We start from the raw sequence: 144,179 nt of genomic DNA, 5'->3' as shown, positions 1-144,179 counted from the left end.
AAGGAATAAGTCTGCTTCTATGATGCTCTTCTGTGAAGTTTTCTTTTAGAAAAAGTGATTAACCTGAATGTAGAAGGGTATGTAATTTTTTAGATAAACAAGTAGATGAAGGTAGAGAAAAGGGAAAATAAACACAGTAGACATACATGATTATAGTCTGTTTAAACAATGGTGGCAAATAGACTTGGATAAAGTGCTGAGTTTACAGGAGTAGAGTGAAATCATGATGCAGGAGAGGCCTGTTAAAGGTGAAAAAATTTATTTACTAATATTTGTTGAAGCTGTGATTATATTATCAAATGCTACTTTATCGAATCATTCAGCAAGTAATCTAAAGGATGTATAAGAGTTTTTAAAAACTTGAATCATGAAGACTAATTAATAGCATAGCCCAGTTGTTCAGAGAACAGATGATATATGTCAAGATTTCTTGTGAGAAGTGGGAAAATATCTGTAGCTGTGAGTTAGTGACTATCTACATGGCCTATGGATGGATTGTAGTCTGAATAAGGGTGGAGAGCTTAGAAAATAAAGAATGAGCACATATAAAGAGAAATGTGAATAAATTAATCTGGGGCACTTTAAATTTTAGTTTCCTGGGAATATGGAGGTTTGATGTTCAGGATCAATGTCGAGAGCTAAAACTTATATAAATGTCTAGTGTGACTCTAATACACACATAGACACACTACTCATTTTATGAGATAAATGAATGGTTGTGATTGGATGAAGTGCCACAGGGGAGTATAAAAATTAAAAGAAAAATAACATTGTAGAACAAAAATCTTAACACAATGTAAACGTAATGAAAGGTTGGGAATAAATAGAAGAAACAATTGGACCTAAGGAAATACGTAAGTTTTCTTGGAAGGATAGAAATATTGATATGTTATTAAATGAATAGTTGTAAATGAACATAAATCTGGCTTATATGAAGGGGAATAATAAAAAATAAATGTGGTGCATAACTTTAATATTAGCAGAGGAAAAATTGATCTATGCAATAAAAATTAGAAAAGGAAGTAATGCAAATACACTAAGTGGAACAAATGAAAAACAGTGTGGTATGATTGAATGCTTGTGTAGCTGTACTTACAAAAGATATAAATAAGTTTAACCCATCATTTAATACTCTCAAACTGGTGAGAAATATGATATTCAACAATATATTATCTAAAAAAGTTTCATTTACAGTTAAAAAAAAAACAAAAAACAAAACCAAAAACCTTAAACATTGTTAAACGAAAATCTGGAAAAGAATAAGCCAAACTGTAAAGTTAAAAAAAAATAATAAGAGGATAATATTAAGCTAAGACTGAGCACCTAATGTTGAAACAGCACCAAAAATACAACAAGGAAAGAGGGATGGAGGGAAGGAAGAAAGGAAAGGGGCAAAGAAGGGGAAAAGAAAGAGGAGAGAGGAGGGGAGAAAGGAAATGGGGAAGAGACAGAGAGAGGGGGCAGGGGTGAGGGAGAAGGAGGAGAAGAAAAAGAAATAGAGGAAAAAGAAAAATAATTAATCAATAACAATAACAAGAAAAAAACAGGTGATATGGTTGGCTTGTCCTCACCCAAATATCATCTTGAAATTTAGCTCCTATAATTCCCATGTGTTGTGGGAGGAAAGTGGTGGGAGGCAATTGATTTAGGGTGCGAGTCTTTCCCATGGTGTTCTCATGATAGTGAATAAGTTTCATGAGATCGGATGATTTTATAAAGGGGTGTTCCCCTGCATTAGCTCTCCTGCCTGCTGCCAGGTAAGATGGGACTTTGCTCCTCCCTTGCTTTCCACCATAATTGTGAGGCTTCCCCAGCCATGTGGAACTCTAAGTCACTTAAGCCTCTTTCCTTTATAAATTACCCAATCTCAGGTATGTCAGCGTGAGAACAGACTAATACAGTAAATTGGTACCAGTAGAGTGGGGTGCTGATGAAAGTGCCTTTGCAAAATTATGACTGAGACAGTGAAAGATCTAATTTAATCAACTCCATCTTGCTTCTAATCTGCAAGCTGTCCTTGTTCATTCTGGGCATAGGCTAAACTAACTTTGGGAGAAACTTAGTTTATAGTTTACAGTTTAAAACAAAGATGATAACATCCCTTTCCCAAAGCAAACCTCCTTCCTGCCTGGGGAGTAGATTGGCTTCGTAACACTAACATTAGCCACAGAATTAGAAATTATGGTTCAGGAATCACGCAGCTAGAGGCTACAAGATTCCAACCCTCCCTAAACTGCCCCTAAGATCAGTGCTTGAGATATTTTACAAACCCTGTACTTGATGGATCAGCTGGCACCACCCAAATGGATAAAGTGGCTCATCTGATCCTGTGGCCTCCTCACCCAGGAACTGACTCAATGTAAGAAGACAGCTTCAACTCCCAATGATTTCATCCCTGACCAATCAGCATTCCTGGCTCCCTGGCTTTCCCTCACCCACCAAGTAGTTCTTAAAAACTCTGATCCCCGAATGCTCTGGGAGAAAGGTTTGAGTAATAATAAAACTCCAGTCTCCTGCACAGCAGCTTTGCATGAATTACTCTTTCTCTATTGCGATTCCCCTGTCTTGATAAATCGGCTCTGTCTAGGCAGTGTGCAAACTGAACCCATTGAGCAGTTACACTACTGTAAAGATACCTGAAAGTGTGGAAGTGACTTGAACTAGGTAACAGGCAGAGATTGGAAAGGTTTGGAAGGCTCAGAAGAAGATAGGAAAATGTTTGAAATTTCCTAGAGAGTTCGAGAGTTCAGAAGACAGGAAGATGTTAGAACTTCCTAGAGACTTGTTGAATGGCTTTGACCAAAATGCTGATAGTTTGGACAATAAAGTCCAGGCTGAGGTGGTCTCAAGAGGAGATGAGGCACTTGTTGGAAACTGAAGAAAAGTGACTCTTACTATGCTTAGCAAAGAGACTGATGGCATGTTGCCCTTGCCCTAGATATCTGTGGAACTTTGAACTTGAGAGAGATGATTTAGGGTATCTGGTAGAAAAAAATGTCTAAGTGGCATAGCGTTCAAAAGAAAGCAGAGCATAAAATTTGAAAAATTTGCAACCTGATGATGCAGTAGAAAAGAAAAATGCATTTTCTGGGAAGAAATTCAAGCATGCTGCAGAAGTAATGAGGGGCCAAAGGCTAATAACCAAGACAATGGGGAAAACGTCTCCGGGGCATGTCAGAGAACTTCATGCCAGCCCCTCTCATCACAGACCCAGAGGTCTAGGAAGAAAAAATGGTTTGTTGTGCCAGGCCCAGGGACCACTACTATGTGCAGCCTAGGGACTTGATGCCCTGCATCCCAGCTTCCCCAGCCATGGCTAAAAGAGGACAAGGTACAGTTCAGTCCATGGTTTCAGAGGGTGCAAGCCCCAAGCCTTGGAAGCTTCCATGTGACATTGAGCCTGTGGGTACACAGAATTCAACAATTGACGTTTGGGAACCTCCACCTAGATTTCAGACAATCTACAGAAATGCCTGGATGTCCAGGCAGAAGTTTACTGCAGGAGTGGGGCCCTCGTGGAGACCCTCTGCTAGGGCAGTGTGGAAGGGAAATGTGGGGTTAGAGCCCCCACATGGAATCCCCACTGGGGCACTGCTTAGTGGAGCTGTGAGAAGAGACCCACTGTCTTCCATACCCCAGAATGATAGATCCACCAACAGCTTGCATTGTATACCTGGAAAAGCCACCAACACTCAACACTAGCCCACAAAAGCAGTCAAGAGTGAGGCTATATCCTGCAAAGCCACAGGAGTGGAGCTGCCCAAGACCGTGGGAACCCATGTCTTTCATTTGCATGCCCTGGATGTGAGACATGGAGTCAAAGGAGATCATTTTGGAGCTTTATTTAACTGCCCTGCTGGATTTTGGACTTGCATGGGGCTTGTAGGCTTTTAGTCTGGCCAGGTGTATTTGGAACAGGTGTATTTACCCAATTCCTGTATCCTCATTGTATCTAGGAAGTATGTAACTTGCTTTTGATTTTCACATGCTCATAGGTGGAAGGGATGTGCTTTGTCTCAGATGAGACTTTGGACTGTGGACTTTTTGAGTTAATGCTGAAATGAATTAAGACTTTGGGGGACTGTTGGGAAGGCATGATTGGTTTTGAAATGTGACAACATGAGATTTGGGTGGGACCAGTTGTGGAATGATATGGTTTGCCTGTGTCTCCACCTAAATCTCATCTTGAATTGTAGCTCCCATAATTTCCATGTGTCATGGGAGGGATGCCGTGGGAGGTAACCGAATTATGAGAGTGGATCTTTCCCATGGCGTTCTCGTGATAGTGAAGAAGTCTCACAAGTTCTGATTATTTTATTCAGGGGAGTTCCCCTGCACATACTTTCTTGCCTGCTACCATGTAAGACATGACTTTGCTCCTCCTTCACATTCTGCCATGACTGTAAGTCTCCCCCAGCCACGTGGAACTGTGAGTCAATTAAACATCTTTTCTTTATAAATTACCCAATCTTGGGTATGTCTTTATTAGTAGCATGACAAAAGGTTAATACACCAAGTAAACAAACATGTTGCTAGAACAAAGCAGTAAAGAGAGAGAAGGAATAGTTAATGAAGTAGGAGAAAAACCAGAAGTGCATAGCAAACTGAAATTACAGAGGGAAATTTAGAGAAGAAAGGAATAGAATGTAGTATCAGAAGCTGCCAATAGGTCAGCTTAGATTACAACTGAAACATGCTTATGTCAAAGACAGCAATGAAATGCTGAGAGTATAATAAGAAGGGCTCTAAGGAAGGATTTAGAATTGAGGAAGATGTAGCTTTTGTGAAATAACACTTAGCAGGGGCTAGAAATTTTAAATATGTATGTGTTCATCTACCCAAACCATAGCCTGAAAATAGCAAAGAACACCTAGATAATGTATGTATACCTAAGCAAAGCTCTGCTGGAAAAGAGGGAACCATTGCTAAGCTACAAGAAATAGTAAAGACTAGAAAACTAAAAACATACTGAGTGATATTTTTTCTCTTCCTTTTACGCCCAACCCCTAATGCTGATTTTCTATCAATCCAATTCCAATAAAAGAGAGAATTAAAAAAAGTATCCCTTAGAATAAAGGACTAATCTATCTACCCCAAATCCATTTCTACTTAGCAGTCAAGACCTTTTCTTAGTTTGTCTTAGTTCTCTGAAATGCAACCCAATCTTCCTTATTCCAATGACTTCCTCTTACATCTTTACATCTTTTGGTGTGTTGCCCAGGCTGGTCTCAAACTCCCAAGTACAAACAATCCTCCCACCTTGGCCTCCCAAATTGTTGGGATTCCAGGTGTAAGCCACCAGCTCCACCAAATGAACTTCATTTGTATCAATCAAATGTAATGCTAGAGCTGTGGACTTGATCACTTTTGCTGGAATCATATGGGAAGAAGGGACATGTACCAGAATAAAATGTTCCCTTAAGAAATTAATTATTTGCAGGGATCTATAAAGATGGCCAAATAGGAACAGCTCTAGTCTGCACCTCCCAGCAAGATTAACACAGAAGGTGGGTGATTTCTGCATCTCCAACTGAGGTACCCAGTTCATCTCATTGGGACAGGTTAGGCAGTGGGTGCAGCCCACAGACAGTGAGAGGAATCAGTGTGGGGCATTGCCTCACCCAGGAAGTGCAAGAAGCTGGGGAACCTCCCTCCCTCAGCCAAGGGAAGCTGTGAGGAAGTATGCTACCCAGCTCAGATACTATGCTTTTCCCATGGTTTTTGCAATCCATGGATCAGGAGATTGCCTTGTGTGCCTACACTAGCAGGGACCTGGATTTCAAGCACAAAACTGGGCAGCTGTTTGGGGAGACACTGAACTAGCTGCAGGATTTTTTTTTTTTCATACTCCAGTGGCACCTGGAACCCCAGCAAGACTGAACTGTTCACTCCCCTGGAAAGGGGTCTGAAGCCAGGGAGCCTAGTGGTCTCGCTCAGCAGGTTCCACTCCCACAGAGCCCAGCAAGCTAAGAACCTCTGACTTGAAATTCTCATTGCCAGCACAGCAGTCTGTAGTACACCTGAGATGATCAAGCTCTGTGGGGGAAGGGACGTCCACAATTACTGAGACTTGAGTAGGTGGTTTTCCCCTGAAAGTGCTAAGGAGACCAGTAGGTTTGGACTGGGTGGAATTCACCACAGCATGCCAAAGCGACTGTAGCCAAACTGCCTCTCTAGAGTCCTCCTCACTGGGCAGCACATCTCTGAAGGAAATGCAGTAGCCCCAGTCAGGGGCTTACAGATGAAACTCACATCTCTCTGGGAAAGAGTGCCTGGGGGAAATGGCAGCTGTGGGAGCAGCTTTAGCAGACTTAAACTTTGCAGCCTCCCAGCTCCAAAGAGAGCAGCTAATCCTGACAAGGATGATTCTCCCAGCACAGTGCTTGACCTCTGCTAAGGTACAGACTGCCCCTTAAGTGGGTCCCTGGCCCCCGTGCCTCCTGTCCAAGAGGGATCTCCCAACAGGGGTCGACAGACACCTTGTGTAGGAGAGCTCTGGCTGGCATCAGACTGGTGCCCCTCTGGGACGAAGTTTCCTTAGGAATGAGCAGGCAGCAATCTTTGCTATTCTGCAGCCTCCACTGATGATACCCAGGCAAATAGAGTCTGGAGTGGACCTCCAGCAAACTGCAGCAGACTTGCAGAAGAGGAGCCAGAGTGTTAGAATAAAAACTAACAAACAATAAGTAATAACATCGACATCAACAAAAAGGACCCCTATACAAAAATCCCTTCCAAAGCTCATCAGCCACAAAGATCAAAGGTAGATACATCCACAAAGATGAGGAGAAACCAGTGCAAAAATGCTGAAAATTCAAAAAACCAGAATGCCTCTTCTTCTCCAAATGATCGCAACTCCTCTCCAGCAAGGGCACAAAACTGGATGGAGAATGAGATTGATGAACTGACAGAAGTAGACTTCAGAAGGTGGGTAATAACAAACTCCTATGAGCTAAGGAGCATATTCTAACTGAATGCAAGGAATCTAAGAACCTTGATAAAAGGTAACAAGAACTGCTAACTGGAATAACCAGTTTAGAGATGAACATAAATGACCTAATGGAGCTGAAAAACATAGCACAAGAACTTTGTGAAGTATACACAAGCATGAATAGCTCAACCAATCAAGCAGAAGAAAAGATATCAGAGATTGAAGATCAACTTACTGAAATAGGGCATGAAGACAAGATTAGAGAAGAAAGAATGAAAAGAAATGAACGAAGTCTACAAGAAATATGGGACTATTTCTTTGTAAAAGAAATACAAATATGGGACTATTTCTTGGTAAAAAGACCAAACCTATGATTGATTGGTGTATCTGCAAGTGGCGGGGAGAATGGAACCAAGGTGGAAAACACACTTCAGGATATCATCTAGGAGAACTTTCCCAACCTAGCAAGACAGGCCAACATTCAAATTCAGGAACTACAGGGAACACCACTAAGATACTCCTTGAGAAGGGCAACCCCCAAGACACATAATCATCAGATTCTCCAAGGTTGAAACAAACGAAAAAATGTTAAGGGCAGCCAAAGAGAAAGGTCAGGTTACCTACAAATGGAAGCCCATTAGACTAACAGTGCATCTTTCTGCAGAAACCCTACAAGCCAGAAGAGAGTGGAGACCAATCTTCAGCATTTGTAAAGAAAAGAATTTTCAACCCAGAATTTCAGATCCAGTCAAACTAAACTTCATGAGCAAAGAAGAAATAAAATCCTTTCCAGACAAGCGGGCCTGCCTTACAAGAGCACCTGAAGGAAGCACTAAATATGGAAAGGAAAAACTGGTGCCAGCCACTGCAAAAACACACCAAAAAATAATCACCAATGACACTATTAAAAAAACTGCTTCAACTAATGTGCAAAATAACCAACTAACACCTTGATGACAGGATCAGATTCTCACATAACAATATTAACCTTAAATGGAAATGGGCTAAATGCCCCAATTAGAAGGCACAGACTGGCAAATTGGATAGAGTCAAGACCCACAGGTGTGCTGTATTCAGGAGACCCATCTCATGTGCAAAGACACACATAGGCTCAAAATAAAAGGATGGAGAAATATTTACCAAGCAAATGGAATGCGAAAAAATAAAGGAGGGGTTGCAATCCTAGTCTCTGATAAAACAGACTTTAAAACAACAAGGATAAAAAAAAGACAAAGAAGGGGATAACATAATGGTAAATGAATCATTGCAACAAGAAGATCTAACTAACCTTACTATATATGTACTCAATACAGGAGCACCCAGATTCATAAAAGAAATTTTTAGAGTCCTACAAAGAGACTTAGAGTCCCACACAATAACAGTGGGAGACTTTGACACCCCACTGTCAATATTAGACAGATCCACGAGACAAAAAACTAACAAGGATATTCAGCTCTGGACCAAGTTGACCTATTAGACATCTACAGAACTCTCCACCCCAAATCAACAGAATATACATTCTTCTCAGCACCACATAGCATTTATTCTAAAATTGACCACATAATTGGAAGTAAAACACTCCTCAGCAAATGCGAAAGAATGGAAATCATAACAAACAGTCTCTCAGACCACAGTGCAATCAAATTAGAACTCAGAATTAAGAAACTCACTCAAAACTGCACAACTACATGGAAATTGAACAACCTGCTCCTGAATGACTACTGGATAAATAACAAAATTAAGGCAGAAATAAATAAGTTCTTTGAAGCCAATAAGAACAAAGAGACAGTGTAGCAGGACCTTCGGGACCCAGCTAAAACAGTGTTGAGAGAGAAATTTATAGCACTAAATGCCCCCGTCTGAAAGGTGGAAAGATCTGAAACAGACACCTGAACATCACATTTAAAAGAACTAGAGAAACAAGAGCAAACAAATTCAAAAGCTGGCAGAAGACAAGAAATAACTAAGATCAGAGCAGAACTGAAGGCGATAGAGACACAAAAAACCCTTCAAAAAATCAATTAATCCAGAAGCTGGTTGTCTGAAAAGATGAACAAAATAGATAGACTACTAGCTAGACTAATAAAGAAGAAAAGAAAGAAGAATCAAAGCGAGACAATAAACATGATAAAGGGGATATCACCACCGACCCCACAGAAATACAAACTACCATCAGAGAATACTATAAACACCTCTACACAAATAAACTAGAAAACCTAGAAGAAATAGATAAATTCCTGGACACATACATCCTCCCAAGACTAAATAAGGAAGAAGTCAAATCCCTGAATAGACCAATAACAAGTTCTGAAATTGAGGCAGTAATTAATAGCCTACCAACCAAAAAAAGCCTAGGACCAGATGGATTCACAGCTGAATTCTACCAGAGGTACAAAGAGGAGCTGGTACCATTCCTTCTAAAACTATTCCAAACAACAGAAAAAGAGGGAATCCTCCCTTACTCATTTCATGAGGTCAGCATCATCCTGATACCAAAACCTGGCAGAGACACAACAAAAAAAGAAAATTTTAGGCCAATATCCCTGATGAACATTGATGCAAAAATCTTCAATAAAATACGGACAAACCAAATCTAGCAGCAGATCAAAAAGCTTATCCACCACGATCAAATTGGCTTCATCCCTGGGATCCAAATCTGGTGCAACATATGCAAATCAATGAATGTAATCCATCACATTAACAGAACCAATGACCAAAACCACACGATTATTACAATAGCTGCCTAAAAGACCTTTGATAAAATTCAGCATCCCTTCATGCTAAAAGCTCTCAATAAGCTAGGCATGGATGGAATGTATTTCGAAATAATAACAACTAATTATGACAGACCCACAGCCAACATCACACTGAATATGCAAAAGCTGGAAGCATTGCCTTTGAAAACCGGCACAAGACAAGGATGCCCTTTCTCACCACTCTTATTCAACATGGTTTTGGAAGTTCTGGCCAGGGCAGTCAGACAAGAGAAAGAAATAAAGGGTATTCAAATAGAAGAGAGGAAGTAAAATTGTCTCTGTTTACAGATGACATGTTTATATGTTTAGAAAAACCCATCATCTCAGCACAAAAACTCTTTATCCTGATAAGCAACTTCAGCAAAGTCTCAGGATACAAAACCAATGTGCAAAAATCACAAGCATTCCTATACACCAATAACAAACAGAGAGCCAAATCATGAGTGAACTCCCATTCATCACTGCTAATTGCTAAAAAGAGAGGAACATAACTTACAAGGGACATGAAGGACCTCTTCAAGGGGAACTACAAACCACTGTTCAAGGAAAAAAGAGAGGACACAAACAAATGGAAAAAAAATCCATACTCATGGATAGGAAGAATCAATATCATGAAAATGGCCATACTGCCCAAAGTAATTTATAGATTCAATGCTATTCCCATCAAACTGCCATTGATTTTCTTCACAGAATTAGAGAAATCTACTCTAAATTTCATACGGAACCAAAAAAGAGCTCATACAGACAAGACATTCCTAAGCAAAACAACAACGACAACACAAACAAACAAACAAAAACAAAGCTGGAGGCATCATGCTCCCTGACTTAAAACTATGATACAAGGCTACAGTAACCAAAACAGCATGGTACTGCTACCAAAACAGATATATAGACCAATGGAACAGAACAGAGGCCTCAGAAATAACACCACACATCTACAACCATCTGATCTTTGACAAACCTGACAAAAACAAGCAATGGGGAAAGGATTCCCTATTTAATAAATAGTGCTGGGAAAACTGGCTAGCCATATATAGAAAATAGAAAATGGACCTCTTCCTTACACCTTTACAAAAATTAACTCAAGATTGATTAAATACTTCAATGTAAAACCTAAAACCATAAAAACTCTAGAAGATAACCCAGGCAGTACCATTCAGGACACAGGTATGGGCAAAGACTTCATGATTAAAACACCAAAAACAATTGCAACAGAAACCAAAATTGACAAACGGGATCTAATTAAACTAAAGAGCTTCTGCACAGCAAAAGAAACCACCGTCAATGTGAACAGGCAACCTAAAGAATGGGAAAAAATTTTACGATCTGTCTGACAAAGGCCTCGTATAGAGAATCTACAGGAACTTAAACAAGTTTACGAGAAAAAAAGCAAACAACCCCATCAAAAAGTGCATGAAGGTTATGAACAGACACTTCTCAGAAGAAGACATTTATGTGGTCAACAAACTTATGAAAAAAAAGCTCATCATCACTGGTCATTAGAGAAATGCAAATGAAATCCACAATGAGATACCATCTCATACCAGTTAGAATGCCAGTCATTAAAAAACCAGGAAACAACAGATGCTGGCAAGGCTGTGGAGAAATAGGAACGCTTTTACACCATCGGTGGGAGTGTAAATTTGTTCAACCATTGTGGAAGACTGTGTGGTGATTCCTCAAGGATCTAGAACCAGAAAAACCATTTGACTCAGAAATCCCATTACTGAGTATATACCCAAAGAATTATAAATTATTCCACTATAAAGACACATCCACATGTATGCTTATTGCAGCACTATTTACAATAACAACGACTTGGAACCAACCCAAATGTCCATCAATGATAGACTGGATAAAGAAAATGTTGCACATATACACCGTGGAATACCATGCAGCCATAAAATACAAAAGAGTTCATGTCCTTTGCAGGGACATGGATGAAGCTGGAAACTATCATTCTCAGCAAACTAACACAGGAACAGAAAACCAAACACCGCATGTTCTCACTCCTAAGTGGGAGTTGAACAATGAGAACACATGGGCACAGGGAGGGGAGCATCACACACCATGGCCTGTTGAGGGTTGGGGTTTAAGGGGAGGGAGAGCATTAGGTCAAATACCTAATGCATGCGGGACTTAAAACCTAGAAGACAGATTGATGATAGGTGCAGCAAACCACCATAGCACATGTATACCTATGTAATAAACCTACACGTTCCTCACATGTATCCAAGATCTTAAAATTTAAAAAAAACAATAAATTAATCATTTGCAGACTACTGCAGGAAACAATGAAGAAAGTAACTTCTGCTACCAGGAAGATTACAGACTGTCTCTCTTATCATCTCCTCCCTTTTTAGACCCTACCATAGCACATAATAAAATACATTATAAGGTTTTGGCAGAAAATATAAATTTAAAATATTTTGCGTTTTTATTCACAAGTTTACTGAGTATAATATGGCTTTAATATGTAAAGAAAAAACATTTTAGTGTAAATCAAAAATAATAAAATGCTTAGGAATGAAATTAACTGCAAAGTGTTTGGGTAGAATCTTTTAATACTCCAGGTCATCAATAAATAATGGCTATTCTTTCTTTTTGTAGCTGTTATAAGTGTCCCCTTAACTGTGGTCTCAACTACAGCCTTGTTCTCCATCAATTCTATCCCTAGGCAGAGCCCTGTTGATGACTACAGTGCCGTGGCCTTGTGTGTATGTCTAGCCATCACTCTGGCTTCCCCTGACTCCGTGCCAGCAAGTTGGCCCCATTGAGCAGCCCAGGGTGGTGCATTTGATGGCTCTGAGAAACTTGATCTCATAAAAAATCACAGGCCTCTGAATTTTCTAATTTTGCCTCTGTCATTTACTCTGAGTTATCACTAAACAAATATTTTTATTTCTTTGAGCCATATTGAACCTGTGAGTTTGGAAAACAGGCATTAAAGTCTTACCTTACTCTCAGGCATAGATGAAATGGCGTTTCCTAGGAAGTAAATGTTTTGTAAGCCATGATTGGCTCAATAATTGTGAGACGCTTTTGTTTGTTTGTTTGTAACTGTTGTTTCAACTTCACACTCACCAAGAACACAGAGTCATTTAAAACAGAGCAGGGGTCCCTAGGAAAAATATAGGGTTAGGTTCCTGTGAATCACAACACTTGTGTCATCAGATCAGTATATAACTTTGTTTTATGTTGTTTCTGTTTAGAGATGCCTCATCATAATATATTTTTGATTTAACATTGAACAGACAGCCAACAACATTGTCTGCCTGAATGAGGCTTATCTAGCACATACACTGTCTGTTCTCTGTAAGGCACGTTATAACTTTCTTGTGTATAGGGAAACTAGACAACATTTCAGCACTCTGCTTTGGGGCCATGTTGAACGATGAAATCACCAATACAAAGCTGAAAATGTGGTACTAAATAGACCAGAAACAGACATGTGTTTATAGTGTGAGAGCCGAAACAGTAAGGCGGATTACCACCATTTTGACTTCAGCTGTGTATGCCGGTGACTCAAATTTTTCACTGCTGTGAACCTTTTTAAAAATTATGAAGGTGCCATGAGTATTGGGGTTATAAAAAAAATGTATTAGTAGACAAACTGGCAAGTATGAAATCCACAAATAATCAGGATTGACTTTAATTATATGTGAAGGGCACGTGAATCTCCCTCACAGGTACCAAGCACAGGACACCTTATTATTGTCTTGATTTCAGATCCCTGTTGGGAACCCCAGTATGCAGTCTTTCTCCTTCTTCCTATCGATGTATTAGTTAAGGTTTCCAGAGAAACAGAACAAACATTATTCTACAAGATTGGCTCATCCAGTTATGGAGGCTGAGAAGTCCTAAGATCTGTAAGCTGGAGAACCAGGAGAAAAAAAAAAAAATGTGTAAGTTCCTGTCCAAGAGAGCAGCCTTGAAACCCAGAAAGAGCCTGTGTTTCAGTTCAAGTCTGAAGGCAATAAAACACCACTGTCCCAGCTCATGTAGTCAGGTAGGAGTTCCCTTCAACTCATGGAAGGGTCTTTTTGTTCTAGTCAGACCTTCAACTGATTGGATAATCCCCACACACTTCAGGGATGACAATCTGCTTTGTTCGGTCTTCTAATTCAGATGATAACCTCATCCCAAAACAGCCTCACAGGTACATCCATAATAATGTTTGACCAAATATCTGCCCATCCTCCTGTGGCCCAGTCAGGTTAACATGTAAAATTAACCATCATAATTAGCAGTATATATTTTATTATCTAATTTTTACATAAATTTTGAACAATATATATCACATATATGCACATTCTAAAACTTAAAACACTTCATGAACATCCCTTCAAAGCCAGAACTCCATTTTGGTAATGCTTCTCTGCCGTGGCTCTTTTCCTTTCTGACACACAAGATACAACTGGGTAGTCTTCATTTATGATTTTGTAATTCTAAGAGGCCTTGACATCTCCATCACATGACCTAAGGGTCAAAAAGGCTCCAAAGAGCTAACCTTATATGGAATGCACACTATAGGTCAGGAGCTTTAAAAACTATTTTGTGGTGTAAGTTCACCAATTTTTTAGCCAGGCTTTGAGTCAGGCACAATTAGTAGCACTATTTGAAAGATGAGGAGCTTGAGTTGCAGAGAAATTTGTAAGGAACACGTAGTTCCTATTACGACAAGTTCTTCTTCCTGATGGAAAGACAGGAATCTGACTTCAAAGCCCTTGTTCCTATCTGCTATGCCTTATTGCCTCTAACTGGCCAGTGATACTTCCTACTGTTTTTTTCCCATTAGGAGATAAATTAAATAAATTGGAAATATTTGGAATATAGCAAATAATTAGCTCATGTATTTATGGAACCTGCAGAGGTCTTTAGTTTTCTAGGGCACAGCACAAATGGCTTTCATTTATTCAGCTTGTTTGGAAAATTCCAAGTCTGGCTGTGGAAATGAAAAAGAGTTCTCAGTCTACCAAAATGATTTTGTTACCAATCTGATGTAGCCTGTTGTGATTTACGCCTTTGAAAAGGATGACCAACATGGTACATAACTGCCATGCCAATTTCAGCTAAATTACCTCTGCCCTTTTGCAGTTTCCCTGTGAAACTCTAATTTGGCTTGTGAAATCAAGTTGTTTTAACAGCAATGCTTTTTCTCTTTTTAGAAGTTTTCTATAAAATGGTAAAAATGTTTATTTTTAGTTTTAAATATAGGTTATGGAGTGAGATATCATTCTTTTTAAAATCAGAAATGACTAAAAACTGAATTTTGAAATTATAGGGGGAAATATATCACCCCAGCAAAGCACTATGCAGAAAATAATGCACCAAAAGATTTAAAATGTAAGCTATCTATTTAACCTATCTGCCATTCAAAGGCAGGAGTGGCAAGATGGTGGAAAGAGGTCAAGTGAGCAGGAAATGAAGAGCAAATCACAATATTGGAGGATCAGAAGAATTGGAAGGGGAATGACATGATTTTAAGTGGGTTCCAATTGCCTTTGTGTGAATATTAAGAACGTCCTTATAATGATTGTAAAGATGCTTAATGATGTGATCTCCTGCTTAGATCTCTAGCTTCACCCCTGGTTAGACTCCTACACAAAACTTATGCCAGTCATACTGAATATTGTCTGAATCCTTAAAAATTACCTTACAATTTGTGCCTCTGGAAATCCTCATGTTCTGTTTCCTGCTTCCGTGAAGATCTGGACAACCTGATTCACAACCTTATTTATTTGTATGACATATTTTAGCCTTTGGTCCAGATTGCTGGTCTGTAAGGACATCACTGATTGGCCCAGATTCTAAAGAGTTACTTATTTCACTTTCTGAAAGTTCATATAATCACATGCTTTCCTCTTTTTATTTTAGAGTCTCTCTCTCTCTCTCACTGTCTCTCTCTCTATATATAGTCTATACATATATATAGACTTGTTTGTATATATATATATAAGTTTTCCAAAACACCTCTGAAGAAAGGAATGCATTCTATAAGACTTTAGGTAGATTTTTTATTTTTTTTTGAACAGAGTCTTACTTTGTTGCCCAGGCTGGAGTGCAGTGGCACGATGGGGGCTCACTGCAACCTCCATCTCCCAGGTTCAAGCAATTCTCCAGCCTCAGCCTCCTGAGTAGCTAGTATCACAGGCCTGCGCCACCACGCTCAGCTAATTTTTGTATTTTTAGTAGAGATAAGGTTTCGCCATGTTGGCCAGGCTGGTCTCAAACTACTCTCGACCTCAAGTGATCCGCCTGTCTTGGCCTCCCAAAGTGCTGGGATTACAGGCATGAGCCATTGCGCCCGGCAACTTTGGGTAGTTTTTGTTGTTATTTTGTTTTACCCCATTTCTCTGTACAAAATGTGAGGCATGTGAGTCCTCTTAACTGGAGCATGTGTGTGGACGGGAACATTTTGTTGTTTAGTGCCAAAATGAGATAGAAATTTAAAGAATGTGACATTTGTGAAATGTTCTCCGTAAAAAAAGAGCAGGTACTTATCAGCCCTGGACTAGAGGAAGACACCATGCACTGTTGGCTGCTGTGGGGGAGATAAAACTGGCAGGGCACTGAGCAGAAGCCAAAAAAAATAAAAGTGTGCCTTATTGTGTGTGTGTGTGTGTGTGTGTGTGTGTGTGTGTGTGTGTGTGGAGGAGGGGAGTGTGATTGTATATATGAGATGTGTGCTTGGGGGGTGTGGTTTGTTATGTGTGCACATGTGTGTAGTGTAATGTGTGGTAGGTGATGTGTGGTGTGGGTGTTTGTATGTGATGAGGGAAAGTGGTATGACTGTGGTGTATTATGTGTGGTGTATGTGTATATGTGCCTATGTGGAGTATGGTATATGGTGTGTGTGTGTATGTGTGTGTGTGAGAGAGAGAGAAAGAGAGAGAGAGAGAGAACATGAGAGAGAGAAAGGAAGAAACCTCTCAACTATGTTGTAAGTGTTTAGTAAAATTACAAAAATAGCCATATTCTTGGTGCCAGTTGTCTCCTGTGAAGGTCAGCGAAGGAGATGAGTTTTGCATAACGAAGATGTATAAGCCAGTTCATGTGCAGCAGAGAGAAAGCCAGTGTGTGAAATACTATCTTATCTTCATGACTACTATAGTCTCTGAAACATATTGGTGCTTGGAGACATTCTTAAAAACATTAGTGAATGATGTAAACATTACAAATTGTGTTACAAACAAAAACTATTTTATTAAATACTTGTTCATTATCTTTATAGAAAGGAGAGATAAAGAAAATAGTTTCAAGATTGTAAGTTTAACAAATGTTTGTGTGAAAATTACTAAAGTCATTTTTGCTGATATAAAATTAGTCCTTCAGTTGTTGAGATTGAATTGAATTATTTTTAGTGAGCATTATTACAATTATTATTAAGGTTTTCTTCAGTAAATCAAACTATTTTATTTACGGATGCTCTCTAGGTGTTACTGTATAGTAATGATATTCTGCAGGCAATTATGTAGTAAAAGATTCCGAGCATGTTTGTGATATGTTTAATTCCTGACCCTTGGCTTTATTTAGTTAATATTCTTTTGTTCTTTCATTCATTTAACTTCATTCATTCATTCATTCATTCATGCAAAAGCTACTTATTGAGAGATTTCTACATGTCAAGCATTATTTTAGGTGTTAAGGGACATGATAGTGAACAAAGCCAACAAAACTGCCCTTATGGATTTCATATTCATGTGGTTGCAAATGCAAGAAATCAATACAGGCAAATATTAACACAAATTGGAGAAATCAAAAAGGAAGAGGGTGGTGACTAAAGGAACCAAAAGATTGAAGTACAACTTGGTCTGATAAAATTTCTGGAACCCACTAAGAGAAAATTAGTCAATATTCTCTCTCTGTTTTTTTCTCCTATCCTCTAAGAGTTTTATCTATTTTTTCTATACTTTCTTTCTAAAGGCTAGACTTTTGTGCCCTGTAGATAACCACTAACGTGATCCAGTCACATCCAAAAACATTTTAATCTCATTTTTGCTTCAGACTCCAAGAATAAGTTTTCTGATTGCACTAGGTTGGTCAACTTTTGTCACAACTGTGACAGACTGGGGACATAATTAAACGTACTAAATGGTTGCCACCAATATAATCTTATGAATGAGTGAAAAATTTTAAAAAGAGTAATAAAACTGTAGAGAACGCTGAAATCTCTTTTTGACACTCAGGGTGTCCTTATCGCTTTATGTCTATTCTGGTTCCCTCTATGTCTGGTAGAAAGTATTCCCCTTTGGGATTTTAACTGCTGTATGTCTATGTGTGGACACTTACCTGTTTTACAGTTTAAAGCAATATAGTTGGCTATTTATTTTTGGTTGGTAAATGGGTTTGTAAGATTTAAAGCAATAAAGAAGATAACAGAGAAGAAGATGAGCTGGTTTAACTACTCATATATAAACTATTTCAAATATCTTTACATATTCAACATAATATCAAGAAAAAAGGTAACTGATCTATGTTCCTGTGAATTGAGGAATATCACCTGGCCATTTTGAACTTTCATTTATTAATACCTATAAACTTTCATTATGGAATACATATTTATGTGACACATTCTATCTGATGGTGTCCAGGTCCTGAGGGGGAAAATTATTTTCTTGCTTCCTTGACAGGGTTTTTGCAAGGATCAGAAAAAAAGAAGCAGTATCAAATGACAAAAGCAATGTATAAAGTACCTAAAAATGGAAGTGATCACTATTAAAGAAAATCATGCTTTTAAGAGAGCATTGCAAACTCTAAAATGCGGCTAAGTTTGCAACACATTTGTCAGACTTTCTGGGAGATTACTCAGAGGTGTCTGGGTCAGTACCAGCTAGCCATCTGGTGGAATCTAAAGGAATTAGAAGATAAAAATCCATTTTTCCTGCTGCATTTATTTGAGCAAGGTGGTTTTATCATGCATATCCTGTACCATGCTTTGTATTTACAAGGCTTGCTGACTATCACTGCTGCAGTGCAGTGTCCCCAGGACACCATCAATGCTTCCCTAGGGAAAACCTGAACAACAGCTCAAGCTTTGAGAGTTTGTTTGCCAATGGAAAGGGGTTGCAGAAGCCCAGTAGGCATTCACCGCCAATTTGAGGCTGTTGCGTTGGTATTCTCCTTCTCACCCACTGAGTTCATTCTTCTTATAAATAATAGTACTTGCTCTAACTTTGTAGTTCTTCTTCTCCAAAAAGAACATCTGGACATTCTTTGCTGAAAAATACACAGCATACCTCTCCTGAGAATATTTTTCATCTAAAAATGTAATGTTTTAAATCAGGTAAAATTAAAGAGTAGGATGAAGTATCATAGCTTGATCTCCTAGACTGGGAAGCACATGGTGTTGCTTTAAACTTGGATGCCAGACTGAATTTTTCCAACAAGTAACAAATAGCAATTAGAATATAAGCAAATGAAGCATACAAATTAAATGAAAATACTCTTCTCTTTAGTCAACTCTGTCTCTGTTTTGCCTTAAAACCCAACTGCCATATATCATACTTACTGATCACTGCTTATTTCTTTGAACTGAAGCCAAAGGTCACACCTTGTAGGAATCTTTCCATGTTTCCCTCCTTCTATACTTCCGTTCTTCATCTCATGATCTTTCACACCTAGCATAGTTCTTGGCATAAGGTAGGCAATTTTGATACGTTAGTTAAATGAATGAATTGGGCTTACAATACTGTGGTAGGCAGAATAACGCCTCCTCAGTATATTTATATCCTAATCTCCAGAACCTGTAAACATGTTAGTTTGCTTGGCAAGGGGAAATAATAATGCAGGTGGAATTAAGTTTTCTCTTCAGATGACCTTGAGACGGTGATGTTGTCTCTGATTATGTATGAACCCAATGTAATCTCAAGGGTTTTATAAGTGAAAGAAAGACACAAGAGAGTGTGATGATGCAGCATGCAAAAGACCCTACTGGCTGTTACTGACTTAGAAAATGGAAGATGGGCAGGAGCCAAGAATGAAGGCACCTTCTAGGAGCTGGAAAAGACAAGGAAACATTTTGCTTGTTGTGCAAGAGCAATGCTGCCTTTCTAACATCTTGATTTTAGCCCAGGGAGATCTGTTTCAGGCTTCTGCTCTCTAGAATTGTTGAGATCATTTTTTGTTTCTTGAGACAGAATCTCACTCTGTCGCCAGGCTGGAGTGCAGTGGCCCACGATCTCGTCTCACTGCACCCTCCACCTCCCAGGTTCAACTGATTCTCCTGCCTCAGCCTCTCAAGTTGCTGAGCCTACAGGCTAATTTTTGTATTTTTACTAGAGACAGGGTTTCACCATGTTGGCCAGGATGGTCTTGATCTCCTGACCTCGTAATCCGCCCGCCTCAGCCTCCCAAAGTGCTGGAATTACTGGCGTGAGCCACCGCGCCTGGCCCAATTTGTGTTGTTATACCCAAATTTGTGGTAATTTGCTACACAGCAATAGAAAACCAGTATAGATATCGTAATATAGGCTTTTTTGTTTGTTTCCTCCTTTTCTGCTGATGCCAATGGTGAAGTCATGGGCAGGATCTTTCAATATCAGAGGAAGTATAACCATAATATTTCCTGATTGAATGTACTTCTTGAAAGTTTAGTAATGAAAATGCATTGAGTTTAGAGATTGCACAGCTCTGAATCCTAGCCCAACACTGACATTTGTGACCTTGGGCAAATCACTAAACTGTACTGAATGTTTTTATCTGTTTAATGGAGACCATAATATACACTTTGCAGGGGCACTGTGAACAATAAATGATCTGCTAAAGGCCACCGTACACAGTCAAAGTAAAATAAATGCGCTATGGCAGAGAGAATCATTTTGAATGGTGAATGAAGAATGTAACAAGGCATAAGCACCAAATGTGTGTTGAGAACTGTGATATTTCTGGGGGGTGTTAGAGCTGACATTGGCCTTGCATGAAGGGAAAGGTTCACACATGTGGACACAGCACAGAAAGGGCACTCCAGGCTGTTCAACCTGTGTTCAGGGTAAGTAAGACATGAGGAGCAGCCCAGAGCAGTGGCTGGTGTCACCACCTGGTGACCACAAGGGTGATGCTGGAGCCAGAAGGCTTTGGATTGCCTGGTTTCACAACTTCCAGAGGTTGGCAGTTTAGGATCATTATTCAAACCCTTTGTGCCTCCGATTACTCAATGTAAAAAGACAGGAAGCTCTGGCAATTTAATGTGTCAGTACATCTAAAGCACAAGAGCAGAGCATTTATACAAATCCAGTAAAAATTAGCTAATGTTGGTGTTATTTACTGCATGTGGAGAAGTGAGTATGGGGAAGGTGTTTTGGAATATTTTCAGCCTGGATCGCTTGAGCAGCAGCCTCTTCAAACCCATGGAAAATGTCTTGTATGGAGGAATTTCATGCACTCTTACAGGAGTGGGCAAGGGAGTTCAACTACAGTTGAAGTTCAATGAGGATAGAAATTAGATTTTGCTGTTGTAATTCACCAATTCATCCTCAGCACTCAATGTCTTGCCAGTGGAGGTACTCTGAATATTTCCAGATTGAACGTACTTGTCTAAAGTTTAGGCTATAGCCTAAAGTAGCTTTTCAGTCCTATTATTTGCATAAACTAGGGTGTAATCAGTGTGAATGAAACACTTGAAGCCCATTACATCAAGCCAGATAGACCACAGTTTAAATCATCCTGGGATAGGAGTCTAGATTTCTCCTCTGCTTGCTTGTATGACATTCAAACTCACTTGCTCTCAGGTTCCACCTTTATGAAATGATAAATTTGTGGGTTGTGTTCTATTCTAGTCTGTTACTTTGCATGGTTTTGTAAATTAATAATAATACCATAATTATGTAAATCCCAGTCCAGATTCTATCTTTCTATTTTACAATCTATATAACTTACCTACCATATTTGCTAGGAGTGTAACTACATGTTAATGAAACATCAAGAGTTCAGTCTAGGTCCTGTTGCTTGCTTCACAGAAAGCCAATCATTGAAACAAGGAGTATTGCCAGGGAAAGCGGCTTTATTTGGATACTGCAGCCAAGGAGAATGGGACATCACTCAAAAATCCATCTTCTCAATGGACTAAAATTAGAGGTAGAAAAAGAAGGGGAGAAACGTAACTAAGTATGGGAAAATAGGAATTAGGAGAGGATTAGGAAGAGAAGGTGGTCAACAGGCAGCTGCAGGTTACATATGCAACCATAATCGGCGAGGGGTCTGGGTCTGACATCTCATTGTCCAGGTGTAGTTATCTGGTGAGTTGAGTTCCTTGAAACTGTCTTGGAAGTCTGATAGTTGGTTTCTTGACAAAGGAACTCAGATAAAAAAAAAATGTAAGCTTCTTCAGTTTTAAGACTGAGAGGGTCAACTTTTTTCTTTCTTTTTCTTTTTTTTTTCAAAAGAAACCATAAACATCAGTTCTATGGGACAATTGGGCCAGTTGCATAAACATTACAACATATAAGCAAGTGTATGAGACAGGTACTGGTCCATAACCAATGTTCAATGAGCCCCTCCTTATTTCTCAGCCTTAGTAATATTTAAGTGATTTTCTTCCATAAGTTAACAGGCATAAAGTGTTATCGACAGTCCTGGCAGAAGAGTAAGATGTCTCATTGAATCTATTCCCTGGTTTATGTCTCCCACACTATTCTTATTTAAATGGAATTATCCTGTTATCACATTACCATTTTACAGATAAACTCTATGTAATATAAGCACCATGCAGAGCATTATAGCCATGCTAAAATATCATTTTTCCTGGGAAATAATATCAGTATCAAGGTGTATGGCAAGAAAATATAAATCTTTCTTTCAACGGGCTGAGAATTAAAAAAAGAGTAATGATTCTGTACAATTATAGTATAAGAAAAATGAGGTTGGATATTTAGGTAGTGTTGATTAGAAAGCAGAAAACAATCATTTGCCGCAGTGACTGATTTATGGTTTCCTCTTAGTGCACATGTTGAGGTTATTTCCTCCGGAAGGAAGCTGTAGACAAATTCATAATTTATAATATTTAGGAATACACTAGTGATAAAGTAGCTAGTGTTAACAGGAGAACAGCTATTCCAAGGATTATGCTACTGTTTTTAGGATGTTGATGGTACTATTTTTATGATCATTAATTTTAATACTGGTCGATGAATCTCATTTTCAAACTAATAGCTGCATGAAGCATCATAGGTATAGTAAAAAGAATTAGGGAAGCTGGATTTGAGACAAGCTTCTTTGCGCTCTGGCAATGGAATTTTTTCCCCTAATTCTATGAACTTCACTTATCATATTGATAAGATGTGTGAAACATAGTGTAATATGTGAAAGCACTGTAAAAATGATAAAGTGACATAGCATAACCATTGATTTGTGAATGTTAGTTGAATAATAGTCGTTGTCAAATCTATGAAAAATATATGTGTATGTGTTATGATATCCAAAGACTAAGATCTTTTTAAATGTTAACCACAGGCATGAATTCCAGTGGTTGATTGGTTGGTTGGCTGTTTTTTTTTGTGTGTGTAATTTTCCCAGTTATTCCACCCAACATTCCCTGCTCTCTAGTATAATGACTCTCAGATATTCATTTGGGCCTAACACAAGATTAGGTTTTTTATATTTCTTGTGCAAAATTTTCTAAACCATGTTATTTTGAAAAGATTAAAACTAAGTCTATTAAGAAAAATAAAGTTATCAAATTAGATTAATAAACAGACATCAACTTGAAACATCCTCTACCACATAATCTGCCCGTGACTGTAGAAAGTGTAATTTTTGTGGAGCCTCACAACATTGCAGGTAAGTAACTTTTTCATCCCAATTGGTTATTTAGATTTGTTTTTCTATCTAGAAAGTCTGGGTTTTAGACCTTTGTCCTAAAAACTTTACACAACTTTAAAACTGAATATCTTTAGTCTTAATGAAACCTGAATGATTGTGTAATGAATTCCTGTGTATTTCTACCATTTCACTAAGAGTAAGGTATCATTGAAGAATGAATTTCCTGATCATGACAATTACTGCCACAATCTCATATTCAGACACTCTGTGGTGACCCATTTCTGGGTTGGAAATCCAGAACAGAGTATGAATCATATAAATACACACGATTTCAAGCTTAAGGAGGTTTTATCCCAACTTCATTGGGATGGGAAGCATGAAGGAGGAGTTAATCAGCCTCTAACCATTTTCTTGAAAGTGAAAAATTTGATTGTCCCAATTAGAAATGAGGTTGTCATGGCTGTTATTTTTCTGATTTATTGCCTGTCAATGGCAGACACCAACAATAGACTTTGAATTCTTGAAATATAATACAGATAGCCCCTCTTACCTTTTAAGTTGGAAAGACTGTATTTTTCTTCCCTAGAAAAGAGTATGCTGTTTAGTATTGTGCATGTGTGACTGTGCATATCCAAACATACTTGTTCACGTGTTGATTGTGGGAACTGGTTGATATGTATCATCTAATTTAAAATTCACAACAATGGGAAGGATTATATTTCCTATGTAGCTTGTTGTAAATGACAGTTAATAAATGAGATAAGTTGAATCAATAGCCATAGCTATCTGATTCAAAATACTGCACATACGTTTTTGTGTGTTTGTGCATGAGGGATATATGTATTTGCATGTACACTTAAAAAAATGAATGCAGCATATTACTAATCCAGATCTTGTCAGGAGTCGACCTATAGTACTATGCATAATTTTCCTCTGTCAGTTTGTATCATTGGCCAAAATCTAACAGATGTTTCTAAGAGTAAAAGCAGAGGGAACTAACAGTGTTATCATTGATGAAGTACAAGTGCTCACACAGCTATCTTTATTTCATGCCTGTGAGGTTGATCAGCCACATTTCTAGTTTGGGAGTCAGGTATGCCTCTTCTTATATTCTTATACCTTTTATATTAATAAAACACCATTTTGAAGTTTTGGGTTGACATTAAAAAAATGTACCTCAACTTAAAACTGACATCCAGTGTCCTTGCACAATGTTTTGAAAACATTATCCTTTCCACAGCAAATATCTGAACTTTAAAAAAAATTAATTTATCATAAATGGAAAGTTTTATTTCTGGATTGATATTCAATTCTGTTCTATTTTTCCATATGCCTATAGTATACCAATACTATACCCTATTGATTACTGTAACTTTATAGTGAGTTTTAAAATCAGGTAATATAAGTCCTTCAGTATTACATTTTTCCCGAGTTTTTCTGGCTATTTAAAGGCCTTTGCATCTTCAGGTAAATTTTAGGTGAGTTTATGAATTTTAACAACAAAAAAATTCTGCTTGGGTTGTGACAGACATTGAATTGAATCTATACATCAATTTAGGGGCTATCTTTATAATATTGAGTCTTCCAATCAATGAACATGGAATGGCATTCATTTATTTGGAACAATTATCTCACCAATATGTTGTAGTTTTAATTGAATATGTCTTGAAGTTATTTTATTAAATGTATTCCTAACTATTCCATATTTTTGTTATTATAAAATACATTATTTTCATAACTTCATATTTAAATTATTTGTTGTTAGTACATAAAATACAATTTATTGATCTTACATCTTGCAACCTTGCTAAACTTCTTTATTAGTTCTAGTAGTTTTTAATGCAGATTTGTTAGGATATTCTACATAATGATATCATCAGGGAATAAAAACAGTTTTACAGCTTCCTTTCTTAGTAGAATGGCATTAATGTTTGTTCTGATTAATGGATTGATTGTTTCATTAATAGATTTGCCTTATAATACTGGTGAGAACACCTGCACAATATTGAGTATCTTTCTGTGTATTTGTAGTTTTATTGCGGATTTATTATTCAGAAATGTGCTATTTAATACCTAAGAATTTGGATATTTCCCCCCTCTTATTGATTTCTAGTTTAATTACCTTATGTACATAAATAATATATTACATTAATTTGAATCACTAAAATTTGTTAAAGTTTCCATTAGGATATGTCTGTTTTGGTGAATGTTCCACATCTACTTGAAAAAAAAAACAACATTCGTGTGTTTGGGTGGAATGTTCTATAAATACCCATTAAATCTAGTTGGTTGATAATGTTCTAAATTCTTGCTGGTTTTCTAGCCCTTTATCATTTACAGATAAATGTTGAAGTTCTCTATTGTGAATTTGTACGTTTCTTCTTACTCTTTTGTTAGATTTTTCCATTTATAAAACCCTTTGTTAGACATATCTCCATTTGAGATTGTTGTGTCTTTTAGGTGAATTGATCGTTTTATCTTTATATACTATCTCTTTTTGTTTTGTTAGTTTTCTTTGGTCTAATATCTGTTTTGTCTCCAGCTTACTATTGATTTGTTTTTGCATGGTATAACTTTTTTCCATGTTTCTAATTGTAGCCTATCCATATCTTGTTCTTAAAGTGGGTTTATTTTCGATGGCGTTGGGTTATTATTTTTTAATCTATTATCCAAATCTAGTCTCTTTTATTGGTGCTTTAATACCACTTACATTTAATGTAATTAATGATATATTTAGATTTCAGTCTACTTTTTCTTATTTACCTTCTGTTAGTTCCCTCTGCTTTTTATTTCTCTTTTTTCCCTTCCTCATTCTGCCTTCTGTTTGGGTTATTTAAACATGTATACAAAGCATTTCACTATAATTCATCTAGTTTCAAGATTATTTATTCATTTATTTACACTAGTCTTTTTTTTTTTTTTTTTTTTTTTTTTTTTTTTTTTTTTTTTTTTTTTTTTTTGAGACGGAGTCTTGCTCTGCCGCCCAGGCTGGAGTGCAGTGGCCGGATCTCAGCTCACTGCAAGCTCCGCCTCCCGGGTTCACGCCATTCTCCTGTCTCAGCCTCCCGAGTAGCTGGGACTACAGGCGCCCACCTCGTCGCCCGGCTAGTTTTTTGTATTTTTTAGTAGAGACGGGGTTTTACCGTATTAGCCAGGATGGTCTCGATCTCCTGACCTCATGATCCGCCCGTCTCGGCCTCCCAAAGTGCTGGGATTACAGGCTTGAGCCACCGCGCCCGGCCTACACTAGTCTTTTTACACTAATTTGTTGTTCTAGGAATTAAAAGTTTACAAACTAAACTTTTATAGTCTTCTTAGAATTAATACCCTCCAATTTCAATTGAATATAGAAAGCACTTATTTGTACTTCCAAATGTTTTCTATAATCAATTTGTCTATAAATTGTTTTACTTTTTTCTCCATAAAAATGCATGGTATTTTAATTGAAATTCTAACAATTTTAAATTAATTTAAGAAAAATTACATTTAATATGTTGAATTTGTCTTGATATGTGTTGACATTTGTTCAAGACCACCTTTTTTTTCAGGAATATTTTTAACATTTTTGTGTGTTAAAGCTATTTCTTGTTAAATTTGTGTGTGGTTCTTTTATTTATCTCTATTCTATTTTATTTATCTCTATTCTATTCTATTCATTTTCTTTCCTTATATATTTATTTTTGAATGTGCATAAAAGATACTGATCTTTTGAATATTATTTGTATCTCTAGCTAATTTACTAGATCCCCTTATTTTTTCCCATAAATCTGCCAATTTTGTTGAGTTTTATTGGCACATTTATGTGCACGTTTATACCATTTACATCAAAGGTGACATTACTTCTTCCTTTCCAATTTTTATACTCCATTTTTGGTGCCTAATCACATTGCCTAACTTCTCTACAATGGCATTGAATAGTTATAGAGATAGTGGCCTGCCTTGTCTAGTTCCAGACAAAGCAAAATAAGAGAAAAAGTAATGAAGAAGCTGCTGGTGTGTTACAATTAAGTCAGAACTCTTATTTGCTGGAGTCCTACATCTCTGTCTAATCTACATCTATGTCTACATCTACTGTGTCAAGGAAGTATTTAAGTGCTTTTTACAGGAATTGTCTGTTTAAAGCTTTTTCAGATTTTATTAAGATGGTTATATGACTTTTTTTAGCATTTTATATTTAATTGACAATAAATAAAAATTATTGTGTACATCACATACACTATGATGTCTATATGCATGTGTGCATTGTGGAATGATGAAATCAAGCTGATTAACACGTCTATCACCTCACATACTTATTTGTGGTGAGAAAACTTAAAATCTATTCCCTTCAAATTTTTCAAATATACATTATTATTAACTACAGTCACTATGCTGTGCAATAGATTAGCAGTACTTATTCCTCCAGTTTAACTAAAACTTTGTACCCATTGACCAATGTCTCCCCTTTGCTTTTCACCCCACTCCCCTGGCCTCTGGTAACCATCATTCTACTCCCAACCTCTGTGAGTTCAACTTTTTTATATTCCAGATATAAGTGAGATCATGTGGTATTTGTCTTTCTGTGCCTGTCTTATTTTACTTAGTGTAATGTCCTCTACATATTTTTAGGTTGATGCAAACGACAGAATTCCCTTTCCTTTTGGGGCTGAATAATGTTCCATTGTGTATACATATATTTTTTACCCACTAATCCATATTGAACACTTAGGTGGTTTCTGTATCTTGGCTTTTGTGAATAACACTGCAATGGACATTGGTGTGCACATATCTCTTTAGCATACTTATTTCAATTTGTTGGGATATATACCCAGAAGTGGGATTGCTGGATCATACAGTAATTCATTTCTTTTTTTTTTTTTGAGGAGTCTTCATAATGTTTTCCAAAATGGCTGTACTGACTTATATTCTCACCAACAGAGTGTAAGCGTTCCCTTTGCTTCACATCCTTGCCAACACTTGCCATCTTTCATCTTTGTGGTAATAGGCATTCTAACAGGGTAAGGTGATATCTCATTATTGTTTTTATAAATTGTATTTCCCTGATAATTTTTGTACTTAAGCATTTTTTATATATCTGTTTGCCTTTTGTACATCTTTTCCTGAGAAATGTTTATTTGTGGACTTTGCTCATTTTTAAGTAGGGTTATTTGCTTTCTTGTGATTGAGTAATCTGAGTCTCTTATATATTTTAGATATTAACTCCTCATGAGAGGATTTATATGTAATTTTTTCTCCCAATCTGTGGATCGTCTCTTCATTCTACGCATTTGTTTCATTTGCTGTGCAGAAGCTCCCATTTATCTATTTTTGTTTTTGTTGCCTGTGCTTTTGTGGTCATAATAAATAAATCACTCCCTAAACCAATGCCATGGCCATTTGGGCTCTTTTTTGGTTCCATATAAATTTTAAAATATTTTTTCTAGTTCTGTGAAGAATATCATTGGTAGTTTGATAGGAATAACATTGAATCTGTAAATCCCTTTGGGCGGTACAGCCCTTTTAATGACACTGATTTTTCCTATTAATGAGCATGGGATGTTTTTCCATTTGTTTGTGTCTTCTCTGACTTCTTTGAGCAGTGTTTTGTAATTCTCATTGTAGAGCTCTTTTACCTTCCTGGTTAACTGTATTCCTAGGTAGTGCATGTGTGTGTGGTGCGTGTGTGTATGTGTGTGTGTGGCAATTGTGAATGGGATCTCCTTTCTGATTTAGCTCTCAGTTTAGTTGTTGTTGGTGTATACGAATGCTAGTGCTTTTTGTACGTTGATCTTATATCCTGTGACTTTGCTGAAGTTGTTTATCAGCTGAAGTTGATATGGATTTTAATGATAAAAAATTCCTCCAATATATGATAAATCTAGACAATAGGTTTTATTGTATTTTTTAAGATTGTATGTTTCTTTTTTATTTCCTGTTTGATCAGAGTATTTAAAATATTGGATTATTATTAAATGCAAAGCATTTTTAAAATTTTGTCATTAATTTCTAGTTATATGTGATTTGTGATTAGATACATTTGTATTATTTTCTTATTATGTGTCAAGTTTTTCCTTGTAGTCAACTACTGCAAATTTAATGAATATTATATTTTTATTTGAAAAGACTTTGTGTGTGTGTTTATTACCTTCTTAATCATGTTCTTTTAATCTTCTATATCTTTACTAATTTTTGTTGATTTTATTTGTCTTGGATTTAGAATATGTGTTTTAGATTCTTCATTTTAGCATGTCTCTCTCTAAAGCATTTTTTAGTTTTCTTTTCTCTTACAAACTGATCTTTATTTTTTCTTGTAGCTCTGTATTTTCTTCCTTATAAATATTTTTGCTGTATTTTGAGGCTATAGACATTAATAGCTGATTTTTTTGAGTATTAAAGCTTTTAATATTATAAAGTGAACTAGAATCTATTATGATTTTATTCTGAAAGTAATCTCACTAGACACTAATATTTTATCCTTCACTCTCCTCCTACTTACTCTTCGATAGTTCATCGTTGTCACTTTTTTATGTTTAGCCTTTCTTGATTTTATTGTTTTATGTTTGTCTCGAGTGTTCTGCATAGGGTGAGGAAGCCTTTCTAACTTTTTAAATATTATCAGTACATTTGGCTTCAGTTCTCTTGTGGTTGTTTTATTTCTATTTTATTTTTTCTATCACTTTTTTATCATTTAAATTTCATGCTTTGGTTCAAATGTTCAAATTTTTATACTTACTTTTTTTTTTTTTTTTTTTTTTTGAGATGGAATCTCGCTCTGTCACCCAGGCTGGAGTGCAGTGGCCGGATCTCAGTTCACTGCAAGCTCCGCCTCCCGGGTTTACGTCATTCTCCTGCCTCAGCCTCCCAAATAGCTGGGACTACAGGCGCCCGCCACCTCGCCCGGCTAGTTTTTTGTATTTTTAATAGAGACGGGGTTTCACCGTGTTAGCCAGGATGGTCTCGATCTCCTGACCTCGTGATCCGCCCGTCTCGGCCTCCCAAAGTGCTGGGATTACGGGCTTGAGCCACCGCGCCCGGCCTATACTTACTTTTGTGCGTAATGCTCTCATCTCTGTTCCCCAAATTTGGATACAGTATATCGGTTCCCTGCTATTAGCTATAATGAACTTTACCAGCTAACTTTTCTTCCTCCTTTTCTCCTTTTCCTCCAAGATTTAATGTGAAGTAAAAATCTTTTATACCCATAGTTTTGTAGTTTAACTCTATCTTCATCATGAGACATATGCTATTCACGTACTTTACCTTTTCCATTATAATGTTCATTTTATTTTATTTCAGTTTACCAGAAAACATGTTAATTTACTACTCATGACTAAGTTTTTATGTTGCTGTCCCTCCGTTTTTTTGTTTTTTTGGGTTTTTTAAAATTATCTGAAGCTTGCTTTCTAATACATATTTCTCTTTTTAAATTAGCTCTTTAGTACGTGCTTGGCTAAATATCATCTTATTGCAAAGCAAAAACTGAATCCAAATTTTCACAAAAATTTGCTAATCCCAGTAATGATTCCTGTATCTGATGTTATTTGGATTTTTATTGAGGGGAATTTCACTAGAATGGAAATTTTTTCTCTGCACCCCAGAGTGTGATATCATTACTCCTCGGTATCCACTCTTAATTTCCTTTCTAAGTTGAAGCTTGTCTTTTACTTGTGAGCACGTTCATCACTTCGACTTGCCCTCACTCTTTTCTCCCTTTGCCTCTTTTTAGCATTTCTCTTCAGGGTTTAGCTAAGTGCCACGTGTGTTTGCAAAAATCTAAATCTTGGGAATACTTGGATATTTCTGCCTATGCAGGTGATTGCCTTTTTTGTTGATTGCTTCTGGCGTGCTTTTTTTGCTGCCACTCTCCATGAAAGATTAGTTGTTCAAGTTATGAGTTCTTGGAGGAAGATGCTATGTGAAACTTAACTTTACCATCTTTAGCTGCAATTTTAATTCCACTTGATCACACAAATCTTGCTTTCATATTTGTATTGACTATATCTCCTCTATGGCTTAACTTATGCACGTAAGCAATAGCAGTTCTGCCACTGCCTGTAGAGAGATGAAAGTGTTCTTGATCTGAGTGTTTTCAAGTCAGAATTATTTTTATATTTCTTTTCTAAAGAAATAATACAATATTTATCATTTAATAAATACTTTACAATGTATTAAAATATCTCTACCATTACTTGAGAAAATGATGTATCATGGAGATAATTGTATCCCAATATGGAAATAAAGAAGTATGGATATTCTTGAGGCATAAAAACATGGGTAGGACATAAGTGGTCACAAATATTAAAGTGTTTCCTTTCTACTTACATTATAGTGTGAAAAAGTTAGTCTAGTACTAGATGAGTAAGAGTCAAATAAGACAATGATTAGGAAGATAGTGTCTGGGAAGCCAACATTCAACTAGCTACTAGACTATGAATTAACCTAAGCCAAATTTCCCAATGCTTTAATAGTAAATTGATACTCTATCAAACAATTATATCCTATTAATAAGGCAGCATCATTACAACTGAAAAAATATGCAAGAGTAAAGTGAATCATTTGTGACTTTCTGATAAAAATATATTTTGCTTATCTTTAGAAGAAAACAAATTGATCTGCAGTCCAATTACCTTAGCAAAATAAATTTAAAGTTAGATTTGGAGTCAGCTAATAATTGACATTTGCCTTTCAAAATAATTTATGTTAGGAATTCAAAGTATATTATTTTATATAAGTTTAAACACAATTTGAGACATCTGCCAAATTTTACCTCAAAGATGGGGTAATTCATTGAACCTTTTGTGATTTGAAATATTGTTTTTTATCTTTTCTCAGATTAATGAAAATCATGAGAACTGCTTTATCGAACACCAATTTTTGCCAGGCTAAGCATTACATACACATATACACAAATATGCACACATACTGTGTATATTACATATACATAATCTTTACTTCACAAAAATACTTGCAAGAAAATGTTAATAAACCCATTTTACATGTGAAAAAATAGGCTCAACAAGATTCGTTACATTTCCCTCAGTTAAAGAGCTCATATTCTGCAGAGGCGATAACCAAACTTGTTCTGTCTATTCTACATCTTTCTGATGCTGCTCTACCTTTTCAAACTTCAATATAAATAAGAGTTAGCAATTATATTTATATAGATATTTGCAGTGTGTGAAGGAGGTGAGAAAACATTTACATTAATTTAGAATGAACTCATTGACTTTTACTTTCTTTTTTTTTTTTTTTTTTTTTTTTTTTTTTTTTTATTATACTTTAAGTTCTAGGGTACATGTGCATAACGTGCAGGTTTGTTACATATGTAAACTTATGCCATGTTGGTGTGCTGCACCCATCAACTCGTCAGCACCCATCAATTCATCATTTATATCATGTATAACTCCCCAATGCAATCCCTCCCTCCTCCCCCCTCCCCCCTCCCCATGATAGACCCCAGTGTGTGATGTTCCCCTTCCCGAGTCCAAGTGATCTCATTGTTCAGTTCCCACCTATGAGTGAGAACATGCAGTGTTTGGTTTTCTCTTCTTGTGATAGTTTGCTAAGAATGATGGTTTCCAGCTACATCCATGTCCCTACAAAGGACGCAAACTCATCCTTTTTTATGGCTGCATAGTATTCCATGGTGTATATGTGCCACATTTTCTTAATCCAGTCTGTCACAGATGGACATTTGGGTTGATTCCAAGTCTTTGCTATTGTGAATAGTGCCGCAATAAACATACGTGTACATGTGTCTTTGTAGTAGACTAATTTATAATCCTTTGGGTATATACCCAGTAGTGGGATGGCTGGGTCATATGGTACATCTAGTTCTAGATCCTTGAGGAATTGCCATACTGTTTTCCATAATGGTTGAACTAGTTTACAATCCCACCAACAGTGTAAAAGTGTTCCTATTTCTCCACATCCTCTCCAACACCTGTTGTTTCCTGACTTCTTAATGATTGCCATTCTAACTGGTGTGAGATGGTATCTCATTGTGGTTTTGATTTGCATTTCTCTGATGGCGAGTGACGATGAGCATTTTTTCATGTGTCTGTTGGCTGTATGAATATCTTCTTTTGAGAAATGTCTGTTCATATCCTTTCCCCACTTTTTGATGGGGTTGTTTGTTTTTTTCTCGTATATTTGTTTGAGTTCTTTGTAGATTCTGGATATTAGCCCTTTGTCAGATGAGTAGGTTGCAAAAATTTTCTCCCATTCTGTAGGTTGCCTGTTCACTCTGATGGTAGTTTCTTTTGCTGTGCAAAAGCTCTTTAGTTTAATTAGATCCCATTTGTCAATTTTTGCTTTTGCTGCCGTTGCTTTTGGTGTTTTAGACATGAAGTCCTTGCCCATGCCTATGTCCTGAATGGTACTACCTAGATTTTCTTCTAGGGTTTTTATGGTATTAGGTCTAACATTTAAGTCTCTAATCCATCTTGAATTAATCTTCGTATAAGGGGTAAGGAAAGGATCCAGTTTCAGCTTTCTACTTATGGCTAGCCAATTTTCCCAGCACCATTTATTAAATAGGGAATCCTTTCCCCATTTCTTGTTTCTCTCAGGTTTGTCAAAGATCAGATGGCTGTAGATGTGCGGTATTATTTCTGAGGACTCTGTTCTGTTCCATTGGTCTATATCTCTGTTTTGGTACCAGTACCATGCTGTTTTGGTTACTGTAGCCTTGTAGTATAGTTTGAAGTCAGGTAGCGTGACGCCTCCAGCTTTGTCCTTTTGACTTAGGATTGTCTTGGCAATGCGGGCTCTTTTTTGGTTCCATATGAACTTTAAAGCAGTTTTTTCCAATTCTGTGAAGAAAGTCATTGGTAGCTTGATGGGGATGGCATTGAATCTATAAATAACCTTGGGGAGTATGGCCATTTTCACGATATTGATTCTTCCTATCCATGAGCATGGTATGTTCTTCCATTTGTTTGTGTCCTCTTTGATTTCACTGAGCAGTGGTTTGTAGTTCTCCTTGAAGAGGTCCTTTACATCCCTTGTAAGCTGGATTCCTAGGTATTTTATTCTCTTTGAAGCAATTGTGAATGGAAGTTCATTCCTGATTTGGCTCTCTGCTTGTCTGTTGCTGGTGTATAAGAATGCTTGTGATTTTTGCACATTAATTTTGTATCCTGAGACTTTGCTGAAGTTGCTTATCAGCTTAAGGAGATTTTGGGCTGAGACGATGGGGTTTTCTAAATATACAATCATGTCATCTGCAAACAGGGACAATTTGAATTCTTCTTTTCCTAACTGGATACCCTTGATTTCTTTCTCTTGCCTGATTGCCCTAGCCAGAACTTCCAACACTATGTTGAATAGGAGTGGTGAGAGAGGGCATCCCTGTCTTGTGCCAGTTTTCAAAGGGAATTTTTCCAGTTTTTGCCCATTCAGTATGATATTAGCTGTGGGTCTGTCATAAATAGCTCTTATTATTTTGAGGTACGTTCCATCAATACCGAATTTATTGAGCGTTTTTAGCATGAAGGGCTGTTGAATTTTGTCAAAAGCCTTTTCTGCATCTATTGAGACAATCATGTGGTTCTTGTCTTTGGTTCTGTTTATATGCTGGATTACGTTTATTGATTTGCGAATGTTGAACCAGCCTTGCATCCCAGGGATGAAGCCCACTTGATCATGGTGGATAAGCTTTTTGATGTGCTGCTGAATCCGGTTTGCCAGTATTTTATTGAGGATTTTTGCATCAATGTTCATCAGGGATATTGGTCTAAAATTCTCTTTTTTTGTTGTGTCTCTGCCAGGCTTTGGTATCAGGATGATGTTGGCCTCATAAAATGAGTTAGGGAGGATTCCCTCTTTTTCTATTGATTGGAATAGTTTCAGAAGGAATGGTACCAGCTCCTCCTTGTACCTCTGGTAGAATTCAGCTGTGAATCCATCTGGTCCTGGACTTTTTTTGGTGGGTAGGCTATTAATTGTTGCCTCAATTTCAGAGCCTGCTATTGGTCTATTCAGGAATTCAACTTCTTCCTGGTTTAGCCTTGGGAGAGTGTAAGTGTCCAGGAAATTATCCATTTCTTCTAGATTTTCTAGTTGATTTGCGTAGAGGCGTTTATAGTATTCTCTGATGGTAGTTTGTATTTCTGTGGGGTCAGTGGTGATATCCCCTTTATCATTTTTTATTGCATCTATTTGATTCCTCTCTCTTTTTTTCTTTATTAGCCTTGCTAGCGGTCTGTCAATTTTGTTGATCTTTTCAAAAAACCAGCTCCTGCATTCATTGATTTTTTGGAGGGTTTTTTGTGTCTCTATCTCCTTCAGTTCTGCTCTGATCTTAGTTATTTCTTGCCTTCTGCTAGCTTTTGAATGTGATTGCTCTTGCCTCTCTAGTTCTTTTAATTGTGATGTTAGAGTGTCAATTTTAGATCTTTCCTGTTTTCTCTTGTGGGCATTTAGTGCTATAAATTTCCCTCTACACACTGCTTTAAATGTGTCCCAGAGATTCTGGTATGTTGTATCTTTGTTCTCATTGGTTTCAAAGAACATCTTTATTTCCGCTTTCATTTCGTTATGTACCCAGTAGTCATTCAGGAGCAGGTTGTTCAGTTTCCATGTAGTTGAGCGGTTTTTGATTGAGTTTCTTAGTCCTGAGTTCTAGTTTGATTGCACTGTGGTCTGAGAGACAGTTTGTTATAATTTCTGTTCTTTTACATTTGCTGAGGAGTACTTTACTTCCAATTATGTGGTCAATTTTGGAATAAGTGCGATGTGGTGCTGAGAAGAATGTATATTCTGTTGATTTGGGGTGGAGAGTTCTATAGATGTCTATTAGGTCCGCTTGGTGCAGAGATGAGTTCAATTCCTGGATATCCTTGTTAACTTTCTGTCTCGTTGATCTGTCTAATGTTGACAGCGGAGTGTTGAAGTCTCCCATTATTATTGTATGGGAGTCTAAGTCTCTTTGTAAGTCTCTAAGGACTTGCTTTATGAATCTGGGTGCTCCTGTATTGGGTGCATATATATTTAGGAGAGTTAGCTCTTCCTGTTGAATTGATCCCTTTACCATTATGTAATGGCCTTCTTTGTCTCTTTTGATCTTTGATGGTTTAAAGTCTGTTTTATCAGAGACTAGGATTGCAACCCCTGCTTTTTTTTGTTCTCCATTTGCTTGGTAGATCTTCCTCCATCCCTTTATTTTGAGCCTATGTATGTCTCTGCATGTGAGATGGGTCTCCTGAATACAGCAGACTGATGGGTCTTGACTCTTTATCCAGTTTGCCAGTCTGTGTCTTTTAATTGGAGCATTTAGTCCATTAACATTTAAGGTTAATATTGTTATGTGTGAACTTGATCCTGCCATTATGATATTAACTGGTTATTTTGCTCGTTAGTTGATGCAGTTTCTTCCTAGCCTCGATGGTCTTTACATTTTGCCAAGTTTTTGTGATGGCTGGTACCGGTTGTTCCTTTCCATGTTTAGGGCTTCCTTCAGGGTCTCTTGTAAGGCAGGCCTAGTGGTGACAAAATCTCTAAGCATTTGCTTATCTGTAAAGGATTTTATTTCTCCTTCACTTATGAAACTTAGTTTGGCTGGATATGAAATTCTGGGTTTAAAATTCTTTTCTTTAAGAACGTTGAATATTGGCCCCCACTCTCTTCTGGCTTGTAGAGTTTCTGCCGAGAGATCTGCTGTTAGTCTGATGGGCTTCCCTTTGTGGGTGACCCGACCTTTCTCTCTGGCTGCCCTTAAGATTTTTTCCTTCATTTCAACTTTGGTGAATCTGGCAATTATGTGTCTTGGAGTTGCTCTTCTGGAGGAGTATCTTTGTGGCGTTCTCTGTATTTCCTGAATTTGAATGTTGGCCTGCCCTACTAGGTTGGGGAAGTTCTCCTGGATGATATCCTGAAGAGTGTTTTCCAACTTGGTTCCATTTTCCCCCTCACTTTCAGGCACCCCAATCAGACGTAGATTTGGTCTTTTTACGTAATCCCATACTTCTTGCAGGCTTTGCTCATTTCTTTTTCTTCTTTTTTCTTTTGGTTTCTCTTCTCGCTTCATTTCATTCATTTGATCTTCAATCGCTGATACTCTTTCTTCCAGTTGATCGAGTCGGTTACTGAAGCTTGTGCATTTGTCACGTATTTCTCGTGTCATGGTTTTCATCTCTGTCATTTCGTTTATGATCTTCTCTGCATTAATGAGTCTAGCTGTCAATTCTTCCACTCTTTTTTCAAGATTTTTAGTTTCTTTGCGCTGGGTACGTAATTCCTCCTTTAGCTCTGATAAGTTTGATGGACTGAAGCCTTCTTCTCTCCTCTCGTCCAAGTCATTCTCTGACCAGCTTTGATCCGTTGCTGGTGATGGGCTGCGCTCCTTTGCAGGGGGAGATGCGCTCTTATTTTTTGAATTTCCAGCTTTTCTGCCCTGCTTCTTCCCCATCTTTGTGGTTTTATCTGTCTCTGGTCTTTGATGGTGGTGACGAACTGATGGGGTTTTGGTATAGGTGTCCTTCCTGTTTGATAGTTTTCCTTCTGACAGTCAGAAGGACTCTCTGTTGGTCTGTTGGAGATTGCTTGAGGTCCACTCCAGACCCTGTTTGCCTGGGTATCAGCAGCAGAGGTTGCCGAAGATAGAATATTGCTGAACAGCGAGTGTACCTGTCTGATTCTTCCTTTGGAAGTGTCCTCTCAGGGGTGTACTCCACCCTGTGAGGTGTGGGGTGTCAGACTGCCCCTAGTGGGGGATTTCTCCCAGCTAGGCTACTCAGGGGTCAGGGACACACCTGAGCAGGCAGTCTGTCCGTTCTCAGATCTCAACCTCCGCGTTGGGAGATCCGCGGCTCTCCCCAAAGCTGTCAGACAGAGTCGTTCGCGTCTGCACCGGCTCCCGCTACTTCCCCTGTTGGTCTTCAGCTGTGCGCTGTCCCCAGAGGTGGAGACTACAGAGACAGGCAGGCTTCCTTGAGCTGCTGTGAGCTCCACCCAGTTCGAGCTTCCCAGCGGCTTTGTTTACCTACTTAAGCCTCAGCAATGGCGGGCGCCCCTCCCCCAGCCTCGCTGCTGCCTTGCGGATAGATCGCGGCAGACTGCTGTGTTAGCAGTGAGGGAGGCTTCGTGGGCGTGGGACCCTCCCGGCCAGGTGTGGGATATATTCTCCTGGAATGCCTGTATGCTTACAGCGCAGTATTGGGGTGGGAGTTACCCGATTTTCCAGGTGTTGTGTGTCTCAGTTCCCCTGGCTAGGAAAACGGATCCCCTTCCCCCTTGCGCTTCCAGGTGAGGCGATGCCTCGCCCTGCTTCAGCTCTCGCTGGTCAGGCTGCAGCAGCTGACCAGCACCGATTGTCCGGCACTCCCTAGTGAGATGACCCCAGTACCTCAGTTGAAAATGCAGAAATCACCGGTCTTCTGTGTCGCTCGCGCTGGGAGTTGGAGACTGGAGTTGTTCCTATTCGGCCATCTTGCTCCGCCCCCCAAAAATCCACGACTTTTACTTTCAAGCACCTGTAGTGCCTGGGATGTTCTCATGCAATTAGCTTTTGTCAACACATCTTTTTTTCATATAGACCTGAAGATAATGATGGATTATTTTTTCAATTAAAAATCTAATGTCTAATGTCTAATCATGAATCTACATTCTTTTAAGATACATGACATAATATAATGAGATATGCATACAACACTACCAGTAATAAACCTGAGATATGGTAAAGTTAGTGCAATAAATTGTTCACAAACGTGTCTCTACGGAAGAATAAAAGGTACAAAGAGAGACAATAGTAGGTGTACAAAAGATGCCCTTAACAGTCTTGTTTCAAAGTCCAGACCGTTTTGAGTAGTAAATAACTATAAATAACCTCCTATTTGAAAATAACAATTAGTTAGCTGGGTCTTATTATTTACAATTTTTAGACTATTCCATCAATTTATCCTTTTACAAAAAGTGCTTTCCAATGTGTCTGCTAAAATATTTAGTGTTTTCCTTACTTCTTTTATTGTCTCTCAATATCAATACCCCTTAATAGGCTAATACCTTCTCTCCTATTTTCTTCAGAAGCTAATTCTCAAAGGAATGATACACATTCCTTATCTTCATCTTATTCAATTCCTATTCACTTTTCAACAGACTGAGATGTGAAATCCATATAGACTACCATTTTTTCAAAGTTATCAGGGCCTGATACCACTCTACTTTCCCTGACAATTGTTTTCACAACCCTGGAATTTCCTTCCTCCTCTTTTTATATTGCCACAAATTCTTTCACCACTCAGCTAGAACACTCATTTTCATAGACCAAGAAACTTAATTCGATCATCAACTTGTCATTTGTTCAATGTATCTTTTAGGGTAAACAAAATTTTATTAAGTAGTAAGAAATTACTTGCTCAAGGGACATTCATTCTCTATTGTCCAAAAACTCTGAGTCCTAATTTGTTTGCTCTTCTAGTCACCTCTAATGACAGCCCTGTTGATATTTAGCTTAGAGGGCACTTTCCCTTGTTTAATTGAGCTGAAATATATTAGAGAGATAAAAACACACAAATCATGGACAAGTCAGAATTTAAAGTTGTTCCTAAAATGGCAGGACAATTATGGTAAAATAGGCCAGGTACACTGGCTCACACCTGTTATTCCAGTGCTTTGGGAGGCCAAGGCAGATGGACCACTCGAGGTTCAGAATTTGAGAGTAACCTGGCCAACATGATGAAACCCCATCTCTATTTAAAAAATACAAAAATTAGCCAGGTGTTGTGATATGCACCTGTAATCCCAGCTACTTGGGAGGCTGAGGCAGGAAAAACTTGAACCAGGGAGGCAGAGGTTGCAGTGAGCCAGTATCGCACCACTGCACTCCAGCTTGGGCAGCAAAGTGAGACTCCATCTCACAACACACACACACACACACACACACACACACACACACACACACACACACATATATATGATAAAATAAGAGATAACATATTTTATATCACAAGGTAAGTTAGTTACAGTAAATTGCAAGTGCAGATAAAATAGTTATCAAGGAGCTTAATTAAGTACTGGATGTGAGAGAAACTCCAGCTTTATTTACAGTGAACATTGTAAATGAATAGACATTTTCTGTATTGAAAAATTTGTGTAAGCATATTTTCGCTATTTATAATTCAATATTTTTGTATTAAGGTGCATTGATTAATGATAATATACTTTCTATTTTAATTATAAAGATATATAATTTCTTTTTCTCTTTTTTCTTTCAAATGTTTATTTTAAGTTCAGGGGTACGTGTGCAGGATGTGCAGGTTTATTACATAAGTAAACATGTGCCATGGTGGTTTGCTGCACAGCGCATCCCATCAATCAGGTATTAAGCCCAGTGTCCACTAGCTATTCTTCCTGATGCTCTTCCTCCCCCCAGCCCCATCCTCTGACAGGCTCTAGTTTGTGTTTTTCCTTGACATATATCCATGTATTCTCATCATTCAGCTCCCACTTACAAGTTAGAACATTTTATTTTTTCTGTTCCTGGGTTAGTTTGCTTAGGATAATGTCCTCCAGTTCCATCCATGTTCCTGCAAAGGACATTATCTCATTCCTTTTCATTGCTGCGTAGTATTCCATGGTGTATATGTACCATATTTTCTTTATCCAGTCTGTTACTGATGGGCATTTGGGTTGATTCCATGTCTTTGGTATTGTGAATAGTGCTGCAATGAACATACACATGCATATATCTTTATTATAATAGAAAATTTATATTCTTTTGGGTATATACCCAGTAATGAGATTGCTTGGCTGAATGGCATTTCCCCTTCTAGGTCTCTGAGGAATCACCACATTGTCTTCCACAATGGTTGAACTAATTTACACTCCAACTGACAGTGTAAAAGCATTCCTTTTTTCTTCACAACCATGGCAGCATATGTTGTTTCTTGACTTTTCCATAATCGCCATTCTGACTGGTATGAGGTGGTATCTTATGATGGTTTTGATATGCCTTTCTCTAAAGATTAGTGATGTTGAACTTTAAAGCCAGAGTGCCCCCTTTCCTCCAAATGACTGCAACTCCTCTCCAGCAAAGACTCAAAACTGAACTGAGGCTGAGATGGTTGAAATGAAGCAGGCTTCAGAATGTGGATAAAAACAAACTTTGCTGAGCTAAAGGAATCTATTTTAATCCAATGCAAAGAAGTTAAGAATTATGATAAAACAATGAAGGAGCTGAAAGCCAAAAACAGCTGGAATATACAGGAACATGACCACCCTGACAGAGCTGAAAGACACACTGCAAGAACTTCACAGTGCAATCACAAGTATTAATAGCAGACGAGACCAAGAACCTCAGAGCTTGAAGACTATCTGCCTGCAATAAGACAGACAGACAAGAATAGAGACATAAGAATAAAACACAATGAACAAAATGTTTGGAAAATATGGGATTATGTAAAGAGACTGAATCTACAACTAATTGGGGTACTTGAAAGAGAGGGGGAAATGGAAGTGACTTGGAAAATATACTTCAGGATATCATCAAGGAGATCTTCCCCACCTAACAAGACAAGCCAACATTCAAATCAGAAAATGCAGCAAACCCCAGTAAGATGCTCCATGAGAAGATCATAGTTATCAAATTCTCTAAGATCGAAATGAAAGAAAAAATGGCAGCCAGAGAGAAAGGCCAGGTCACCTACAAAGGGAAGCACATGAGACTACAGAGGACCTCTAGGGGGAAACCCTATAAACTAGAAAAGACTGGGGGGCCAATATTCAACATCCTTAAAGAAAAGAATTTTCAACCTAGAATTTCACATATGGCCAAAGTAAGCTTCATGGTAAGAATTTTTCAGACAAGCAAATGCTGAGGGAATTTATTACCACCAGACCTGCCTTACCAGAGCTCCAGAAGGAAGCACTAAATATGGACAGGAAAAACCGCTACCAGTCACTACAAAAACACACTGAAGTATACAGGCCAGTGACACTATGAAGCAACCACATCACATCTGCAAAATAACCAGTTCGCATCAGGATAACAGTATATATATATATGTATTTTTTTTTACAGGATATCACTCTGTCACCCAGGCTGAGTGCAGTGGCACAATCATGGCTCACAGCAGCCTTGACCTGCCAGGGTCAAGCAATCCTCAGCCTGCCAAGTAGCTGGGGCTACAGGCACATGCTACCATGCCCAGCAAATTTTTGTACTTTTAGTAGAGAACATACACATGCATATATCTTTATAATAATATGTCTTAATATGTTACACGGGCTGGTCTTGAACTCAAGTGATCTGCTCACCTTGGCTTCCCAAAGTGCTGGGATTACAGGCATGAGCCCCTGTGCCCAGAAAGATGTATAATTTCTAGTTGGCATTCTTATTGCTCTAATATTAATGAGTTTTTCATTATGGGAAAAATTAAAATTTTGACATTGTGATGGAGACTTCCTAAAGACCCAGAGCACTTCTGGATAGTATTATATTGAAAAAATATTTTGTAAATGATTATCCAGTGAATAGGATACTATACTATCTATGACTTGGGGATTAAACTCCAAGAGAGGGTTTGGTGAAATGTGCATTATTTTGTAGCTGAGGAGGTAGCAGCTTCATCATAGACCTGGTGCCCATGAGTAGGTTATTAGCCAAAGACAATCATGCCTTTCAGCCTCCCCATAAGGTCCAGCTATTTGCTAGTTACTCCATAATCCCATTTCTCTCTTATCAGCATTTTAAAAAATAAACTTTATATTAGGTTTGCAATTAGTTGCCTATAACATTACCGACAAATCTGCAAGCAATTTATATATAGCTGCTACTTACCAGTGTAATCACATTTGCCTCTCTAGTGTAACATTTAAAAAAGTTAAACAAATAGTTTTGGTCACTTTCAATGTACTTTTAGTTTTCAGTTCTTTATCTTTGTAACATATTTTATTGAAGCATAACAAGAATTTGGAAAAATTCACAAACATCAGAACATAGAATGTCACAGTAGATCACAACCTGCCCCTGACCCCATGATCCTTTTAGGCAATTAACTCCAAAGACAACCACATTCTTACCTGAAACCATAGATAGATTTTGCTTTTCCTTGATATTGTATTATTGGAATCATAAAATATGCATGCTTTTTGCCACTGACTTCTTTCATAAAATGTTTGTGAATTTTATACATATTTATGTGCATAGTTGTATTTTGTTTTCGTTTCCATAGGATACAAATATACGTCAATTTATAAGCTCACTTTATTGTATACAGAGTGTAAGTGATAATTGTAGAAAATGTCCTTTGTTGAGGGTATGTACACATTTATGATAGGTATGAGTGCAAATATGAGACATAGGGTATAAATACATTCAATAGATACTATCAAAAAGTGTTCAGATGTGATTTTTTTTTTCTTAAACTCTCAACAGATTTAATTTTTAAAATTGTGGTAAAATATACATAATATAACATTTCTTATATTCAACTATTTTTATGTATACAATTTATTGGCATTAATTACACATACGACGTTGTGGAATCATTACTACTATCTTTTTCCAAAATCTCCTCACCTAAACAGAAACACTGTACCCATTAAACACTATCTTTCCATTTCTGCCTTTCCCCGGTAATCTCTTGTACATTCTTTTTCAATGAATTTGCCGTGTCTGTATAATTCATATAAGTGGTATCACATAATATTTTCCCAGGCAACTTACATCACTTAGCATAATATTTTCAGGGTTCATTCATGCTGTAGCATGTATCAGAACATCATTTCTTTCGTGGACTGAATAATATTCCATTGCATTCATATACCACATTTTCTTTATACATTCTTCTGTTGACAGACATTTGAGTTATTTTAACCTTTTGGCTATTATAAATAATGCTGCAATGAACATTGGTATACAAGTATCTGTTTGAGTCCCTGAGCATATATCTGAAAGCAGAATTATCAAGTTATATGGTAATTGTGTAGAGGTATTTAGCTTTTTGAGAAACCATCAAGCTACTTTTCACAGCAAGTGCACTATTTACATTTTCATCAGCAATTTATGAGTGTTCTCATTTCTGCACATCCTGGACATTTGTTAGTTTCCATTTCTTAATTAAATATTTTTTATTATAACCATATTAGTAGGTGTGAAGTAGTATCTCATTGTGATTTTGATTTCCATTTCCCTAATGATTAATGATGTTGAGCATCTTTTCATGTGCTTATTGGCCATTTATGAATATTATATGAAGAAATGTAAATAAGCCAATTACAAAATTTTTATTGGATTCTCTCTTTGTTATTGAATTGTAATTTTTTATATATTCTGGATATTAAAACTTTATCAGATACATGATTTTCAAAAATTTTCTCCCATCTTGTAGGTAGTCTTTTCACTTTCTTGATAATGTCCTTTGTTGCACAAAAGACTCTAATTTTGTTAAATAATTTGTTTTTTTTTTTTTTTTTTTTTTTTTTTTTTTTTTTTTTTTTTTTTGCTTCTTATACTTTTGGTGTCATATCTAAGATTTCCTTGACAAATCCAAGGTTAAGAAGATTTCCTTTAAGAGCTTTGTGGTTTTTGTCTCTTATATTTAAGTCCTTGACCCATTTTGAGTTAATTTTTTAATATAGTTTAACTTTTTATTTCTGCATGTGGAAGCTCAGTTATTGTAGCACCATTTGTTGAAGCCAGCGGTAATTATGAGTGTTTCAATTATTCCACATTCTCATAAAGATGTACTGTTGTCTGTGTTTTTATTTTTCTGTTATCTAAGGGTTTTATACTTTGGTTATAATTTGTATTTAAATGTACAATTATATTTACTGTGAAGGTCAGTACCCTTTCAAAAGTTTATTGGACATTTGGATGTCCTATTTTATGAAGTGCATGTTCTAGCATTTGTCTATCTTTCCAAATGTGAAAAGCTGATTTGTTTACATATATTGGATAAGAGCCTTTTGCGGCTTAATTTCTTATTCTCTTAATGGTGACTTTTGAAATCTTAGTTGTATTAGAGTAGAATTTTTAATCTCTTTTCATTGTGATTAATCCTCTTCTATCTGTGTTAATTTTTTTTGCTAGCCCAAGTTCATGAAGATATTTTTCTGTACTGTCTTCTAGTAGTGTTAATTTGTACATTTATATTTCCACTCAATTTATATTTATTTTGTATATAGTATAATATAGGAATCTATTAATAGATTATTTTTTGAAAATGTCAATCAACATACAAGTGGCCCAGCAGCAATTATTGAAAGGGCCATTTTTCCCCTATTGTACTCTAACGTTTCACTTTTATACATCAGTGAAACGTATGTATGTGCAACTGCTTTTAAATACACTTTTACATTCTTTTGAGTTTTACACTGTACTAATTACTAGAGCATTGCAATAAATCTTGATATAAATTGGAATGAATCATTTAGCTTTCTTTTTCTTCTTGAACATAGTTTGGCTATGTAAGACCCTTCATATTTCTAAACTAATATTGGAAAGAATTTGCCAACCTCAACAAAACAACAGAAAATTGTACTTAGTTTTGATTGATATCACATTGGATCTAAACATTTAGAAAGAACTGTGATTTTTATAATATTACGTATTTTCATAAAATCACATTGTATATCTGTACGTGTACAGGTTTGTTGTACATATGTATATCATGTATGTATATGCACAAAAATATAATCTGCAATTTCTTACAGCACAGTTTTGCAGCATTTGGTGTCAATTCAAATATATTTTATCGTAATCATTCTCAGTTATTTGATATTCTTTTTATTATGAATAATATTTTAAATTTTTATTTTCTAATTGTTTTTATTATATATAAGAAAAATTGATCTACATATTGACTTTCATACAACCAACACATTAAATTTATTTATTGATTCCTATAGTTTGCCAATGGATGCTTTTGGATTTTCTATATATGTAATTGTATGATCTCTGAATAATGAGAGTTATTTCTTTCTTTTCAATCTTGTGGTCTTTATTTCTTTTTCTTCTATAACTTGTAATATCATTAATATAATTTGTAAAATCAGGGACACTTATGACATTTCTCATGTCTTAGGAAATACATTCAATAATTCACTCATAACTGTAAAATTTACAGTATGTTTTTGGTTAATATTCTATGTCATATTGTATAAATTTCCATCTACTTACACATTATCATGAAAGTTTTATTGTTGATGGTGATTAATTTTATCAAATATTCTTCCTAAATATATCAATAATATGCTGTCATTTTCTCTTTTTTATTATTATATAATAAATTATATAGATTGAAGAATATTAAGCCACCCTCACATTCTTGTAATAAACCCTAATTGACTTTGAGATATATTATCAGTTTTCATAAATAAATGAATATAGTTGACCCTTGAACAGCACAGGTTTGAGCTGCATGTGTCCACTTGTATACAGATTTTCTTCTGCTACAGCCACTCCTGAGACAGCAAAACCAACGCCTCCTCTGCCTTTTCCTTCTCAGCCTTGTCAACATGAAGACAATGAGGATAAAGGCCTTTTAAATAATTCCACTGCCACTTAATGAATAATAAATATATTTTATGTTCCTTATGATTCTTTTTAATAAAATTTTCTTTTCTCTAGCTTGATTTATTATAAGAATATAGTATATAATACACATAACATACAAAATATGTGTTAATCAACTGTTTATATGATCAATAAGGCTTCTCATCAACAATGTGCTATTAATAGTTAAGTTTTGGGGGAGTCAAAAGTTATGCACAAATTTTCAATTGCATGGATGGGTCAGCATCCCTAACCTTTACGTTGTTCAAGGGTCAGTTGTGAAATGATTTCATCAGTGTTGGTAACACATTATTCTGTGAATTTTTTTCTACTAATGATCTTGCCAGAGTTTACTAAAAAGAATATTACAGCTTTGTAACAGGAATTGTGAAGTGTTCTCATGCTTTTTTATGTTCTCTAAAATACTTTTTGTGATATCAGTGCTATTTATTTTCTAAAAACTTGAAATAATTCATTGGGCACATCCTGTGTACTTCAAATTGTGTTGAGGGTATTAATGAATTCATTGTTTTACATAGATACAGGACTATCTAGGTTATTTCTTCTTGAGTCCATTTCCACAAGTTTTTCGTTTCGTGATATATGCATATGTCATACAAAGTGTTAAATATATTGGCCTGAAATATTTTTAATCTTGTTATAGCTTTAATTTGTAAGAAAGATCTGTAGTAATTACCCAGTTTTCATTAGTGATATGAGAATGTATTGCTTTATTTGATTTTACTTTTTCTTTAAAACATTTCAAACATAAAAAAGTAATTTTGTATATACCCATAAATCTACTATAACAATTATCAAGTCATGATCAATCTTGTTATTTTATCTATACTCCCACTCATTTTGAAACTGCATTACCCATATTATTTTGAATTAAATCCCATGAATCTTATTATTTCATTTATACATATGTTTGTGGGTTTTTTGTTTCTTTCCAGAGTGTCACTCACTCTCCTGCCCAAGCTGTAACTAGAGTACAGTGGCATGATCTCAGCTCACTGGAATCTCCGCCTCCTGGGTTCAAGCAATTCTTCTGCCTCAGCCTCCCAAGAAGCTGGGATTCCGGGTGTGGTGGCACATGCCTGTAATCCCAGCTACTCAGGAGAATCGCTTGAACCTGAAGACAGAGGTTGCAGTGAGCCAAGACTGTGCCACCGCACCCCAGCCTGGGTGACAGAGTGAGACTCCGTCTTGAAAAAATAAAATAAAAATAAATAAATACATTAAAAAGTACATAAATTCAACTTCCAGGGTATTTGTCAATTTTCCTAACTTTTAAAAAATAATTCTTTTCCTGTGTTACTTTTTCCTCTGTCATTGTGGTAGTTAGTTAACACTAATTCTTTTCCTGTGTTACTTTTTCCTGTCATTGTGGTAGTTAGTTAACACTAATTCTTTTCCTGTGTTACTTTTTCCTGTCATTGTGGTAGTTAGTTAACACTAATTCTTTTCCTGTGTTACTTTTTCCTGTCATTGCGGTAGTTAGTTAACACTAATTCTTTTCCTGTGTTACTTTTTCCTGTCATTGCGGTAGTTAGTTAACACTAATTCTTTTCCTGTGTTACTTTTTCCTGTCATTGCGGTAGTTAGTTAACACTAATTCTTTTCCTGTGTTACTTTTTCCTGTCATTGTGGTAGTTAGTTAACACTAATTCTTTTCCTGTGTTACTTTTTCCTGTCATTGCGGTAGTTAGTTAACACTAATTCTTTTCCTGTGTTACTTTTTCCTCTGTCATTGTGGTAGTTAGTTAACACTAGTAGGAGCCCATGGGTTATGTTCAGTGTTTATGCCCTTTTGTACTTATTTCCTCTTGAATCCAAGCTTAGCTTATGACTCAAAGACTTTAGAATATAGCAAAAATATTGCTATGCCAGTCCTAGCCTAAGCTTTAACAACGTATAAAACTTCCACTTATGAGCTCTTAGAAGTCCTAAAGTTTCACATGAGAATTCCAGATGAAACTGTGTAAAGAGAAAATATGAAGAGGTCATGTGGAGAGAGAGAACCTTGAGAACTGAAGAATCCAGACATGACTCTAATCTAGCTCTTCTAGCCAGCCCTCCACCGCCCAAATCTCCCTTGCTGAGGCACCAAAGAGCTAAAGAAGCTGTTGCAGCCTTTCTAGTGAGAGCAGGCATTGAAGTGAGCATAGATAAGCCCACTGCCTCGGTAAAATCCTGACCCTCAGAATCATGAGCAATCACAAGGGATTGCTGCTTTAAGCCATACTATTTTAAAGGTAGTCTGTTCCATGGAAGAAGATGAACAAATAGAATGACACCAAGAAGAGGGGTGCTTCAGAAACAAAATATCAAAATATGCAGCACCGACTTTATGATCAGGTAGAAGTTATGGACCTAAAAACCTTGAGGAAACTGTTAGAAAGAGCTAAAAACAAATGGACCTTAATGATATTGGCACAAAAAGTAGTGAAGCTGTCACCTTCTCATGTGGAAGATAGCAAATGTGGTCAATAAACTTCCAAATCTGGCCAAGAAAATTTCCAGGCAGAGTGGTGAATGTACCAATTGGTTCCTTTAATTGCCCACAATAAAGAATGTGAGACATGAGATGAGCTAAAAGAGGAACTGCTGGAATATTTTTTTCCTCGATATGGCCTCAATCCATTCCAGTAGTGTAAAGGCAACATTCTATGGGTTGTTGGTTTCTCTGAAGGAAATGAAAGTAAGCAACAAGAAGACATCCAGGGAGAAATCATTCCATAAAAGTAATGGGCAGCATTTCAGATGTTATGCTTTTATTAGCATCATCATATCTTAATGATGAGAGGACCTCTGGAGGTCTTTTAGCTCTTTGGAAACAGGTCCACACATATTTGAAATATTGGAAACTAATCCAGAGCAGAATAAATTTCCCAATATCACACAAGCTGGTGAGAAGCAGAGCTAAAAATAAAATCTAGTTTTCCTGGCATCCTTCCTGCTGCAAAGCACTGAAGTTCTCTTCCTTTTGCAAAGTGAAACAGGGTAGTGGTAGAGAGATCTCAATGCTTAACTGTCAAACTGAACCCAGGCTGCTTGATAGTGTCACAGGGAGAAATAATCTAATGGGCTGAAATGAAGAGAAGAAAATAGTTCCTAGCAAGTGGCATCAGCTTATTTGGTATTTTTTTCTCAGCTTATTGTTACAGACATGTTAATGGCAAATCTGAGAAGGTTCTTTTGTGAATCAGGTTATGGCTATGATTGTTCAAAAAGCTCATTACTAATTTATGAAGAGCAGCAAAACTCATTTTCTCTTAATGTGAAATCACTTCAGCCTGTCAGTAGAAAAAGAATTGTTGAAAAGTGAATTGACCACATGTGGATCCATTCTTTCTTTTAAAAAGTAATGAAAAAGTCATCTAAAAGGAAAATATCTTGCAATAATGAGATATATGTAACACTCAGCCAGAGTTAAGCCCCAGTTAATATGGTTTTCTGAATTGGGCTACTTTTCTCATTTGCCTACTGTGGGTACCACACAGGTAGACTTCATAAACCTGAGTTATCTGTCTATTCAAGAGCAGCAGGGGCTCTTTGACTCAGGATTTCATTAAAACAACAGCAAGATTTGGGGCAATAACTGAATTCGCTTTCTGGAATTAGAGATACATAGTTTCATACATACATATTCTTTCCATAAATTGAATGATTTAGGTGATCAAAATGAGTTCTGATCACAATTCCTGGTTACTCCACGTTAAGAAATAAACAATGATTGTTAACCATAGCGGCTGTAGAGATAGGTCTCTGTGGTGTGAGACTGTTTTTCTGTATTCTGTCTGTGGTTCCTATGACCTCTCTCATGCTCTGTCACTTGGGATATCTAGCTCTTATTCCAGAGTCTTCCAAAGTCTTATTTTTCACACCAGAGCATGTGGCCAAAGTTCAGCATTGAACCACTGCGTCTTTGCCTTTTTTTCCTATAGCTTTATCTTCCACTCCACATTGAAAATCCCTGGATATCTGCTTAATTCATTAAAGTCAGGAGAGGTTGTGGGCACTGCAGCTTTCTGATTATTTTAAGATTGGCATATCTGCATTATCTCTGCCGTGATCATCATTGGTCTAATCCCTCACTTGTTTGTTTGTTTATTTTTAAGAACTTAATTATTTTAGAGCAGTTTTCGGTTCATAGCGAAATTGAAAGGATATAACAGGGATTTCCCATGTGCCTTCTGTCCCCTCACATGCAGAACCTTTCATTATCAATATCCCCTACCAGCATGGGACAGTTGTTACAAATGATGAACCTACATGACATATCATAATCACCAAACTCCATAGTTTACATTAGGGTTTACCCTCCTTGCTGTACATTACATAAGTTGGAAAAATTTATAATGATATGTGCTCACCATTAAGGTACCATGCAGAGTATTTTCCCTGCTCTAAAAATTGTGTCTTCTCTGTGTATTCAACCTCTTCATCCCCAACTCCTGGCAACCACTGATCTTTTTACTGTTTTCATAATTTTGCCTTTCCTGGAATGTCATATCATTGGAAATTCATAGATCGGCTTCTGTCACTTAGTAAATAGCACTTAAGATTCTGACATGTTTTTTCGTAGCTTGATAGTTCATTTCTTTTCAGTGTTGAATGACATTCTATTGTTTGGAGGTAACGCAGGCTATTTATCCTTTCACCTACTGAAGGACGGATATCTTGGTTGCTTTCCAAGTTCAGGCAATTAGCAATAAAGGTGCTTCAAGCATTCACGTGCAGGCTTTTGTGTGAACAAATATTTTTCATTTCTTTGGGTAGATACCAAGGAATGTGATTACTGGTTAGTATGGTAAGAATATGTTTAGTTTTGTAAGAAACTGCCAAACTGTCTTCTAAAGAGGCTATACCATTTTGCATTTCCACCAGCAACAAATGAAAGCTCCACTCCAGCATTTGGTCATGACAGTATTCTGGATTTTTCTGAATGCTAACAGATGTACTGCTGCTTTGCTTTGTGATAAATGAATACATGTATCTTCAGCAGAGAAGTGTGTTAGTTGCTTATAGCAAAAGTATAAATCAACATCATCTTCATGAAAAAACAGTTGTATAATTTTAAGACATTAAGATAGATTTATAGTAAATTGATCATGAATATTTTATAAAAAAATGAAAAAATGGATAGCTTTTAGATATAATTATGGATTCCAAAAGTATTGTTTGAAATGAGCCACTAACTCCATTATCCAATGAGGGCAATTTTATAAAAATTACAAGACCAATAACAATAATAACAAAAACAAAAACTTGATGCCTATAGATGTATTTACATTTTGAAAAGATATTAAATTCTATAGTTTCAAATCTGAAGTGCATTGCTCACTGATATATCTATTTGTGTGTGATCAGCAGACAAGTGTAACACTTTTGGTTTATATTTTTCTTCATATATATGATAATTCACTCAGCTGAATGGTTCTAAGTGAACATCCATCATTTGTTAATATCTTATAAGGACATGTAATCATACAAGTCCTAATTCTTGAATCTGAATGCCTAAGATATATGTTCTAGTGTGACCACAACTACACTGTCTAGGTATTTATTGAAAATGAGACTACCACATATCTGTATAAGAACCTTCAGGAGCATGCTATCAGGCAAAAAAAAAAACACAACAGTATGAGAACAGTGACCAGCAAACTAGACTCCAGGAATCCCCTGAAACAAGTTTTCATCTCAGTACTTAAGAGAAGTCATTCTTTAAAATAATGTGATAAATTATGTTCCACACTTGATTACCTAGATTCTAATTTTAAGCCATAAACACATAGGTAACCATGACACTTCCATAGTCTTTTCAAAAATTACTGCAGGTGGAAGTTACATCTCACATTTTGTCTACTTTTTATATAATAACTCTTCCAGAACATGACTGAAGAAATAAACTTAGTATCAAAAGTTCTAAATTCAGATAGTAGCTTCCCAATCTATAAATGGAAGGATACCTAGAAGTTATCTAAACTCTCTGTCAGTTTTCTTATCCATAAAATAAGAATAATGAGGTTTAATAAAGCTTTTGCAAAGATTAACATACATGGTGATATATAAAAAGACTTTTTGTGTGTGTGTGTGATGAGGTCTTGCTTTGTCTCCTAGGCTGGAGTGCAGTGGTGTAATCTGGTTCACTGCAGCCTCAAACTTCTGTACTCAACAATCCTGCCACCTCAGCCTCCTAAGTAGCTAGGACCACAGGCACGTGCCCCCACACCTGGCTATCTTTGCTTTTTATTATTTTTTGTAGAGACAGGATCTCACTACATTGCCCAGGCTTGTCTTGAACTGCTGACCTCAAACAATCCTCATGCTTCAGCCTCTCAAAGTGCTGGGATTACAGGTGTTCGCCACCGCATCCAGCCTGCAAAGTCTTTATCTCAGTATCCTGTCTTTGTTTTCAGAAAACTTATAAGATTCAGTTTTACTCCCAGAATACTCCTCTCACTATTACATTCCATTTTATCTTAGGATTTTATCACTCTTTTTCAGATTTAACCTTGATAGTTGTCTTCTTCAATAACAGAGAAAGTTTAGTGGGCATTGCCTCCTCACTCATCTCTGACTAAAATGGAAACAGCCACTTAAGAATAAAGTAATCCTTTCGTGGAACATTTTCCTTTTACTATGCAAACATCTGAATTTGAACCATAAAAATCAGTGATAGCCAAAACAGCTATAAAGGATGATATTTAAGGTGGAAGAAGAAGCAACATGATCCTTTTCTTTGCAATTCATTAAACTCACTGATAGTGTAGTAGAATTCCACATCTATTAATAGGTTAGTTTAGATTGTGTGTTGGGCAAACACTGAAGCAGTCAGATGTATAGACTGGGGCAATAAACAGAGGTGAAAGTTGAGAATAAGACCTATTTTTCTCTGGGGTTTCAAAATCTAATTGAGGAGAAAGACATTAAAAAGGCAGCTGATGTACATTTTCATATAACAAGTAGTCAACTTAAACACAGGATGTAATGAGAGAAGGCACTATCATCTAACACAAGCTGGGAGTGAGCTGGGCAGTTGCCTGAGTAAGGGGGGAGCAGAAAGTTGTTGCTTGCATGGTGTGAGTAGACTTTACACCAAAACAAAGATGAAGGTCATCTAAAGAACAGAATACAGTGGTAGAAGTGAAAAAAGCTTATCGATACATACAATCCTAGATAAGAGTCCAATATGGCCCAAGAGGAGGTAAAATAATTAGCCTCCTCTACTCAGCTCTGCAGTGCTGGAGACTCTGATGACTTCCAACTTCAGGTTTAATATTGTCAAAAGAGAAGCAGAGGCTACCTAAGTGGGCCAGCACACCTACCATACAATGAGTTAGGCCGTGAAAATAGTATTATCGCTAAACATTTGACATCTACAGAGTTTTTCTGTGTTCTCTATTCATAACATTTTTAGGGCATAAGGACAGACAAATGTCTTTCTAGAGATTACCTGACATGAACACTAGTGTGGCAGGATTAGCAAATGATCATATTCCAGAGCATCATGCTACCATCCCATTTAAATAATCTGATTGTTTCATTACCCTTGCATCAGCTAGCTCTTGCAATTGCTAAGACTGATTGTAAAGGAGTTCAAGCAACACGTCTTCTGAAAAAAATAAAAGTAAAAACTTCACGTCTGGCCTGGCATGGTGGCTCACGCCTGTAATCTCAGCACTTTGGGAGACTGAGGCGGGTGGATCACCTGAGGTCAGGAGTTCAAGACCAGCCTGGCCAACATGATGAAACCCCACCTCCACTAAAAATACAAAAATTAGATGGGCATGGTGGCGCGTGCCTGTGATCCCAGGCTGAAGCAGGAGAATTGCTTGAACCCAGGAGGTGCAGGTTGCAGTGAGCTGAGATAGTACCATTGCACCCCAGCCTGGGGGACAAGAGCAAGACTTGTCTCAAAAAAACAAAACAAAACAAACCTTGATGTTTGTTGTTACAACATTAGGGCAAGTTTTCTATAGAAGAGTAATAAAAGGCTGCTAAAAAAAATTACCAAAATCTTATTACTCAGAAAAGGAAACCAAAACAGAAACATTGTTATTATTTAGTGAACAGCATTCTAGATATTTCTCTGTAGAGACAGACATATGAATAGACATGTAAATAAATAGAATAATAGATCAATTCACACAATCCCACAAATGAGATTCTACATCACACTACATTATTTTTACTTTTATAATATTTAATTTAATGAAATAAAGCAGAAGTAAAATTATAGCAAAAATAAACTCTATTCTAGCACAAAAAAAAATTAATTCTAAAGTGTAGTTCTAAATTAAAAACAGCAAAAGCAACAAAAACAGAAGATAAAGTTAAGAGTATTGTGTCATTTTTTCTACGATTCAACTTGAAATAACAACTTCATATTCATATTTAATAGAAGAGGATATAATATTTGTATGTCTATTCTCCATATGGATTGATTTATTTTGTTATATTATTAAGTTTACATTGCCAATGCTTTAAAAAGTTATTCTCCGTTAATCGTGATTGACAAAGATTTTGTTTCATTCTAATTTAATTTCCATATTTAAGTAGAGGGTAGTTTTCAGCATCATTCATTTCACTGAATCTTCACATTCTTGAGTCTGTTATTTTAATTGCCGTCTGGCTTGACGTGTTTTCAAGTCAGGAGTGAGAATTAAAGCTCATGGGTGTTTTCTTCCGTTACACTTGCAAGAGCACATGACTGGTTTCAGAATTCTAGGGTCAAGTTCCTTTCTGTCAGAATTTTGCAGTCACTGCCTCATTGCCTTCCAGCATGGAGCGTTTCTGTGGGAAGTCCTCCACCCCAGAGGCCTCCATTTTGATCAGTTTGGCTATTTTTTCCAATAAATATACTGAACTTCCAATTCTTCTTACTGACTTATTTTCTTTTAGCAATTGTATTTCTTAATTTTCACAAGCTTTTATGTATTTTATTTTTTGTATTTTTTACTTGTTACAGCTTACTCTACCTTTGAGATGTATAGGTGTTATAGATTTTCTCTCTGAACATAACGGCATATCATTTTTAAAAGCTTTTTCCTGTGCCTATATTGTATCTTTTATTGTAGATTTACTTGTAATTATTATTATTATTATTATTTTTACCTTGATCCCTGCCTTTCACATTTCAGGGTATTGTCAAATCTTGGCTATCTATTCATTTTTAAGATAGAGGAACCGTAACACTTATTGCAGATGGTATTTGGGTGATGTCACATGTCTGCTTGTGAATTTCTCTATACTTATTACTATCAGTGTATGGATCTGAACAGAAGAGGTTATGAGAGTGATTTACAATTAATGTTAGTACAATGAGATTTTACCCTTCTGTTTGGTAGACTTTATCCCCTTGTTCTGCGAATTGTGTTTCCTCCCTCTTTTTGTCCCTTTCCTCCCTTTTCGGTCTTCCCATGTTTATGTCCATGTGTGCTTAATGTTTAGTTCCAGCATATAAGTGGGAATGCGTGGTGTTTTGCTTTTTGTTCCTGTATTAATTTGCTTAGGACTGTGGCCTCCAGCTCCATCCCATGTTGCTGCACAGGACATGATTTCATTGTGTATATGTACCTGGTCCTTCTCTTAACATATTTCTCCAGAGAATAAATACGTAGTCTTATGCCTCATTCTAGAAAGAACAGGTACTGGACTCTGTGGGATGTGATTGAAAAATGGAAGCTCTTTCTGTTTCTTCTGTGAACTTTCACACCAGCCACCACCAACTACAGTAGTACTAGTGCTCATTCTTAAATTCATTTGTCCTGCAAAGCTGAATTGCTTGTTTCTTACTAGTTTCTGCAATTGCTTGAGGCTTTTTCATTCACAAGTTAGAGAATGAGACTTCACCTAATTGTTTATTGTGTCTCCTTCTTGTTCTGTGTGTTTTTTGAAGGAGAAAGAAGTCAAAAGTTCTCTACCATCTTAAAGTCAAAAATTCATATTTTATTTGTTTTGTTATTTTCTTTGGAAACACCAAATTTATAGTAGACATTGCTTTTCTTGACATTTCTCTCCATTTTGTAATTTGTGGTAGGCAGAATTCTAAGATGACCTCTAAGAGTTTCACCCCCTGCAGTGTATGTTCTATGTAATTCCAACATCAAGGATGGGCAGACCTGTGACTGTGAGGGATAGTTACTCTCATGAGTATATAAAGCTACATAAGACTTCTTTCTAGTCCACTGGAGAGAGATGCTTCTGCTGGTTTTGAGTAAGTGAGCGGCCATGTTGTGACAGGGCGTGGCCAACAGCCAGCAACAACACAGAGACCTCAGTCTTACACCTGTAATGAATTGAACTTTGCCAGCAACTGGATGAGAACTACAGGAGGCCAGTGCCTTAATGGCAACCTGATGGGATCCTGAGCAGAAGACCTAGATAACTCAGGGCTGGGCTCTGGACCCATAGAGATAGTAATTTTCTTGTTGTTGTGTGTTGTGTTGTTTTAAGCAACTACATATGTGGCGATGGGTTATGTAGCAGTGGAAAACTACTACCAGACTTGATCATATAATTTTACTCCCCTGCTTTAACTTGATGCTATATCTTATGGCAGGACCATCTTTCCAATGAAATGTATGATATGCTCTGTGGCAGCCTACTTATGCGACTTTAATTTCTGTGATGATTATAGTATTTTATTTTTGTTGTAAGCTTTTCAAATTTACTTTTTATTTTTTCAATTTTCATGACTTATTAAACCTTCTATCTTTTTTTTTCAACTTAAATTAGTATAATAGTATCATTCATTTGTTTTCAATCATGAGGGAGTATTTGCATGAATTCTTCCTTTGTTTCCTGAGTGATTTCCTTTAGAATGAGTGCTCTTCATTAACCTATTGATTATCATCCTCTCCTCATCACCACCATCATCAATCACCCTTCTCTCCACCCCTTTCCCCAACTTTCATTCTCAGGATTTCAGAATGTGTCTTCTGACTTCCTTGAGTCATTTGCCTGATTTTTTTTAAAATTACCTTTTATTTTAGATACAGGAGACACATGTGTAGGATTGTTACATGGGTATATTGGACCCAAGTAGTGAGCATAGTACTCAACATGTAGTTTTTTTAACCTGTGCCCCTTTCCTCCCCTTTCTGGCTAGTCGTGTGCAACATATATTGTTTCCATGTTTATGTCCATGTGTGCTTAATGTTTAGCTCCAACATATACGTGGGAATATGCGGTGTTTTGCTTTTTGTTCCTGTATTAATTTGCTTAAGACTGTGGCCTCCAGCTCCATCCATGTTGCTGCACAGGACATGATTTCAGTATACTTTATGCTGCTTGGTATTCCATGATGTATATGTACCACATTTTCTATATCCAATTCACTGTTGATGGGCACCTATGTGGAATCCATGTCTTTGCTATTGTGAATAGTGATGTGATGAACATATATGTGCATGTGTCTTTTGGTAGAATGATCTATGTTCCTTTGAGTATATACCAAGAAATAGGATGACTGGGTTGAATGGTAGCCTTGTTTTAAGTTCTTTGAGAAATTTCCGGACTGCCTTTTACAATGGCTGAACTAATTTACATTCCTACCAACTACATATAAGCATTCCCTTTACTTCAAAGCCTCGCCAACATCTGTTGTTTTTTGACTTTTTAATAATAGTCATTCTGACTGGTGTGACATGGTACCTCATTGTGGTTTTGATTTGCATTTCTCTGATGATTAGCGATAACGAGTGTTTTTTTCATTTTTGTAGGCTGTTTATATATCTTCTATTGAGGAGTGCCTGTTATGTCTTTGTCCATTTTTTTATTGGGGTTCTTTGCTTTTAACTTGTTGATTTGTTTAAGTTCTTTATAGATTATGAATATTAGACCTTTATCAGGTGCTGATATGGTTTTGCTCTGTGGCACACGCAAATCTCATTTCCAAATGTAATCTCCAAATGGCCCAGGAGGGACCTGGTGGAAGGCGATTGGATTATGGGGGCAGTTTCCCCCATGATGTTCTCATGATAGTGGGTGAGTTCTCACAACAGCTGATGGTTTTAAAGTGTGGCACTTCCTTTTTTCCTTGCTCTCTCTCTCCTACCACCAGGTAAGACGTGCCTTCTTCCCCTTGACCTTTTGCCATAATTTTAAGTTTCCTGAGTCTTATCCAGCCATGGGAACTGTGTCAATTAAACCTCTCTTTTTTTAAATAAATTACTGAGTCTCAAGTAGTTCTTTATAGCAGTGTGTAAACAGACTAATACAGATACATAGTTCATTAATATTTTCTCCCATTCCATAGGTTGTCTGTTTATTCTGTTGCTGTGCAGAAGCTGTTTAATTTAATTAGGTATCACTTGTCAATTTTTGTTTTTGTTGCAATTGCTTGGGGACTTAGCCAAAAATTATTTGTCAAGGCCAATGTTGACATGAGTATTTCCTAGACTTTATTCTAGTGTTTTTATAGCTTGAGATCTTACATTTAAATATTTATTCCATCTTGAGTAAATATTTGTATTAAGTGAAAGATAATAATTTGGTTTCATTTTTCTGCTTATGGCAAGCCAGTTAACCTAACACATTTATCAAATGGCAAATCCTTTCCCTATTACTTGTTTTCTTTGACCTTGTTGAAAATCAGATGGTTGTAAGTGAGCAGCTTTATTTTTTTAGTTTTCTATTCTGTTCCATTGGTCTATGTGTCTGTTTTTATATCAGTAACCTGCTGCTTTTTCATTGTGGCATTATTGTTTGAAATTAAGTAGTGTGATGCCTCCAGCTTGGCTATTTTTTTTAGATAGCATTGGATATTTGCATTGGATATTTGCATTGGATATTTGGGCTCTTTTTTGGTTCCACATAAATTTTAGAATAGTTTTTCTAATTCTATGATAGCTTGATAGGAATAGCATTAAATCTGTAAATTGCTTTGGGCAGTATGGTTGTTTTAATGATATTGATTTTTCATTATCATGAAACATTAAAACATTCCATGAGTATGTGACTTTACCCTGCCCTTTAGCTGACTTTAAGACTTTTTTCTTGGCCGGGCGCGGTGGCTCAAGCCTGTAATCCCAGCACTTTCAGAGGCCGAGATGGGCAGATCACAAGGTCAGGAGATCGAGACCATCCTGGCTAACACGGTGAAACCCCGTCTCTACTAAAAAATACAAAAAACTAGCCGGGCGAGGTGGCGGGCGCCTGTAGTCCCAGCTACTGGGGAGGCTGAGGCAGGAGAATGGCGTGAACCCGGGAGGTGGAGCTTGCAGTGAGCTGAGATCCGGCCACTGCACTCCAGCCTGGGCGACAGAAGGAGACTCCGTCTCAAAAAAAAAAAAAAAAAAAAGACTTTTTTCTTTAGTGTTGACCTTGATGAATATTATACTGTGTGCCTTGGAGGTGGTCATTTCATGTCATATCTAGCTGGGGTTCTGTGTGTTTCTTGGATTTGTATTTAAACCTCCCTGAAGAGATAAGAGGAATTTTCATGAACTATATCTTCAAATATATTTTCCAAGTTGCTTGTTCTCTCTCCTTCTCTCTCAGGAATGACAATGAGTCATAGATTTTGTTGCTTTACCAAATCCCACATTCTTGGAGGTTTCATTTATTTTTCTTATTTTTTTCCTTACTTTTGTCTAACTGAGTTAATTTAAAGAACCAGTCTTCAAGTTTTGAGATTATCTCCTCAGCTTGGTCTATTCCGCTGCTAATACTTCTGATTATTTGATAAAATGCTGATAGTGAGTTTTTCAGCTCTAGAATTTAAGTTTGGTTATTTCTGAAAATGGCCATTTTATCTTTCAGTTCTTTACTAAATTATTTGAATTCCTTGAATTGAATTTCTACTTTCTCCTGAATCTTAGTGAGTTTCCTGGCCACAGATGTTGCATTTTGTGTCTGGTATGTCAGTCATTTCAGACTGGTTAAAAACCATTGCTTGGGAGCTAGTGGACTCATTTGGAGGTAAGGGTACACTCTGACTTTTTGGACTGCCAGAGTTCTTGTGCTAATTCTTTCTCATCTGGGAGGGCTGGCATTTCTTTAACTGTGGTGTAAGTTGAGAATAGTCAGTTGGCTTGATTTCTGAATGCTTTTAGAGACCCAGGGCTCTGTACAGAATCTTTATGTGTGGATAAATTTTTGAACTTGGTTTCACAGCTGTCTATATAAACAGGACAAAATTTAGGTGTTGTAGTTTGGGCGGCAATCCAGTAAATGAGGCTTAACAGTAATGGCTGGTAGCTAGGTTAATACCTGGTAACAGGGCTTTTTGGTACCTCCTGGGTTCACAGATGTGCACTGCAGTGGGGAGGGAGGGAGATGGTTCCGTCAACAGATCTGCTCGTAAAACTTGAGAGAGCTCCCTCTGATAGCTGGTGCTGTGCTCACATTTCTTTTATTAGATTTTCTGGGCCTCATGGTCTTCTTGGGCAGCAGCTGTGGCAGGGAAATATGCCACATGCTTTTTGGACTAGACCTGAGAAGGGAGGCATGTTTCACTCTTACCCCAGCTCAGGAACCCATGCATCTCACCCCTCTCAGGGCTCTGAGAGTAGGGGCTCTTTCTCTGTTTGAGTGCTAGCCACAAATCTTGGTTCCATACTCCCAAGCTGCACACTACACCCCTGGGGGCACTGGGATATCCTATGGCTTGGGTTTGGGTTCTTGCTGCACTGGGAGATACAGTGTGCTCCAGGGTCATGAAGAAAGTATGCAGGTGCAACTACACACTCAGGCTGGCCTTCCAGGGCTGCACCATGCACCTGCTCCTATAGGGCAGCTAGGCATGAACCCTGGGAGGGGCTGGTAGGCAGAAGGGCTTGCAAAGCGGACGCACCCCAGTCCTGCAAGAGAGTTGGCCCAACTCTCTCCTGGCTTGGAGGTCAGTAGGGGTCCATGCCTCCCAGAGGAGAATGGAAATCCCTGGGGAATGGGCATCTATGGCTGCTCTTGCCTGCAGCGGTCTAGCACACAAAAGCTCCTGGGCTCTGTGCTGTCCAAAGTTCTGTCTCTGACTGCTCCCCAGGGAGATCCCCCTACCAGCTCCCACATCCATGGTTGTGTAAGGTCCCTTGTAGCTAGAAAATCAGATGCTCATGGCGAGAGTGAACCATCCCTCAGTTCCTTCATGCAGTCTTTTCCTAGAATTGTTTGGGGCCAGGAATTAGCCCTGGCATTTGGGTAGCTAACTCAGGGTTTCCAGCTTCCTCCCTCTTCAGCCTTGGTTTCGATCTTGCCTCTCCATCCACTTTCAGCATTTTCTCGCTGAATACCTGTTCAAATTATGGTGGTTTACAGAATAATTTGGCCTGTCTTGAGAGGAGTGGCACTTCCTGGCTGTGTCTAGTTAGCCATCTTGTTCATCTCCTCTATCTTAAAATGGAGTCAACCAATCCACTACAAATAATGTGATTTGAGGAAGTCCAAAGCTCTAATTCAGGTTTTTATTTGTTTGTTTTGTATGCTTTCCTGGTTTGTTTTTTTGTTGTTAGAAAAACTATCTCAACAAATTCATTTTATTATCTCCAATAAATGTGCATCTCATCTAAATTTTGGTATTGAGCTTTATTAAACACCCTATTTCCAACCAAAAAGACTTGTTGTTTTTAAGTGAATGCAACTTAATTATCCTATTTCTATTATTTAGATACTATCATTCCTTCTATCTGGAGGTCTCTGTAATAGCTGCATTAACAGTACTCAAAAGTAATGTGTATGATAATAATTGTGGATTTTGCTCTTGTTTTGAAATCTGTCTTTAATCATCTCATGTAAAATTGTAGGCCTTTGAAGCATTTGAGAATTTCATACAAAACATTTCTGAAAGATAAATTTTCTCATATTTTCTTGGACACGTTGATTGATCATTTTAGCTAGTCTCTGAAGAAATCCATGAAAAAGTACTTGTTACTATTTTTATCCACAATAGCATAATTTAAATTTGAGTTAAATAGGCTTGTAAACAAATTTGTATAACCACGATGGGAAATGATCTTCCCAATAGTATAGCTCAACTAATAAGTAATTATGGTAGGGATAAGCAATTATAGTCCAAGCAATGTAAATTCAATTCATATGTGGAACACCACAGGGGTAAGGGGAATACAGTATATAGACAGTGTCAGAACAAGAGACTGCTAGGAGTTCTAGGTTTTATCCTTCTCTACAGATAGACATTGTCTGCCCAGTTTCCCAAGAGACTACCAGATAAATGTCTTCTTTCAACTCATCATGATTCAAGGTTAATAACATTTTATACAAAAATAATGTGTTCTTTTAAAAGGTAGTAAAAATTTCTGGGACAGAGATTGAGTATGTTCTTCAGCAATCTTACAAATGATTTATTGGTTTATTTACATAAAATCAAATCAGTGAACAGTCTATCTTACATAAGCTGAACTACAATGCTTCCACAATAAGTCAGGCATAAATTTTAATCCATTTAACAACCGTTAGCAAACATTTATTTAAGGACTCTTGTGTTTCAGGGATAGTAATGGTTACTAGGTATACAAAGCCAATCAATCTCAGTTCCTGCCTAAAAAGTACCTAATCTTTAAGTTTCAATATAATAGAGACATATAATCTAATAAAATAAATAAATTCATCTGTTTCATTAAACAATTATTTGGTACCCACTACGTGCAAGCTATTGTGTATATTTTGGTATATGCTAAAATTCTATGACTCTGTGTATGTTTTTCATGTACCTATTTTTAATAAATTTGCATTTTTTCTTAATACTATAACATAATTTGCATTTTTAATCTTTAAAGTCTTTCGCTGTTATTCAATTTTTATCAATATTCCCTCACGAAGTTCTTGTGGTATGTCTTAGCTTTTTTCTGAATGCACTTTTATCATATTCATATGTATTATGAATCTTTCAAGATACGGTTCAGTCGTCACCTCCTCCACCCCACCATGATGCTTACAGACATATACACCACCCAAATGAGAATAATGTTTTCCTCTTGTAAATGCTCATAGCATTTTCTCTGTGTCCCGAGGAATTTTCATTTTGTTACAGTGCATTGTGTATATGCCTCCTCACTTCAATACATTATGTTTCTGTAGAATAGGATTTGTATCTCTTCATTTTTATTTTGTTGGAATTTAGGGACAGTTTCTGGTATATAATGGATCTTATTATGTGTTTTTAATGTAAATTTTATGTATATTTAATTTGAAATTTATAATACCTTTCAAAATTCTTGACCATTCTTTATATATTTAATAACAAAATTGAAATAAATGAATTAAAAATCTATCACTCTGATTACCCTTCCAGAAAATGGTACCTTGGTTTCTTTCAGAGAGAAAATATTTGACAATCAGCAAGGAGACTTCTCTAATATGACATATCTGAACCAAAACAACAAGCATAAAATGGGAGATTAGTCATTACATAATATTATAAAAATCTATAGAAATCTCTTAATCAGAACATTTATGAGAAATGTCATAAATTTAAAGTCAATGTGAAGTGCTTTTACATTAGTGTGTTGTTTGTAAGCCGTCTACCCATAATATTAATTAGCATGGATATAGTACATCCAAACAGAGCTACAAGCTGTACTAATATTTTTTCTTTGTATAATTCTACTTAAATTATTGGATGAAAAAAGTTATTTCCAATACAAACATTGAGACATACCCTAGAAATCTGTCCATATAGTACATTCTTGCTCTGGTTTTGCAAAAAAGCATATCAGGTGGTTTACCAATGGAATAAAATGACAGATGAAATAGTGAACATCCTAGACAAACCCAGGCATCTCTACATGCATAGTTAACTGCTATTTTAACATCTGGCCGGATGACATGTAAAACCATCGTATTTAATGTCTACCTAACCATACCAAACTTTCCAAATATTGTTGCAATGTTTCTTTTTAAAAATAAATATACAAATTTTACTTAGATGTCAAATTGAAAAATAAAATAAATATTGACAAGAGATACATGTAATGAAAAGTTACAAATAACACTTTCATATATGTATATATTTATGATTGGTCACATTTTATTAATTGGAGAGTTAAACATAAATACTTTTAGCATGTTCTCTACCCTAGAAAATATGGAAGATAAAGCTCTGTTGTGCTTCTTCATTTTCCTAACGAAGTATTTTATAAAGCACTGAGGTATAATTCTTTTCACAAAGTAATAAATCCTTTATGCAAAATTGTTCCTACTGAAAATATAATAATTCTCCAAATACAGAAGCATCATCCTTTTATAGTCAGCTTTGTCCCTCTTATTTCATCCATTTACTTGAAAACAATTGGGACACAATTTCAAAGTTGACATCAACCTTGGCAGTAGCCACCCAATTAAGATAAAATAATATTTTTAATATAGTATATTCTATGTAAATAATTTCTTTTAGATATAGACTTATTACAAACATGTTTTAAAAGTTTTTCAAACATGCAATTTAATATACTCATTTAGATCGCACATTTTATAATTTACATTGAAATTGGGAAAATTAATTTTTTAATTTTAATTTTAAATACCAGTGAGACTTATTGAAAGTCTCATTTTCTTTACTAAGGAATTTTGATAAAACAAAATATACAAAAATTACCAGTTTCTTAATTGATATAAGGTTATTTATTATTTAGGACTCTATCACAGCCTTTGAAATAATTTGATTTATGTAAACTTCTCCTTTTCTATAGAAATTTCACCTAGCATAAAATCTCCACTTTTATTTTTAATAACATTTGCTTGATATTTAACACAAATGTCTTTCAAGCTGAGAAGTCCACATGATATCACTGCTTGACATATGTAGAGATTCATCACTCCAAATAATTTGTGCATCACCATATTATATGAAGATATGCTCGATTTTTACTGATATGTTTTTGTTACCAACTTCCATTATTTAAAATAAGGTTAAAAAAAAAAGAACAACTAAGAAATTACTACAGATTATCCTACTGAATTTGCAATCAAATATGCAATTTATTTCTTTATTTAGTAATTAATATTAAGATCCTTTTATGTGCAGAGAACTTAGAAATTAGAACAGACATTTCTCAAAAGAAGACATTCATACAGCCAACAGACACATGAAAAAATGCTCATCATCACTGGCCATCAGAGAAATGCAAATCAAAACCACAATGAGATACCATCTCACACCAGTTAGAATGGCAATCATTAAAAAGTCAGGAAACAACAGGTGCTGGAGAGGATGTGGAGAAATAGGAACACTTTTACACTGTTGGTGGGATTGTAAACTAACTAGTTCAACCATTATGGAAAACAGTATGGCGATTCCTCAAGGATCTAGAACTAGATGTACCATATGACCCAGCCATCCCATTACTGGGTATATACCCAAAGGATTATAAATCATGCTGCTATAAAGACACATGCACACGGATGTTTATTGCGGCACTATTCACAACAGCAAAGACTTGAAATCAACCCAAATGTCCATCAGTGACAGACTGGATTAAGAAAATGTGGCACATATACACCATGGAATACTATGCAGCCATAAAAAAGGATGAGTTTGCGTCCTTTGTAGGGACATGGATGCAGCTGGAAACCATCATTGTTAGCAAACTATCACAAGAACAGAAAACCAAACACCGCATGTTCTCACTCATAGGTGGGAACTGAACAATGAGATCACTTGGACTTGGGAAGGGGAACATCACACACCAGGGCCTATCATGGGGAGTGGGGAGGGTACACTAAGTATGTAAAAATGGTACACTAAGAGGGGGTCACAGGAAATGTACCCTCTTTGATGTACTAATTAGTAAAGAATGTATTGAGGCCAGAATTTACCTGTATTAGCTCATGTGTATAAAAACATAACTTTCTTGGTTTTTTCCACAAGGCATTACTTTTTTATAGTCCCCATTCACTATGGTGGTAGTTAAAAATTTGAACTTGTGAGCCTCTTTCAAAACTTTATATCTAAGCTTTGCCATTTTCTAATGGTGTAATATTGATAAATTTCTTTGTGCCTCACTTTCCTCATTTTTAAAACAAGGATACTCCTCATAGTCACCTACTTCCTGTGGTAATTGTTAGGATAAATGAGTTGGTATAAATAAAACACTTAGGATTTTATCTATTCCATGGTTAGTGTTATATAAGTGTTAGATACTTACTTTTAAAATATGTGTATTTATCTTACATTAGAAGCCAAATATTCATAAATTTTCCAAACAGTGCGCGCCTGTAATCCCAGCTATTCAGGAGACTGGGGCAAGAGAAACACCTGAACCCAGAAGGCAGAGATTGCAGTAAGCTGAGACTGCACCACTGCACTCCAGCCTGGATGACAGAGTGAGAGTCTGTCTCAGAGAAAAAAAAAAAAAAAAAAGGAAAAAAAGAAAATTGCTAAGAGGAGACATCAAGTATAGTGGCATTCTTGCTATCTTGCTAAACCTACTGAGGACCAAATAGGATTCTTGCTGAAGGCAAACCAGGGTGATCAGGTATTGCCTGAGGGATGCTGAGGGATGAGAAATTTCATCATATATCCAGGTGACTAGATATCAAGGGTGGATGATGGTCTGTAAATCGACACCAGATCTTCCTTAAAATTGAGCTTCGCAGGCCCAGGAGATTGGGGACCAAGGTCAAGGCCTAGTCAAAAAGAGCGCAGTGAGGAGCTTGACTCCTTTGTGGTTAAGAGGTGAGTCTTTTCACCATGTACCACATAAATGAGAAGCAATTCATGGGATGACTTTCTGAAAACTCAGTTATGGTACCAGTCCAGAGCAAATACCATGAAAAATAGGACTCTACTTCAGTAGATGCAATATATGATTTAAAATAGCAAAGAATATATGGCACTCTTTCTTCCATAGCCAGAGTAGAAATGTTTGGGAATGAGGGGTGGAAGTGTTTGACTCATCACTCTTTTGCCTGCCTTATAGTACTTTTCTGAGTCTTTGCTATACAGAGATTGTCTTTTCTAGTTTTAATTTTAATATATGAATTTCTTTGAAGTACAAACAAGAAGAGGGAGTCTAGTGTATATTTACTTATTGATGGCTATTAACTCAATTTTCTCTATTTAACAATTGAACAATTGTTTTGTAAAATTCCATATTGGCCGAGACTTTCATCAGGAATGCTACTCTCCTCCCCACAAGAGGACCTGTGACCCATAGTGGGCTAATTGATCCTTTTGTCATAGCATTTGGACCATGGCCATGGGTAGATATAAAAAGAGTATGAAAACTGATAGACATCTATTCCTAATGACAGAGTGTTACAATAAGAAAATGATAGCTTTGATTCCTGCTTCTGTTATGAGATTAATCATACTCAATGAAGTGTACATACATCATAGATGTACAGGTTAAAGAAAAAATGTCAAAGTAACACCTGTGTAACATCAGGTGTTGCAAATATTTATATCATAGAGTATGCATATCTTAACAGGACCAGACAATGTCAAACTTTTCCAAAGTGGTTCTACAGGCTTACATTTCCATCAGCAGGGTATGAAAATTTATTTGCTTCATTTTTTTAAATGCTGTTATACCTAACTTTTAAGTTTTTAAGAATCTGGCAGATTTGTTACCTCATTGAGGTTTTAATTTGCAATTATGTAATTACTAATGGGGTTAATAATATTTTACATGTTTGTTAATCATTTAGCTTTACTTTTTAATAAACATTTCAACTCTCTTGCACATTTTTGATCATTTAGCTTTTTGTTGAGATTTTTATAAGTCTAGATTTGAGTTCATTGTCAGACAAATGTGTTGCACATGTCTTCCCTCACTCTGAAGGCTGACTTCCTTACTTTCTTAAATGATCCTATTGATTAATAGAAGTTCACAATTTTAATCTAGTCAAATTATCAACATTTGTTGTTACGGTTAGTATTTTTGTAATGTTTAAGAAAGCTTTCCCCACACTGAATTACTTAAGCTACTCTGTAATAATATCATCAGAAAGTAATTCCTTTTGTCTTTCACATTTAGAGTCAAGTTTTGTTGTTTTCTTTCTGTTCACACAGAGTTGTCTCAGCTTCTTTTGTATAAAAGTGTGTCCTTGCCTAATTACTTTGCAACACAGCCTATGTCATAAGCCAAGAGTCCACAGGTAAATGAGTCTTTCCCTTGGCCACTCTCCTGTTCACATAGCATTTTTGTCTTATGTGAAAAACACAGCCTTGTAATTACTGTAGATTTATGAACAACTGATATCTGGAAGGTATTTCTTTTTTATTATGAAATGCCAATTAAATTTAAATTTCTCAATTTTCTTTTGTTTTTTTAGAGCTTTTTCTTATTTAATTGTTGGAGGTCTTTATGCATCTGGATGCCGAAACTTTGTTGGTTATATTTGTTGCAGATCACTGTGACTTTCACTGGGTGTATGGCATCTAAGGATGAACTAAAATTCTTAATTTAAATATAGTTAAATATATGTCTTTTCTTTCATGGTTAATAATTTTTGTAATGTATTTAATATTATAATAATATTCAACTATATTAATTTGTAAAATATATGTAGCAAAAAAAGCTCACATAACCAGTGCAATCCTAAGCAAAAAGAGCCAAGCTGGAGGCATCATGCTAACTCACCTCCAACTATACTACAGGGCTACAGTAACCAAAACAGCATGGTACTGGCATAAAAACAGACACCTAGACCAATGGAACAGAATAGAGAACCCCAGAAATAAGACTGCATACCTACAACTATCTAATCTTTGACAAAGCGGACAAAAACAAGAAATGGGGAAAAGATTATCTATTCAATAAATACTGTTGGGATAACTGGCTAGATTGAAAGTGGACCCCTTTCTTATACCACAAACAAAATTAAGTCAATATAGACTAAATACTTACATGTAAAACTCTGATCTATAAAAACCCTGGAAGACAACCTAGGCAATGCCATTCAGGAGATAGGCATGGGAAAGATTTCATGACAAAGACACCAAAAGCAATTGCAACAGAAGTAAAACTTCAGAAATTGACAAACGGGACCTAATGAAACTAAGGAGCTTCTGAACAGCAAAGGAAATTATCAACAAGTAAACGGCCAGGCGCAGTGGCTCATACCTATAATCCTCGCACTTTGGGAGTCTGAGGCAAATGGATCAGTTGAGGCCAGATGTTTGAGACTAGCCTGGGCAGCACAGTGAAACTCCATCTCTACTAAAATTACAAAAAATTAGCTGGGAATGGTGGTGCGTGCCTGTAATCCCAGCTACTCGTGAAGCTAAGGCATGAGAATCACGTAAACCACAGAGGTGGAAGTTACAGCGAGCCAAGATTGTGCCACTGCACTCCAGCCTGGGAGACAGAGCTAGATGCTATCTAAAAAAAAAAAAAAAAAGAGAGAGAGAGAGAGAGTGAGAGTACACAGATAACATAAAGAATGAAGAAAATTTGTGGAAACTATGCATCAGACAAAGGTCTAATAAACAGTGTCTACAAGGAACTTAAACAAATTTACAAGAAAAAAACAAACCCCATTAAAAAGTATGAAAAGGTCATAAACAGACACTTTTCAAAGAAAGACATACTTGCCGCCAACAATCATATGAATAAAAGCTCAACATCACTATCATTAGAGAAATGCAAATCATAACCACAATGAAATACTATCTCACACCAGTCAGAATGGCTATTACTAAACAGTCAAAAAATAACGAATACTGGTGAGGCTGTGGAGAAAAAGGAATGCTTATACATTGTGAATGACAGTGTGGCAATTCCTAAATATGTCAAACACCATTCAAACCAGCAATCCCGTTACTGGGTACATCCCCAAGGGTATATAAATCACCCTACTATAAAGACACATGCAGTTGTATGTTCATTGCAGCACTATTCACAATACCAAAGACATAGAATCAACCTAAATGCCCATCCATGATAGACTGGATAAAGAAATGTGCTACATACATAGCATGGAATACTATGCAGCCATAAAAAAGAAGGAGACCATGACTTTGGCAGGGACATGGGTGGAGCTAGAGGCCATTATCCTTAGCAAACTAACACAGGAACAGAAAACCAAATCCTGCATGCTTTCACTTATAAGTGGGAGCTAAATGATGAGAACACATGGACACATAGTTTGGAACAACACACACTGGGGCTTATGGGAGGGTGGAGGGTGGGGAGGGAGAAGATCTGGAAAAATAACAATATGTCTTTGGATTAATACCTGGGTGATGAAATAATCTGTACAACGCCACCTCCCCTCAGCCCATGACACAAGTTTACCTATGTAACAAACCTGCACATGTACCCCTGGACTTAAAATAAAAGTTAAAAAAATTATGGACCATAAAAGAAGAAAGTTAAATTTTAAAGCCCTATGGTAATGCCTAAACAATAACAATTTTAAAAATAAGAAATAAATTTCCAAATTAAAAAATAATATTTACAGTTTTATCTATGCCTTTAGTTCACTTAAAATCATTTATTATGATCTGAGTGATCCCAGCACCATACATTTCTCCCTTCCCCAAAATGCCACCTCCATATATCATGTATGTGTGGGTGAATTTTAAAGCCTGAATAAGATGTTTGATTTGTCAATTTCTGCATTCTTTCACAAATACTATAGTATCATAATTATTTATAGACCTTTATGGTGAGTCTCCATAAATTCTAAGGTAAGGCCTTACTTTTTAGTCTTTTTCAAAAATGCCATTACTGTTTTTCAATTGTTTCTAATATACCAAAATATAATGACTTTTAATATATTGATATTTTTATCTAGAAAATTTCCCTAATTTTTAATTCTAAAAATATATATTTTAGGTATTATAAATTTCTATTTGTATAATCACCATCTGCAAATAATCACAGTATTATTTATTCCTTTTAAATTATTTTTAATCGCATACTTTCATGCTAACTTGGAACTCTGCCCCAAAATTAAATAAAACAAGCAATAACACATATTTTTGTCTTTTTGCTCTCACAGGAAAAATTATTAGCATTTTAACAGTAAGTATATTTGCTATAGTTTTTAATAAATTTTATCAGATTAAGGAAATTTCTCTAGGATTGATAATTTTTTATCATAAATAGATCTTTAATATTATTTGCCCTTTCTGTATGCATTGATTTAAGCTTTTGATGTGTTTATCTTTAATCTGTTAATGTGGAGAATGATTTTTTTTTTTGCCACTAAATAGAATCTTTAGGGATGGGGGAGATCAATAAGTATTATATCTGTTATGTGCTGCTGAATCCAGTTTGCTAATATTCTGTTTGAATTACTTGTATCTGCACTCATAAATTTGAGCATTTTCCTACCCGTTACTATCCTTGACAGTTTCTTGTATCAAGCTATGTAAAACTTAGTTTAAAAATTGCATATTTCTTTTTTTCTTTTGTTCTCCAAGCTTTTTCTCTCAAGCATCAAATACTTAAAGCTCCTAATATTCATCCAGAAATGGTCCATTCATTAAGTCAGCTACCAATATTTTATTTCCAGCAAAGAAGTTTAACTGCAGAGAAATTGTAGTCAATTTTGGTTTTATAAGACAGACTTTTACTTTTTAATTGCTGCACATTAAATTATTTTATTTTTGACCTAGAATTTAAAATATACATAGAATATTTTTGCTGGGGTTTTCTGTTTATAATTTTGTTAATAATACAGTCAATAGTTTTGATCTCTATACCTGGCTATGTTTTGATTTTCATAATTTTTACAAATAGTGTTAATTTTGATCCTTGAATACACACTATTTTTTCTTCTTGATGAATTACTCTAGTCACTAGATAAATTTATTTTCTATGTTCTCCTCATTGATCATCCCACTATTTTCAAATTTTTATGTTGTTCTGGTTCTTAATGAGTTTATTAAATGTGTCCTCCACATCATTAATTTGATGTATTTTGAAATTTTAATTCTTCTCATTAAACCTTCATTAAAACTTTTGGTTCTGCTCTTATTTTGTATTTTATGTTTATCTCACCTGTTTCTTTGTGCTTTTGATACTGCTGTTTTTTTCCGTTTTTTTTTTTTTTTTTTTTTTTTCTGTCACTATAGATGTCTGCTTCTCTTTGATGGCATTTGTAACTTCTTTCATTCCATTGAAGATAAAAATTTCTTGTAAAAAGTTATTCTAATGAAAATACTAAATAAGTTTTGCAGAGGGCAATTCTCTGAAATTTCAGGTTTATATCCGTTTCAGTTTCTCTTTACTGTCATTTCTTTTAAAAATTTTCTCTGTAATGAACTTCTTCAAAAGCTTATGGCTTCTAAAAATAAGTAGGGCTGTGGCTTTACTCAATCATTTTGTGTTTAAACTGCTGTTCAGATCTACTCTAGAGGTTGGATTAGATGTTTACATATAAGTGCCATCCACAATGCCCTTCATTCACTGTGTGCAATTTCTTTATTATGTAAGAAATCTTGACTGCCTGCCCTGATTAGGTTCATGGGGCTGTGATTGCAATAATTTTCTATTTTACATATTATCATGTTCCTTCCACATACATTAATTTTTTAATTTAAGAGCTTTATTGGGATATAGTTGACATGAAATAAACTGCACATATATGTAAAGGGTACAATTTGACAAGTTTGGACATATGTACACACCCATAAAATCACCATCAAAATCAAGATAATGAGCATCTATATCACACCAAAAGTTTCACTGTGACCGTTCAGATTTTCCGCTAACTTTACCCACGTTTCCAGGCAAATTTTGATCTGCTTTAAATTGTCAATTAGGATGTCTTTTTCAAAAGTACTTCATTTAAATGAAATCATGTATTATATGTCATTTGTCTTTTTTTACTCAGAATAATTATTTAGAGGTCTATGATATTGTGTTGTGTGTCAATAGTGATTTATTGCCATTGCTGAGTAGTATTCACTTACATAAATGTAACACCATTGGTTCATTCGTTCATTTTTTGATAGACATTTGGACTGTTTCTGGATTGGAGGTATTTTGAATGAAGCTGCTGTGAATATTCATGAACAATGTACAAGTTTTTGTATGGATGTATGCTTTCTTTTCCTTTGCTTGAATGCCTAAGCGTGAAATGGCTGGATCACATAGTACATACATGTCTAATTTTTAAAGAAGCGATCAAACTGCTTTTGAAATAGTAGTAATATTTCACATAACCAACCACAGTGTATAAAATTGCAGAAATTGCACATCATTGGCAATGCTTGGTGTGACCAGTCTTGAACTTTAAACATTGTAGTAAGTGTGTAGTGATACATTTGTAAATTTTACATCTAATAAATTATACACTGTAATTTAATTTCTATTTCCCTAATGACTAATGAGATGAAGCATCTTTGCATGTGCTTGTTTGTCATCTTTATTTATATCTGATTTAGTGATGTCTCTGTTAACATTTTGCCCATCATTTTATCAGGTTAAGCATTTTATGAAACCTAAATACAAAATATTTATTAACCATGTGACTTAAAAGTTGCTTATTTTACTTTGTGGCTTGACTTTTCCTTCTCTTGAAGCTTTCCAAAAGGCAAGAGATTTTATTCTTAAAGAGTTTAATATGTATGTGTACACACATATAAATACATGTCTTTACATACATACACACATATATGTATGTAATTTTTAATTTTATGGATCATGATTTTTGGCATCATAAATGGGAAATGCCTACTGAACTCAAAAAATTCTTTTCTATATTTTCTTCAAGTTTTAAATTTTACATTTATTTACAGGATCTCTTTTGAAATAATTTTTCTATACAGTGTTACACATAGATTGAAATTGCTAGTTCAATGTTTTATTTTCAAATGTGTATCTAATTATTCTAGCACAATTTGTTGATAAGATTATACGTTCTCCAATTAAATGAGTTGGCCATATATGTGTGGCAATATTTTGGGATGCTGCATTCCATTCCATTGATTTGTTAGTATAATTTAATGCCAGTATCATTTTATCTTGATAACTGTGGCTTTGTAATCAACCATGGAATGAAGACATGTTAGTTCTCCAACTTTATTCTTATTTTTCAAAGCTAATTTAGCTATTCGGGCTCTTTTACATTTCCATTTGAATTTCACAATCAGTTTGTCAATTCCTACCAAATTTCTGCTGAGATTTGGGTCAGAATTGAACTACATCAATAGATCTATTGGGGGGACTTGACATCTTAGCAATAATTAGCCTTCTATTTCATGAATGTGGTAGAAGTCTCCATTTATTCAGTCTCCATATTATTAAAAGTCTCCATATGATTCACTTAATATTTTGTAATATTCACATATATTGTAATATTTATACTTAAATATTTTATGTTGATGTTCTTAAAAACTGTATTAAAAACTGTATTTTTCTTACATTCTATTCCTTTTTATTACTAGTATATAAAAATACAACTTATTAATTTGTATATTAATTTTTATCTTGCAATCTTGTTAAACTCATCTATAAGTTATGGAAGTTTTTGTAGATTTTATTGTATTTTCATATACATGATCATGACATCTACAAATAAAGATAATTTTTCAACTTACTTTTAATCCTGGATACAGTATGTTTCTTTTTGTTGTTTTATTATACTGGCTAGAAGCTCCCCTAAAATATTGAATAGAAGTGCAAAGAGCAGGCATCCTTACCTTATTTCTGACATTAGAGGAGAAAAATCAACTTTTATATTAAATATGATGCTAGGTGTAGGCTGATCATTGATACCTTACATCAGGCTGAGAAAAGTTCATTGTATTTCCACTCAGCTGAATAATATCAATAATGAATGTTGAATGTTGTCATTTTTTTTCTGTTTCTACTGAAATTAGGTGTTTTTTAAGCCTATAAATATTTAGGTGATTTAATTTCTATTTTGTGAATATGTTGATTTTTTTTTTATTGTTAAGCCAGCCTGGCTTTCAAGGAAATATTAAATGCTATACAGGAAATGATATACTATCTTTTACGTTGGCTCATTTTTAAATTTTTTTTTTTGGTAAAATATACATAAGATTGACCATGTTAAACATCTTTAAGTTATGGTATCAATTACATTCACCTTGTGAATATCAATTACATTCACCTTGTGAATTGATTGATACATATGGTATCACTTACATTCACCTTGTTGTGCAACTAGTCTTCAGGATTTTTTCTTCTTACAAAACAAACTCTGTATCCGTTAAACACAAACCCTGTTTCTTCCTCTGCTCTGTCCCCGGGAACCATCATCCTATTTTCACTCTATTAAGAATCTCAGATAAGTAGAATTACATGCTATTTATCCTTTTATATATGGCTGACTTGTTTTACTTAGCATGTTTTCAAGGTTCATCCATATTGTAGCATGTGTCAGAATTTCCTTGCTATTTAAGTGGATATTCATTTTATGTATGTTTCATTTTATATTTAAATGAATATCGTATATTCATTTTATATATTTATATTATATATAATGAATTTTAAATATTAATTATATATAATATAAATGTATAAAATATTTTCATTCAAATATATATAATTTGAATGAAATGAATATTTTATATATATTTCATTTTATGTATTGACCACATTTGCTTATTCATTCACCTGTCAACGAACCCTTTGGTTGCTTCCACATTTTGGCTATTGTGAATAATGCTTCTCTGGACATGAGTGGACACAGTGTGTCTTTTGACATATTTCACTGGATTAAAACAATTTTAGCCACTAAGAGCTTCCTAGACTCTCTGCTCCTTCTCTTCAACTCTAGGAATCAGATGGATTCTGCCTGCATTTTCTTTCCCTGTACCGTAGTCTGATAACTCTATTAAGACAAGAATTTAGGGCATTCATGGGACTCACTTTATTTGTTTCCTGTTCCTCAAGGATCAAAGTCCTATATTACCTACTGTCCAGTGTTTTGAAAATAATCATGTCCTGTATTTTGTTTTTGAGTGTGTGTGTGTGTGTGTTTGTGTGCGTTTGTGTGTCTCAAGTGGTTAAATCTGCATTACTTCATCTTTCCTAGAAGTACGTGTCTAAATTTATTTTATCACACTAAAATGTTAAAGGTTTTTTTCTTTTAACTTGTTTTAACCTTACTAAAATTTATTTTTGTTAAGGGTGTTAGGCAGAAATGTAATATGATTTTTCCATGTGAATAAGCAGGCATCAGAGCACATTTATTAAATATTCTGTTCTCATGATTACATGGCATCTGATATTTTATAGCCAATTTAAATTCTCAATACCCATTCATGTATATTACTTTATTATATTCTTTAAGGGAATTTAAATGAGGCATTGTACTGGTGAGTTTATTTTCCGCATAAAATATCTAAGAAAATTGAAGATCATCATGGTTAAGCTACTTGTCCAAGACTGTACAGAATTAAGTGACTGAATCAGGAATATAATTCATATGAAGGAGCTATGACTAAAACATTTGCCACTCCATTAATCTCTAGGCATGATTCCCCCAATCTGGTTGATGAAGCGGTGTCTCACTTAATGTAAAACGATTTAAAAGTGTGCTTACACCTTTAAAGCAAGAAAGATTTCTTTTTTTGTGAGGGAAATTTACTTCCAAGATTTATAATATGTTTATTACATTGTGGCATAGTTTTTTTCACTTATTCGTTTAGCATACTCATAATATTATATCATTTCATTATATCATTTCACTGAATTACAGATATATATATATGTGTGTGTGTGTATATATATGTGTGTGTCTGTGTGTATATATATATGAATCACTTTGTCAGTTAGGTAACTCAGTTCCCTAATATGGTTAATGGCTGTTACTTTCAAATTATTTTTTAATGGTAATAAATAGTGAATTTATATATTCCAAATGCATGTCTAAAGCAAAGTGTTATTCACAACTTTTGGGGAGTTATACACAAAATATTGTATTTTATGCTTTTCTTACATTGTATGTTGTATGCTGGCATCACGTATAACTTCGGTGTCTGTATACAGTCATATATATAAATGCTCAAAGAAGTATTAAAGACATAAAAAAGAGAATTTAGGGTTGCAAACATTGTATCAGATACAGTAGAACCGTACTATGTGCTCTCTCCTATGTGTAGCTAATTTAAATATTAACTCTATTTATATATTTCTAACCTTAGGCTAGTGCTGTTTTTCTCTTTTAAGTATGTAAAACTCAGAAAGGCTAATTAACTAGGCTATTTTCACACAGCCAGAAAATGTTATTGTGGAGACTCAAATTGAATCTTACCTAACTTTGCAATTCATGATGTTCTCATTTTACTGTACTCCAAGATAACAGGTGTTTAGTTTTTATATCTCAACGAAATATGTATGCAGTACTATTAGGTATAAAAACATACTAGTAAGTGCAGTTTGTGACTCATCACTTAAGTCCATAGTAGTTTTCTCTCATATGGTATACTAGAGCTAAGGCAAAGTATCTCTACTTTGAGATAACATCATTTTTTTCAACAACCGTTAGAATTTTATTTTCCTACCTCCCTATGCTCCAGTGTAATTGATGAGTTTGATTAGAAAGATGAATATATATCTACTTCTGACATTATCTCCTAAGAACAAATGATTTTACATTTTCTCACACTATCAAAACAAGCATACACGCGTAAAATAATGTGTATGATCTTGAATATCATTCTTGGAGATTAAATCTTATAACGCGAATGAGTGATAAAATGCTACAGAAGCCAGCATACTGAAAACCTGTGAGGGAATGCCTAGGAGAGAGAAGTGATTGAGAAGCCTACATACGGGTAGAATCATAGAAAGAACTGGGATGTCAGGGTGCATTGCTGACTCCAAGGAGACATTAGATACATGTTCAGATCTCTGAATTGCTATTGTCAGGTAATACATGCTGTGTCATCTCATAAATCTCCCATGGAGCAATTCAGATATATTACAGGAGGCAAATGTTGATAATACGTTGTGAATAATAATTGGCTACCTTTGCTCCTTGATATGATCAAATGGAAACTGAATAACCAAAAATCAATCAAGATCATGTACCCAAAGATTCTGCAGTTTTAAAAAGATCGAATTTTTGAGTACTTTCAGTTCATTTCTAAATCTGGTATTCTGTGATTTTCAAGATAGAAACTTTTTCTGTCTCAATTTATGTTCCATATTTATCCATACATTGTAGGATAGTAATTTACCTACAGTATGGGAGTCAGATTGAATAACCTTTAACGCTAAATCTTGCAAGTCTCTTAAACTTTTAACATACAAGCAGCACACTGATTCTGAACCATCTGGAAGTTACCTCATTCTCTGGGCATGACTAAGACATACCTCTTTCTATATATATGACAAAGATGTATAGAAGAAGTAGAAACACAGTTCTGACCTATAATATGAACTTTAAACTGATTAGAAACTGAAAAAAAGTTGCAATTAATTGCAACTTTGAGGCATCCTGGATTTTGTGGATATAATTTTTACAGAGTCTTTTCTTCTGCTTTTAACATTCACATGCAATTCCCAGTCTATTTCAACATTTCTCTCCTTTAGAATTTTTTCATTGCCTCTCATTTTTAAGAATTAGATTTTAGAACATGTTTGTATTTTCCATTGTCGGACTCATCTGTCTCAAAAGACTCAGCTTGCATTCTCTTTAAAAAACAAATGATTCTCTGGCTACTTTGCTTTAGGTAAAAACCTCACCCGGAAACATTCCATTCACTGGGACGCTGATCTGGGATGAATGTTTCCTTGCAGGCACTTGTCCGGTTAATTTTGGTCCCTTGCGTGTTATGGACAAAATAGTACACGACAATTTAAGAATGAATGAAATTGATTTCATAAAAATTTGAAGTCTACTTGACATTAATGAAAAGTTCTACTTTCACTGTCTACTGCTTGTCTATCCCAACAGATTTCACATTCCCTGAATATGAAGCAGGCCTTATTTTTTTCTTGTATTATTAATACATTAACTTGATTTTCTCCAAAAGAATTTCAAAGTTCTGATAATCACTTCATCCCTGCAGAGAGTAATATTTGCTGTGTTTCAGAGGCAAAATGAAATGACAGAAAAATGGTTAATGGGTTCATGATATAAAGGGATGACTTTCTGAAAGATGAAGGGTTATGATAACATTATTTCATTTAGTTATGTTTTCTAAGCTTGCGTTTTTTATGGAATCTGGGAAGATAATTTTGTGTCTCTCTCTATACATATATTTTTCTAAGTATGTATTTATGTAGCAGTGTATGTATATATGCGTCTATCTATCTATCTATCTATCTATCTATCTATCTATCTGTTCTTTTACTAATAGAGTGGTAAGAATTGGAGTACTGTGCTGGTTCTTGGAGAGTACAGGGAAAAAGAAACAAGCCAAGTCCTTCTGTCTTCCACAAATAGATGAGATCTAACAAGACTTAGTAAGTTTCCATGTTTTGTATATGATTTTGTCCAAATTACCAAAATTGAACATGCATTTGGAATTAGTAACAAAGTTAAAAATGAGGTAGAGAGTTGAGGCTGAAGTCATAAATGATAATAAAAAGGGAATATTTGTCTCACCTAGAAAACTAATAATAGATGATGTATTCAGGCTTCTGAATACCAGTGAGAGAACTATTTACTGACACATGACATACATGGATTGTTACCAGCCATGTGTCAGGAAATAATGTTCATTTCTTTAGGTGACAAATATTGTTTCTAGTACTTATATATCCATAACTGTTATGAGGAAAGGAAAAGTAGAGAAACACAAAGAGACTCACAGTGCTGAGTGTTGGAGGAAATAATTTGCAGTATTAAGTAGGAAAGTTCCTGTACAAGTTTTCCTGGCAGGAAGTTCTATTCAGAGTAATCAGTCAAGAGAAAGATATAAAAGGCATCAAAATAAGAAAAGAGGTCAAGATGTCTCTATTCATTGATGATATGATTCTGTACTTAGAAAACCCTAAAGACTCCAAAAGGCTCCAGGAATTGACAAATGACTTCAGTAAAGTTTCAGGATACAAAATCAATGTTCCAAAATCAGTAGCATTTCTATACACCAATAATGTGCAAGCTTAGAGCTAAATCAAGAATGCAATGCCATCTACAATAGGCAAACAAACAAACAAACAAAAACCAGTATGCAGGAATACATCTAACCAAGGAGATAAGTTGTCTTTGCAAGGAGAACTACAAAACATTGCTGAAAGAAATCAGAGATGACACAAATAAATGGAAAAATCTCTCATGCTCATGGATTGGGAGAATCAATATTATTAAAATGCCTATACTGCCCAAAGCAATCTACAGATTCAATGCTATTCCTATTAAACTAGCAATGCCATTTTTCACAGAACTAGAAAAAATCTATTCCAAAATTCATATGAAACCAAACAACAGCCCGAATAGGCAAAACAACCCTAAGCAAAAAGAACAAAGCCTGAGGCATCACATCACCTGACTTCAAACTATAAGGCTATAACAACCAAAACATCACGGTATCAGTACAAAAACACACCCACAAACTAACATAACAGAATAGAGAAACTGAAAATTAAGTCACACACTTAAAGTCATCTGATCTTTGACAAAATTAAGAAAACTAAGCAATGGGGAAAGGACTCCCTATTCAATAAATGGTGCTGGGATCACTGGCTAGTCATATGCTGAAGACTGACATTGGACCCCTACATTTCACCATATATTAAAATTTAACTCAAGGTTGATTAAATATTTAAAAAGTAAGACCTCAAACAATAAGAACTCTAGAAGAAAATCTAGGAAACATCATATGACTAATTCCTCAAAATTTCAACAAAAACAAAAATGGATAAATGAGACCTAATTAAACTAAAGTGCTTCTGCACAACAATATAAACGACCAACAGAGTAAACAGACAACCTACAGAATGTGAGAAAATATTCACAAACTACCCATGTGGCAAAGGTCTAGTATCCAGAATCTAGAAGGAACTTGAACAACTGAACAAGAAAAAAAGGAATAACCCTATTAAAAATGGAAAGAAGAACAGATACTTATTAAAAGACATTCAAAGTGTCAACTAACATATGAAAAAATGCTCATTATCACTAATTATCTGAGAAATTCAAATGAAAATCACACTGAGATACCATCTCACACCATTAAGAATAGCTATTATTAAAAGTCAAAAAATAACAGACGCCAGGGGAGCTATGAAGAAAAGGGAACACTTATACACTGTTGGTGGGAATGAAAATTAGTTCAGCCATTGTGGAAAGCAGTTTGGGGATTTCTCAAAGAACTGAAAATAAAACTAGCATTTGTCCCAGAAACCCAATCACTGGTTATATATCCAAAAGAAAATAAAGCATTCTACCAAAGAGAAACTTGCAACCGTATGCTCATTGCGGCACTATTCACCATAACAAATACATGGAATCAATCTGGGTGCCCCTCAGTGGTAGGTTGGATATAGAAAATATACCAGAATACTACACAGAATACTACACAGCCATTAAAAAGAATGAGCTCAAGTCCTTTGAAGCAACATGGGTGCTGCTGGAGACCATTATCCTAAGTAAATTAATGCAGAAATAGGAAACCAAACACGGCATGTTTTTACCTCTGAGTGAGAGCTAAAAACTGGGTACACATGGATATAAAGATGGCAGCAATAGACACTGGGGACGACTAAATCAGGAGGAAGCAGGAGACAAGGGTTGAAAAAAGCTAACTATTGGGTACTATGCTCAGTATTTGGGCATGAAATCAACCATACTCCAAACCTCAGCATCATGCAATATGCCCAGGTAACAAACCTGCACATGTAACCCCTGAATGTAAAATAAAAGTTGAAATTATAAAAAATTGAAGGTTAAAAAAGTAAGCTGTTCTTGTAGAAGGGATAGGCAGGGCCAGGGCTCTGGACAGGAGAGAATGCTGCATCATGAACAGGCTGACAGGAGGAAAGGGGAGATGCAAGGAGACCAATTAAAAGGTTTGGACAGTAACACAGGTGAGATATGGGGGATACAGGGAAGGTGATGAGAGAAATATGTTTTGAACCTAAAGCCTTTACAATTGCCTAACAGATGGCACAGTGTTGTCTATTCAGTGAATCAAAAATTATCACTTAAACTTTATTGCATTCATTTAACCTACATGGAAGAGGCATGGTACGATTTTCAAAGGCAGAATTTTTACTGGGCTAGCGTTTCAAAGCTTCCACCTTTCTTTTCGCTGTACCCTTAGTTTGGAGTTCCCTTCCCCAAATGTCCTCAAGTCCTTCAGCCCCATAACTACCTTCAAACGTCTGGCCAGGTAGACACCTCTTGAACACCCTCATAAAGAGGCAGCCCACCTCTCGCCCTCTCTCCTCAGTCTCTTCCAGTTTCTTTATTCATATTGGCATCATCTGACCCACACCATACTTCTTTGTACTAGAGGAAACAAGCTTTTAATTTTTCCTAGAACAGCTCAGATTTAGAGGTTAATTATTAACAGTGCCAGCTTTTAAACGATCAACTGGATGTCATCTTAACTTGTGATGTTTCTTTGCTTATTTATGCCTTTACTAGACTATGAATCCCATGAAGAAAGGAACTTTTTCCAGTTGTGTTTATGCTGTATTCTCCAGTGCATACAGCAGTGTCTGACACACAGTGACGTGAATGAGCTATTAAGTGAATGAATGTGATTGTGTTCTGATTAGAGTAATTTGATGAGCACTCTTCTTTTTGTTATTGTTCCCATAGAAGTGAGGTTTATTCAGGGAATAAAGGCTTGTGAAGGACTTTGTAAACAGAATCTGTGGAAGTAACTCTTTGAGTATGACCCCTAGCGAGCAGAGAAAGTGTTCTGAGATTTCAGGGTGGGAATACAAAGATTGGAAAGGAAGCTCTGGGTACTGAGCTCCAGGTATAGAAGTTAAACATCACAACAGTAGATTGAAGTTACAGATTATCTTGATCACCTTTAAATGTAAGGAACTCTTGTCAAGGAATATGACCATTGATAAACACCTGCTAGATGTTAAGTTTGTCTGTCTTCTGGATGGCCTATTCACATCTTTTAGAATAGGTTTCACTGCTTAAAAGAAATAAGTCTTTAAATAAATAAATACCCAGTTTTTCATCAAAACCAGAGAGATCAAAATCAGTTCACTTTGACTACAGTTGTCATTACACTGTGCAGAGCAAAGATATTTTATTTTTGAAGGCACTCAGAAAAATCGCTCTATACTTCAAAATTTATAGAATAAACTAAAAACAAAAATAGAGCAGGAGAGATAGTAATAAAAATTATACCTTTAACTTAGCCATCCACCCAAAACCCTCAGTACACAGTGTTACAAACCATGTGGAACAGGAAGAAAATGAATAGAAAGAGCATTTGAATATAAACCGTAATGTGCATTTGAGATTAGTGCCAAAGTGAGAATCAGAATCTAAAATCTTTGTCCAAAAGATTGGAGAAACCATGATCTAGCATGACATTGAAAGCGAAGTACACTATTCTACAGGGTGTGTGAGGAGGGGTGTGTTTGTAGAAATAGAGAAAACGACCAGTGTTCAGGTTCATGATTGAATTGCACGGTGACTCTGCCTCTAGGCAGCACAAGTACAGATAATAACTGGGATTATCTAAGATAAGTATTTGGCTTTATAGATTATAGGGAGAAATCTAAGCTAAGAAATTGGAATTATTCTCAATAAGAAAATATATGCTAAAATAGCAATGATTATGCACATAACCAGGAGAGAAATCCAATCAATCTTGCTAAAACGATGATTCATAATACAGGATAATGACAGGAAACATGACTGGGCATATTTCCAGTCCCATGAAAACAGCATTAATTTGTGATCCAGCCCAATAGAAGATACCCCACTCCTAACATAGTGCTTGCTTTAGTCATGAGGGATTCAAGAGCTGACTGGGGCTGAACTCAAAAGAGGTATATTTAGTGAAAGTGGCCGAAAAAAGCTGGACCTAGGAGTAGAGTTACTGGACTAAAACGAAAGCCTGAATTTGAACTTGTAGACATAGACTAATAGTCTCAGAGGCTACAAATTTACTTAATTTAAGAAAATCACACTTTTACCAAGACATGAAAGACCAATTTTGATCCAAGTGTTATACAAAGGCAAATAAAATGTAGTATAGACCCAGAACAAGGGCAACAAAAAAATTAAATGTCTTCAAATACAAATCAAGAAAGAGAAATTCCACTTACTACTCCTAGAGAAGACTTTCTTCAATGCCCTAGGAAGGAGTAATTAACAGTTAATACCATGCCTTCCATATAAATGCACAGACACACACACACACACACTCACGAACACACACACCCTCATATACAATGATGAATATATACATAAACTATGTGGTATATCTACTCATATATTTCATGTATAATTTTTGTTAGTCATTATTGAGTTTTTCCTCTAGTGCTATGCTATATCTTACTACACTACTTATCCAGAATTAAAGAATAGATGAAACAAAAACTTTAATGAGATGTAAGGAATTCAGGGAAAGTTAGTTTCAAAGTTTTCATGGACTGTTTCAAATAAGTAGATCAGAACTTGATATACAAATACACAAATGTCCAGTATGACCCATTCTTTCTGTAATTATATTCGGGGAAATAGTTCTTATTTTCAGAACAAAGATTTAGCCAGAGTATGGGTCACAGAGAGAGAAAGAAAGAGAGTGAAAGAGGTGCCCTGTACTTTTAAAAGCCTCTTGTTTATTTCTGTTACTCCAAAAACTATTAACCTCTTTTAGCCTATACTCTTTAAAAAAAGGGGAAACACTGTGACTGCTAAGTCCAGGATATCAAAAAAGTACTAATGTTTTATGAAATATTAATACATGAATCAGGGTCTGAGTCTGCCGGGAGCACTGAGAGCCCATAACACTACCAAGGTGCCAGATACCCTCATGGCCTAAAGCAAGCTGTGGATCCACTTGTGCCCGACTTACGGTAAGTTTGCTTCTAGATAGTGTCAAAAAGTTTATTCTTCCTTACTCTCCTATCTGTGCCTTCCCTTTAAAAATGGACATATTTCATTTATTATTTCTTTATCTTTCCTAGTCAATGACTTTATCTTGAAAATAAAGGGGGGGAAATTGTAATTTTCTTAATGACTGCTTCTCTAATTCTCATTTGCTATATTAATAGCAAACCATAATGTCAAGTCACAAAATAGCAGTATCTCTGGTGAGAAAAGGAGTCCATTGAATGAATGAAAAGGTTTCATTGTTTTTGGTATTTTGCCAATGGACAGTTTGTGTCTTATTATGGATCATAAAATTGCCAGCAATTCTGAAATTAAGAACATGGACATCATAAATTGGACTACATAAAAATTCACAAAGCCAACGTGCTATAACTTCTCTTCGTGGAAATTTCTGAAATTAAGTAAGAGTGTAAGGCATGAGAAATTCACCAATTAAAGCATATGAATGTTGACATTGAAATAAATTTTAGAGAATAAGTAGTGCAATTAATTGCTATTATTCTCAGCATTTTCTTTAGAAAGCTAAAATAGTATAAGGAAGGAACTATACACTTTGAATTCAAAATAACATAAAATTGACGCTAGGTTTCATTATGTGCCAAGTGTTCTACTTTGCACAAATCATTTACCACTGATTTTCAAATCTCTCATCTGTAGAAAGGAGAAAATGCACCCTAATTTAGGACTCATGCAGATGATTAATATATAATTATATTAGTCTTTGGTATGTGACAGATCCTACCTCTCATTAGTAATCATGGAGGTGTGACTTGGGTGGCAGTAGCTTAATGAACCTTTATTTATACCTAATGCTTTATACTTTCCAAAACTCTTTTTGTACACAAGATCTATTTATAAAAGGAAGGTAAAAGACACAAAACAGCTCACCTTGGCTGATCACTTGCTACCTGATGGGCCCTGGTTTCATCACTGTACATCCATTACTTCATTTCATTCTAAAAATAACTTTTTGGTATGAACATTATCAGTCCTGATTTAACAGACATAAAGAAACTCAGTGACATTAAGTTGCTGAAGGTTATTAGCAAGTGTCAGGACAGAATTCAACAGCTCTTTGTGAATCAGAGACTGAGTTTATAAGCACTTACCAATACTACCTGCTGAAAAATCTGATGGAATTAAAGCTGAATACGGGTCTCAAGTAAATGGCACTGAGTTTGGTTGCTGCCAGTAATATTTTATTCTTTCTGTGTAATGGGAAGGATTTGAAAGACTAAAAAGAAATGCGTAGCATGCAATGATGACCTTTTGGAATTTGGAAGCTGCAAAAGCATTGATAGATCATCTCTTCCAATCAATTTACAACATCATTATCATATTCCTTATCATAGTTAGGGAGACATATATGTTGATACAAAATAGCTTTGCTGTGACTATATATAGCTGAAAGAAAGAGCTAAATATAAATTTAATCAATAATATTAAGAAATATGTACACAATTACAATTATTAGGTTAAACAATTCTCCACGGTTTTCTTAAAGTGTTCTTTTGCAATAAAAATACAGATTATTTTCAGTATGACATATGACTTTGACTAAAGAACGTGCTTAATTTGAATTTCAATTTTAATGCTTGTGATTCACTGAAATTGAATTTCCAAGTGCAAATTGCTGGTTTATAAAAAATCCTGTTGCATAAATGATACTGTTGCATAATACATATTTACTAGTGATTATAATGATATATCATGGCATTTTGGTAGCTATTTAAAACATATTTTGTGGTTATATTTTGTATGGCTACTTTTATTCTAGTCTTTTATGAAATTTCCTGATATGCAAAGACCTAGTAGAGCCAGAAATCCTTTCTTGCTCCAAAATTCTTAATTTAAAAATATAAGATAATGCCACCATCAAGAGTACACGTTTCCTGCATGTTCTCGTTTATAGATGTTTTATTTTCAATTATAATAGATGCATAATAGTTGTCCATATTTATGGGGTAAATGTCATTATTTCACACAAGTATATAATGTGTAATGATCACTAAATTGTACATTAAAAATGGTGAAAATGATAATTTTATTCACTTTTTTTAAGTTAAATAAAGAAATGCTTTGATTTCCGATGGCATTGGCTGGGTTCCTTGGCGAGCAATCTCTGAGACAAAGATTCATTCATAGATGTGTACTGGGGGTACTCCAGTGACCAACATCTGTAGTAGGAGAGGGAAAAGGATAGGATTGACAAAAAGAGAAGCAGTTTGTGAAACAGCGACAACAAGGGTTCAGGAAAACTATGAGAATTCTGGAGCTTGGAGAGCCTTGCGGAATTGTCCTGAATCGGGTCAGAATGGCTGGCCCTTTACCCCTCTCTCAAGCTGTCATTGAATGCAGGCTGCCTCTAGGAAGGCATCACAACCTTATGTGAGGGGGTTCTCCCCAGCTGAGGGCAATAACCCTGATGGGGCATGTGGTATGTGCTGCTCAGAGTGCCACTGGTAGGCGACCCTTGGTTTTCAGCACTTTTGAGATTGCTGATGATCCAAGGACATCACACATTCCCATTGGTCTATATCCAGTCACTGACTGATGTGGGAATATCAAAAGCTGGTCTTTTGCTATGGACTGAATTGTGTCCCCCAAATTCATATGTTTATGTTAAAAGCCCCAAGACTTGGTGTGACTACATTGGAAATAGGACCTTGAAGGAGAGATTAAGATTAAATGAGATCATAACCATGAAGCCCTTATCTGAGAGAACTGGTGTCCTTTGAAAGAGAAATAGACAGCTAGGGTTGCTCTCTCGCCTCCATGCGAGGACACAGTGAGAAGGAAGCATCTGCATGCCAGAAAGAGAGCCCCCACCAGAAAATGAACCCTGCTGGATGCTTGAACTTTGCAGTCTCCAAAACTAGGAGAGAAAAATATTATGTTTTGCTAGCCCCACAGTCTATGGTGTTTTTCATGACAGCATACGTAGATGAAGACACTCTGCAGTCCAATTTGCAAGAGTTCTGATTCTGTTTCTCAGGGAACTCAGACTTCAATGGATGGAACTAGAAAAGCTATAAGAAAGAAGACATTAGGATGGGATTTGGAACTGGATAACTTGCCTCCATCTGGGAAAGAAGACCCCATCAGTGGTGGTAATTAAAGCATATATTGCCCTGGGCAAGGTGATAATACAATTGCTGAAACTCCCCCTTGGTAGTTGGGGTAGATGGTATATACCAGTGAAAACCAATTCCTGGGCTGGTGTATCAGTGACTTGAGAAAGTCACTGTATCAGTCAGTGTATCAGTAACTTGAGAAACGTAAGTAAAATACTAACTATAAGAACAATAGAATCAGATGACTATTGCTAAGGAAACAATAATAGGAAAAATTTGAGATAGATTATTTGACAACCCAAATCTAAATGTTAAACTCAGAAGCTTTCCTTGGTAGCATATAAATGGACCTTCATTTCCTGCAGTGATAGGATAGAGAAAGCTGAAGACCAGAACCAGGAGTTAATTTTAAGAGGAGCTGAACCTCTAAAAAGTTTAAACTCTTAATACAGACAATTCTTATCCCAAAGCGAAGGACCTAGTTGGAATGGAATGGGGTCCTGATATATGCAATGCAGACATCAGAGTTGAGTCTTCAGAAAATAATTTAATCTGATTTTCCTGGACCCTTCTGAGCATACAGCAGTGACACAGTCCTCTTGTTTGCAGACAGTGCAGAGGTCTCTTTCCCACAAGACAACAAGACAACTTGGCCCTTCTCAGGATCTACCTCTCCCTCACTATTTGGTCATGAGGCCAGTAGTAAGGATTCTATTAGAACATAACCCAGGTAAAGACAGGCTGGGCCTGATAAGGGAAGAAAAGGACTATAGACTACAATGTATACTAGAAGAAGCTGTGAAAGTGTGCATAGTGCTGAATTTTGAGGGGATTATATCATACAATAGCTAAGGGAGAGTTTACTGGCTTTAGAATACTCTTTTTAGGACACAGGATTTAACACTCTAACACAGACTCCCGGAAATTGTGAAGTACCCTGTTAGGATGAATTATTGAAGCATGGAGAGAGCAATGGCACGCTTTAAGTGTGGTAGAGCCATCAGAGTTGCAGTGACAGATGGCAGAAAAAAACAGATTGAACTGCTTAGAGAAGTGACATGCCACAGTGAACATAGTATGTCAGCTTGCAGAACTCTAGAAGACGGACTTCCATGAGAGGTCACAAAGGATATAATATTTACTAAAGCAACTTTGAACTAACTCACTGGTGAGAAGCACAAAACACTACTTAGGAGTTCAGTGGTGACTGTGCTATATGAGCCAGGCCTGACTGTAGTACACAGATGTTGCCAAAGAACTGGGCTGCTGTTGGCAATGAGTGTGATGGGACCTCCACAGCCAAAGAGGACAGGAGATATCACTCGGCCACCAGAAGCCCAGTGGTCACAATTATTGCAATGAGTGGCAGAGATGGAGGAGCAGCTCGACATCCTGCAAAAGTTACAGAGATGGTTACAAAACAGGACATCCTTAGGGGAAAAATATATGCGCAGTCAGGAGGGTACAACTCTATTGGTATAATCAAAATAAGTCAAGTACATAATTAGAGGCTGAAAGCCATCTCCCAGATAAAAAGATTTCTTTCTCAGTGTCAAAATCCGAGTGAATTTTCAGACTCAGAATTGATAGATTAAAGAATAGTCTGGGTCACTGGGACCAAAGAGCCTACAACATTTCAATGGTTCATGACATTGCTTCTTGGTCTTCACTTACCGATGCTTATGGACATTTAGTTGCTCAACTGTCCACTCAGTAAAGGATAATACTCCAAACTTTTCAACACCATTTAACAAAGGAACAAAGTGGACCAAAGTATTATCATGCCTCCCTGTTAGACTAAGGGTATTTTGGAGTCAAGCCATAAATGAATTCTAGTGTATATCTGGCTGAAATTGGGTCTGTTGACTCCTGGACCCCCTCTGATCATTTATGTAGTCTTCATATAGACATACTTGTTTATTAGCTCAAGACCCAAAGCATAAGCTTAGTCTATGGGTTTATAGCTGTCATACTGGGGAAGGTCAAGTGGAAGCCTCTAAAATGTATCCACCTCATTTCTGCCAAAATAAATAGTCAAAAACAATATCACATCTCAGGTTCAATGGTAGAAATTAGTATCACTTTTAGAGACATGAAGGATGAAGGAATATGTTTCCTTAAATATCTCTGAATTTCAACAAACCCTGCACACACACACACACACACACACACACACACACACACACACACACACACACAAATAGGACCTGGAAGATAATAGCCGATTCCTACACACTTAATGAAGTTGTTAGTAGTTTCTATTGCTGCTCCTGCTCCAGATAGGGTATCCTAGCTAGATAAGATATTATATGACCTTAGATAATGTGGCAAATGGGTTCCATTCCTATTAGAAGAGGATTAGAAACTGTCTGCATTCACATGGAACTGACAATGCTATACGCTTCAAGTTTTGCCCCTGGGTTCTGTAAGGGATCCTGCATTCTGTTACAGCACTTAGTCTGAAGAGATCGACCCCATTTGGTGGTCCCTTAATGTGGTGCATTATGTATTGAGACCAAATGAGCAATAATTGGCCAGCATGTTGAAGGCTTTGGTAGGACATCTGTCCTCCACAATACAGGAAATAAATGCTGCTAAGATTCAAGGTCCTGCCACATCAGTAGAATTTTCAGAGGGACCAGAGGTTTGGGGTATGCTAGAATATCCCACTCCCAAAGTAAAGGACAGCATATTGTACCTTGCAAATCCCCCAAGAAGGAAGGAGACATAATTCCTAATAACATACTTTTAGTCCTGAGGTAGAATATTATATTTCACCCCAGGAATGCCGTTTTGATTTGTATATTAGGTAACACAAAAGTTTGCAAGCTTTGAAAGGAGCCCAAAGGAGGAAAACCATTTTGCAGTAAATCTAAGCTATAGTACAAGTAGCCCTGAGGCTAGGATCATAAGCTCCAACAAACCCCATGACATTATAATGATATCACAAGTACCATTGGTGGGAAAAAATGTTTTGAAGAGTTCATTACAGCCACCAATGGGAGAATAAAAATACACACTACTATGATTCTGGACCAAAACTGCCAACTACATTAGAGAATTGATCATATTTTAAAAGTAGCTCTTGGCATGCTGTCATGACCTGATGGAGTCAGAGAGGCTGACCATGAGTTAGCAAATAACCATGCAGCTCTAGATGTCTATCATAGGCTGGGTTTTGTGTGGCCTACTGAGAAATAAGGTCAGATGGTGCCAGCAGCCACATTATAAACTGGCACAGCTACCAGACTTCAGCCAGTTTCTGCCATGGCCACCCCAGTGTTGGTACAGTGAACTATTTATTAAGGTGACCATGCAAACAGGAATGGAAGCTGTGGATTCAAAAGGATGAGCTCCCACTTGCCAAGACGGATTAGCCGCTGGTGTCATTAATTATATAATTTACCTTCAGCAGAAGGCAACCTTGAGTCCCCAAGATGGGATTATCTCTCCAGAAAACCAACAGGCTCTTGTTGGTAAGTGATTCACCTAGGACATCTCCTGTCTCAGAGGAATCAGCATTTCATATTAAAAGAAATATACATATATTCTGGGCATAGTTTTGCTTTTCTCACCCTCAGGGACCACTGTCCGATGACTTACAGAGTGTTTTGTTGTGATGGTAAGTGAGCCTACACAATACTACATTAGGCCAAAGGATGCATTGTATAGCAGTGGAGGTGTGGAAGTGGGCCCATAACTTGAAGTCTACTAGTTATCTTACATATCATACTACCCAGAAACTCATTGTTTGGTAGAACGTTGGACCAGCCTCTTGAAGACTCACGTAAAACATTGGTATATAAACAATACTTATGAGGAAGGGAAACATCTTCCAGAATATAGTTACTATACTCCGAATCAAATAAATGTATACATTAGTGCACCCTGCTAGGTGGAATGAATGTTCCCAGAGAATAACAGCAGAGATGTTCTTATGTCATTGGAAACAACCCACCTAATCTTGTACACGTTGTGTGTCTCATCTTTACAACATTGGCCTTTGTAGGTTTAAAGGTCCTGACAAGTGAACACAAACTCTTCCCAGGGGACAGAGCCATGCTTTCATTGACCTACGGTCTATATTTACCACCTGGCATCTACCATCTCTAATCCAGAAACTCTCTGTAGACACCATCATTATAGATCTAGTTCACCTTTATATGTTCTGTGATACAATCATTCCCCTGGTACTGTAATGAAGCTTTCTGCACAAGTTCCAATTATCTCATATTAAAAGGATATCAATGGTAAGGCTCGGCATGGTGGCTTACACTTGTAATCACAGCACTTTGGGAGACCAAGGAGAAAGAATTGCTTGAGCCCAGGAGTTTGAGAAGTGCCTGGGCAACATAGTGAGACCCCCATCTCCACACACAGAAAAATGATAATAATAAAAGTTATCTGGGTGTGGTGATGCATGCCTGTAGTCACAGCTACTTGGTGGGTTAAAGTGGAAGGATTTCCCGAGCCTGGAAGGTTGAAGCTGCAGTGAGCTGTGGTCATGATTGTGCCATTGCACTCCAGCCAGAGCAACAGAGTAAGATCTTGTCTCAAAAAACAAAAATATCAACATATAGATATATAATATATATAGATATATCATACGTATATATCTATGTATCTGCCAAAAATATGCTTTAGAACCAATCATTATTTTCTTGGTATTCTTTCTCTGTGAGTTACTAGCACTATATTGTGCAAGTCATCACCAAATTTCTCAGAAGTTTACCTTTTTATAATGATGGATGAAGAGAGTAATATCTACCTTGAGTGGCTTGTCATAAGAATTAAGTAATAAAAACTAGCATTAAAAATATCTAGCATATCTAGATATATGTTATATGTTATAGTTATATGTTTAAAACTTAGTTTCATGCCTTAATTATCTTTAAGAAATTTATAACCTGCTCGGTGCTGATTCTTTTTCCAAAAAGTTATGTCAATGTTTATCAGGAAAGTGTTTTCTGTAACAACTATTATTTCTTGTCTTTCTGCCATAAGTGGAGAAAAAAGATGTGAAGGATCCTGAGTTTTCATACTTTCTAAATGGGCTAAGAGTACAGATGTCAGAAGCTATGCCATGCTACACTATGAAATATGTTTGTTAAAAAAGTTCCCGCTTTAACATGATTTTGGAAGAAGGTGCAGACTTTTCCATACAATACCTATGAATAAAAATATAAATTTGGTATTTGATTACTAATTAATCAGATAATTGCATTCTCTATAATGAAAGCTATTTTGTGCAAACATACACACAAGTCAAATTCCTAAAAATATCCTACATAAAAGGTTTAAACCTCAGTATTTCTATAGACACGTTGAGAAATTATAAAGTATAGTCATTAAAGTAATCCTCTTAAAGGCCAAGTCTGGCACAATTCAAATTAATTTGAACACTCCTTTCTTAGGTAATTGTTTACATAGCCAGTCGGTTTAGGAGACAATGAAAAAACAAAAACTACACCTTGCACATAAATAAAAGTTTATTGCTCAATAATTATCCTTTCTAGACTTGATGCAAATGATTCCTGACAGTTAACACAAATGAAAGCTAAAAACAAAGAAAACAGCTTTAAGAATAGTTCAAGAATGTGAAGCAAACACAGAGAATTTTTTTTTTTTTTTTTACAAATAAAAACCTACAGAAGCATGTTAAATTTCTTATTACGTATTTGCGATATCCAACTTTTAAATTCTTTTTCATCTCTACTTTATCTTTATCTTACACTGGGCAACAGCAAGCTAAAAAAGATGCATCATGGGGTAATGAAAATTGCCTAGGACTAAGAGATAAAAGTCTAGATTCATGGCCTAGCCTTGCCTCCAACTGATTTTTTGTCATGGACTTGTCACTCTTTTCTACTTCCCTCCCTGGCTCTTTATTTGTTTGTTAGCCTCTGTGATGCTTAATTCCATGTGGCAAGACTGAGCCACAGGATTCCAGATATTGGGTCAAACATTATCGCAGGTGTTTCTGTGAGGTGGTTTTTAGATGCAATTAGCATTTAAATCAATAGACTGCTTAAAGTAGATTGCCCTCCCTAATGTGAATGAGCCTTGTCTCAACAGTTGAAGACCTGCATAGAATAAAAGAGTGATCATCCTCTGAGTAAGAGAAAATTCTGCAGGATGCCCGTCAAACTGGAATGTCAGCTCTTCCTGGTTCTAAAGAAGCTTGCAGCCTTTGGACTCAAATTAGGATATTGACTCTTAAAGATTCTAGACTTGCTTACTCTGGAAAGCTGTCTTCTTCATTAAATCCACTTAAAGAGATGGCTGTCTTTTGGACATACACATTCAACATTTCATTGGCACCTACGATGAAGAGGATTTATAGGATGAACTGAAGAGTGCAGATGACAAGGCTCTGCCCCTGCCCTTGTGCAGTGTCTAGTAGGACATTGCCCCAGGTTTCATGGTCACTGAAGTTCTGGAGTAGACTTCTGAGGTGTCCTTTAGATAGATCCCATCTCTCCAAAACCGAGTGAAAGATGCTAGTGTTTGGATCCTGCATTAGAGAGTGGTTTCCCTTGGGACTAAAAATACTTCATTTATTCATCATCACTAATCAAATTACGCGAGTTCTTCTCTTTGGAAACTAGGTTGAAAAGCCAGACTCCCATGTTTAGGAAACAAAAGAACAAAAATAACAACAACAACAAGAAAGAAAAACATTAAGACACTTTATTAAAAAAAGACAGGAAATTGCTCATGAGTATGTGCATAAACTATGTGACATTTCGTAACCATCAAAGAAGTTAAAGCTAGAAAAAATTAATGCATATGTTATCAGAAATTTAAGAAAGAAATTGCTCATATATTAAGTTACCTGGTCTGGGTATAACTTAGGAGCCATATAGTTGGGCATTTATAATAAGATTCTCATGAATCCTTAGTATTAAGTAAAATATACATTTCTTGATGTCTAATTGATTTCTTTGGTAGTCACATAGGTGTGAAGGAGAGTGCCATGCCTGTCTTATCAAGAGTTACACTTTGGGAAGAGGTTAATTGCAGTGATACAATTGTGGGATTTCAGAGCCCGAAGGGATATCTGGAGTTATATGGTTCAATCTTAGTACTTTATATACTGGAAGTTAGATTCAGAGAAATCATAGATTATTTCCCCACTTTGAGGTCAGTGCTATTTCCTCTCTTATCTCTACTGCTCCACTGGAAAACATACAATGAGCAGCAGCTCAGTCCGCTAAGAATTTTTCTCCCTTAAAATTGAGTCTGCTTCCTATCAGCCTGGATTTCTGAGTTGTTCTATGATTGGGCTTGTTTACTGTTTGAGGGAGAAAACCACTGTACTCAGCTGCTACCTCCTGTCACCAGTATCTTATCTGATTCACCTTCTTGCTGCTCTAAATACCTCATCAATAGTTAATGTCCTTTCCAAATGACTCCATAAAACAGGCTAGGTTTTACAAGAAAAGCTGTTCAATATGTGTCCAAAACAAATGATGGTTTATGTTCTCTACTGTTGCGTGAGGAATTTGGTGCTTCTGCCCGTATCCTTACTGTGTGAAAGATTAATGTCTCCAATATCGTTTCCACCCTGTCTTTCCCTTTAGAGACTGTTCAACTCCCTAGTTGCCTTTTCTCCTGATGTCCATGAAGCTGAACATTCCTGGACTGTGTTGCTACTCAGTTGTGAGTAAAAGAATTGTGCAAACTTAACAGAATCAGCTCTGCATTTGATCTACGCCAGGCACAAGTATGACACAAAATATTTCATTGAAGTTTCATGAGAAACCTTTAAGAATTAAGCAACTGAGGAAATTTTCCAGGTGGAGAAACTGACAGTCAAAGAGTTTAAGAAAAGTGCAAAGAAATAGTAGTAAACAAGGTTGCTTCACTGTATTCAAAGCAAATATTCATTTATTTATTGAAGTATTTATTAAACCGATATTTATTGAACACTTACAACTGTCAAGGTTCTTTTGAAGTCATATAGTGACTGCCCTTAGAGACAACAGATGACAAATGTTTCCTATACAGACACTTAAAAAAGATGCTAGACTCTTACTTAATCTTTTCATGATTGAAAAGGCTTGGAAGAAAAAGTTCTAGCCATGTCAGTAGAGATTCGTTACAGATGCACACTTTCTCCCACAAAGGACAGCTTTGCAGGGCCATTTCAAGATATGACAAAGAAACATGTTTTAGGGTAAAGTATTTTTATTTTCTTCCTTGTCTCATAATGTTATGCCAGAGGTAGGTTGAAAAGTAAGTAACTATATATAAGGTTAAATAAAACCCATCTGGTGAGAATGTATGGTTTGTAGGGCATGACTCCCCAGACCCCTTAGATAGGAATTTGGAAAAGATAATGAAAAAAAAATCAGAGCTTAGTCCTTACAACTTATAAGAAAGCCTGCTAGTTACTGTCAAACTAAGACACGTAAAAATAAGATATGAATATCACTAACTTTAGAGAAATTGCCTGCTCTTATTTGATGAAGACTCAAGAAACTGGATTACAGTGTGATTGAAAGAATGAGAAACAAAGAAAGATGAGAAGAGAGCCTGTATGTGTATTCTGAGAAACATTGATTTAAAAAATAAGTAGAATAAACAATAGGTAAATGACAGAGGAACCTGAAATGAAAGGCCAGGAGACAGTGATATAATGGGGAGCCAAATGAGCTTTATAAGGCAGCATAGCAAACAGCAGGGTGGAATGCCACGGTGAGGGTTTGAGACCAAAAAGCATACTGGGGCAGTTGAACAGAATAAGTTTACTGGAAATTTAAAAATGTATGAAGAACAGAGAGGATGGAAGCTAGAGTGGGACACTGGGTAAAAGTATTGGGTTGGTGCAAAAGTATTCACAGTTTTTGACATGAAAAGTAATGGCAAAAGTCACAATTGGTTTTGCACCAACTCGACAGTTGTAGCCATCATGTTAATATTGGCCCTGTTTTAAGAAGAAATGGATGTACTGATCTTTAACTCCTATAAGAAGGAATCTCTGCACTTCAAGAAGTAGAAGACAGATGCAAACACAGCAGATGAGCTAATAATGGGTAAGGGAAGTTCCTTGTGGAGATGGGATAGGAGGAGAACCAGAACACAGGTCCTACATAGAAGAATGGATCTTTCTCCTACTGCTACAATAAAATGAAGCATATGTAAATCCTTGCTTATAAATTAGAGGAAAAAAACCCTGATTAAACAAAGGAAGAATGTCGGGTAGGCCATTTGTAGAGATTACATAATTCAAGAAACTGATTGAGAAAACATAAGAGCAAATTTATGAGAAAAGAGAAATAATTGGTTTGTGGAAATGTTTGTCATGCTTTGGGGTAAAGTATTTTCATTTTCTTCCTTGTCCTATAATGTTATGCCAGAAGTAGGTTGAAAAGTAAGTAACAATATATAAGGTTAAATAAAACCCATCTGATGAGAATTTATGGTTTGTAGGGCATGACTCCCCAGACCCCTTAGAGTTCTTCTTTTATTAAGAAGAAATGTCAATGTTTGAGTAAAGAGTCAATGTTTGAGTAAAGAGTATAGAATTTTAATAAAAACAAATGGTGTGGTTACATGATTTATTGTTTCTGCAGATGTGTAGCACTCAGGGATTGGGTTTTTTGTTTGTTTGTTTGTTTTTTATTTTTATTTTGTTTTGTTTTGTTGAGACAGGGTCTTGCTCTGTCACCCAGTTTGGAGTACAGTGGCATGATCTCAGCTCACTTCAGTCTCTGACACTGTACTCCAGCCTCCACCTCCCAGGTTCTCCCACATGATTCTCCCACCTCAGCCTCCCAAGTAGCTGGGATTACAGGAGCACACCACCATACCTCGCTAATTTTTGTATTTTTTAGTGGTGACAGGGTTTCATCATGTTGGCCAGGCTGGTCTCGATCTCTGGAGCTCAGGTAATCCACCCGCATCAGCCTCCCAAAGTGCTGGGATTACAGGCATGAGCCACTGCACCCAGGGGTAAGTTTTTTTATATTTCAGTGTTTTGGTAGAGGGGAAATAATAAAGTAAATTGAGAAATAAGTATAATACAAGGGTGATAAATAACTGAAAATAATGAGTTTTTATCTAAATCACCTCTAAATGTTTGTTTAAAAAAATAGACAAGCTATTCCTAAACGATAATCAACTTTATGGAAGAGGGTCCTTATTCCAGGAGTAAAACGTCTCATAAAATTATTTAATTTTTTAAAAAAGTAAGTAATTCTGATATACAGCCAGAGCAGGTAACAGTTTTAATATTTCCTATAATTTCAGTAGAATGGGAATAGAAGTAAAGCAAAAGAAACTGAAAAACATAGGTCAAAAATTCTTGATAACATTGAAAAGCAGGCATGATATTTGCAGTTGAGTAAAGGCAGTAGAAGAAAGGATCAATGAGACTTTATACCTTTAGACTTTGATCAGTTTAAGTGATGTCAAGGCTCAGACAGAGACCATAAAAATGAGTGGAGAAAGTGGAATTGAGAAGAAAGTTGTCATAGATATAATCTGTGAGACAAGGCACTTAATGGACCTTATATCTGATGTCAACTTGGAATACATCTCAACTCTTTCACCTAAGGAGTCTCACATGTTCTGCTTTTTCCTGTAATAACAACACAGCATCTTTCACTCCCTATCCTTCTTCTCAATATTTTCTATACATACTGAACTTATTTGAATTTATTTAAAACTATAAGCCCTTTAGTAACTCAGAGATTTCCTCGAACCCTCTTATCCTAGTTCTCCATGAAGGCTGGCATTTCCTCATTATCCTAATACTGGCTTAAATGGGAAAGCACTTTTTCATGAATATGCAAGAATAACACTTTAGCATTAAAGTATATTTTATTTATCTCATCTCTATGTCAACTCTAAACTCCAGTGCCCAATAAATACTACAAATATTAGTTGAGTAATAAATATTTCAGTGATTTGATCCAAATTATGTATTAGGCATGAGACCAACAATATTTATTTAGTATTTAATACTAATATTTTTATTAAAAAATTGTGTCCTAAATCAGTTAAATGGCCAGAGGCCAAAAAGTAATAATAACTGGACTAAATATGAACACTTTTGAATATATTTCTGTATTTCCTCTAAGGTTGCTTCTGTTTTATGACATTGTCTCTCACCATTATTATACTGACACATGCATTTAAAATATCCTTATCTTGCTGTTGGAAGGCAATCAACTCATTTAAGTCATTCAAATTCTTTTTTTTTTTTTGAGATGGAGTCTCGCTCTGTCGCCCAGGCTGGAGTGCAGTGGCCGGATCTCAGCTCACTGCAAGCTCCGCCTCCCGGGTTTACGCCATTCTCCTGCCTCAGCCTCCCAAGTAGCTGGGACTACAGACGCCCGCCACCTCGCCCGGCTAGTTTTTTGTATTTTTAATAGAGACGGGGTTTCGCCGTGTTAGCTAGGTTGGTCTTGATCTCCTGACCTCGCGATCCACCCGTCTCGGCCTCCCAAAGTGCTGGGATTACAGGCTTGAGCCACCGCGCCCGGCAATTCATTCAAATTCTTATCCTCAAAGTTTTTTTCTATAAAATATGGGTTTGGATGATGTTAAGATTAATTTCAGCTTTAAGCATAATATGAAATTATGAGTGTTATTCAATACTCATCATGAGCTTTGTGCATTCAAAATATTTCAATGAGAGAAGCATAGTGGCTCATGTCTGTAATCTCAGCATTTTGAAAGGCCACCATGGCAGGATGACTTGAGATCAGGAGTTTGAGATCAGTCTGGGCAACATACAGAGATCCTTCCTCTACAAAAAAAAAAAAAAAATGAAAAATAAAAAACTTGCCTGGCAGGGAAGCTGGTGCCTATAGCCCTAGCTACTCGAGAGACTGAGGCAGGAGGATCACTCAAGCCCAGGAGTTCAAGGCTACAGTGAGCTATGATCATGCCACTGCATTTCAGCCTGGGCAACAGAGTGAGATCTTGTCTCTATTAAAAAAAAAAAAAAAAAAAAAAAAAGTCATCCAACTTCTGGTATTACTTAGACTTAAAAATTTGATACTTTTATGTAACGTAGTTCTGGTATCTAATTGTATTCATTTACTTATTGAGAAAATTAGGCACTTTCAGGAGGAGAGAAAAAAACCCTAAATTACATTTAAGTTTATGAGAGGAGGCAGGTAGCAGTTAATGCTGTCTAGTTATTTTTGCTGCATTAATCGTAGACATCAAAACATTAGTATGCTCTATTTTTATTATTACTATATAAGTCTTAAAAAAGTTAAGGGAGTGTATTAGTTCATTTTCACACTACTATAAAGAACTGCCCTAAACCGGGTAATTTATAAAGAAAAGAGTTTAATTGACTCCCAGTTCCCCATGGCTGGGGAGGTCTCAGGAAATTTACAGTCATGGCTGAAGGTGAGGGGAAGCAAGGGACATCTTACATGCTGGCAGGCGAGAGAGAGAGAGAAAGAGAGAGAGAGAGAGAGAGAGAGAGAGAGAGAGAGAGAGAGAGCAACAAGAAAAGGCTTCATGAACACTGAAAAATCAAGCAGCGACAAACTGAATTGAGTTGTTTTTTGTTTGTTTGTTTAATGAAAAAGCAATTGTACCAACTTTAAGAACCAGAAAACTTTAACGTTTTGCTTTTAGCAAATTGTGATTACAGAAAATAAAGCTTGTAAGCAAGAAGACATTGAAACTTCTCTCTACAAATCAATCAAGTAATAAGTTGAAAAAATTAAATTTTGTGAGCCAAAAATGACACAGAGGTTTTAATTATGAAATTCTATAATTAAAGTTTTATATGTATTTATTTTTGGAATGAATCTTCTACTAAAACTCTTATTTGTAATAGTTAAATTTAAAATGAATATTCTGTATAGGTATTAAATGAAACTGAAAAAACAATTTTTCAATATCTAATTTAACGAAATATTAAAAAACATAGACACAAATAATTTGACATTGTCTTGTAAAAATATTTTTCAAAGAAAGACACAGAAATTATAACCAACAGGATAGTTTTTATAAATACACTATGAACTAAATAGTTTTATATTTCTCACAAAATATAAAAGAATTGAGGATATTTTTTATTTGACACAGTTTTCTTTGAACTTACCAATTATATCAGCACTTATACAGAAAACATTTTCTTAATCAGAAATGTAGTCTAGATAGAAAACTAAAGAAGGAAAAATATTAATTATTTTAAATTATTAAGTGCAACCATTTTTCATAGAGATTGCAAGATATTTTATGAACAGGATTATAGTACTAAAACCAAATAGAAAAAGTTTCTTGTTCATAAAATACCAATAACATGAAATTAATAATGAAAGATATACCTGAGAAAACAATTAAAATATGTTTAAATATGTTCCAAGATTACCTTTATGTTACTTAATAGACAATATGATGTGTATTTTTTAACTTGCTTTACTGTGGCTACATTTTTATTTATTTAAATTTGTTTCAAAAATTTAATTTAAATATAGCTATTTTTAGGTTCACCAATAGAGTAACAACAATTTGTCAATCAGTAAGCAGATCATTTAAATCACTTTTATTTTTCCTTTCATTCTCAAAATGTTCTAGTATTGAGAATAAATTGCATAATCTTCCTGCTATGCAATATTGAAGAGTTTAGAATAGGCAATAGGAAGCCATTGGAAAGTTCTGTACAGGGTATTGCTCAATAACTTTCCATATTTGGAAAGCTACCTATAGTCTGTAGAAGGTAAAAAGAAAGAGAACTGAGTCAGGTGGACAGATGAGCAGTTATATCAGAGGAATGACCTACCCTAAACTTCTCTTTTTCTTGAAAATTTTAAAAGAGATACATATATACACATAAAATATATATACATATATGTATATAAATATATATATATATTTCTTGCCTCAGCTAGAGAAGCATCCTAATATTTTTTTCTTCGCTCTGAAAATCTTTAGAGACGCTTTGAGATTTTTTGGACAGAAAAATATGTTAATTTTTTTTACCGACTGCTACAAATAAATTATCTTTAAGCAAAGGAAGGCACTTAGCTGTATTTAATTTTTGCTCTGAAGTTGGAAAGTGAGGGTACATTGAATTTTAATAAATCAACAATTATAATTCACCCAAGAAATAGTTTTATAAAGGGATGAACATTTGCTATGATGGAAAGAATCCCTTTGTAGTATAAATTACAACACATGGCATGTGCTTTGTAAATTAAAATTTACAAAGTTTTTAAGAAGCATCGAACATCAGTACTCAAAAACCTTTTTGTTTTCAATAATTCACTCTGGAACACCAAAGGAAAGAATGTAAATTTATTATTTGAGAGTCACTTTTATGGATAGGTACAGTGTTGTGTTTGAGAAGGGAAACCGCTCCTTCGGAAGAGGAATAAGGATGAATAGGGCATGGCACTCACCTTTCAGTGGTTCACAAAGTATGTGAAGACATAGACACGTACATAAGCAACAATACCACCACCAGGCTATGAAAAGAATCATAAGAATATTTTGTTTGCTGGAAGGGAGAAGAGAATAAATTAATGTTGGCTAATTCATTAACTTTGCATCTGAAAGGGTCCCATGGAGAACATAAGTTGTAAGTAATTTTATCAGAAAAAATACAGAAGGAAGGGGGCAGGGATCAAGATGGGTGAGTAAAAATAGCTCCAGTCTGCAGTCCCCATGACAAATGCAAAAGGTGAGTGATTTCTGCATTTCCAATTGAGGTACCCAGTTTGTCTCATTGGGACTGACTAGGCAGTTGGTGTGACCAGTGGAGGGCAAGGAAAAGCAGGGTGGGGTGAGGGTTCACTCAGCAGCTGCTTGGGGCAAAGGGACCTCCCTCCCCCAGCCAAGGGAGGCGTTGAGAGACTCTGCCACCCTCCTGGGGTACTACTCTTTTCCCACGGATTTTTGCGACCTGCAGATCAGAAGATTCACCCATGAGCCTACACCACCAGGGCCTTGGGTCTCAAGCACAAAACTAACCAGACCCATGGCAGCTGCTCTGGTCGTTCGGGCAGGCATGAGCTGCAGCTGTTTTCACATACTCTGGCAGCACCTGGAACTCCAGGGAGACAGGAGAATTGTCCACTCCCGTGGAAAGAGAGCTGAAGCCAAATAGCCTCGCTCAGTGGTTTCTGCTCCCACAGAACCCTGCAAGCTAAGACCGACTGCCTTGGAATCCCTGCCGGCCAACACAGCAGCCTGGAGTCAGCTAAGATTACCGAGTTCCTGGGGCGGGGAAGAGGGGCAACCTCTTGACATTCTTCACATAATTAGAAAAAACTATTTTAAAATTCATATGGAACCAAAAAGCAGCCTGCATAGCCAACACAATCCTAAGCAAAAAGAACAAAGCCGGAGATATCACGCTACCTGAATTGAAACTATACTACAAGTCTTCAGTAATCAAAGCAGCATGGTACTGGTACAAAAACAGGCACACAGACCCATGGAACAAAATAGAGAACTGAGAAACAAAACCTCACAGTTAAAACCATCTGATCTTCTACAAACCTGACAAAAACAAGTGATGGGGAAAGGATTCCCTATTTAATAAATTATGCTAGAAGAACTGGCTAGCTATATGTAGAAAATTGAAACTGGACCCCTTCCTTACAACTTATACAAAAATCAACTTAAGATGGAAGAAAGACTTAAATGTAAAAACCAAAACTATAAAAACCCTAGAAGAAAATCTAGGCAATACCATTCGGGACATAGACATGGGCAAAGATTTTATGATGAAATCACCAAAACAAATTGCAACAAAAGTCAGAATTGACAAACAGGATCTAGTTAAATTAAAGAGCTTCTGCACAGCAAAAGAAACTGTCATCAGAGTGAACAGGCAATGTACAGAATGGGAGAAAATTTTGCAATCTACCCATCTGAGAAAGGTTTAATATCCAGAATCTACAAGGAACTAAAGCAAATTTACAAGGAAAAAAAAAAAAAAACAAAAAACAACTCCATTATAAAGTAGGCAAAGGACATGAACAGACATTTTTCAAAAAAAGACATATGTGCGGCCAAAAAACCTATAAAAACAGCTCAACATCACTGAGCATTAGAGAAATGCAAATCAAAACCACAATGAGATACCATCTCACACCAGTCAGAATGGCAATTATTAAATATCAAGAAACAACAGACGATGGCAAGGGAGCACAGAAATAGAGACCCCTTTACTCTTTTGGTGGGATTGTAAATTAGTTCAACCATTGTGGAAGCAGTGTGGTGAGTCCTCAGAGATTTAGAACCAGAAATATCATTTGACCCAGCAATCTCATTAGTGGATATATACCCAAAGGAATATAAATCATTCTATTATAAAGATACGTGCATGTGTATGTTCACTGCAGCACTATTCACAATAGCAAAGACATGGAATCAACCCAAACGCCCATTAATGATAGACTGGATAAAGAAAATGTGTGCAGCCATAAAAAGGAATGAGATCATGTCCTTTGCAGGGAGGCGGAGGAAGCTGGATGCCATTAGCCTCGGCGAAGTAACACAGGAACAGAAAACAAAACACTGCATGTTCTCACTTATAAGTGGGAACTGAACAATGAGAACACTTGGACACAGGGAGGGGAACAACACACACTGGGGCCTGTCTGCAGAGGACTGGGGTGACGAAAGCATTGCATGCTGGGCTTAATACCTAGGTGATGGGTTGATACATACAGCAAGCCACAATGACACTATATAGCAAACCTGCAAACTGCACATGTACACTGGAAATAAATAAATAAATAAATTGCTGTCATTTGAATGAGAAAAATACAGAAGGGAAAGTTAAACTTGTATTTCAAATAAACAATGAACTTTTTTTTTTATATTGGTATCTTTACGTTCCATGCCATAACAGACTTACTTGTAACGATGAACCGAAGTCTTGATGAAGTTAAATAAGCCAGTATCACACAACTAGCAAGAGACAGAACCTAAATTTCAACCTACGTGTTTATATTATGTTAAAACAAGTAGGGATTTTGAACTAATGAAAGGGGGAGAAAAGAAAAAAACTGCCTCTTGCAACTGATTGTATCCAAGCTTCTTCATATATATAACTGTGAATGTATAAGCCACATAACATAAGAATCCAAGCATTTTTATTCTTTTAGGAGTTTATTCTGAAGGCATATTTTTAGAGTCAACTCAACTGAATACTATCATTTTTAGAGAGGTCAAATCAAATCAAAAATGTTCTTGGTAAACATATCTTGAAGTGTAGTTAAGGCAATCTTTACGTTTGATGACATTAAAAAAAGAATATCTTCATAAATTGAAACTGAACAATGCTCTAATTACGTGCCTAACATACATAGTGTTTGTTCATTTCAGGTGACAGAATCTGTTTACTAAATACTAGGAGCCTATATTGAAATATATAAATGATAAAAATCAAATAAAAATATGAATTACTTGAGGATATTAACAGATAATAAAATGATATTTTACTATCACAAAAAAACTGTAAATAGGGCACAGGGAAGATTATTTAAAGCATTATACAAATAGAATCAGGAGACTGAAAGTATTTAACTTGCATCATTTAGAATTTCATCTTAGACCCTCACTGAGGTTCACTGCTATTTTATATGGTGCCTTTGCACCAGTTAGAATAAAAAGGGGATATCTATTCTGGGTGGATACTTTCAGATATATGAATGCACACCCGATTCTTGCAAACAATCCCAGGTGTAAAATTTGACAAGAGAAAGGTAGGTTGAATCTAAGCACTGTTTGTGCTCATGACCAAGCTTTCTTACAGGAGCCTCCATCTGTATGAGTCAGGCTAGACTTGTGGAGCCTAATGCTTTCCCTGATCACGTGCTTCTCTATCTATTCCAAAGGAAGCGGGAAGACAAAGAGAGCAAGTGAGAACACATAATTACAGAGGAATAGCATTCACTTCCAAAAAAGCCAGAATCATCCTAAAAGGTACATGTACACACACACACACACACACACACACACACACACACACACACACACATTGTGAATTAGCAGCATTAAAAGTTGATTTTCATATGGCAATTTTTTTCTTTTTTTTGAGACAAAGTCTCGCTCTGTTGCCCAGGCTGGAGTGCAGTGGCATGATCTTCACCTCCCAGGTTAAGGCGATTGTCTTGTGTCACCCTTCTGAGTAGCTGTGATTACAGGCACCTGCCACCACGCTGGGCTAATTTCTATATTTTTAGTAGAGTTGGGGTTTCACCACATTGGCCAGACTGGTCCCTAATTTCTGATCTCAAGTGATCCGCCCACCTCAGCCTCCCAAAATTTTGGGATTACAGGCGTAAGCCACTGAGACCAGACCACATAGCAATTTTCAAGTGACAGGAGAGCCAGAATTGGCAGGAAGGTGGGCAAGCAAAGCAGAGGGTACAGTATTGGAAAGGAGAAACGATTTACATAATGAGTAGCATTTCAGAAGTGGAGACGAAAAGAAGGTTTTGCAGAACTGCATTGCTTCTCTTCTCTTTTCTTGTGATTGCTTTCTTGAAATCCTCTTAATTCACAGTAAAGTGGATTTCAAAACGAACCCCTGCTACTCAGCAGAGTATTATTCCACTGGCACTACTTATACTACTGAAAGCAAAGAACATTTGGTCTTCAGACTTGCAGGTGAATGATAAAAAAGAGGACGTAAGCGAAGAATTTATGAAAAATTCAGAAAATAGCCACCAATAATCTACCTTGTGATTTACAAACATTTGTTCCCCTATTAAAGAGCATTACAAAAAAATTCATGAATGGAATTAGTATGTAAATGAAGCGACAATGACTGTACATTCTAACTGATTTTATTTCACATGGTTATTATACAAAATTAAGAGTAGCAAAGCACGAAATTCCTGACAAGCAAAATAAAATTGTTAGCATTACGAAGAGTAGCAAGCTTCTTGACAAAAGAACATAATTTTACTTTCATTCTTTCCTCCGTCAAGCTTCTTTTTCTCTAATCCCTATATTCTCTAGAGAGGACAACTGAACCTATAAAATGTCTGCTGATACTCATGCATGTCCATTGTATGTCCTGCTGAGATGAAACCCATCAGTAGAAGTTAATTCCCTTTGACCCCTAGGCAAAAGTTTTACTGTGCCGTTTACAACCATAAGATCACTATTTCCAGTGATCTTTGAAAGGAAAACTTGATGAACATGGACCTGAAACTGACAATGATAAATCAACCAATCCCTGACTTGATTAATAGTACATTCTTTAGTCCCTTAATGACTCGTAATTGCCCCTTGAAAAGAATGAATAGAATGATTTCGGTAACATACAAATTTAGAATGCAGCTTTCTGAAAAGAACCTCTTTATCAAAAATGATGACAAATTGATTTTAGAAAAAGGAAAGTCTAATGAGGGTGTAGGCGAGTCTATTACATTCAGTTCAGCACTACTCTATAGATATTAATTAAATGCCAATTGTTTTCAAGCCACCATGATTTCAAGTTCTTGCCCTCTGGACAATTCTACAGAGACTTGTGGGTTAAGAACACTGATGTGAGAAATTATCATATCTATAAGTGAATTCAAAGTTTCAATGGGGTTTTAGAATTATTTCCTACGATAAAGGTAAATTGATCTCGAGTCATTGCACTAAAAATGAAAAACCTCAACAATACATCCCCTCCAAAATTGTGGACAGATTTAGAAATCGTTGCTTTCCTGTTATGATTATTGTTTAAATACTAAATAAAGTACATGAAATAAGTGGTTGTTTTCACAATATGTAATTGGACATTTACAACTGAGTACAGTATATCTCTCAAATACGATATGAACACTAGTGCATCTTACAGGACAGAAAGATAATCAACCTTGAGAAATAAGATCTATTTAAACATCACTTGGAAGGTGTTCGGTGGTCAGTATTGTTTGGTTGGAAGTCTCATGTTCAGTAAGACTCTAAAAATGAACTATACTAAATTTGGTATTGTCATGAGAGCTCTAACATCTAAAGAGGAGACTCCGATGTGAAAAGCAGCACTTTTGTGAGAATAGCGAATGCATTCATTTATTTATTCATGTATTAATATAAACAAATACACACCACATGAAGCAGGCACTAGAAGGACACTAGTGAGAACAGGTAGAACAAGAAATCAATCTTCTCTTCAGGGGGCATTAATTCATTGTGTTAAGGGGAAAAGGGACACGTTGATCAATAAATGTAGTGCTTTGCTAGCATAGAAGCATGCTAGGCTGCTCTGGGAATAGGGAGGAAACATATCTTAATTAGACTGAATTGGGCATTAGGGGAAATCAAATTTGAGTTATAAAAGATAAACAAGAGTTACCTAGATGAAAATAAAGGGAAGAGCAATGCCGAGATGGAACAGTAAGGTAGAAGGACTTATCAGAGCCCCATTGGTCCTGCTGGCATACATTGAATAGGCACAACCTTTAAAAGTATCCAATCTCATGGCTCTAAGGCAGAATTCACCAACTTACATTCACATTCCTATCAGTTTGTCATTCTAAGCAGAGCTCCCTATAGTGTAGTTGAGGTGTTTGTCTACAAACTATGAATAGTGGTGATATAAGGCAGAAATAGACAATGTTTAAGCTTTGAATAACCATTTTCATTGCTGTGATATTCAAGCACCTGATCACTAGCCTCGTCTCCTTGGATAGGATATAGAAAAACATGATCTGTGTGCTACTCAGAAGTTGAATTTCCCCCCACAAAAGATTTATTCCAGTCCTGACTCTAGTACCTCATAACGTGATCTTATTTGGAAATAGGATCTTTGCAGATGTAATCAACATAAGATTAGGTCATCAGGGTGTACCTTCATCCAATAGGACTCATGTTTGTATTAGCTCATTGTCATGCTGCTATTAAGAGGTAGATGAGACTGGGTAATGTATAAAGGAAAGAGGTTTAATTGACTCACACTTCTGCATGGCTGGGGAGGCCTCAGGAAATTTCCAATCATGGTGGAAAGCAAAGGAGAAGTAGGCATCTTCTTCTCAATGTAGCAGGATGGAGTGAGTGCAAGCAGGGGAAATGCAAGATGCTTGTAAAACAATCAGATCTCATGAGACTCACTCATTATCACCAGAACAGCATGGGGTGCACTGCCCCCATGATCCAATCACCTCCACCTGGTCCCACCTTTGACACGTGGGGCTTATAGGGATTACAATTCAATGTGAGATTTGGATGGGGACAGCCAATCCATATCAGTGTTCTTCTAAGAACAGGGGAAACTGAACACAGACATGTATGTCATGTGAATACAAAGGTACACAGGGAGAATGCAAAGTAATGAAAGAGGCAGACATTGAAATACTGCAGGGGTAATCAAAGAATGCCAGGGACTGCCAATAGGACACCAGATGCTGGAGAGCAAGAAAGACTCCCCACTCTGTTTCAGAGGGAGCAGGGCCCTGACCACACTTGAATTTCAGATTTTTAGTCTCTATAACTATGAGACAATAAAGGAAACAATTATAGCTATGAACTAGAAAGCAAACTCACTGGCCCTGCACCATAGATAGTTTGAGAATTTCTACCCTAGATGAGGTGATACATTAACTCAGAGTTCAGCAGTGGCACAGATGGGCCATAAAAGACCCAGAGAAAAACCGAGCCTAAAGAAAATGAACAAAAGCAGTACAGTAAGAAAGGCAATGAACCCGGGGGTCTCTTTTAGTAAGGGATAGAGAAGCAGAGACTGAGATCTGACTAAAGGTTGACTGCCCATGAGATGAGCAGCACCATGCCCTCTCCTCCCTGTTGATCCTATAGATTTCCAAATGAACTATCTTCATCTTACCTAGGACATCTGGGAATTTTCAGACATTTTTGGGAGAGGAATATGTGAAACACACAAACCAATGGATAGGAACCTACAACTCTAGAATGTGATACATTTTTCTTAAAAAAATTATAAGTGATAAATAGAGACTACGCATTTCACTTTCTGTGCATTACAAACTATTCCAAACCATTACAGACATTCTCATTTGATGTTGATGGTGGTAAGTGATATTAATTTCCTCATCTTTAAATAAGAGTGGATGAATAACTGACCCAAGGTCACACAAACAGGCAGTGGAAGGACCAAGCTCCAAAACCAGGTTAGTTTGATGCTAGCACTTCTAGTTTTAAACATCAATTGAGTGGAACCTGTTTTACCTCCTGCAGAAGCTGAGAATATGTGTATATTATATCTACGCACGTACATACAACATTATCAACCACCTGATAAATGCCAGGCACAGACATCTGTAACAGATGGTTTTCTTTTATCAATTCGAACACTCCATTATTATCGCCATTATACGTTTGGAGAAATGAACTCTGTTATTTCAAAATTTTTAGGACTGAAAGAGAAGTCATTGAAACCCAGAATAGACACCCCCACCCAATCGTCTTCCACAGCCCCATTTCTGCTCTGAGGCCTAGGGTCACATAACATCGTGAAGTCACAAAGCTAAAACCCCTGATGAAGCCACGTCCTGTGAAGCTAGGTTGTTTTCCTACCTGTCATTTTTCTTTCAGTGCCTTCAGCCATACCCATTCAAGTAGTTTGATCATTTTTAGAAGGATTTGGAAGTAACATGAACACTTTCCTCCCAACTTATAAATGCTAGCTTACTACATTTAACACCACTTCCCCTGCGAGAGACCATTATCTCTTCACAGAAACCTGAGCTAACTGGGAGACTCTCAGTTATTTGGAAAAAGAGAGCAAAGTTTAGAGACTCACTGTCTACAAAGAAATTTAACAAGTCAAACATCCAGCAACAGAGAATTAATTTAAATATTCTGAATAACAAAGGACCTTAATAGAGATTAGAGTATTTTAGTAGTTAAGGCCACCAGTCCTAGAGATAGAACGTTTATGTTTAAATCCCGGTTATATCAGCTACCAGATCCAGATATAATCCTGGAAAGCTCATTTAAACTATTTATGTCTCCATTTGATTATCTATAAAGAGGGGATCATAATATACCTGTCTCAAGAAGTAAGACAATGTTGGCATATATTTCACATGATAGCAAAATTTCTTCATATTAGAAGTAGCTCTCAGGTGTCAGTGGGAATTGATGTTTGTGTTTCTAAAGCGAGGCAGTTACATAATTTGTAGTAAAATGTAACAAAATGATCTACCTGTCTAAAATCTATATTTCTTAGTTGTGCTTTCACCAAATATTCCTATCTTTGATCTCCTCAAAATGTATCACCTCAGGAAAACTGAAGCTGCTCAGTATGGGGCGGGGCTTGAAAACAGAATTTCATCATATATATCACTTAGCCCAGCTCTTATCTTTGCAACGCGTATCTCCTGCTTTCACTTCTTTTGGTTTTCCTTGACTTGTGCCTACAGTGACAACAGATAGTGGCATATTTTAAGAACTGAGAGTCAGAAGACCCAAGTTCTACTTTTACAGTGCGTGGTTCCATAATCACTATAATTCCATCCGTGTATTTCCTTGTGACAAAATCTGATTGATAAGTCCCTGTCTTGGTTCATGAGTCTTTCTGAAGGCAGATGTAAAATTACTTTGAAAATGTGCAACAATAAATAGATAGAATAGATAAACTTGAGGAATCTATTTATTTAGTCATAAAGACCCAAACAATACAGGTTTGCTGTACATAAAATGTACATTCTATTTCAAGAAAATAGAATGAATTTTAAAACATACCTTAAAATATATATAAAACAAAACCATGTTATTTTGGCTAAAATAGACAAAGTATACAAAAATATGTTTTTTAAAACTCACTTTTAAATGAACATGGAGAAGTATACCAATTCTTCAAATGATGACCAATTCTCTGGTAAGGTACTCATCAATTAACAAATTCCAAAAGCTTACTCTCAGCAAGGCAGGATAAGAAAACAAAGTAGAAAAAATAAGGAATATATGGTGAGAAAAAACGTAGGCTGCAAACATACTGGAGTTTCTTAGCATTCGTCTTATGCATTCTTAACACTAAAACATAGATATTATTTCAACTTTATAGATAAAGAAGCAAGATCGAAGAAGTCCTCCAAATTGTCCATGGTTATAGAGTTCAATGCATGCAGAGTCTGGATTTGATCCCAGAAATCTTGAGAGGCAAATCCAGACCCTGTTCCATTATATTATTTGAGGGCCTGGAATCTGCATAAAATAACTAACCTTGACAGAGTGAGCTATGTCTAAGAGATAAAGTACTTAAAAGGCCTTAGGCGCTTTGTAAATAGTAAAACTAAATGTGCAAGAGTCAAGAATATCAGAGCAGTAACTGACATCTGTGCTCCCAGGAATGGCCAGGCGTGCCTGCAGTAGTGGGGTTTGTAACACATCTTGAAAGAGGGTAAAATAACAAAAGATCAATGGAGGTTTCAAGCATTTCCCACAAAGTTTAGAGGCATAGAAGTAGGAAAGGTCAGAATGGCCAGGTTATGGCTTACTTGATGATATATTAATTGAAGTTTAATTGAAAATGAAAGTAAAGCTATGACAATAACTTTGTTTATTTCTTCTGAATAGCAATCTCCAGAGACAGCAAAATTCAACGATCCTACTTTCATTATCAATATGCTAGTTATTCCATCTAAAAACTCTATTCTTCTGCCTCAGTGAGTAAGCACTTGGGGCCTGAAAAGGAAAAATTGCACTTATTCCTTGTGAAACATACTGTGATGATGAGATACACTCAACAGACAAATAAGAAAGGTCACTGGAGTTAGCAGATACTCCTGGAGGGATTTTTTAAGGAGATACCCACTGGATTTGAATTTGGAAGACTGGATGTTAGCTTCCGCCCTTATAAATACACAATATGTTTGACTCTGGATAAGGCACTTAGCATCTCAATTTTTCTGGCTTAAAATTAATATTAGTGACAATGATATTAGCTAATACTTATTCAGCATATACTTTATAGCAAGATATGGCAAACTAAGACCCAAAGCTAAATTCGGCCCCCTACTTGTTTTTGCAAATAAAGTTTCATTGCAATATAACAACACCCTATAGGTAGACTGTCTATTGCTTATCTTGTGCTACAACAGCAGAACTGAATAGATATTACAGAGATGGTATCACCTGCAAATCCCAAAGTATTACCCTCTGGCCCTTTACAAAACAATGTTTCCCAACCTCTGATCTACAACATACAACTCCTTTATTTTCTCCAACAACACTATGAAGTAGCTACTGTTATTATCCATATTTTACAAATGAGGAAACTGAAGCACAGAGATGTTTAGTAACACAGCTAAACTCACAAAGCTATAGAGAGGAGAAGTTGGTAGTAACATGACCACAGTATTAAAACTTACAAATGATATTATAATATGTGGGAAAGTACATTGTGAATATGAGACTTATGAATTGCTTCCTGAGAGGCAGTGTTCCCCCTCAAAATTCGCTTTTGAAGCTACATAGATTGGTTTAAATCCTAGCTTCTTCGACTGCTTAATCCAAGTCCCAACGTTCTTATTTGTGAACTATGGAATGATAGCTACCTTGCATAATTTCAGTGTGAATTAGAGCAAGCAAAAATAAGATACTCTATAAAGGATGGTGCCTAGCGAGTGATAGAAAAGGGGCTTACTAACGTGTGTTTTCATGATGCTATTTACCTCAATGACAATAGTTAATATTGTGATTTATTTCCTTGCCTAACTTCTTTTCTTTTTCACTAAACTGTGAGCTGCTGAGAGGGAAGGGGCCATGCTCATTGCCTTTGTGTCCCAATTCTTACACGGAGTTTGGCACAAAGTAGTAGTCAGTAAGAATTCATTGACTAGATGACCAGTTTCTAAAGCACAGAGGCAGTAGGCTTTGTCACATTCATTCCATGTTAAGCCACATTACAGAGAGAAAATGTTCTTATTACATTCTAATATTTTGGGGATGTAAAGAATGGTACTTCATTTGTTAGTTCTGCATTATGGCTAAACCTGAGATTTATTGCTGCATTGGGTAGTCAGCTTATTATAGCCATTTTTATTCCTTCTGGGTAGAATCAGTTAATCAAGATGAAACATGTGTCTATTATTGGATTCAAATATATGCCATATTATTTCTTAAAAGACACTCGTAAATCATCCAGAAATATGCCACCATTAAGAATGCTTAATTTGCCGAGTGCTGACTATTTTCATTGGGTAAGAAAATAAACTTACGCTAAAGGTTGTTGGATGCTTTTGTAATGCTTCCCCATGGACATTTCTTAAAGCAGGTTCTTCTCTATCACCTAGTCTACTTAATTCACTTAAGAGTGACTGCTTTTTCTTATGCCACAAGACCTTAGACCAGTGTATGTTTTCTGGCACACAAAACAGATGTAAATGCTAGGTAGGTGTTCTTATTCGGACCTCTGCCCACTTCCATCTGTGAGATGGGAGTCGTGATTTCTCCCTCAATGATTTATTAGGAAGATGAATTGAAATTACAAATGCAAGACATCTGGGAGAGGCCTGAAAAGAATCATAGATCACAACATATGATGATTCTCTTTTATCATTTATCTTTTGTCATCAAGGAAGATCACTGAGGTTTAATTAGTAAATTATACAGATTATTATTTTCAAGGAAATCAGACTAATGACAAAACAAACCAAACCAACTAAAGGCTACTTTTAGGCTTTATCTGACACACACACATACACACACACACACACACACGCACACACACATATGTTCAACAGGTATATTCATTTCTGTTACATAAATCATTCTCAGCTCAGGTTGCTCATATTCAGATTCTCACTCTAATAATTACTGGCCATAAGATATCAGTTGCTAGTGAGCAAAAATATGTAATAAGCACTCAGCGGGTGTTATATTTTGGTTGTTAATATTTAAAGTATTACTGATTGGCCAGGCGTGGTGGCTCAAGCCTGTAATCCCAGCACTTTGGGAGGCCGAGATGGGCGGATCACAAGGTCAGGAGATCGAGACCATCCTGGCTAACCCGGTGAAACCCCATATCTACTAAAAAAAAAAAAAAAAAATACAATAAAAAATAAAAAATAAAAAAAAATAAAGTATTACTGACTCTCTAGATCTGAGGCTTTTATCTTACTTTTTTTCATTCTTTCTGTCTTTTTCTATTTTATTTCAGAAACGTTTTATTTGCACCTTACATATATCAAGCACTGTGCTAGGAACTGGAGATACAAAAAGACCTGTATAATTTTTTATCTCAAGAGATGAGAAAGTTGGTGACTCCGAATACATTTCAGACAAATGCAGAAGTAAATGTAGAAAGTGAAGAAAATGAATGAGTGAATCATGATACAGGCTACTTATTAGACAGAAGAATAAACAATCTGTTTTAAAAAAAAGTATAAGAACCAGTAAACGAGATAGAGAAAGTAGAGGAAACAGTATAATAATTTTTTCTGGCAGAATATAGGAAGCCTTCAAAATCCAAAGACTTTCAGTCTGAGACTTGAAAGTTGAAGACATTTTGCCCAGATATGCAGACCTGAAGATAGAATTCCTAGAAGCAGCAAAAACATATGGAAAATTCAAGATGTGTGAGAAATAAATACTACTGTGTTTTTGAACAAGTAACTTGATATTTCTGTAAAATATAGATTGGGCATTAGTACTAATTTGATAGACAAGGTCGTTTTTGTCCAACCAATGAATTTAAGACCTAATCCTGTTCATGGAGAGCTATTTATGATTTTAGGCAGAGTTGTAGCATAACGTATTTTTACGACCAAAAGATTATTTTAACAATAAGAAGACAGAGCTATTTGAAGGTTTTAATAATAAAAACCTAGTTTTTATTTTATTGTTGTAGTCACCTAGGTGAGTCAATGTGTGAACTGAAGAAATAATCATAAACAAAGAAGGAGATAGGTACCTATCAAATTTTAAGTGTTTTTAAAATTTAATTAACAAATATTAAAGAACCTGCAGCCTAATTAATTCCTGGGATGATGAAAATAAATCAAATAAAATTACTTTTTGTCTTCTGACTTTCCAAGTACTGCATGGTGTATGGAACCTCTTAAGCTCTTAAGTGAACTTGCAAATTCACTTGTGTTAGTATCCTACTATCTGTAAGTTTACCAGAGTGCCTAGCATAATTTAGTGATCAATAACTATTTATTGAATGAATAACTGGTGAAATTTACAGAGCTAGTTAATGCAGGATGCAGAGTAGGTTACGGGAGTGAGATAATGGTGTCAGTTCTGGAAATGAATGAAGTGCCCTTGGCTTCATGTTGTAGATGCCTAGCAAGTAATTCCATACAGACAAGGAGCACTCCAGACAGAGCTGGACTACACCTGTAGGGTCACTCACATGTAAGTGATGGTTTAGTACACAGTTATAAAAGAGACCACTTTTTTTAACGCTCAAATTCTGTTCCACTAACCTGCCCTTTATCCTTCCAGTTTTTTTTTTATTTCCTTTTTTTAAATTTCCTTTACCTTCTTTACCTGAAGACCAACATTCATCTATTGTATATCATTGTACTCTCCAACTAAATAATCTTTTGGTGACAACTGGTCTCTTTATGGCCAGCCCCCGAGAGAAATGGTTTTCAAATGAAATTATATACCAGGTGAATTTTCTGCACCCTATCTGTGTCATCCATAACACAAAACACATGATACTCTTAAGGAATAAAATGAATCTCATTAATTTTTAAGGTTTTTAAACCTTAACTCTTCTGTTGTTGTGTAAGACCATCCAGGCCAGGGGCAGTGGCTGAAACCTGTAATCCCAACACTTTGGGAGGCCAAGATGGGCGGATCACGAGGTCAGGAGATCGAGACCATCCTGGTTAACACGGTGAAACCCCGTCTCTACTAAAAAATACAAAAAACTAGCCGGGCGAGGTGGTGGGCGCCTGTAGTCCCAGCTACTCGGGAGGCTGAGGCAGGAGAATGGCATAAACCCAGGAGGCGGAGCTTGCAGTGAGCTGAGATCCGGCCACTGCACTCCAGCCTGGGCAACAGAGCAAGACTTCGTCTCAAAAAAAAAAAAAAAAAAAAAAAAAAAAAGACCATCCAAATAAATTTTCTTTAGAATTTAGAAAGTGAAAAAATTAAAAATATTTTCTTGTCATTGAGTTTAGTTTTAACTAACATATAAAATTATATATAATTGTACAGACAAAATATAATTTTATATATATATATATATATAAAATCAACACCATAATGTTTTGAAATATATGTATATTGTGGAATGGCTATATCAAGCCAATCAACATAAGCATTACCTTGCATAGTTGTCATTTTTGTGGTTAGAAAACATAAGATCTTCTCTCAGAAATTTTTGCATCCTCAATATATCTAATTAAGGTAAAAATTAATGCTTCCTGAGATCATTTCTGATATGCTTCTTATGGGGAATAGTAGAGAACAATTAAATTAATCACTTCTTTTATTACTATAAGAACACATTTACTGTTATTCAGCATTTCATTCCATGACAATTTATATTACATGTTAATTTTAGAAGCAATGACAATTTTATTCTAACTAAACCAGTCAGACCTCCCTCCCATTTAAACCCACCTTTATACATAGGATTCATCAATTTAAAATCAATGAAAATTATACTGAGGCAATTAAAATAGCAATAAAATATTTAGCATTTGTGAAAGTACTTCACAAATATTTATTTACTTTTATCATGAACTTTAAAGTAACACTATAAGTATTATAAAAAAAAGATTATTTCCTACTAGAGGTAACTTTGAGAGTTTAATGATTCCTTTGCCCGATTCATACACTTGGTAATTGTAGGACCTTGAACTCAAACAGACCCAAGTTCTATATTCTGTTCTTTTCATTCATCACGCAGCCTCTTAGCAGAGACAACTTGTCTATTGAAAATTCTGCCTGAGGATTACTAACTGGAAATACCATTTGGCTCCTCTGATAATATTTAATCACAAATTTAAATTCATGACTTATCTTTACTGTGCTGATATTCTTAAAACTTTTGATTAATGTGTCTAACTTCATTGCATTGATATAATTTGACATGAAGTACATATTGGAGTTTCAAAATCACCAAAGTGTAGCAGTATTTCAGTAAGAATTTGAGAAAAGTTTGAGAGAAACTGCCATGGATGTGCAATACTAAGTAATGTTGGGTGCCAAAAAAAATCTCTGAATTGGCCTCAGGAAAGGACAGTTTATCTGAAAGTCTGTTCTGATTTTAGAAAAACACAGAAGTGCTCAGGAGACAGAGGTTCATTTTTCCACTGCCCAATTTTTGCCCTTACATTTAAAATCTACTAATTTTAAAAATAATGTCAAAACTTGATTGAGTCAGGAAAAATTAAAAATCTTTTGCAGAAATAAAGCCTGGTAAACTTGGTTTTAAGTAAATAATGGTACTTTCAAATTGTAGATCTATAACCGTAGTATCCTCAACTAAGGATTATGCCTCACGTATTTCTATCTCAACCACAGTAGCACGGCAGCATCTGGAAATTACTACATATTAACAAACAGTCAATGAAATAATGTTATACTTCTTACAGGTTTTTGGAGCAACTACTTTTCCATTCTACCTCCTACATACACATTCACAGCCGAACACAACAGACAGTAGTACCCAGTCTCATTAATGAAAGACAATGCATTGCACAGACACATCCAAAAGCTCATGTCCAGTCTAGCTACATGGAAACCTTCCACTCAGAGATTAGAATGCCATGATGGAGGTATACAGAGAAAACAAGGAACAACTACAAATAATGGCAGCCACCAATCTCACGCTAATGTAGCAAAATATGCTTGATCAAGACTAAGAAAAAAAACCCCAGAATGCACTTGGGCTGTTTTAATGCTATGGAATGACCACGTATGCTTTTCAAAAAAAGCATCACTTTCAAGAAAAACAGTCAAGGAGGAGTTAGAGCAAGATGGCTGAATAGAAACTTCCAGGGATCATCCCCTCCCATCTCTCACCCGCCACAGAAAAACCAATTAAACAACCATTCACACAAGAAATCACCTTCATAAGAACTAAAAATCAGGTAAATGGTAACTACCTGGTTTTCACATCATATAAGGCACTGAAGACAGTAGAAAAGACAGTCTTGAATTGCCTACATCACCACTCTCTCTTTCCCCTGCAGTGACCTCCTGGCTGAAAGAGAGAATCTGTGTGCTTTGGGGAGGGACAGTGCAGTGACTGTGAGGCTTTGCATTGGAACCTAATGTTGCCGGCACAGTGGAAAACAAATACGAGGCAGAATTCAAATGGCACCCATGGAGGTAGGATTTAGACAAGCCCTAGCCAGAGGGAACTCAGCTATCCCAGCAGTCAGAAAGTTAATTCTGACTAGCCCCATCACTGCAGGCTAAAGTGCCCTGCAGTCTCAAATAAACTTGAAATGCAGCATAGGCCACAAACACTGCAATTGCTGGGCAAATCCTGTTGCTGTGCTGGGCCCAGAGCCAGTGAGCTTGGGGTGCACATGATCCAGTACAATTCCAGCTGCGGTGGCTAAGGGAATGCCTGCATCACCCTTTCCCCAACTTCAGGCAACATGACTTGCAGTTTCAGCAGAGACTTTTTTTTCTTGAGTAAAGGAGAGAAGAGAGTAAAGAGAACTTTGTCTTGCAATTTGGATACCAGTTCAGTCATAGGAAAATAAACCACCAAGCAGAGTCCTGAAGCCACATTCCAGGCACTGGACACACAGAGCAATGGAACAGAATAGAGAAACCAGAAACAAATCCATACATCTACAAGGAACTCATTTTCAATAAAGTTGACAAGAGCATACATTGGGGAGGGAAAACTATCCGTACGCGGAAAAATAAAACTAGATCCCTATCCTTGCTGTGTACAAAAAGCAAATAAAAATAGTCTAGTGACTTAAATCTAAGACCTCAAGTTATGAAACTATTAAAAGAAAACATTAGGGAAACTCTCTAAGACATTAGTCTGGGCAATGATTTATTAAGTAATATCCCACAAGCACAGGCAACCAAAGCAAAAATGGACAGATGGAATCCCATCAAGTCAAAAAGCTACACAGCAAAGGAAACAATCAACAAAGTATAAAGGCAACCAAAGAATGGGAGAAAATATTTGCAAACTCTCCATCTGATAAGGTCTTAATGCCCAGATTATATAAGGAGCTCAAACAACTCTACCGAATAAAATCTAATAATCCAATTTAAAAATGGGCCAAAACCTAAATAGACATTTCTCAAAAGACAAAGACATGGCCAACAGGTATATGAAAAGGTGCTCAACATCGTTGATCATCAGAGAAATGCAAATAACAACTATAGTGACATATCATCTTCTTCCAGTTAAAATAGCTTTTATCCAAAAGTCAGGCAATAATAAATGCTGGTGAAGATGTGAAGAAAAGAGAACCCTAGTACACTTTTGATGAGAATGTAAATTAGTACAGCCACTAGGGAGAACAGTATAGAGGTTCCTCTGAAAACGAAAAATCAAACTACCATAGTATCCTGCAATCCCACTGTTAGGTATATACCCGAAAGTAAAACAATTAGTATATCAAAGAGGTATCTGCATTCCCCTGTTTATTGCAGCACTATTCACAATAGCCAAAATTTAGAAGCAGCATAGGTGTCCATCAGCAGATGAACAAATAAAGAAAACGTGGTACATATACCCTACGAAGTACTATTCAGCCGTAAAAAAGAATGAGATCCTGTGACTTGCAGCACTGTGGACTGAACTAGAGGGCATTGTGTTAAATGAAACATGACAAACACAGAAAGACAAATTTCATATATTCTCACTCATTTCTGTGAACTAAGCATTAAAACAATTGAACTCATGAATATAGAGAGTAAAATGATGGTTTACCAGAGACTGGTGTGGGGGAAATGCAGGTTTCAAATGGGTACAAAATTATAGTTAGATAGAATGAATAAGATCTAGTATTTGATAGCACAACAGGGTGACTACAGTTAAATATTACTGTACATTTAAAAATAACTAAAAGAGTATACTTGGAATGTTTGTAGCAAAAAGAAATGATAAATGTTTGAGGTGATGGATAACCCATTTACACTGAAGTGATTCTTCCACACTGTATACCTGTATCACAATATTTCACGCACCCCAGAAATATATACACCTACTATGTACTCATACAGATTAAAAATTTAAAAAGAAAGACAGTCACTATTAATAAGGGATAAATTCTTCTCATAATGTTTGTCTCAATAAAGAAAGAAGATGAATGGCTAAAAGTTGACTTTACGGGCAGAAGAGGAAAATGAAAGAGAGCGAGCGAGAATGACATACAGTAGAAATGTTCAAACTTGAATGATTGTCTTCATCTCTCTAGACAGTGCTTTCTTCATCTGCAGTATACTTTTCAGAACTATTCCTGATCAATTTATCTATGAACTGTGATTTTGCTAAAATTAGACATTATTTTGGCATACTGTTAGGATAAGATACTTCACAATATAGATAGACCTGTTCTGATAGAATAATGTTAATGGTAAGAATTTGATATGTGAACCTGTGTAGTAAGAAATTTAACCTTGCCCCCAAAGAAGTTGGATTTTGCTCTTGGCTCCTGTAAGATGATCTTTGTTTGCCTGAGGGTCTTGGAGTAGCCAGACAGTAACTGTGATATAGAACTGGAGTTGACCATACTGTAGGGTAAGGACTAGAAATGCCAAAAATGCCAAAAATACCAAAAATATGATTAGGGTGCAGGCTTTGAATAATAAACTATCAACTGATCTAAAGACTGATATCAACCATATGTATATAAATCAATCAACCAGTCAGTCACTAATGCCTAGATAATGAAGTCACAATAAAAACTATCAACTCAACATTCAAGTGAGTGTTCTTGGCTGATAATACTCTGTAAGTTTTGTCACACACAGTTACCAGCATGCTAGCAGGGAGAGCACATCAAAAGTTCAGTGTCTAGCAAGTCTGTTGGACTCTGCCCCACGTGTCTCTTCCATTGACTGATTTTATTTCTGTATCATTTCCCCGCAATAAGCTATATCTATGAAAATAACAGCTTTCAGTGAATTCTGTGAGTCTTTCTAGTAAATTCGCAGACCTAAGCGTAGTTTTGGAGATCCCTAGAGCTTATACTTGGTGTCAGAATGAGCATGGTCTCATGCAGATTACTATGGTCACTTTAAACTTGATGGTTGTTTAATTATCACAGTTGTTCTACACTTTTTCGGGACCATAAAAGAAAGAGCTATCTTTGAGTCCATTTCCATTCGAATAAACAATTTCTTAGTACCTACTACCAGAAGTTATAAGACTATACGTTATAGGTAATATAAAGGAGAAAAAATATAGCTAACAGCTCTCTAGGGTCTCAGTCTAGTGAAAGAGGCAGACATACATTACAATTTTAATGCAAGATATAAGGTAGTGTGATGTGTTGAAACAAAAACAGAGGAAAAAAAAAAAAAAAACCAGAGCCTGACATCGGGGAGCTGGTTTGGCACTGACATCCAGACATTGCTGTTGCCAGAATCTGGTCTGGCACTCTCAGCTAGTTCACATTTTCCTTATGTTGTACATGGATAGTGTAATTTCGTAAAGCAGAAACAAAAAACAAGGCCACCCTGTGACATGATAGAACACAACGAAACAGATCATTCTGTAATCATTTTTGATAAACATCAAAGCATTACCCTAAACTCCCTAATGATCAAACATTTCCTTTCACGGCTAATATGAGCAACCAAATCTGACTTTTTGTTGTTGTTGTAGTTGTTGTTAATATAAACATGTTCATTTATTTCTTCTGGTTTTGAAGACACAGGATTCAAAATAGAAGCCACCTATGCAATTGTGTAGGTGTGTGTGTATACACACACACATACACGCATGCACATACATATTGTACTGCCATAATTTTGTTACATGTTGTTTTTTAAATAATAATTTCAACTTTTATTTTAAATGCAAAGGTACATGTGCAGGTTTTTACATAGGTATCTGTGTAATGCTGACATTTGAGGTGTGAATTCTGTCACCCAAGTAGTGAGCAAAGAACTGGGTACCCAGGCTTTTAACCCAAGCTCTCCTCCTTTCTTTCCCCTTCTAATAGTCCACAGTGTTGCTTTCTCCCATCTTTATGTCCATGTGTACTCAATGTTTAGCTTCCACTTATAAATGACAACATGTGGTATTTGGTTTCTGTTTCTGCTTTAATTAGCTTAGGATTACGGCCTCTAGCTGTATCCATATGGCTGCCAAATACATGATTTTATTCTTTTTCTGGCTGCATAGTGTTCTACGGTGTATACATACCACATTTTCTATATCCAATCCATCACTGATAAGCACTTGAGTTAATTCTATGTCTTTGGTATTGTGAATATTGCTGTGATAAACATGCAAGTTCATGTGTCTTTTGGGTAGAGCAATTTATTTTCCTCTGGGTATGTACCCAGTAATAGAGTTGATGAGTCAAATGGTATCTGTTTTAAGGTCTTTTAGAAACCTCCAAACTGCTTTCCATACGACTGAGCTAATTTACATTCCCACCAAAAGCATGTGTGTTCCCTTTTCTCTGCAGCATCTGCAGCATCTATTACATTTTGCCTTAATAATAGCCATTCTGACTGGTGTGAGATGATATTTCATTGTGGTTATGACTTTCATTTTCTTGACAGATTTGATGTTATTCCTATCAAACTACCATGACATTTGTCACATAATTAGAAAAAGACCATTCTAAAATTCATATAGAACCAAAAAGGAGCCTGAATAGCTAAAGCAATCTTAAGAAAAACAAGCAAAGACAGAGGCATGAAACTACTTGACTTCAAACTATACTACAAAAATACAGTAACCAAAACTGCATGGTACCGGTAGAAAATCAGACACATAGACCAATGGAACAGAGTAGAAAACCTGGAAATAAAATGGTACACCTGGAAGTATCTTGATTTTTGACAATACTAACAGAAGAAGCAATAGAGAAAGTAGTTTCTATTCAATAAATATGTGGGGATAACAGGTTAGCCATATGTAGAAGAATGAAACTGGACCCCTACCTTTCAGCATATACAAAAATTAACTCAAGATGGATTAAAGATTTATGTTTAAATCTTCTGAAACTATAACATTCTTAGAGACAACATAGGAAATACCCTTCTTAACATTGGCCTTGGCAAGGAATACTTGGCTAAGTCCCTCAAAGCAAATTGCAACAAAAACAAAAATTGACAAGTGTGACCTAATTAAATTAAGGAGCTTCTGCACATATATATATGTGTGTGTTTATATAATATATATGTGTGTGTATATATATATATATATATGTGGAGAGAGAGTAAACAGACAACCTACAGAATGGGAGAAAATATTTGCAAACTGTGTATGCCACCAAGGTCAATTTTCAGAATTTATAAGGAACTTAAAGAAATCAACAAGGAAAAACCAAATAAGTTCATCAAAAATAGGCAAAGGACATAACAGATACTTCTCAAAAGAAGATATACAAGTGACCAAAACAACAACAACAAAAATATATGTAATCACTAATCATTATAAAAATACTGCTGCTTTTTAAAACATGTATAGTTTTTGATGTCTTGTTCCTCTTGCCATTTAGATATGATTATTAAAAACGTGGATGCACAAAAAACCCTGGGCTTCTAGAGCACACCTAATTAAGAGCAAAACTCTCTTTTTGTTAAACTCTCTCAAAGACCATCTAACACTTTCCCCTAACCGTGAATAATTATTTATTTCTTTTTTCTTTTTTCTGAGAAAGCTCAAGTTTCCAATGGTGTATTCTCCCTCATTGCAGCAAGTCAATAACCTCACTTTAGTTTGACTATATCTGTGTTTCCGGCAATCTTTTTTTTTTTTTTTTTTTTTTTTTCTTTTGAGACAAGAGTCTCGCTCTGTCGCCCAGGCTGGAGGGCAGTGGCTCCATCTTGGCTCACTGCAAGCTCCGCCTCCCGGGTTCACGCCATTCTCCTGCCTCAGCCTCCCCAGTCGCTGGGACTACAGGCGCCCACCACCATGCCCAGCTCACTTTTTGTATTTTTAGTAGAGATGAAGTTTCACTGTGTTAGCCAGGATGGTCTCGATCTCCTGAGCTCGTGATCTGCCCGCCTCGGTCTCCCAAAGTGCTGGGATTACAGGCGTGATCTACCCTGCCTGGCCGTTTCTGGCAATCTTTGACTAATGGGCATCAACAAAGCTATGGTATGTTTGTAAGTTTGAAGGAAGGAGATACTAAAGGAAACATGACCATCCCTTTTAATACTACTACTGTGGCACTTGTGCTTCTTGTTACTGGATAAAGGGACTTCATAAAGTTCACATAATGGTTAGTGACTGAACTAAGATTATAAATGTGTATGTGTGTGGTGTGTGTGTGTGTTTTAATCATCCAAAGCAATGATGCATCTATTACAACATTCTGTTTGTTTTTATTTTCCTTATACTTTAGATAATACAACTGAGAAATAAAGTTTAAATTAACATAACTTAAAATGCTGTGATGTTCATTAATTAAATATGTGATAAAGTGAAATTCAAAAAATCCTAAGGCTTCATGATTACAAAACGTAATTAAAGACTATTGATGTTCTTCAATCAGAATGTCAGCTTACATAAGCTTTGGTATAGTCCTGTTTAAAGACATGCAGTCACGATATCATACTGATCCAGACCACGCAATTTTATATGTCTCACAATTAAAATTGTGTGTATATATATAATATATACATGCATAACATATGTATGTGTATATAGCTACATAAGCATATATAGCTTAATATATATAATTGCCCATATGTGTCTTTCTAATTTATTAAAAGTAAGACATTATTTTAAATAATTTTTGAATTCTATTACTATGTAGCCATTATCAAAATAAACCAAATAAAGAATATTTTAAAGGACTATATTCATGTTTCTCAAATGTGGTTCCATTAGTGTATATTAAATGAATACATTTAATTAAATATATTAATTATACATTATATTTTGCAATAATTATTATACCTGAATTATACATTACCTTTAATGCATAATTAAATGCATATTATTGAAGGAGAGTCAATAATCCAATAAAGAAAGAAAATGCTAGGTCCTTGAACTGTGTATTTCTCAGAGCCTTTAGCTTGCTCAGATTCATTATAAATATAAAGGGCAGGAATGCAACGCAATGTGCTTTCGAAAGCTGTCTAACATTTCTTCCTGTACTCCGTCTCCCCACTCACTTCCTGTTATGGGATTTTGTGTGGTACTAGCATTTTATAGGAAAAAATTGAAACACAGTGACTACCCTTTTCATTCATTTATCCATTTTGTAAATTACTTTTTTTTATTTTTCATCTACAAATAGTTGTGGACGGCTCATGATGCTAGTCTCTATGGTGGAGAATGGGAAGCAGGGCTAGCAGGCAAATAAAATTGAAGGGTACAATGTTTCTGACTTGTAGGATCTCACAATCTGATTGGACTAAACACATGAACAAAAGGATTATTCATAATGTTACATAATGTCTCAGAATACACAGTGGCTATGTGGGTGAAAAGGAACAAACTGACATTATTTTGAGGATGATTAAAAAATAATGACCTGGGTTTTGAAGAGAGAAAAAGAAGGGACATGAGAATCGTTTAAGGTGGAGAGAAATACCTGAAAATCATAGGAATGGGTGTCTTATGTGTAGAGTAACAAGGGAGAGGGTGAAAAGGGAGGAAAATTGGTTTGCAGAATTCTACGAAGAATCATTTGGATAATTTATTGCTGGTGATAAATGAAATTGAGCTTATTATAGAAAAATACACAAACTTTAAAAACATGATAAATACAATTCCACTCCTTATAAAATCTGCAATTATATAAATTGGTATGGTAGTTTTGCAATTATTTTGTAGATTTGTCATTAAAGTTTCTTGTATTGTTTGTTGGTTTTTGTTTTTAAGGAAGTGGTTATGATATTGAATTATCGTTTCTCTCCAACAAATTTACCCTTGCCTAAGACTGTGAAGCCTTTAAGTATGAGGAATCGTGAACTATTCAATTCTGTAGATATAGTGCTCATTGCAGCACTATAAGTAGTAATAAGTAAATATGTTCTGAAGGAAAGAATGAATACATTGCTACTGCGATTGAATCTTTCAAGAAGACTAAGAATCAGGGAGATAAAATATTACAATGGTGTAATTCAATAACAGAAATAGCTATGATTTTTGAGTGCTAGTTTTATGTAAGGTTGTTTGTTTGAAAAAATTAATTTATATGTATTTACTCCACAAAACATACTCATGATAAAGGCATAATGATCATCCTCATTTGTTGGTGAGGAAACTGTAACACAAAATTGTTGAATAACTCACTTGACTTGAAATTGATAGGACTTTCATTTGAAGACCCTTTGGTTTCATGGTCTAGGAAAGTCACTACTATGCATTCCATCATCCTTTGCATTAAGAGACATAGAGGAATTTAAATAGAAAGAAAGTGTGGATGTAAGTAAGAAAGGAAGTAATGAGAGCAGTAGGCGGCAGCCAAATGTCTAGGTAGAGGCGGGTCCCCGTGAAACCCCACCGTCAAGCCAAAGACAGTTTAAAGCCTGAAAGCAATGCTACAGGTTAAGTCGTTGGACAGGATGGAGAAAGTTCTTCCCGTTCAGAGCACTTTCCTTTGATGGGTCTCCATCCTTCACTTATTTTACGTATAGCTACCCTTTCCTAATTGGTTTTTCTACACTGTCGCGCCCACCTTTGAATGGTATCTTTGCTTTAATCTTTTTAGCATACTCACAAACCAATCAGCATGCACTCCCCATTCTGAGTCCATAAAAGGCCCTGAACCCAGCCACACAGGGGACTTACCCACCTTCAGTTAGAGGAACCACCCTCTGCATTCCCTGTCCGCTGAGAGCTGTTCTGTAGCTCAGTAAAATTCTTCTCCACTCTCCTTACCCTTCAATGTCCAGCATATCCTCATTCTTCTTGGACAGGGTGCAAAAGCTCAGGAACTGCTGAACGTGGGCACAAGCTATAACACAAGCAAGCTGGGGCATGCAGCGTGGCAGAGCAAGGCCAGGGCAAGGCATTATCGATCAAGGGTCCCTGGCTTGCAAAGTGACTGACAAGAAAAATCCTACATCCCTAAGGAAATATAGAAAGCATAATATAAAAGTAGGGTTAGTAGGATTTAAATCCAGTGAAATGACTTAAAGAGAAACACTTTGAAAAGGAGTATATGGTGTATGGTTTGAAATTTTTCATTTAAAAACATGTCTTTGTCACCTATCGCATACCGGGCACTTGGCTAGATGTTGAAGTCTACCTTTGAGTCAGAAGGCCACTGAATAAGTGAGGTGGCTCCAAGAGTGAAAATTATACAATGTAAACAGAAAAGGAAAAATATAGAGAAAAGGACAAACTCACTATTGAATCCATTATAATTTTTTGACTCACAGCAAAAAACCTTTTCAATTTTTTCTTCAGGAAAGCTTTGATTTTATTTACCTCCTAATACAAATACTGTTAGTAATTTCCATGAATTGAGCAATTCCACTGCATGATGCAATTTACATAGAGTGTCTATTGAATTCACAGAACACGTTAGGATATAGGTTCTCAGCAAATAAGCATGATTTAGACATTACAAAGTTTTACTAAGACTATGCTTATATAGGAAACAGCTAAGAACTGTCAGACTTAAAATCTCTGTTCTTAATTTATGATCCTTAGCTTAAAAATATATGATCCATTAAAATCTATCTTCCCATAAAAAATTAACGTTGATAATTTAGATGTCACCATTCAATTCAAGGTTTAGTTGATGATGGGCATCTGAAATTGGGTAGAATTAAGATGGAAGAGATAAATATAACTCTCCTTTGCTGGCAATATTATGAAAAAAGTTCATTTCTTCACAACATTCTCCTAGATCCTAAATAAATCTAACTATTTCACAGTAAAAAAAAAAAAAAAAAAAAAAAAAAAAAAAAAAAAAAAAAAAAAAAAAACCTTTTGAAGTCTAGAAGCATTTAATAAAATTTCAATGTCATTCCACTAATTTCAATGTCACATTATTTGGCCTATATTAATCAAAAATTTAAAGGAAAATGGATCAAATGCAGTTGAGAATTATTGTAAATCACAGAAAGTTATAATAAATGGCAAAGACCTAATAGGTCACCTAACCCAACTGAATAGTGCAGCCAGATGAGAAAGAAAAATTACACAGGGAATTAGTAACTCTTCATTGTCTTGACTTCCATTAGATTGAAAAATAAGCACTAGATAATGGCTTCACTTCATATTACTGTGCCTAGGTGTCACTAGTAATGTGTCTAAGCTTTTCTTTGTTTCATTTTAAATTATGAAGATGATAAAGCTCAAAGAACACAATAGTAGAAATTAGAAATAGAGTACTCTTTTCAGTCTTATTCCTGATACTAAATTTCTATGTATGATGAGCAAATTGGTTAGACCCTTGCCATAGGTAGTGTGTCTGAGAGAGCAAAGAGAAGAATGTTACATAGTAGTTTTTTGTCAGTAAATAATTGTCCTATTTATTCATCCACCTTCGAGGGAAGACTGTTATGGAGATTACTGCAATAAACCAGTCAAGCAGGACATATAGATAGTAGTGGTATTGATGGCGAGAAATGATCAGATTCTAGATGATAACCACAAGATACTTAGTTTGAACAAAGAGTGGAATGGACTTAGTGTTTTCTGAGATGGGAAAACATGGAAAAAATGGCTTTGGAGTGAGGGAAGGAATCAAGAGTTTAGTTTTGAATACAGTTGTTTTGAAAGGTCTTTTATATATCTAAGTAGAAACGTTCAGTAAGCAGTAAGTATATGTGCCTAGAGTGGTATAATTCCAAGATTATAGAGAAATCAAAATAATAATTGTGGCATTTATTTACTCACATTATAAAATACTTATGACATAATTTAGTTGACTCAAGTAAATTAAATAAGTGTAGTAAGTACAATAAACTTAAGAAAATGTAAAAATTATAAAGATATGTGGCCAAAAAATTTTTGGATAAAAAAGCCAAAATAGTGAGTTCTTAAGAGTGAATTTCTTTTCTAATTTCCATAACATAACACTTTAATAATTTAAAAGCAAAAATTATGCCTTATTGAGAGCACTACAATTTTCCCATAATCAAAATCTCCTTCCCATTTGTTTCTCCCCAGATCTAATCTGTAACATAGGTGGAAACAAAAGTGTTAAAAGGAAGAAAAAAATCTGATCATGCCTTCTCCAGCCCAACAATTCACACATTACTCTCAATCAAAGCCTTAGACTTCTCTTATATCAAATCCAATACCTTGTAGGCACTCAAAACTCCTTAATCTTTTTCCTCCTTCTGACTACTTTCACTCAGCACACCTCCCTACCTCACACCGGTCAAGCCTGGTTTTGTTGACTTCTTAATTTGGCGCATCAAAAACCATTTCCCTCCTAAAGGACCTTGAACCCCAGGTTTTCTGTGGGCTTCTCCTGCATGATTCCTCTACGCTCCTGACAACTTTTAAGTCTTTCAAATGCCTCTCCCTCTTAGTATTTTTTTCACTACTTACTAAGATATTGTTCACTCTTAAATTGCAAGCTCTGGTTTTACTTTGGGCTCTTACGTTATAAATCTTATTAGAATTATGGCTAAATAATTACTTATATAATTATCTGCATAAATACCATTTGCCCTGTGAGATGGACAGGTCCATGAGGGCTGGATCTGTATCTAATTCACTCGTTTCCATGCAACACTTAGTAGAGTGCTTTGAACATAATAAGTGCCCAATAGTGTGAAATCCACACACAAGACAGAAGGAGAAACCAACAACCATTCCCATGTAATGTCAATAATTGATTAAAGAGGAGGGATTAAAGAGATAGGACCCAGGTGGTGAGCTTCCAGATGTCTGTCTAAGAAAGACAATAGGGATATGGGTGGATGAATCCATTGTGTTTATTGAAACTGCCCTGAGAATGATAGTGATCTTTCCAGAGAATGAACAGTGACAATAATCACATTGTATTTGAATGTTTCTGCCGGTCCTAATTTGGTTTGAAGTTTTAGAAAGCATGTACATTTGTATTAACTTTATTAAAGCTGCTTCGTAAGATGTGTTTGAGGAGAAAAAAATTGGTGCAATGATTATAGGCTTCAGAGTCATAGTTTTGTTCCCATCCATTTCCTTAATTGGCAGATACTGGGGCAATCATAATTAGATGATCTCAATTTCATCTTTTTTATGTGCAAAGTGAAGATAGCCATTAACCAGATTTTTTATGTTCTTGCTTTTTCTTTTTCATTTAATTTAATTTTATGTTCTGGGATACATGTGGAGGACATGCAGGTTTGCTACATAGGTAAACGTGTGCCATGGTGGTTTGCTGCACCTAGCAACCCATTACCGAGGTATTAAGCCCCACATGTGTTAGTTATTTATCCTGATGCACTCCCTCCCCAGATCATGTTCTTTCAAAATTAAAATCCCATAATTTTAATTGTTTCCATCTCTAGTCTAGTCAACCCTGAAAATTTAGAGTTTTGTATATTAATGCTGTTCTTTCTAGGATTAAGTTTTAGTTATATTTATTTCTAATTTTTTGGATAAAAATCTGGATATAAATATCTAAATAAAAGAATATAAAGCCATCTGCTGATTTTTCTGTGTTAGTATAAAAATTCCACAGGTATGACTTGATGGATAGAATGATTTATGATGTAAACTTACAAAGAATTCAGGAAGTTTTTATTAAAATTGTGTTACAATCTATTAGTGTTTGAATCCATTCCATAAACTCATTAATATTGCTATTCATTTAAAATGGAAATTAGTACAACTAAATTAGATTAAATTAATGACTCAAACAAAGATAATTTAATTACTTTGAATTTTACAAAAATAAAAAGAAGAGGAATATATAGATAAGCCATATGAAATTATGAGAACAATTAGGACATTTCACAGATTGTCAAAGCAAAAATCGCACTGAACAAAGTGGACAAATTTCTGAGAAAGTTTCAGAGAAAGAATGCTAGAGTGAACCACCTAATTCTCTATTTTAAAATGGAGACACTCATTCTCCCAGCTTCTGGGAATGTTGACTACATAACAGCTGTCAGCTAAAGCCCTCTCTGGGAGTTGTCTTCTCTCCAAGATACCACCTCACCCAAGATCAAGATCCTTTCCTGAGGACATACTGAAAACACTGACTAGTTCATGGTAGTGGAGGGCAGGGGGTAGTACACAGTAACAGCCACTTGTTTAAAATGGGATAGTTTTCAAGGTCAGTCACAGCTCCAGGGTTCCTCTGGGATCAGCTACAGTCTGCACTGCAAATGCATCACAGTTCAACTTATATCTGATTAATCCTACTTCTTTGCTCCTTAACAATAAACAAACGTCCATTATAGCAATTTCAAAATGAGTCTGTTTCCCAGGAAACCGAACCTACAGTAGTTGGTTCCAGAATTTATCTGAGGAAACAGTGTCAAAAATAGTATTTTAGAGCTGATCTCTCACTGGCATTGAGGATCCCTTAACTGCTGGTAGGAGAAGCATTGACAATACCTGGTACCTTGTAGCATTGCAATTGTTAGTTAATACCAGTGATGAATGAGGACACACTGGCTAGAGCGATGTCTCAGGGATTTGAGAGATTAGGGCTAAGTACTAATCATAAGGAAAATGGAATTTGATGGCAATTACTGAATCCTATTAACACACTTAAAAAAGACAAGACAAAACTGAAAGCATATTTAATAGTTAAAGGCAAAGTGGGAAAGTCAAAGGACCTCTTTAGCAGAATATAGACAGAGCTATATGTGATGTAAGAGAGCAAGAAATGCTAATGACGAGGGACAGGCTAATTATATGAGTAGCAGAGAGTTCCAGAGAAGGTTGGGTACTGTCTTATGCAATGCCAAGTTTAGGGTCCTAGTTGGGAAGAAATGAATTTGAGATGTTAAATTAGCAAAACTGGGTTGAGGCCAGGAGCAGTGACTCACTCCTGTAATCCCAGTACTTTGGGAGGCCAAGGCAGGTGGATCATCTGAGGTCAGGAGTTCGAGACAAGCCTGGCCAACATAGTGAAACCCTGTCTCTACTAAAAATACAAAAACTAACTGGGCGTGGTGGTGGATACCTATAATTCCAGCTACTCAGAAGGCTGAGGCAGGAGAATTTCTTGAACCTGGGAGACGGAAATTGCAGTGAGCCGAGATCACACCACTGCACTCCAGCCTGGGCGACAGAGTGAGACTCCATCTCAAAAAAAAAAAAAAAAAGAAAAAGAAAAAAAGAAAAACTGGGTTGATAAACTTGAAATCATTGAAAACTGACATCCCTCTAAATCCTCTTGATCTGGCCTACACCCTCCTGTTAGGGGGCTAAAACTCACCCATTTGATGAAGATGTTGAAAAGGCCACTACAATGTGACTCAACACATGACCTCATCATGATCCTCTTCTGGCTACTATCCATAACAATGATTAAGTTATAACATAATCTGACCAGGCTTCTGATAAGCCTACTTAAAAAGAAAGAAATTACATTGCAAGGAGCTGTGGGACCTAGAAAAATTGTATTTGAAAGAGCTGGAAGAGGGCTGATGCCTGAGGATACTGGATCCAAGGTCATTTCACTTGATGGTAAAATGTGAAGAATGCACAATTTATTAATAACATATGAAAAGAAAACCCTTCACACCTCATCTCTTTCTTAATGCATTTTAGTAAACAAGTACAATTTCTATGAACCTCTGCTAACCAGTCCTATTGTAAGCTCTCCATAAGGTTGACCAACTCAACAAGGATCTTCAAGTAAAGTTATGGAGAGTTTTTTGCTTTTGTTGTTTTTGTAGAGATAGTGTCTCCTTATGTTTCCCAGGCTGGTCTTGAACTTCTGGGCTCAAATCATGCTCCTGCCTCAGCCTCCAAAAATGCTGGAATCACAGCCACAAGCCATCACACTCAGCCCTCAAGTAAATTTCTTTAACAAAAAAGTTGTTTTAAAAACTTATTGACACAGCTGTGATCACCAATGCTTTATCGGAAAAAAGGTAAGTAAGGGGATCAAGACATTGCACAGTTAAGTTAAATTTGATGTTAAACTCTCTCACAAATCATTGTAGTAAACACCTGGATCTTAGTGATTTCCATGCAGAAAATCTTACAGTGACTGAATGATTTTGAAATATGTAACTGTAGAGCCACAGAGCTGTCAGAGACAGGTATGGCACCAGGGAGTATAATCAGAAACATAACGTTATCCCCTCCGCAATCCCAGAGATGAGCCAGGCTTTTCATGACTGATTTATGCCATTCATTATCAATCTTTGCTCATTTAAAAACCAGAATGTCAAATGGTTGACATTTAGTAATGCACCTAGCTGGGAACAAAAACATCTCATCATATCATTTCTGGCTAAAACACTCATTGCTTTCCAACAACCTTAGTATAAAACCGCAAGTCTTGCTATAAAACCCCATAAGCCCTTGCATAATCAGCTTCCTATCTATCACTCCAGCTTTGTTTTCTCCATTTTCAGATCACCTTCACTACACAGCCTCAGTGAACACCTTGTTCAGAGTAAGCCATAGTCTCTCTTACCTTTCTTATTTTTCAAACGCTGCTTATTGTCTTAAATTCATGCCCTTGGTTCATGTCCCCATCCACTGCAGATCCTACACACATGCATATTTTGTCCAGTTTTATTGTACTTGTTCTTGATACAGATATCTTCTCTTCTCAGAAACCTACTACAATTACAACTTAGTTCCTTTTCCAATGAACAAGAATAGTGCCCTGTATTCAATAAGGGAAGTGACATTTTACAGAAAACTTATCCTGGGAAGGCAAGTGACATGAACAAGTCTTTCTGTTGCTTCACTTTTGCTAGTAGGGATTACATCACATTCATCTCTGGGACTCAAGGTCTCAAGGGTGAAGGAAAGGGCGTCACAGAAAAAATAATCATAAATAAGATAGTCAATACATGGAAGCCAGCATTGTTCATTCGATTAGTTCACTCCATTTTGGTATGGTGGTCCAACTAATAGTTTAAAAGTCAATCAAAAGTCTTAAAATGAATGTGCCCATTAAGTTAGGCAGGGTGACAAATTCCTTTCTTCTATTCTACTGAAAATTTTACCAAGGTATTGTGACCATGTTTAATAAATGATTAAAAAATGACTGATCAGCTTCCTCCTCTGCCAATAACCCTCAAATAAGCTCATGCAGTACAGCATGGGTGATGACAGATGTATCAGTCAATTTGATTGTAATAATCATTATATAATACATATGTATATCCACTTATCACATCACAAACCTTAAATGTATATAATTCTTATCTTTCAATTAAATATTTTAAAATTATAAAGAGAGGAGTCTGATAGAATTGACTAAGCTGGTCTCTATGTAACAGAGCATGATTATTCTCATGAAGGCTTCACAGTTTGTCTTTCAAAATATGCTACTTCATTGGAGGGCCATCTTCTTTCTATTTTGTAGGTTTTTTGATGAATTATCTTTTTAGAGGTTAACTTTGACCCATTATTCTAGAAGATCTTTATCGTTTCTTTGTGCTCTGACTATAGTAGGACAGACACACACACATATTTGTCTATGATTATCTATATTTTCATGCCTATGTAAACAGAGTGATGTAACAAGACAGCCGAGGTGGTGAGAATTCTGCACTCCAGGTGTACCAATGAAGGCAAGGCCTATAAAAAATTTTAAAAATCATAGTAAAACCAAGCTAGAGTTTATATGTATGTTATAAAATTTACAATCATATAACATGCAAACTGTGAGACATATTTGCTAAGTACAAATTTTCATGTATACTGAAATACTTTACTGAATTTAAATATGTGTTACATAGAAAAAAATTGTTTGTAAAAGTATTAACTACTTGTTTGAAAACCAAAGAAAAAGAAAGCAGAAACTGTATTGTGTTTATTATTGTGACAGACTAATACATATTTTCTTTCTTTTGAAGAATATATATAAAGAGAATATTTAATATTCTCTCAAATATGTTTAATAAAATATATTCATATTTTAAGAGACAGGGTCTCTCTCAGTCACCTGGGCTGGACTGCAGTGGTATAATCATAGCTCATCGTAACTTGGAACTCATGGGCTCCTTTCCTCAGACTCTTGAGTAGCTGAGACTACAGGTCTGTGCCACTGTGCCTGGATAACTTAAATTTTTTTTTTTTTTTTTTTTGGTAGAGACAGAGTTTTGCTTTGTTCTTTACACTGGTCTCAAACTCCTGAGCTCAAGCAGTCCTCCTTTCTTGGCCTCCCAAAGTGCTAGGATTACAGGTGTCAGTCACTGCACCTAGTCTGTTAATGCAATTTAACTCTTATTAGTTTTATTCTTTTATTCTCTATATAATATGTATTTTACTAACTGATTTTACTTTTTTCTGGCATGATTATTATTGAAAACAATTTTTTTCACAGAGGATAAATGGTTAATAAATGATTCATTCCTCTGCTCAACGCACTAGTACATTATAGCTTAGGCAGGTCAGAGACGCTATCCAAAGGGACTCAGCCACAAAAGTTTAGTACCCCACAGCACATTAGCTTAATCATTCATCTATTCATTGATTTGTTCATTCAATCACTGAGCACCTAATATACACCAAGCACCCTGCTAAGCCCTGTAGATACAGAGATAATTAATTAATCTCAAGGAGATTTTAGTGTAATTGCAGAAGAGAGACAGAAAATTCAGTAAATAGAGTCACAAGTAACAATCTTTATTCTGTTTATCAATTTATTCCAAAAGTCTGTTTCAGTAGGTATTTAATAAATATTTTTGGATAAATATATGCTGTGAAAAAATGTGCTCGAGACATATGGGGGCATTTGTGGCGAGCTGGTGGTTGTCAAGTTGTGAGGGTTAGGAAGAAAGGTTTCATAGGCAAAGTGATATGAATGGCCTCAAGTAATCTACAGATCAGTGAAAATAAATGATTATCATTTCAACCGTTGTATTTTGGGTTATGTGTTATATAGCTTTACTGTGACAAGGGCTGAACAATATAGATGTGGAGGAGAATTTGGGGGAGAGAAAGGTTGGAAACTTGGAGAGGAATTAACAAACAGTAGAGTGAAATCAATGAAAAAAGAAACAATCAAATCTGAGCTAGGGCAAGTGTAGTAGAAACTGAGAAGAGGAAACTAAACTCCGAAAAGAAACCCAAACTGTGGAGTACTTACCTTTCCAAAGGTAAGAGTATGATCAAAACGACAATTTTAGATAGTTCCGATTTTAGATCTAACTATGACTGCCCCAATATCTTCCAATTAATGAAATTGATGGGAACTACAAAGCAAGATGAGATTTGGGTAGGGACACAGCCAAACCATATCACCAGGCTAATAGGATAGCTTTTCATTATTTTTGTTATCAGTATATTTAATTATTGCATAATACATAATACCTCAATATAAAATTTTAATATGATAGCTTGATAAATAATCTGTCAAACAGTCATAGCATATATGACTATAAGTAGTTTGCCAAAGTGTGGCATTTTTCAGTTTTTATATTTCAGATTCATATGGACTATTTCATATTTCAGTTAGCAAAGCCTAACTTACAAGCACAGTGTAGAAGCTTAAAAGTACACTTTATTAGTGGTACATAAGGCTTCACTCAGTCAAAATATTCCATTTAAGAAATGAAGAGGAAGCCATGGTGGCTCACGTCTGTAATCCCAGAACTTTGGGAGGCCAAGGGAGAATGGTCACTTGAGCCCAGGAGTTCAAGACCAGCCTGGGCAACATGTGAGTGTGAGGCCTCATCTCTACAAATATTATAAAATATTAACTGAGCTTGATGGTGTGTGCCTGTGGTCAGAGCTACTGGGAGACTGAGGTGGGAGGATCGCTTGAGCCCAGGGGTTGGGTTGATCCTTCAGTGAGTGACGATTGTGCCACTACACTCCAGGCTGAGCAATAAGCAAGACCCCATGTCTGAAAAAAAAAGAAAAAAAGAAAAAAAATAAATGCGAAGAGATTCTGAATAGAGGACATAAAATCTGAAAATTTTAGTCGTGTATCTTGAAGTCAGACACACGTAGTTTAGAATGCCATGTCTACCATTTGCTAACTCTGTGGCCTTTTTAGCTTTCCAATTACTCACTTTATAATGATATGAAACAACCTTCGTGGAGGCTGCTTTAGTGATTAAATGTGACATATAATAACCTAGCAAAGTGTATAGGAAATCACAGACAATATCTAATATCACTCAGGTATTAAGATCTAGTAAGTTTCTACTCACTTTAAGTATGTGTAAAAACAACATGTGTGAAATGGAGGTATCAGTAACTTCTGAGCATGTCTATGTGGCATATGCATGTCAGGAATTTATACTGCTTTTCTACAGATATAATAACTCAAAAATTATTTATAAACTTTAAAAATATTTATGAATTATCATTTTTGATACATCTTTTACAATGTAACAATATAAATGAAAAATATTTACTAGTTATAATCAAAATGAGGCAGTTTTAAAGTTATGAATTTACTCAGTGTAATCAGAATTTTAGGTAAGGTATCAAAATTGCTGTAGTTGAACATATCAAGAGATCATTATTTAAAATAAATTGGTTAAAAAGTAAAAGCAGAAAATCACAAACTTACCTTTCTCCCCAAATAGCATTTAAGGTCCTATATTTCAGGTCAAACACAAGGAAAAGGCCACTTAGTAGAAATGAACAATAATTCTAACACTCCTTATCAAACGGATTAATGCAAGTTTTTCTTGTTGGGAATTTACTTTAATGTATTTCCTGAGAAGTCAGATAGCATTTTTTCTTATCATCAGTTTTCTGACATTCTCCTATGACACTGTGTAGTAAGAACCTCTGAGGAGAAAATGATCAGCTCCTTGCATTCAGCTCTAAATAAACAGATTTCTATGAGCAAAAACTTTCTCTTACCCCAAGTATCCAAAATGCACATTTTCAGTCCTAAGTTTAGTGCACTGAACTGTGGCAAATGGCAAGCATAATTGAGCCTAATAGAATGTAGGTTTTCAAACTGAGGCTTTCCACCATAAGGACTATGAATGTTATTAAGCCCCAACATGTCTGCTCTGCTTGGCGATTCCTTCTCTGTGATCAGAAAAGTTGGATGAGATGTATGTTACCTCCATTCAATATTTCCAATTTTTGTTAGCATAAAAGAGAAACCCATAAAGATTTATTCAGTCTAAGGAAAATGGATGAAGAAAAATATAAACTATAAATGACAACTACTAACAAATTTGGAAGGATGGGCATGGTATGGGAGGGGTAGAAAAAGGAAGAAGGAGGCCAGTATGGTCTTAAATGTTTGTGTCCCGCTGAAATTCATATATTGAAATCATAATCCGAGGTGATGGTATTAGGAAATGGGGCCTCTCAAAAGTGATTAGGTCCAGAAGTTAGGGCCTGATGAATGGGATTAACGCCTTTCTCAGAGAGGCCCAAAGGAGCTTTTTCATACATCCGCCATGTGAAAGTCCCGCAAGTAAATATCATCTAGGAATCAGGAAACAGGACCTCACTAGACACAAAATCTGAAGCCTTGATCGTGGACTTCTCAGCCTCCAGAACTGAGAAATAGATTTCTATTGTTAATAACCCACCCAGTCTATGGCATTGTGTTACAGCAGCCCAAATGAACTAAGACAGAAACACACACACACACAAATACACACACACACACAGAGAGACAGAAAGAGAGAGAGAGATCCTGACCTGCCCACTGATTTGCTCTTACAGAAAAGAAAATGCCTTTGCTTGGTTTATTGCTTGTTAAAACCGTATGTAGTGCTAATATGAGATTTAAAATTTTAGCATTCCTTAATCCCATATTTAGATTGTTAGAATTTTTGAATCTGAATGGATGCTGAGAATCTATGTGACTTTATTTCCTTTCTTCTAGCAATGTATTTTGCCATATATATATATATATACACACACACACACATAAAAGTGTGTGTGGGTGTACAAACAGGGTTTCACAAGTTCTAATATTTTTACTTACACATTTTTAAACTTTGCTATCTAGTAAACAACAAAATACATGTATGAGAACATTTCAAAGAGCAATTGGAAATGTCTGATGAGTAAATTCCAAAGCTTTAAATTTGTATTTTATAATGCATATGATTGTATGTGAATTTGATTGACTTAAAATTTCTAAGCAACTTAAATATGTTTTAAATATAGAAGTCTAACCAGTCTTTGTTGGATTATTAAATATATCAGTATTTTATAGCATCATGATACTAGCTCTGTAATTTCCATATCCTCAGTATCCTCACTTAAGTTTGAGAATAATTGTTAGTGAAAATGAATTCTTAACTTTTACACATCTTACAAGTTTCTTTATTTTGGAGATGTAACTATTGTGTTCTATATGCTTTTATTTCCTTTAAAGCTGGTAACTAAGAATGTATCTAGTGAACTTATGTATGGCTTTTAGATACATGTTAAGTGGGGAAGACTTCAAAGAATGGTGTTTCAAATGCATCCACATGATGTACCTTAAACTACTAATGAGTGAGAAGTTTTCTTGGGTCTGGATGGAGTTTTACATATAAAGACATTTTGGTTCTGTATTCAATGATTTTAATTGCTGTGGAAGTCAGATGTCTGTCCCCGAGTGGTTTATTTCAGTCCTGCTGAGATTTTACTGCAGTGGCAGAGAGCTGTCAGGGGTCACTGAGTTTCCTGTAAGTCCTCAGCTTTTCTTGACATTTGACAAACACAAATGAAAAACTTGCTGACTCCTAAGTTTCAGGATTTCAGTAAATCTTCTGCCATCCAGAAAGGGAAGAAAAAATATGTAGTGAGAAGAAGACAGTTTGAGCATTTTTTTGTTTATAAGATTTATATTTATGTTTTCTGAAAGTGCACAAATGTAATTGTATATAATTAAATAATTAATATCCTATGTATTAATTAGAAAATCAGAAAAATATTACAAAGTAAGCAAGTAAAAAATAGCCATTATACAGGAAAACCTGATAATATTTTGATATTCACTTTCAAAGTGTTTTTTACATGGAATACAGAATTATTTAGTGGGAATTTATATATATATATATATATATATATAAAATACATATATTTACATATATATATTTATATATATATTTATTTTACTTTACATAAGGTTTTGAGCATTTCCCTCATTTTGAAAGGATATTTTTGTTTGTCATCAATGTTTGATTGTATTATAATTTTTGAAATCTGTGTTTTTTGTAATTATCACTGTGCGGTGGAGAGACTCTAAGGTAGTTCTCACAAACCCAGGTTGCTGGTATTCACACCTTTTATTACCTTCCTCTCTTCAAATGCGGCTAGGACCTGTGGCTTGCTGCTAACCAGTAGACGACAGCATAGAAGACAGCATATACTTGGTTACATGCATGTGATTAACTTACATGATTGCGCTATAATGTCTATCTTGCTAAAAAATTCTGTTACTGCCTTTGAAGCAACAAGCTGCTATACTATGAGCTGCCCTATGGAGAGGGTCAAATGACAAGGAACTGAGGGTGGACATTTTTCAAGAATTGTCATAAAGCTACAGTAACTAAGGCAGTGTAGTATGGATAGATGTAACATTAAGTCAAATAAACAGACTAAAACCCAGAAATACACCCAGACCTTTATGGTAAGCTGATTTTATGCAATGATGCAAGGACAACATTCAGGGAAACAGTCTCTCAGTTAATGGGGCTGGAACAACTGGGTATCTGTATGAGAGAAAATAATAGAGTCTAATTGAAGATAATCCAGAAAATTATTTTGAGAAGGATTCATATTTATACATCTTTAAAAATAAAAATTATAAGACTTCTAGGAGAAATATAGAAGTATGTCCTCGAGACCTTGGGCTAATCTAAGATTTCTTAGAAAAGACAAAGAAAATATTAACCATGGAAAGAGAAAAGTGGCAATCTGGACTTCATACAATTTAAATTTTCTGCTCATATGAAGACAGTAATAAGAAAATGAATAGGGAAGTCGCAGAATGAAAGGAAATATCTTCTATGGACATATCTGAAAAACTACTACTATTCAGAATATAAAACTAACAGAACTCAATAATAAAAAGTAAAACAACTCTATAAAAAGCAGGCAGAAGTCATGAAACAATACCTCTCAAATAAAGATGTAGAAATGGTCAATAAACATATAAAATCGCCCAATTTCCCAATAACATTTGTTCAACAGGGATATACAAGTTAAAATAGTGAGAAACGGCCGGGCGCGGTGGCTCAAGCCTGTAATCCCAGCACTTTGGGAGGCCGAGACGGGCGGATCACGAAGTCAGGAGATCGAGACCATCCTGGCTAATACGGTGAAACCCCATCTCTACTAAAAATACAGAAATTAGCCGGGTGTGGTGGCGGGCGCCTGTAGTCCCAGCTACACAGGAGGCTGAGGCAGGAGAATGGCGGGAACCCGGGAGGCGGAGCTTGTGGAGAGCCGAGATCCGGCCACTGCACTCCAGCCTGGGCGACGGAGCGAGACTCTGTCTCAAAAAAAATAATAATAAATAAATAAATAAATAAATATAAAATAGTGAGAAACAACTCCAGAATTACTATAATGGCTAAAATTTAAAAAGGCTAACAACACTATTAAGCAACAGAAATCTCATACTTTGCTAATGGGAATGTAAAATTATGCAACACTCTGCAAAACTGTTTGGGAGTTCTCATAAAGTTAAGTCAATACCTACTCTCTGACCCAAAACTTTCCTCCCTTGTTATTTACCCAAAAGAAATTAAATATTTGCGTGTATGCACGCACGCACACACACACACACCCCTTGTACAAGAATATTTATAGTTTTATTTGTAATACCCAAATTGGAAAATGTCAAATAGCCTTTACAAGTGAATCGATAAACGTGATGTATTTACGAAATGGAGTACCACTCAAAAATAAATAGAAAGACTACTAATATACAATAATATATATAAATATAGGTAATATTAGGCTGAATGAAACAAGCCAAACAAAAAAGTGTGCATGTTGTATGATTCCATTTATATAAAGTTCTACAATAGACAGTACTAGTCTCTAATGATAAAAGTCAGTAGAGTAGCTGCCTTGTGTAAAGGGCAGCAGGGAGACTTCGACTTATGTCTTTCTTTATTGATGTTCTTTGACCTTTAGAATTTAAGCTTCATGAAGTTGGGATACTTGTGTTATCATCATGTATAACAGTGCTTGTGTGCATAGGTGTTCAATGAATATTTGTTAAAAGAGTGAATAATGAGTACATATACATTGTAACATTTCTGTAATAAAGAATTGTGATCTAGCCTAA

Source organism: Rhinopithecus roxellana, chromosome 17, assembly GCF_007565055.1.
Source record: "Rhinopithecus roxellana isolate Shanxi Qingling chromosome 17, ASM756505v1, whole genome shotgun sequence".
In the NCBI taxonomy this organism is placed as follows: Eukaryota; Metazoa; Chordata; class Mammalia; order Primates; family Cercopithecidae; genus Rhinopithecus; species Rhinopithecus roxellana.
Note: the sequence above shows the minus strand (reverse complement) of the source record.